Source organism: Thermothelomyces thermophilus, chromosome 4 (genome assembly GCF_000226095.1).
Source record: "Thermothelomyces thermophilus ATCC 42464 chromosome 4, complete sequence".
Lineage (NCBI taxonomy): Eukaryota > Fungi > Ascomycota > Sordariomycetes > Sordariales > Chaetomiaceae > Thermothelomyces > Thermothelomyces thermophilus.
This window is the reverse complement of record NC_016475.1, coordinates 438288-570635: the sequence shown is the minus strand read 5'-3', so window position 1 is coordinate 570635 and position 132348 is coordinate 438288. Positions and strand designations below refer to the sequence as shown.

Sequence of the window (132348 nt, the reverse complement as noted above, 5' to 3'; positions counted from 1 at the left end):
TGGCGAGTACTGTGATTGTGAGTTACTATCACTGGTAAACTCCCAGAGTCCACCATAACGAGTGACTATTTACATGTATATATACTTCTGTCGATCGCTTATAGTCCCCTTCTATCCTGTCCTTGGATCGCCTTTGGTAGCTAGCTATCCTCTGCTATCTTTCCCTTTTGGCAATTGTTCGCCCGTGGTAGCCCGCGCTCCCTAGCGATCCCATATCAGCCTCGCTTCGTGCCCTTCTTGATTGGTGGCTCATTTAGCCTGCTACACCCCACCGGGTCGCGGTATATGGTTGGCTCGTGACACCTTGGCTAGACTAGAAGTAACCTATAAGGATATTATGGAATATAAGAAATCTGACTACTACCTATAGGCTCTAAATGTCTCCCTCTAGGGGACTAATAGGTCTGCGCTAGCTAGCAAAGGGTAGGACTAGAAGAGCCTAGATAAGGAGGTCGTATAGGCCGAGGCAGCCTACCTCCTACTCTAGCTTAGTAGGTAGGTATCGGCCCTAGCCGGGCCTGTCTTCCAGGGCCTAAAGGACCTTCTACAGGCCTTTGACAGGCTTATAGAGGCCCTTAAGGAGATAGCTACGGCCTTGGCCCTGGTAAAGAAGGCTGGTATAGGTGGTAAACGAGCTCGATAGTAGACAAAGGAGGTTCGAGAGGCCTAGAAGAGGGCTAAGGAGGCAGAGAAGGCCTATAGGGGTACCCTAAACCCCTATACATAGGAAGTACTTCGGCAGGCCCTATAGGATTAGGCTAAGACTATCATAACCACAAAGACCAAAAGCTAGAGGGCTACATTATAGGAGGTAACCAACCGGCCGGACCTATTATAGAGACTAGAGCGGTAGGCAAGGCTATAGAGCTACCTATTAGTTAATCTCCTAAAGCTTCCGGCCTTTAAAGGAGGGCTTATAACCTACTAATAGAAGGCTAGGGCATTAGCTAATAAGTTCTTTCCGAACCTAGAGGCAGATCTTTCGGATATCGATAACCTAGAACTAAACGGCCACTAAGAGCCAAAGCTCGAGATAAGTTAGAGGGTTACGGTAGGCAAAGTCAGGGCAGTACTGGCTAGAGCGGCCTTATAGAAGGCCCTAAGGGAGGACCTCCTCCCTATAGGCCTACTAAAGGCCTGTAGGCGGCCGCTCTACCGGATACTAGCTATATTAGCCTTAGAGAGCCTCCGGCTTAGCTATTTCCTAGCCTAGTTTAAAAGGGCTAAGATAGTAGTCCTTTATAAGCCTGGCAAACCCCTATAGGCCTACTTTACCCTAGGTAGCTATAGGCCTATAGTACTTTTACTAATAATAGGCAAGGTATTAGAAGCTATAGTTATCTAGAAGGTAATGGCCATCGTAAAGGCCTATAGGCTCCTACTGGCCGAACAGATAGGTAACCGGGAATATAGGTCTATAGAACTAGCTATCCGGCTTATTATGGCTTAGGTCTAGGAGGCCTAGAGGTATAAGGTAGCTACCTCCCTCCTTTAGCTTGACATCTTAGGGGCTTTCGACACTATTAACTACACCTAGCTACTAGCCACTTTATAGAGCCAGGGCTTCCCAAAGTGGTTAGTAGTCTAGGTTAGGGAGTAGCTATAGGATAAGGTGGCTATCCTTTACTTCGATAGCTAGGAAACAGAGGATATAGTAGTAAGGGCCGGGGTCCCCTAGGGGTCACCCCTCTCCCCTATACTATTTATCCTCTATATAGCCTCCCTTTACTAGGCCATTCGCTAGGCTTGCCCTATGGTCAGTTTAATAGGCTTTACTAACGATACTAACCTTCTAGCCTTTAGGAGGGCCGAAGAGGCCTATAATGGTCAGTTATAAAGGGCTTAGAAGGCCTACCTATAGTAGGCAAAGACCTAAGGTATAGCTTTTGCCCTAGAAAAGTGCGAACTTATTTACTTTAACAGGGGCCGGAAATAGTGGTCGCGACCGCTAGAGCTCTTACGGCCCGGAGGGGGTACCACTACTATAGCCCTGTCAAAGTCGGCCAGATTCCTAGGGGTCTAGCTAGACTAGAGGCTATAGTAGGGCCCCTACTATGTAAAGGTAGCCAAGAAGCTAGAAACCTAGGAGTTTGCCCTAACTAGGCTTGCTACAAGGACCTAGGGCCCCGGCCTCCTATAGGCCTATAAGGTCTATACCAAGTATATCCGTAGCGCCCTAGCTTACAGGGCCTCGAGCTTCTATAAGCCTACCAAGCCAGGGGGCAAGCTAGAAGGCCCTACTAGGGAACTATCGAAGGCCTAGCACAGGGCCCTTTGAGTAGTTACCAGGGCCTATAAGGCTACCCCTATCTAGTGCCTCGAGACGGAAGCCTAGGTACTACCCCTTGACCTATACCTTAATAAGAGGCTAGCTAACTTCGAAGCCAAACTCGACTAGCCACTCCTATAGACTAGGACAGGCCCGGGGGCCCCCTAGGTCCCTATAAGGGCTCTTATCCAATAGGCCTATAACAGGCTAAGCTAGAGGTTCTAGAAAAGAAGGGCCAGGGCAAGGAGCCAGGAGCCGAGGCCTATAGCCCTAGAGGTAGCAAGATCGACTGTCCGGTAGTAGGTTTAGAAGGGCTATAGAGAGGGTCGACCCCCTTTATAGACCCTACAAAGAAGGCTATAGGCCATAGAGCTGGCCATGGTAGTAAGCTAGAGTAGCCGCTAGAGGGCCGACCAAGCCGGTAGGAGGATATAGCGTGTATCAGATAAGGACCCCCTATGCCTAGTTTTTATAGGGGAAGGCCTATAAAGGCATCAGGGCCTGACAAAGGCCTAGAGCTCCCTACTAGTACAGGCCTATACAGGGGCTATTGGCCTCTACGACTTCCTTTTTAGGGTTTAAGTCCTAGGGGTCAGTACCCCCTACTGTGCCTGTGGCCAGGGGAGGGAGACTGTCGAGCACCTGGTCGTATAGTGCCTGAACCTACCAAGAAGCCGAACGTGGGAATCCTGGGAAATACGGTCGCAAAGGGACCCAGACCTCGTTTTACAGGGTATAGGGGCCTGTAACTATCGTTTGGCAAGGAGGGTTCTATAGTGGCTAATGGACCTAGGGAGGCTTCCGGAATACTACCTTGCGAGGAGGCTAGACCGGGAGGTAAGGCCTCTATAGGGCTATTCTAGCTACTTCTCCTTTTCTATATAGTGTATTAGTATCTTAGATTGGGCGTTAAAAAGTGGGATAGAGGTTTTTATCCGGCCTATTAGGTACGGTTTCCTTTATATATAACTAGAGAGGCTCTAGCATGCTTGTTAGCATAGCGGTGTAGGACTAATAATAATGATAATGATAATAGCTATTAAATACTTATTTAAACTACTATAAATATAGTACCGAATCTAACCTAAAGTGGTTAAGTATAATAATAAATTCATTATAGCTAATAAGATTAAGATATATCTCTAATAATAAGGTATTAAAATTAAGCCTTTCGCTCCTTATATATAGGTATAGAATGGAGGTATAGAATACTTAGGGGGTATAATTAAAGAAAAGATTATAGCTATAGCTATTAGCACTAACCTCCTAATATAACTATAAATAGAGATATCTAAAGCTATTATCTACCTTAATAATAGGTTACTTAAGCTAACCTATAACTAGAAGTCACTATATAAGCGGTTCTATATAGTATTAATAATGCTATAGCTCGGTAGCTATAATTAGTATAGCTTAGAAAGGCTACAAAGGAACGACACTATAGTGGTATTCACGCCATAGGCGGCACTCCTAGACCAACTAGTAAGGTCTACAGAAGTAGTGATAAGATACATTAATTATTCTAAGTGCCAGAGGCACTTAGAGACACTATCTAAATATATATTAATACCCTAGCTTATCATCCCTATTGGTAGGTCAGTTAGATCTAACCTACTAGCAGTTATATATCATAATAGGTACCAGGGGTTCGAAAAAAAAAATAACGACCTATTATAACTTAGTAAATATATTAGCCATTCTATAGCGATAGTCCTTATAATCGTTCCTCTATCCTATAGTTATATCTATCTATCTGCCTATCCGTTAGTCCTTCTTACTACTAGCTAGGCCTAGGTTGTCTAGGAATATAGACAGGGCCGACGGGCGCTCTTACTATAGGCACGTAAGAGTCCTGGCCCTGGCTTAGGTGTCCCTGGCCAGGGTATGGCTACCGTAGAGAGCGCTTGTAGCCCTCTTGTATAAGGGGCTCTCCTACGCTAGCGTCTCTGGCCGTAGTCGTTTCTAGCCTGTAGTCGCGGGCGGCGATTATACGACCGTACAGGCGATTAAGCTAGGAGGGGCGCCGGCCCTTGCGGTGGCTGGCGGTGGCCGAGCCATAGGCACCTGGGTTCTAGGAGCCCTCTATAGTGTGGTGGCTGACATGGTACGCTTGCTTAGCCGGGTGACTATACCTTCAAGCTGCTGTAGCTTCTTATCTACGCCCTTCTTCTAGTCGAGGGTGGTTGTATAGCTATTGTTTATAGCCGTCGAAGTCTCCCATAGTTACTTAAGCTCTTCCTTAATCTAGTTAAGGGCCTTAGTAACGCTATTAGTAGCCTTATCTTACCTCTAAACTATAGTCTAAGCTAGCCTAAGAAGGTCGGCCTTAGTAGTTAATTACTAGTGCTTGGCAAAGTCTTTATTAGCCTTGTTATCTTTAGCTATACCTTAGGTAGCGATAACTTATATAGGTATAGGCTATATAGCCTAGTAGCTAGGCAGGCTATAATATAGGTAGCTAAGCTTAAATAGGTAGCCATTAACTAGAGCATTATTATCTCTTTTAGGCATATAGATATAAGCTATTAATAGTTCCTTAGGCTCTAGTATACTAGTAGATACTATACTAGTAGTATAATACGTTTTATATATAGTCTCTAGTTTCTTCCTAAGGCTATATATAGCTAGGTTGGCCTTGAAAGAGTCACTGCCGGCCTTCTCGTAGTAGTGGTAGATCTAGTAGCAGGTATAGATAAGCATGTCCTTATTGCCGTAGCACTCCTAGCAGGCGTAGGTAAGGTAATCCTTAATAGGCCTAATTAATATACTTATAGATAGGTATAATAGGCCGGACTTAATAACCCTAGTACTAGTAAAGGGGTCAAACTCTATACCTATAAGGGTGTTTTCTACCTCCTTAACGCTATCGAAGACAATATAGGCATTACTAAATCTGGCCTGTGATTTGGCCTCTTTGTCGTTATCAGGGTCCCTTTTGCTTCTATAGACGAACCTGCCGGTAGGTACCCTATGCTAAGCATGCCTAGTTAGCGTGATAGGCTAGGGTATAGGCTTAGGTAGGTAGAGTGTCAGATCTAGCCATAGCAAGGCCTAGGATGTCAGAGTAGTAGTGGTAGTAACTATAGTTTTGGTAACGACCAATATACCCTTATTATTATAGTACCTAGTGCCCTATTATATAGTTATAGGTAGACTAGTAGGCATATATAGGTATACGGTCACGTCCTAGGTAGTGGCGTTAGTAGAGCCGGAGTCTTAGTAATTCTACTCTAGTTAAGCTATATCCGATTTATAGGACAGGCGGTCGGTAGGCTTAAGCGTCGGAATTGCCTAGTATGTAATTAGGGGCGTTAGCGGCCTTTTCTTGTTCACCATGTCCTATACCTTAGTAATAGCGATCTTGATTAATAATAGTAGAGGTTAGCCTATTATCCTAGTCTACTAGCTCGTTAAGGCTATTAGTAGCTAGTTCTTTGTACTTACGTACCTTATATAGATTAATTAGCACCTATCTAATTATACTAATACGTTAGCTATATATAACCGTATAGTTATCGTCCGTTTTATATACTATATTACCGTTAATAGTATAAGGCTAGAATCCTCCCTATAGGTTCAAGGTCTCGTACTACTTAGCAAGGAATAGCACTAATATAATATAATAGATCTTAGCCTTAGTAGCCTTACATAGGTTAACTACGACCGTGGTGCCGGCAATGATATTAAAGAGTATAGCCTTTATCTTATCGTCGACTCTAACGAAGGCAAATCTAGCCTCTAGGTAAGGGATCTTAGTAGCATTATCCTTATCTGTACTATAGAAGGTCTTATAGTTAGCCACGGTCATTTGCTCTCCCTAGGACTAGCAGCTATTAATGAAATAGTATATAGCCAGGAGGTAAACTATATTATACTTACTAGCACTAATTTAGACCATATTAATGACATTACCTAGGACTTAGGCTATAGCACCTGTCTTACTATTATAGCACTATTTGACGATAGCGTCGTCTAGGAATTATAGGTATAGGGGGCCAAAGGTATCATATATACCAGATTGATTGTTAGTAATGGCCAGAGGAGGTGTACGCTATAGGTTATTCTAGGGTATAGCAAGGTCTTTGCCCTCGGAATCAAAGTATAAGGTCATATCCTTATAGTATACTCGGACTAGGCTACCTATTGCCAGGTTGTTCCGAACTTCCTCCTCGTTATCCGTGGCGGCGGCAAAGCCTGTATGTGACAAACCCAACTCAGACTGCTTCTGAAAGGGTCCAGACGGAGGTGGGTTGAGCGGGACAAGCAGGCAGGTCGTCTGAGGGATTCGGTGAAGCCAAAGGGTTCACAACAACACTTAGAGTTGTCTCTTATAGTAATTAGCAATGCTTGGTATAAGTACTGTGATTGTGATTGTTACCACTAGTGAACTCCTAGAGTCCACTATAACGAGTGACTATTTACATGTATATATACTCCTAGGATCACTAGCAGTCGTGGTGATCATTTATACTGGCTTACCTGGCTCATATCGTGAGCCGGTGATCCTCTGTTAGGATCATTCCTTGCCAAGCGTGATCCCGTCCTGATTGGTCTATTATTCCTTCGGCTTGATTGGCCTATTCGTGCCAGTGGCTTAGGCGGCATCTGTATACATATTTCCGTGACACGATGCCCCTCCTTTAAGGCTTTCGACCCGAAAGCCCTCTTTTAGGCCGTTTCAAATAGCGCTAACATCCTTTCCACGTATGCCTTGTAATTTTTCCCTTTTCCTATACTGCTAGTGACTAATAAGATAGCAGATCGTGTTTCTAAGCACCGATCCTCGAAATCCTAACAGCGCGCTGCGCTTGCTTCTTTTATTGATTCTTCTGGCGTGGACGTTATGCCGTGTTCGTAGTGTTTTAAGCAGAACTTGGCTTGTCGTATGGCGTCAGGCTCTTCTCGCTATAGCGAGTGCGTACGTTAGGGTCGTTCTTACGATGGTTCCGACGTAGCGTCTGCTTGTTCGTGACCTGGTTTGTTGCCTTTAATGTTCGTGGCTGATTCTTTATAGTAACGAAGATTATATCCGAATAAAAGCGTGTAGAACAAGAAGAGGCCGATGCTAAAGAGGCCCTTTTTATCCTTTAGACTTAACTTTAGACGGCTGTCGGTCGATTAGCTCGTCTTCGTCGCTAGAAACGTTTCTTGAAGGAGCAGGGTTCCGAGCTATTTCGTCGAGGTATGCAGTCTCTAGAGGAAATAGAGGCGGAAGAACGGAGGGTGCGGGAGTCCGAAGCACGTGTTATTAGTGATGTACGGTCCTGGGGTGCTGACGTCCTATTTGACTGGTCTTCTTTAGGCCTGGATTTGTCAGAGGCCGACTTGGCCGTTTTGTCCGAGCTAGTGCCTACGGTCGATCCGGGTTCTGCCGGTAGAACTGTTCTAGTTTCTTAGGGTAGTTTAAGTTCTTGACTAGTTCCTATGAGTTGTCTTCTAGTCTAAAATCAAGCTATTTGACTAGGTACTGCAGTTCCCCGTTGATAATATATAAATCTAGAATTTCTTTGACGTCCTATTCTTCCTCTTCGTCCTTTGCTTCGATATGCGTAGCAACCTTGGCGTTCTTTGGTGCTGGTTCGAGAAGTGAAATATGAAAAACATCCGTCCGTAGTCGCATAGATGACGGTAACGATAGTCGATAGTTAGATGTCGAAATTCGTTCCTTGATAACGAAGGGTCTGACCTTCTTGAAGTCTAGCTTCGTACTTGGTCGTTTGGTTCGTAAGTTCCGTATAATTAAGTAGACTTTGTCTCCCCTCTCTAGGCGAGGTCCCTCGAGCCTATGTTTGTCATAGTAGTTCTTTATTCTGGTTTTGACAAACTCGAGTTCCTTCTTAAGCTTCTCGTATAGTGTATACATCTGTTCTACTTTGACTACTGCTCTTAGCACTATGACCTCTGGTCCTTGCCTAAGGTCTGCTTTATATCTGTAGTTTGCGAAAAACGGTGTGACTTTGGTCGTTTCTGTTGGCGTCGTGTTATAGGCGAGTTGTGCTATTGGTAATAGCATGACCTAGTCGTCTTGCTAGTAATTAATGTAAGAGTGGAGGTATTGCTTAATAACTTAGTTTAGTCGCTCTGTTTGTCTGTCGGTCTGCGGGTAATATGCCGTTAATAGCTTGCTATTAACGCCTAATCGTTGTATTAACGCTTGCCAGAACTTCGACGTGAACTTCGTGTCTCTGTCGGTGATCCATTCTTGCGGCCAAGCATGTACTAATACAACTTGCCGATAGATCACGTCTGCTAACTGTTCTGCTGTCTAGGACTCCTTGTAGGGAAAGAAGTATGCCTACTTGGTTAGGCGATCTACTATAGTAAGAATACTATCATAGGTTACTCCTATAGCTATATCCTTAGATTCTGGTAGCTTCGTAATAAAGTCTATCGTAACTAAACTCTATGGTTTATTAGCTATTAGTAGTGGCTAAAGTAGCCTATACGGCTTATGTTATGCCGTTTTGCTCCGATTGCAGATGTCGTAGTTCCGTATAACTTCCTTGACTTGTATCATTAACTATAGAAAGTCGTAGTGTTTCTTGACTTGTGCGACAGTCTTCGTAACTCCTTTATATCCTCCGAGTTTCGACTCGTGGAGTTCTCGAATCATCCGTAGCTATTGATCTTTGTCGTGGATGTACGCTTTGCCTTGGTACCAGAGTTTCCCATCTTTTTCTTCTACTCCGTCAGGTACTACTGGTCCGGGTGTTACTTGGTACTATGCCTTGTTGATCCTTTCCTCTCGAAAGATTACGTAGCATTCGAGGAACGAGTTAAGTAGATCGTCTTCCACGGGTGTCTGCGTTTCGTGATATAGCGTTCCGTCTGTTCGTTCCTTGAATAACGGTGGTGTTGTTCCCGTTTGTCCTTTCGTATGATCCGTTCGTCGACTTAAAATGTCTGCTCGTACGTTTTCTTTGCCCTTCTTGTAACGGATCTCAAAGTTGAATTCTACGAGGAATTCTACCTATTATATTTGTTGTCTGTTAAGTTCCTTTGTCATTATAAAGTATTATAAATTCTTATAATCTATATATATTTGTACTAATTTAATCGTACTACTAAGGTATGGTCGCCATTCCTTGAAAGCTTCGACAATCGTAAGTAGTTCCTTGTCATGGATCGGATAATTGAGACGTGGTCTATCGAGCTTCTTAGAAAAGAAGGCTATAGGATGTAGCTTCCCTTGTTCGTCTTATTATCCTAATTGTCCTCCGATAGCATAGTCTGAAGCGTCCGTTTCCACCTCGAATGGCTTCTTAGGGTCTAGCAGTACTAGTACTAGATCTTTAGTAATAGCGTTACAGATCTGCGTAAATGCTTGCTTATATTGCTCTTCCCATTGGAATTTAGCGTTCTTCCTGGTAAGTTCGTATAAAGGTCGTACGATTGCTCCAAAGTTCCTAATGAACATCCGGTAGAAGTTTGTAAATCTAATGAAACTTCGTACTTCCGTAACTAACGTCGGTCGTGGCCAATTCTTGATGGCTTTAACCTTTGAAGGTTCCATCCGGATTTGTCCTGGGGATATTTTGTATCCTAAAAAGACTATCTTCCTGACATGGAATTCGCTCTTTTCCTTGTTAATTGATAGCTTGTGCGCGTGTAGCGCGTCTAGCACTACTTCCACGTGCTTCTGGTGTTTGTCTATCGTCTTAGAGAAGATAAGTATGTTATCGAGATAATATACCGTAAATTTGTCGAGAAAGGGTCGGATAGCTTGATCAATTAGGGCTTAGAACGTTGCCGGCGTATTTATAAATCCGAATGGCATGACGAGGTACTTATAGTGGCTATAGGGTATCCTAAAGGCCGTTTTCCACTCGTCGCCTTCTTTGATCCGTATATAGTTATAGGCCGATGGCAAGTCAAGACGTGTAAAATATTAGGCTCCTGCTAACTGATCTTGGAGCTGTAAGATTAGTGGTAACGGGTATCGATTTTTCACGGTCTGTTCGTTAAGTTGCTGATAGTCGACGTATAACCGTAGCTTTCCATCTTTCTTAGGCATAAACAGGATTAGGTAGCCTGCTAGCGATATTAACGGGCGGATATGTCCTCTTTAAAGGTTCTCCTCTAAATATCGCTTAAGTTCTTCGTTCTATATCTAGCTCGTATAGTAAATCTTGAAGAACTTTAGTCATGCTCCTTCCTTAAGCTTGATCTCGTGATCCTATGGGCCGTGTTCTAGTAATCCTTCTAGATGCTTTGGTTCGAATGCTAGGTGTCCCTTGTACTCCTTCGGTACTTCCCTAGTCTTGTCTCGTCTCTCGGTTTTCTGATAGTATACGAACTTGGTTCCGTCCGTGGCGATACTAGCGATTTCTCCTGTCTTAACCTACTACTCTAATTACAGTGCTCTATATTCGTCAACGGAGAGAACAGCTATCGGCGGTTTAGCTTATTCCTCCTGTCGCGATATTGATGTCGTTATGCCGCCTCTTCCAGAGTCTGTAGTGGTCTATCTACTACTATCTGTCTCTTACGGTGGATCTATAGGACATGCCTTTCTCTAAGTATCGTCTACTTACGATCCTTGTATACTCCCTATCTCGCTAGTCGAATACGACTCTGTTTGAGGTTGTAGGTAGCCACTATTCTTCTAGCTAATGTCCGGGTTATAATCTTCATACTATGGTAACCCTAATATTATATCTTTGTTATTACCTATGTTTATGATGCTAAATATGACTGCTATAGTCTTCCCTGCCATAGTGATGTCGATCGGTTTAGTCTTTCTACGTACCTATTACGTCGGAAATGGCCCTTTGACTATGCTATGCTTCTGCTTTATTCTCTAGGGTATCCGTAGCTAATTTACAAGTGTCGGCGAAATCAGATTTATCTCTACTCCACTATCTACTAGTACAAGCATTTCGTGCTATTTCCACTATGCTATTATCTATAATCGCTTATCTTGCCGCCGTCGTCCAAAGATTGTAGCGATTTCCTATATTTCTGCCAGGAGGTCTCAATATAGTGGTCTCTTGCGCTAGTCCCTCCTGTACTACGCTACCACTCACCACTACGCAGGCGTTAATAGTTTCCGGGCCCCTCGAAGGGCCCTGACCCGTTTCCTAGGTTAGTGCTAACCTCTTCGGTTGTTCGGCTAATAGCGGCTTTGTCGATCGTGCTCATTTCCGTAAGCCATTAGGTACTTGCGGCTTCCTACTATTAGGTCTGTTCCGCTTTCCATCGTACGTGCCATAGCTTTATCTGAAGCTCCCGAATTTGTAATTTCTTTTTGTCTACGTAATAGAGGTAATCGTTACTCTAGCACGAGTCCTATGTGTCTCGTCCGGTTCCGCAGTGCCTAGGCCAGGCTCGTCTTGGAACTATCGTGATGCCTTCTAAATTGCGGGCTTCGATCTTCTAGAGCAATTCGGCCGCTCTGTTTCCTACATTATAGACCTATTCCATAGGGCGTAAGCTTCCGTTCTTATTTCCTTGTCAGGTTAGCTAGTGATTATTTTCGAATTTGTCGCGGAAGTGGTATTGGCATTCGTGTACTACACACTGGAACTAGGGCACTTGTACATGTGCCTCGTGTCGAGGGTGCAGTCGCGTAGCGTCGCCTGGGAGGTATTGGAATTCTCTCCTGAATCCTTCCCATTATACGTAGACCGTAAATACTCTAGTGCTGACATAGGAGTGTTTCTTCTAGTAGCTTTCCCACATACGCTCGTCCTTTCCGCGGTTTGCGCGCATAAACTAGTATTCTAGGTTCCACACGTTGTTACTAAGTTATTAGCCGTCAAGATACTCGGCGTAGCTATTAGGCCTATCGTATGTCATAGGCTATTCTCCTTTAATGGTTTCCATAATATATCGGAGTTTCTTTATTTCGTCCCTCATTCTATCGCTTTACTAGGTAAGTTGAATCAAGCGTTTATCCCGTTCGCGTAGTTCCGCGTTAAGCTAAAAAACTTCGTTATAATACTATTCGATTCGTTCCTAGAGGAATAGAACATTAGGTCCAGGTCTTTCGATTCCTTAAGTGTCGGTTGTCTACAATCTATCCTACCTCTACGTAACTATAAAACCCTACTGCCTTAAGGCTAGGAGAATCGAAATTAGTGGTGCGTACTCTCCTGCCGTATCCCATTCGGCAAGACCTATCTCTAGGTCTATAGTGACTAGTTCAGAGTACGGTGCTTGTTCGTCTTTACCGTCACCGTCGTATCCGAGACTGTCTGTATCATTGCCCTTGTCTTCGTAGCTCGTGGCTGCTACTTCGATAACGTCCTTGGTGGTTTCGTCGATAGCCGTAATTTCCTTTCCAGGGGCTAGTTTCCATTCTTTCTTCAGGCTCCGGCATTCTCGCTTATAGTGTCCTTTCTTTCCGTAGTTATAGCAGGTAACATTGGACTTGTCTTTGGTCGTCTTCTTCTGGTCCTGCTTCTACGCTATGTCTATATCTATAGCTCCGGGGTGCGTCCTATACGAGGTATTGACGTACGCTTGCTTTTTCTTGTCGTTAGCCTTAACTATGGTCCTATTCATTTGACCTCGTTTCTACTGCTCTCGTGCGTAGAGTCGATCATCGATCCTAATAGCCTACGCGATGTATTTATCTAGAGTCTCAGGCCGATCGTACTTGTATAGCTCGTCCTTGACCTTTTCCTTTAGGCTATTGTAGAATAATTATATCAATGCCTTATTATTAAGCTAAGACTTAAGTATGTCCTGTCTAAACTATACGGCGTAGGAGGCTACTAACTTGGTCTGTCGGAGATTAGCAAGTCTTTCTTGCGTATAAATCTTCTTATCCTTATCGCCAAAAACCTTCCGAAGCTCTTCTTCGAAACGGTCGTAAGATCGGAAGACTACCTGTATAAACGCGTCTTGATCGTCTTCGTCTTCCTCCGTGAGATAATCGTTCTACGTAGGCTCGAACCATCTAAGTGCCTTGCCCTCTAGTCTTGTAGCTACGTAGAGGACTTTGGCTTTATCGTCTAGAAACTTGTCGTCATTAAGCCGGAAGTAAGATCGGAGGTTTATCAGGAATCCTACGAGATCCTCCTTAGTTCCTCTATATTTGCCAGGTAGTTCGATCTTGATACGCTTCGCTTTAGCGCCCTCGAGTGCCTCGATTTTGGCATAGGCCTCGTTAACCAACTTCTACGAGTACTTTTCGCGGTTCTCGAGTTCCTTAATTCGAGCTTGAGCAGCCTTGTCTCTCTGGTCTAACTCCTAGATCCGCTGCTAGAGTTGACCAAGCTAAGCGAGCAGCTGTTCGGCCGTGACGTTGGTAGCCATGTCGATGTCGAGGTCGAAGTCTCCTCCGTTCTAAACCATGACAGAACAAAGGGAGTGGTAATAACGTGTGACGAACCTAACTTAGACTGCTTCTAAAAGGGTCTAGACGGAGGTAGGTTGAGCGGGACAAGCAGGCAGGTCGTCTAAGGGATTCGGTAAAGCTAAAGGGTTTATAACAACACTTAGAGTTGTCTTTTATAGTAATTAGCAATACTTGGTATGAGTACTGTGATTATGATTGTTACCACTAGTGAACTCCCAGAGTCTACTATAACGAGTGACTATTTATATGTATATATACTCCTAGGATTACTAGCAGTTGTAGTGATCATTTATACTGGCTTACCTGGCTCATATCGTGAGCCGGTGATCCTCTGTTAGGATCATTCCTTGCCAAGCGTGATCCTGTCCTGATTGGTCCATCATTCCTTCGGCTTGATTGGCCCGTTCGTGCCAGTGGCTCAGGCGGCATCTGCATATATATTTCCGTGACACTATACCGCTCTCGAGGAAGGTATCTATATAGTCAAGGACCCCTTAGATGACCTTGTCATCTAGGCTATTATTCTTGCTTATAGGGCCTAAATATATGCCCTATATAGATGTTAATATAGGCTATACTTGGCTAGCTGCCCTGGAACCTGTAACTAACGGTGCCTTTCGCCGATTAATAGGTGTAAATGTAATGGTAGTAGTGTCGGTTGACTTTACTACTACCGACTACCATATAGGTATATCTTACTAGCTAGCCGTAGGCTCATTTCCTTAGGCCTAGCTTGTAGCTATAGAGCCTTTAGTGCTTTTAGTAGCCTGTTTATCGCTTTTCCTGGCCTTGCTTCTTAACTTAGCTATAGTGGTTACGGCTAGGTGGTTCTAGGTTGACAAAACTCAGCTAATATCGCTAAAACTTAGTAGTTTCTTTGTATATACGACGGAATAGGCAAAAGGGAGCAGGAGAATAAACTCTAAAGCCTCCTTTCGATGGAAATAGTGATATATAAGCTATAGGAGATAGCTATATAGTAGTAGGTTAATGGAAAGGCTAGGTTAAAGGGTCTGGTAGTTAGAAAAGAAGGTAGTTATTAAAGAAGTTATAGAAGAAGTAGAAGAGGTTTAAAGAGGTAGGAAATAGTAGGAAATCTAGGGTTCTTATAATTTAGGGTAGGGCTTTAAAGATAGGATAAAAAGGGCCTAAATAAGAGGGGTGTTTGGCCCTACTAACCGGAATAGGTAGGCTATTTAACAGGTTAGCTAAGCTAGGTATATAGTTTAAAGTGGTAGTTAAAGCCCTATCTATAACAAGTGGTAGAATTAAAGTGAATATAGTAGGTAAAGGATAGGTAGAAGGGGAGTAGTAATAGGTTTTTTAGTGTTAAACTAGATTCTAGGTATCCTATTAAAGGTATATACCCCTAGGCACTATTTAGCTTCTTCCTGGCTAGAAATGACGCCTTAGGCCTTCTGCTTAGATGGTTGGCCTCGTTTTCTTCTAGGTAGCGGTTAAATCTAACGTCGATTCTTGTATTCCTAGATCAGTTTACTAGTAGTAGCTTCGAGTTCGCTTTTTGGAAGCTACTGGTCGTCCTTTACGTCGAATCCAAGCTAACGGACAAGGTATTCTACCTTTAGGTATTTCTTTCTATATACCTAATGGTTAATGATCTTCTCAATCTTCTAGTATTCCTTGCTATTAACTAGAATTGGCTACGGTAGAGGAGTAGTCCTTTTGAACGGATTAGGACCTTGTTCGACACGGTAGAGCTAGGCAACTAATATAACTAGGTGGACTTTCCAGGATTTAGGAAAATCTAACTTGTATACTAGTTTTCCTACCTTCTATTTTATTTTAAATGGTCCTGCCCTTTAGGTTAACCACTTTCTATTAGGTTTACTAGGTAGGTGGTAACCTTTATATAAGCATAGCTAAACGGTATCTCTAACCTTGAATTTAGTAGGTATATATCTCTAGTTATACTATAACTTGGCTAAGGCTATAGCTTAGTCGATTATTTCGCTAGCTTTGGTCTAGTATTGCTTATATAGGATTTCTAAAGCTTTCTGTCCGCTAGATCTAGCGGTCCTTTTGCTTAGGATATCTAGGACCAAGTATAGCTTGAACTTATATACTAGCTCGTTCGGTAACCTTCTAATGCTAATGACTAATATATTATTAAGGTAGTGCTATAAGGTAGGGAGGATTTCGACCTATAAGCGGTCAGAATTAGTTATAAAGTTCATTCTAAGTACGATTTCTACCGTCTAGTTCGTTCGTTCGGACTAGCCATCGGTTTGTAAGTAGTAGGCTATAGAAAATAATAGCTTGGTTCCTAATAATAAGAATATTTCCTTCTATAGGTCGGATGTAAACTTAGGGTTACGATCGCTAATGATCTAGGTAGGTATACCCTAGTCGGTAAACATCTAGGTCCTTAGGAGTATAGTTACCTATTCCTTAGCTATATATGTCTGGCGGCCTACTATAAGTAGCTTCTTCTTACTAAACTTGTACATTATAGTATAGAGTATATCTACTGGGGTATAGCCTTTAAGTGACCAAAAGGTCCTAACAGTCGGTACCGGTAGCAAGTTAGTAATAAAGTCTATAGCTACCGTATAGTATAGTATTAGCTAGGTCTAAATTGGCTAGAGTTCCCCTAGTGGTAGGTTCCGGTTGGTCGAGTTTGCCTAGTATACCTTGTAGTACCATACGAACTTTGAAACTTTCCAAGCCTTCTTACGGAAATAGATAGCTATAAGCTCGTTCATTATCTTGTTCTTACCGAAATGGTATATATCATTATAAACGATTTGAAGGATTAGGTTAATATAGCTTTCCGGTAGGTAAAGTCTCCTAGTGCCATCAAAGTCGATATAGAAAAGTAGCCTGTCCGTTAATTCGAACGGTCCCGCAGGTAGTTTTGGCCATCTACGCTTCCTAACCCTATTCTGGTCATTTCTAACCAGGTCCTTCTCGTTTTCATAGAGTATATAGTAGATAGGTCCGTACTTACGGTCCTTAGGATAGCTAGTAATAATCTTAGCCCTGAACTTGTCATTAAGTACTGGTTCTATAATAGTTGTATCTACTATAAAGATATCCTTATCCTGCTACTTACTCTAGATATCTCTAAGTTCGTCGGCCAGGCTATCCTTGACCTTCGGATCCTTCTATTCCTATATAGGCAATCTTAATAGTATATTAGGTATAACATTTAAGGTCCCTAGGATATAGAAGATATTAAGGTTAAACCTAGATAGGTAATTAATAGTATTAGCTAGCTTAAGATTAGCCTTAGCTAGATCTATCGTAATTAGGGATATATACTTTACAATCCCTTTTATGAGAGTATAATTAGTAAAGACATTGACTAGATACCTATTCGATTAGACCATCTTCCTAAGCTTCCTAATTACCTAGACAAGTATAGCAATCTCTGCCTTAATAGATTTATAGCGTTTTTCTACGTTAGTAGTTGCTCTTGACATAAACAGGATAGGTTATACCTTACTAGTAGGAATGTCCTTACTAAGAATCTTCTCTCTATCCTAGTTACCCTTAGGTTGGAAAGTAATAATACTATAGCCGTTACGGTAGGCATCTAACTTTAGGAATAGTAGCTTTTCTAGGCGGTGGTAATAGAGGAATTCCTAGTTATATAAGTGCTCTTGTAGTAGTCGGAAAGATTTAAGCTCTTCCTTGGTTAGGGTGAATTTGACGGTAGATATAACCGCTTTCCGGGCACGTTTAGCCTTTCTAGGGTTTAATTTTCCTTCCTTCCGGGCGGCTGCTATTAGTGCCATCTTCCAGGCTTAGAGTGGCCTTACTTTAGCATTAAACTATAGAATGCCCTTCCTAAGCTATCCGGCTATTCTAAGATAGTGCTCTAAGCTATCGAGGGTATCTGGAAACTTTAGCTTCTTAAAGGTGGTAATATAGTCGTCGGTTTTGGTAATACCTTTGCCATTTATAATATACCTAAGGAGTTTTATAGCTAGGTAACCTATAAAGGATTTGGTAGTATTAATATAGATATAGGCCTTGTCAAGGATTTTGTAAATGATATATAGGTATTTTAGGTATTCCTTCTCTGTTTTGCTAAAGATAATGATATTATCGATATATACCTTGACAAAATAGCGGTATTTAAGGAAAAGTCTATCTATATAGCGTTATACAAATATAGGTATATTTTTAAAACCTATAAGCACTACGTTAGATTTTTCTAGACCGTAGTAGCTTATAACTACTATATAGTTACTATACTCCTTAGTAACTAGCAATTAGTAGAAAAATCCTAAGGCATCTAGGGCCGTAAAGAACTTGTTATTAACCATAGTAGCTATAATATCGTCCTGGTTAGGCAAGGGGTAAACATCTAGAACAATGATTACATTTAGCGGTCATAGGTTGACTATACTTTGGCTCTTCTTGACCTTTACTCCTAGCTTTTCGGTAACCTTCCTCTATACAATGAATGCTAGGCACGTAATAGGGGTTAGTTTATCTATAAAAGTGAATCTACCAGATGCCTAGAGCTAATTATAATGCTTGTCTAGAGCCTTACGGTCTTTAAGCCCTATTAGGTACGGTCTGACCGTACAGACTTGCTTTTACCATCCGTTAACCAAGTTAATCCGCATCTTCTGGCTTTCTAGCATTGGTACAATTCCCTTATTACAGTAAAGATTATATCTATCTAAAAGTTCCTTTACCTTAAGTACGAACTTAGGATTTATATTAGTAATGCTAATGCTATCCTTGCTTTTAATAGCCAGGATATCGTTAGGTTTCCTAATACTATAGGATAAGGTATAAAAGTTAACTTTATTCGGTAGCTAAAGATCCTAGCCGTTATTGCTAGTATCTTCTTAGTAGTATACTTACTAGGCTTTCTCTAGCCTTTCCTTTAGCTCCTGCTTAGTGATTCTATCCTAGACCTCGATCTATATATCCTCTATACCGCTTGTATTAACTTAGGCGGCGGTATCCTCCCTATATTATTCCAAGAGGTGGCTAATCTTATTTCCTTTCTAGATAACTATAAGGATATCGGTATTATTTCTGACAATAGCTACCTAGGGTATATACCGGTTAACTATAGCATCCTAGACTCTATCTCGGCTAGCGGTAAAGTGGAAGTACTTATCCTCTAGGATATTATTAGGTAATAGAATAAAGTAAGTCTTGACTATCTAGGTAGAGTATATAGGAATGAACGGTATACCGGATAGTAGTAACCTTCTAAGAGATAGGCTTAAGGTTCTTCCTTATAACGTCCCTATAAACCTTTATATTTACTAGTAATCTAAAGGTATAGATGCCCTTAACAAAGTTAATCTTAACACTATAAGCTATTATAAAGTCGGTACCTAGGAGTATCTTTAGAGTAAGTTTATCAATAACATTAGCTATAATATAGATATATCTGTTGATAGGTATATTCCTAGCTTCCCCTAGGATATAGAAGTCAAATTCGACCTATTTATTAATCCTAGTCTTCGAGTTAACTCCCTTAAGGGTATAGGGTTTGCCCTTAATTCATTAGGGATTCTTTACCTATTAGGTAATCTATATCTAGTTAACTAGGTTAGTTAAACTACCTATATTGAAATAGATATCTGTAGTTTGGTCTCCTAGGTTAGCTCGAACTAGGATATATAGATAAGACGTCTTCCTTAGCCATTAGAAGGGTATTTCTATACTTAGGTTGGCTTTTACCACTTGGCTAGGTTCAAAGGAGAGGAGTATAGTTTCCTATTATTACAATTCCTCGGTCGATTTTAACGGTATGGCCGTTCCTTCCGCGAAGTCCTACTCTACCTAGGGAAGGTCCTCCTTTGGCAATTTAGGTAGGCGTAGTTTCTTTCTATAATCCTGACGTAGGTAGTAGTATAACGCTCCTTAGCTTACAAAGGATTATTCATAGAGCCTATAGATATTGCTATCTTTCTAGACTTGGTCTTCTTAGGCGATACTAAGGAAGTATACCTCTCTATCACTACTATCCCTATTAGTCTCGGATTCATAGTTACTGATTAGGAGATAGCCGGTAGCTTTAAGCTCCTTATATTCGGCTTTGGCTTTCTTGTCCTTGCTAGATACTACTATAGTGTTATAGTAATAGTAGGTACTATCCCTATTAACACGCTTCTAGCTATAGCGACGGAACCGTCGGAAGTAGGGATTCCGCTCGCTATATCTGCCCTTTTCCTAAGCTCTAGTGCCTTAGGGATGGTTGCCTCTGCCTTAGTCATTATAGTCTTTTAGGCAGGGCTCCTAATTACGGCTTTAGTGTCACTCTCCTTATAGAAGATACCTACGTTTCTATTCCTCTCTCTGCCTATAGCGGTTAGACTAGTACTATTAGCCTTAATTACCTTATCTTAGCTTAGTATATAACTAGTTAGCTTAATCTTCGGAAGTATTATCACTATTACTATTGTTTAGTCTATTAGAGGTATCTTTAATGTTAAATACGGCGGCTTTCTATACCTTTCTTTTGGCTTTAAGCTCCTCGGATAGTACCTCCTGTTTTTTGATAACCTAAAGGAGGTATTAGTCAAGTATATCTGTTTCCTATAGCTTAGGACAGAGCTTATAGAGTGCTAAGGTCATTACTAACCAAAGTCTAGTTAGAAGCTAGTGGTTTATCTTATCTCCCTAGACTTAGGTATAACGGAAAAGGTCTATTATAAATTCGTAGATTAATTTACCTATAATAAGGTCATCCTTAGTATAGCTATTCTAAACTAGCTATTAGCCTACCTAGTTAAACTAAATGCTAAACCGTTCTTTAATCCTTTAAAGCTATATCTCTATACTTAAGCGAAAAGTCTCCTTCTTAGTAGGCGATAGTTACTATTTATATTATTATAGGGTTAACCTATGAAATAATACCTATAAGTTATTCTATAGAAGGAGTTCCTTAGAGACGTTTCCTCTAACCATATCGTAGATACGCTCGATCTAAAGGTTAGTATCTATATAGTAACGGATCTTCTTATAGTAGAAAATTAGCTAGCCATTAGTAATCTTTTGGTCAGCATCTAGCCAGAGTAAGCTAATATTAGTAATCTTTTATACCTAGTTAGTGACCGGTTATAGCGGTATATATACTAGCTATAGCTAAGGGGAACTAATGTCTATTAGTTCGGTTATAGCATTCTGTAGGAGTCTGACTATAGCCTGTTAGAGCAGTCTTATAATTGTCTCCTTGGTCAAATCTGATGGTAAGAGGGGTATATACCCCCTGGTTAGGGTATCTCCTGCCGGTGTCGGCGTCGCTATTAGCAATCCTTCTATTGGATAGGCTATCGGCCGAAGGGTTTAAAAAGACCCCTATTAAGGTTCCTCCCTTTCCGGAAGTTCCTTTAGTACATCGGTTATAATTATGGTTTAGGTAACTCTAATAGGTCTACTTAGTGCCTAATTACCCTATTAACTTAGACTTACTAGGTTTAGCTTAGGCCTTAGTACCTTTAGTAAATCTAATAGGCTAATAGGTAGTATTATCCTTTATAAGGCTATTTCTAGTAGTATAGTAAATTATTAAACTAGGCCATTAGGACTTAGTATTTTTAGGGTCTCTAAAGGTCCCCTAAATTAAGATTCCTCCTAAACTTATACTTCTAATATAGTTCTTACTTCTAATTATAATAGTAAAATAAATGCCTAGTCTAAAAGTTAGGGAAGGTACTTAATAAAGTAATTTATAAGTCCTTTTAATATATATTTATCAAGATTCTACGACTCTAGGTAATCTTCGTCGATCAGATGGTTATTAAAGTCTTATATATAAGCTAAGTACTAATTAGCCTCCTTAAGGGATACCACTAGCTCGAGGATTCGAAGTTCCATTAGAGTAAGCCTCTAAACCTAACGCCTATAGGCGTTTCTAACGACAAAGCGGTAGGTCTAATACGCTTATCACAGTTTAAGCTCGTTCATCGGATCTTAATAGAGTTACTATTACTGTCGTATTTGACCATTTAGGCGTCTACTTAAAGCAGAGGGATATAGTCACTTGCCTAGGGCAAATGGTCTCCTATGGCGTTCGAACGCTTATAATTGGCAACGAGATCGTAGATTCGAACCGGTAGTAGGTACCACTTGCTATAGCTTGGTAGCTATAATTAGTATAGCTTAGAAAGGCTATAAAGGAACAACACTATAGTGGTATTTACACTATAGGCGGCACTCCTAGACCAACTAGTAAGGTCTATGGAAGTAGTAATAAGATACGTTAATTGTTCTAAGTGCTAGAGGCACTTAGAGATACTATCTAAATATATATTAATACTCTAGCTTATTATCCCTATTAGTAGGTCAGTTAGATATAACCTACTAGTAGTTATATATATAATATACTAGCCTTATAGTATCTACAGATGAGTATATAATGTTTTATTTAACTACCTTAGGGAGAAAAAGGAGGAAGAATACAAGAGTTATATAGAAAAGTACCTTTTAACCAATATATATATATATAGCCTAGGTAAGGCCTAGTTAGGCGCTAGGTTAGGCGCTAACCAGGCCTTGGCCACGTATCCACCGGATAAGTTACAAACGAGTAACGAACGCTCTACGGACCCGTAGGGTAGGGTAGGTAGGGCAAGGTAGGTCCGTTCCGTGCCTAGGCAAAGCCCGGCATTGTCCAGCCCAGGTGCAGCCCGGGCCTATAACATACCCCCCCCCCTCTTTCTTCGCGGCTGCCAGGCCGACCTGCCCTATAATATGCCATACGCGTCGGGCGTGTAAGTAGGTTCCGTGCCTTCTGCTCTTTGTCGCTATGATAATATAACCCGTATATATAATGGCGTATTATACACGAATAGGCAGCTGTTCGAGTTCGGATGAAACCTGTACCTCCTTCCCTTTATTATTAGAATAATATGACCTGTACGTGTAGTAGTAAGTTATATATATAATAAGGAATTTGCCTAGGTCCTATGTACTCCCTTATTACCCCCTTCCTATACCTATAAATACCTCTTCTAGTTCCCTCCCTTTCCTAATTCTCTCTCTTATAACTAACTTTCCTCTTCCTTTATATCCTTTAATTGCCTTTGCCTCTTATAACTATACTTATTACCTATACCTTTATTATACCTTTAACTTTTTTTTTTAATTAATATCTATCTAGTATATCGATAGCTATTAGTTTACTTAGTAATAGTAATAGTAGTTACTACCTTAGTAGTAATAAGAATAAAGATTACTATATAAGTTTTCCCTTTATTATATTGATTTTTAGCTATTATATATATATATAAAGTATAGACTAACTCCTTATTTTATAGTATAAGAATATTAACCTCTCCTTTAGTAGGTATACTATTAAAGGCAACTCTTCTAATAAGGAGTTTAAGCTATAGCCTAAGAAGTAGTAATATTACCTACTATACGTTAATTAACTTCTAAGAGGTAATAATATTAAGTATATCTAAGGTTAGGGCGCTTCCTATATAATATACTATAAGAGCTATAGGAGCTATATTTAAGATCTATAGCTCTAGGCTAATAACCTCTACCTATATATAAGCATTAAGAAAATCATAGATTATTATAAAGCTAGTACTACCTTTGCCTCCCCTACCTGCTATAAGACTACTAACTAGGGTGCCTATCGTACCGTTCTAACGCCTAAGTTCTCTACGCTAGTACGTTCGTTCTCTGTGCTCTTTAAGGCCGCCTAGTCTAACCGTACGCCCGGACGGGCCGCCTTTGCCCCTGCCTAGGCCGCAAGTTCCCATCGCCCTAGTAATGACTTTACCTTAGTTACTACTACCCTTGCCTCTAATACCCCTACCTACTATAGTAACATTGTCTAGCCTACTACCGGCCCTGACCCTACTCTATAGGCTACTAGGCAGCTTATATACTATGCTATAGCATAAAATGACAGTATACTACGCTAGATGTAATATACAAACGAGAATATGTCGGCTTTAGTCGATACTAATACGGCCCTTATTGCCTATGTCCTAGGCACTTCGTTACCAGCTTCCTACGCCTGCTCCTATACCTCTATATGCCCTATACCTATGCTGATTGACTTCGGCCATTCCTATGCCTACCGCTCTTCCTTGCCTGCCAAGTGCGTAGCGTATATAGTCCGTGACTATAACGACCTTACCTTTAACGTTATAATTATTATTTTAAAGGGGGAGGATAAGGAGGAGGAGGTTATAAAGTAAGTATATTATATATTAGTTAGTATATTTATTTTATTTTTATAATTAGACTATCTCTATAGGTATATCTATAATATGGTTATAATATGTCTATAATATAGCTATAACGTGCCTATTACTTGTTTGCTCTAGGTTTGCCTACCTATATGAAAAAATTTATATCGTTTGCTTTTATACTTTCCCTTACCTCCTATTTGTAACCGGTCCGTTATAGTAATATACGTCCCCTTATTCTTACTTAAATATATTAAGCGCCTTAGTATTTTCTAGATTTTCTAACGGTTCCTAAGTTAAGGTATTATATCCCTTCTATTTTACTAGTACGTTACGTCGATTTCCTCTCCCCCTTATGTTCCTGGCCGCAAGGACCGCTTCCACTTTGTATTCTTCCTATAGTAGTCCCTCCTAGGAGAGTTCTAATACTAGGTCCGGTTAGAAATCTAACATACATTATAAAGGTAGTAGGTCGGACACGGTACGCTTGACAAGGTTAATATAGAAGGTAGGGTAGAGGCTATAAGGAATATTTAGAGTCACTATTAGTAGCGTTAGTACCGTAATTACCTTATACTTAGCGTTAACCTAGTCAAGTTTATAGCTAGGGCGGTTAGTCTTAATATTATATAAGGATAGCTATACTTTATCCCTTACTTTAAATCTCTTAGCTAAGCGTTAAGAACGATTAGCGTTTTCTTGCTAGCGCTACTATATATATATAATGGTAGCCTAGGTCCATTCTATACCTTCTCTTAGGTAATGTAAGAAATTGGTAGCTCTTCCTTATAAGGTTAAGGCAAGAGTATCTAGTAGCTTAGGAAACTATATCAGACTTATATTATAACCGTAGAGGAGGTAGCTTACACTTATCCTAGTTACTATCAAGTCATAGTTATTAATTACAAGCTAGTATATAGGTAGATACTTAGGCTAGTCATACTAGGCAAAGGAAACTATAATCCGTAAGATAGTCTATACCTCCTAGTTTACACGTTCTATACCTCTATCCATCTATAGATAATAGGCTATTAACAGTAGCTACTTGATCCCGACAGTCTTATAGAGAGTGGTCTAAAACTAGCTAAGCCAGTCTAAACCACGGTCAGTGATAATTTGTGTCGGAAATCTATAAAACCGCTACTATACGTCCCGGAACTAGAGCATATACGCCTTAGCTCCTATTAAGGATATAGCTTCGAGCTAGATGTATTTTAACAGCCGGTCGGTAATTACTATAAGGTACTAGGGTAAATTCTTATCTTATATGGGGAGATCGACTATAAAATCGATAGAAATCTGTTTCTAGAAGCGGTTAGCGATAGGTAGGGGCTAGAGGAGTCCTTGTCGTAGTTAACGTAAAACCTTGGCCCTTCGACACGTATAATAGTTCCTTGTAAATCTCTTCATGTCTAGGGATATAAAGTCCTAATGGTAGTCCTGTTAGAGTATTTTAAACAACCTGTTCCTCCCTAGGTAGCCTAATATAGGGGAGTCATAGACAAGTTAAAGAATGGTAGTTATAAGTAGCTCCTATATAGGAAGCTAGAGTCTACCTTAGAACTAAAAGGTACCCTATATATTAAGGGAGCAATCTGTAATCTAGGTCTACGCTATATTCGCCTCCTTCGGAAATTTTCAGGCTCTATCTCGGACGGCCTGGAGCTAGTATATATAGTGTTTATCCTTAATAACTCCCTTATCTTATAAGGCTATAAGCTATACATCTGTAAAAATGGTACTCCCCTTTGGCAGGTAATATATTTTAGGTAATAATAAGGTACTAGCTATCTCTATCCGAATGGTAGGGAGGAGTTATACTATATATTATATATCCTTAGAGTAATCTTATTTATAGTAGGATAACGTATTAGGATAGGAAGCTTATAATCCCAGTTAGTAACGAAATTTAAAGTTAAAGAGGGAGAGTATTTTAGCCTATTAAGCTTGCTATTCGCTAATTAAATAAGGCTAAGAGAAGTATTTAAGGTTTTTATAGTTAGTTAGGATCTAAAAGGGGGTAGTAATACTATAAAGTTTAGCCGACTAGGCTTTTAGATATGAGATAATCGCAAGCAGTTCCTTGTTATAGATCGTATAGTTCTGTTTAGCCAGGGACAACTTTACAGAATAATAGGCTATAGGATATAGGACCTTGTCTTCTCCCTATTAGGATAAGCACCCTCTTAACACTATCCTAGAGCAGTCTACCTCAAGTACTATCTCCTATTTAGGATCCTATTATACTAGGACAGGTTCCGATATAAAAGCTATCTTAAGAGCTTTAAAGGCCTCTTACTCCTCGGTCCCCTACTAAAATAGGGTATTCTTACAAGTTAACCATATCAAGGGTACGGTCAACTTAGAGAAGTTAGGGATAAAGTCTTAGTAGAAGTTTACAAACCCTAGGAAGCTCTATACTCCCCGAACCTTATATAGTGCCTCTTACTTACAGATAGTAGCTAGCGTTTTAGGGTCTAGATAAACCTAAGCCCCTACCTCTATAATATAGCTAAGATATTTAACTTCTTTTATAGTAAATATATACTTCTTAAGGTCTAGTATAAGCCTTACTTTCTATAGTCTTTAGAGTATATCCCTTACCTACCTTATATAATCTTTCCTACTACCTAAAGTATAGATTAAGATATCATTAAGGTATACTATTATAAAGTCTCCAAATGTCAAGCTAAAAGCGTTATTAATATATCGTTAGAAGGTTATAGGTATATCTACTAGTCTAAAAGGGCAGATAAGCTACTTAAAGAGGCTAAACTAGGTCTAGAATGCTATTAAATATTTATAGCCTTCTATGATCCAGATATAGTAAAAGGCTACCTAGATGTTAAGCTTCATAAACTACTTAGCGCCGGCTAGGGAGCAAAGTATCTCCTTAATAAGCGGAAGGGGATACTAATCTTGCTTTATAATCTTATTTAGTGCCTAATAGTCAATATAGAACCTTTATCCTCCATCTACTTTCTTTATTAGGAGGATAAGGGTAGTAGCTAAGGAAGAGCTAGCTTAGATCTATCTCTTATCTAGCAAGTTAACGACTTACTTCTAGACTTCTAATAAATAATCTTATAGCATATTATAGAGAGGCCCTTATAAGAGTTTAGGAATCTTTCCGTCTAGGCCTTCCTTTAATTTGATATAATAGTTAGCTATATTATAATATAAGGGAAGTCTACTAGCTTTCTCCTTATTAAAGAGGTCGGCAAAGTTATAAAGTTTGTCTAGTAAGATAACCTTTAACTCTATACCAGGCTTAGGTCAGGTGTCCTTATTTCCTAGGCTATCTCTGTCAAATTAATGCCTTGATTCTAGGATAGTTATCATCTCCTAGATACTAATGACTAGGAAGGTATTAGAAGTCTTCTTTTTCTATACCCTTTATACTATACCTATAAAGATCATACCTATTATTTAAGAGATTCCTATCTATCTCGGCTATAAAGAGATCTTATAGATAAGTAGTCCTAGTTATATTCTAATCTTAAGAATACCTATATATATATCTGGTATAACCTCCTAGTATTCTATCTATAGGAGGCCTAGTATAACGTCATATATAAGTCTAGGGACTATATAGAACGCGGCCTAGCTCTCCTAGCCATTAATATCTATCGTAATATAGGCTATCTAAGTGATCTTTTAGTCTAGTTATAGCCTAGTCATGGTCCTAAGGGTACGTATAGTAGGCAAACTAATCTACTCGATTCTAAGCTTTTAGTATATTCTTTTGCTAATAGCGCTATAGCTAGAATATCTACTATCCACTTAAGCGTTTATAAAGCCGGCAGAGTTAAGAAAGATTAGAATAAGAAAAGGAGGTCTATCTATTCTTTCGCTAATCTCTACGAACTTGTCTTCTAGGTAGTCGTAGTCTTCTAGCCCCCTTATAAGACTTTGCTTAGGGGCTACTCTTTTCCCTACTCCCTATCTTCTTTGTTAGACAGGTTATTATCTTCCTTCTATTCCTTGGCCTCTAAGGCATTAATATCGGTCCTTGACTAGTTCTACTACCCTGGCCTTATAGCTAGGGCGAAGTTATATTTGGCGATAAAGTATCCCTTCTATCTATATTGAATGTATACTCCGGCTGCCTACTAGGCTATATATATTTCCTAACTAACCTACTTTGCCCTTAGGGCGTTACCCCTATAATAACCTACCTAATTCCTAATAGGTCCCTTCTTCTATAGGTTAGTATAGGATAAGTTCATCCTAGTCATCGGTATATCTCCTTTTATATCCCTTTCCCTCTATAGTTTAGGTGCCGCCCGCTACCCTCGTATCCGCTAGTATTTATCCCCTAGGCAGGGAGCCTTAAGATCTATAGTAATCTTATAGTATTTCTTAATAGCCATTATATAATTATCTCAGGGAATTCCTCATCTAACTACTATATATTTAAGTCTTAAAGAGAGGTATTATTGTAATTTGATTAAGCGTATCTTATCGTTCTAAAGGAGGCTGCCTACCTTCGATAACTTAGCCTTAAACTAAACGATAAAGGCGGTAAACGGTTCGTTATCCCTCTATTATAGGAATTCCAGTTCTAACAAGGCTACTATCTTCTTATAGGGGTCAGAGAAGATGCCCTTAAGATATTAGAGAAACTAGGTCAGGTCGTACCTAACCTTTAGGCCTATAGATTCGTAGTAGGCCGCGACTTAGGTCTATACCTAGTATAAGAGGTTTCCCTAGATAAAGACCTATTAATCATGATTAGAGCCGATAAAATCTCTGTTAGCCATAAGAATATATTCTATCGTGCTCTTCCATACCACAAAGAGTTCCTTTTTGCCGTCGAAAGGTTGTCCGGTAGGGAGGCGTTTCCGTTGTGGTCGCTAAGCTTCAAGGAGCACCCTAGCCGACTTAGGGGTTAGAATAGGCTAGGTTTAAGATGCCTGGAGGGAGTTAATCGTAGTATTCTACTATTCTATGGCTACTTAGAGGGAGCGGACAAGTTCCTATAATTCTACTAGGCCTAAGGGCCTATATACTCTTAAGTCTGTCATAACTTTGTTGTTAATAACTCCCTAAGGGAGTTGCTACTAGTAAGAAGGTAGTCGAAATGTAATATACTAGCCTTATAGCATCTATAGATAAGCGTATAATGTTTTATTTGACTACCTTAAGGAGAAAGAGGAGGAAGAATATAAGAGTTATATAGAGGAGTGCCTTTTAACTAATATATATATATATAGCCTAGGTAGGGCCTGGTTAGGTTTTCAGATCGGGCGCTAACCGGGCCTTGGCTACGTGTCTACCAGACGAGTTACGAACGAGCAACGAACGCTCTACGGATCTGTAGGGTAAGGTAGGTAGGGCAGGGTAGGTCTGTTCCGTGCCTAGGCAAAGCCTGGCATTGTCTAGCCTAGGTATAGCCTAGGCCTATAATAATATGCTATAATAAATAAGATATGATAGCACTATCTTTAAGTATAAGTAACTATATTAAGGCTACTTAAAAGTCTATAGCTATAAGGCATTTACTATAACTATTAATATATAAAAGAAGATAAATCGCCTTAATAGACTTAAACTATAAGTATAGGTTAGCTACTTAGTAAGATATAACTCCTTTAATATCTACTATATCTAGAACTTAGCTATCAACATTATAGTATATACCTATAATATAGTATTTAATAAGATATAAGTCTTCCCTAGCTAAGTAGAAATAGTTATAAATGATCTTATCTAAGTAGATCTAGAGTAGCTAAAAAATTAGCTTAATGCTTAAGAGGATACTAATAAATCTACTCTTAAGATCCTAGATAAAGAACCTAAGGAAGAGGCTAATGAACCGACCGTCGCTACTACCATTACAAATACCTATAAGGATAAGGGGGTGACTAAATTCGACAATATCTAAGATATAATTATCATTAAAGGCAATACTATAGACACGTTCCCTAAGTTCCTTCTAATACCTCCTCTATTACTACTAGGTATATTATTAACTATAGCATTTGTAGGTCTAAGACTCTAAGGTAAGCGATAAACCTATTAATAAAAGGCCTTTAAACTATAATAAGTAGCATTTAATATAGGGATTCTCTCCTTTATAGTAAAGTAAACTAGATAGCTTAGGAAACCTAGAACCTATAAAAGTAAGAGTTAAACGGTGACTTATAAGATAGTTAAATAACTATATAAGTAACTAAGAGGTATTACTACCCTATATAAATTATAACTACTACCTCCCTTATACTAGTATACTAATATTATATACCATTTACTTAGAACTCTCTTTTATTAAGTAAAAAGGGAGTATCTTCGAAGTCATAAAGAAATAGGATCCTAGTAAGAGATCTTATATTATAATAAGGAGGCTAGAGGCAAATAGGTTCTTGACTATATATAGGTTTATATCTATAAGTTTAATAATCATAGATATCTAGTCAAGTATAAGGTAAGATAAGTCGCTAGAAGCGACTAGTAAAAGAAGGGATATTTAGAAGAAAACTACACTATAACACTTACTATAAGATTATTTAGAATCATCCTTATAACTATAGTATGATTCGACTTGGAGCTAATCTAATTTAACGTTATTAATACGTTTATTAATGCTAAGATTAATAAAGATATCTATATAGAAATGCCGTATAGCTATCGTAAAGTAGGAAAGATCTTAAAACTATAGAGGGTATTATATAAGTTAATGAAATCTCCCCTCTTTTAGTAGAGAGAGTAAGTATTAAGGCTTATAGCACTTAGATTCGAACAAGTGCCCTATAAACCTTATATTATAATGAGGAATAGTATTATTATCTTCTTTTATATTAATAATATTGTCATTACCTATTAGTAAAAGTAATAAGACAAAGTAGAAGACTTTATATAGTACTTAAAGACTAAGTACCGACTAACTAGTAGAAATAAACTATATTAGTTCCTTAATATTAAAGTCTACTAAGATCATTAGAAGCGATTAATCTAGCTAGCTTAGATAATATATATTAAGAAGATCGTTAAACTAGTATAATTAGAAAAACTATTAGATACCCTAATAAGGATATAAGAACTACTTTTATATATAGGAATTATATTAATAGCCTTTATCTGACTATATTGGAAGAAAATAAGATCCTTACTATATATAACTATAACTATATACCTAGATATTATATTTATAATATCATAATTAGCTAGATTTAACTAGAATTCTAGATTAGAGTATTATAAAGTAGCTAATTAAATACTAAGATATCTCTTTATTATATATTTCTATACCCTTTAACTAGGAGGTAAAAATATCCTTATAATAACTAGTGATATATGTTTTACTAATAATTCTATTAATTATAAAAGCTTATAAAGATTTATAATTATACTATTTAATAGGCTTATTATATAATATACTAGTAAGTAAGATATAATAATTATATTAATAATAAAAATAGAGCTACTTACTTTTACTTAAATAATTAAAGAAGGTATATTTGTTTAATAACTATTATATAAATTAATAATTTAGCTAGATAAGGATCTCCTTATAATATATTATAATAATAGTTAAACTATCTACCTAATCAAAAGCAAGATTACTATACTTAATATAAAATATAAATACAAGGATTTTTATACTGCCTAGCATACTAGCATCTTTGCAGACACCCTACCAAAACCTACGAAACTACCATCGCCAGAGAGCTCTCGAAAAACGCTATCTAACGGTACCACTTTCAACCACGTACGAGCCGTTACAGGTATATAGCAGGCATCGCAAGCGTTAGAGCCGGACCTGACCGCAATCCGACCGCACCTCGCACGCCCATCAAAATTTTCACCGCACAGACTACCTATTGCCCCTAAACGTAATGTCGATTTAAAGCCTACCGCCAAGCCACTAAGTGGGGAGGCCTAGGGCTTAAGGATTTTTATACTACCTGGCATACTAGCATCTCTACGAATACCTTACTAAAACCTATACCTGACTGTAATCTGACCGTACCTTATACGCCTATCAAATTTTTCACTATATAGACTACCTAACGCCCCTAGATATAACGTTAATTTAAAGCCTATCGCTAAGCCACTAAGTAGGGAGGCCTATAGCTTTAAACTAATTAAAGGGGGGCTTACTATAGGCTAACCTTACCTTAAATATTAAGGAGCTAAAGGGTCTTACTATATAACTAGTTAACCTTATACTAAGCCCTAAATAGGGCAAGGTATAAGACCTTATTAATAGGCTCTTATAGGGCCTTATAATTACTATAATAGGCCTAGTTCCGAACCTATAGGAACTTATAGCTAAGGAAGGCCTAGTTCCGAACCTATAGGAACTTATAGCTAAGGAAGTTAAAAAGGGGCTTAAAGAAGCCCTTAAGGCTACCCCCTGCCTTATCTAGGCATAGGTAGCTATAGGACTGTAATAGGGAGTAATAGCCCCTTAAGGGGGCCTACCGTCGGCTAAGGTAGTGCCGTTACAGGCCTTGTAGAAGGTTATAATATAGAACGTAAGCCTATAGGAGGACCTTAAAGCCTAAACCCCAGCCAAGATAGTCTAAGTAGTTAATAAGGCTTCTAGCTACTAGGGAGCCGTCACTACTAGGAAGCTCCTAAGTAGGGATATAGTAGTGGTCTTTAAGGATAAGGTAACTAAGGATTGGTATTTGGCTAATAAGCGATAGGTGGCTATAGCCTTCGGAGAAGAGGCTAAGGAGGTCGGTAGGGCCTATATAGTCCTAGCCAAAGGAGTCTGGAAGGAGGAGCTATAGGGGGTCAATAAACAAGACTTTAAAGGGGCCATGAACCTATACTCGATCGAAACGGTCAAGTTCCGGTTACCAAAGAGCCTATAAAAGAAGTAGGCTACGGTACTCCTTGGCCTATAAGACCTCGAAGAGGCCTAGAAGGCCTATAACGAGGGCGTAGTCTAGGATGCCTAGGTACTAGATTACGAGCCCTACTAGGAAGCCCTTGAGCCAAGGTAGTGCTATAGGTGCTAGAGCTTTAGCTATACCTAGCGGTACTACCAGCGGCCGGCCCATTGTGGCCGTTATAGCGTAAAGGCCTACAGGGAGGGGGGGAAGACTAGGGAGGCCTAGTGCCTTACCTACTCTAACCAGCTCCCTTATAGGTATATAGCCTGTGGGGGCCCCCATATAGCTTGGTATAGGGGCTACCTAAAGAAAGTCGAAGCTTAGGAACGGGCTAGGGAGGCCTACTAATATAGACCCCGAACCTTTTAGCTACTAGAGCAACTATACCAGAAGGTAGCCTTCGAGCTTAATAGCTAACCAGAAGGCAACGACCACTACCAAACTAGGGCTAAGCGCCCCTACAGGAGGCCTACCCTAGCCTAGTAGGCGGCTAGGAGTGCCTTATTCAATGCCTAACAGACCTATATCTCTTTTCCATAGCCCGGAACCCCTTCCTTTTTACAACCGGCCAAGGGGGTAATAGCTATAGAGCCTATTACTATACCTTCGGCCTCTGCCCTAGCCACCTCAAATGTAAATTAAGATCCTTTAGTAAAATACCTAAGGTAACAAATAGGCCCTTAAGATCTTACTAGAAGAGGCTAAATACGACCTACTAGCTATCTAGGAGCCGTAGATTAACCGGTTTATAAGGTTAATATACTACCCCTAGGCTTCGAAATACTACCTAGTTTATAAGCCTAAGGGTAAAGTGGCTATTCTAGTGGCTAAGCGCTTCCTAATTAGCTAGTAGGACTATTTAGCAGAGGAGAACTAGTATAAGGTGACCTTCCTAGCTGTAGGAGAGAAGGGGTTCGAGCTCTAGTTAGTCTATAATAATAAAGGGGAGCAGGCCCTCTTATAGGACCTACTAGCCCTACCTTGGCCAACCTACCCCTTAGTTCTTATAGGCGACTTCAATCTCTACTACCTAGTCTAGGACCTATTTAACAGGCTTAGCCCGGGGGCTAGAGACCTCCTTAGCCTTATAGACTAGTAGGACCTCGACCTATATATACCTTATGGCTAGGTTACTAGGGCCCTCTAGGGGGACCAACATGGCTGGCCTTCTACGATAGACCTACTCTAGGCCTCGGCCGGACTAGAAGCAACCTATAGGGATATTACAGAACGTAGGAAATCCGACCACTACCTATAGGCCCTAAATGTCTCCCTCTAGGGGGTTAATAGGTCTATACTAGCTAGCAAAGGGTAGGACTAGAAGAGCCTAGATAAGGAGGTTATATAGGCCAAGGCGGCCTACTTCCTACTCTAGCTCGGTAGGTAGGTATCGGCCCTAGCCAGGCCTGTCTTCTAGGGCCTAGAGGACCTTTTATAGGCCTTCGACAGGCTTATAGAGGCCCTCGAGGAGATAGCTACTGCCTTGGCCCTGGCAAAGAAGGTTGGTATAGGTAGTAAGCAAGCTTGATGGTAGATAAAGGAGGTTCGAGAGGCCTAGAAGAAGGCCAAGGAGGTAGAGAAGGCCTATAGGGGTACTCTAAACCCTTATATATAGGAAGCACTTCAGCAGGCCCTATAGGACTAGGCCAAGACCATTATAACTACAAAGACCAAAAGCTAGAAGGCTATATTACAGGAGGTAACCAACCGGCCGGACCTATTATAGAGACTAGAGCGGTAGGCAAGGCTATAGAGCCACCTACCAGTTAATCCCCTAAAGCTCCTAGCCTTTAAAGGAGGGCTTATAACCTACTAATAGAAGGCTAAGGCATTAGCTAATAAGTTCTTTCCAAACCTAGAGGCAGACCTTTCGGATATCGATAACCTAGAACTAAACGGCTACTAGGAGCCGAAGCTCGAGATAAGTCAGAGGGTTACGGTGGGCAAAGTTAGGGTAGTGCTAGCTAGAGCAGCCCTGTAGAAGGCCCTAAGGGAGGACCTCTTCCCTATAGGCCTGCTAAAGGCCTATAGGCAGCCGCTCTACCAGATACTAGCTATACTAGCCTTAGAGAGCCTCTAGCTTAGCTATTTCCTAGCCTAGTTTAAAAGGGCTAAGATAATAGTCCTCTATAAGCCTGGTAAACCCCTATAGGCCTACTTTACCTTAGGTAGCTATAGGCCTATAGTACTCCTATTAATAGTAGGCAAGGTACTAGAAGCTATAGTCGCCCGGAAGGTAACGGCCGTTATAGAGGCCTATAGGCTCCTACCGGCCGAATAGATAGGTAACTAGGAATATAGGTCTACAGAACTAGCCATCCGGCTTGTTACGGCTTAGGTCTAGGAGGCCTAGAGGCACAAGGCAGCTGCCTCCTTCCTTTAGCTTAACATCTTAGGGGCTTTCGACACTATTAACTATACCTAGCTACTAGCCACTTTATAGAGCTAGGGCTTCCTAAAGTGGTTAGTAGTCTAGGTCAGGGAGTAGCTATAGGATAGGGTGGCTATCCTTTACTTCGATGGCTAGGAAACAGAGGATATAGTAGTAAGGGCCAGGGTCCCCTAGGGGTTACCCCTCTCCCCTATACTGTTCATCTTCTATATAGCCTCCCTTTACCAGGCCATTTGCTAGGCTTGCCTTACGGTCAGTTTAATAGGCTTTACTAACGATACTAACCTTCTAGCCTTTAGGAGGGCTAAGGAGGCCTATAATAGTTAATTATAGAGGGCTTAGAAGGCCTACCTATAGTAGGTAAAGACCTAGGGTATGGCTTTTGCCTTAGAAAAGTGCGAACTTATCCACTTTAACAGGGGCCGGAAACAGTGGTCGTGACTACTAGAGCTCTTACGGCCTAGAGGGGGTATTACTACTATAGCCCTGTCAAAGTCGGCTAGATTCCTAAGGGTCTGGCTAGATTAGAGGCTATAGTAGGGCCCTTACTATATAAAGGTAGCTAAGAAGCTAGAAACCTAGGAGTTCGCCCTAACTAGGCTTACCACGAGGACCTAGGGCCCTAGCCTCCTATAGGCCTACAAGGTCTATACTAAGTATATCTGTAGCGCCCTAGCTTATAAGGCCTTAAGCTTCTATAAGCTTACTAAGCCAGGGGGCAAGCTAGAAGGCCCTACTAGGGAACTATCAAAGGCCTAGTACAGGGCCCTTTAAGTAGTTACTAGGGCCTATAAGGCTACCCCTATCTAGTACCTTGAGACAGAAGCCTAGGTACTACCCCTTGACCTCTACCTTAACAAGAGGCTAGCCGACTTCGAAGCCAAACTCGACTAGCCACTCCTATAGACTAGGACAGGCCTAGGGGCCCCCCAGGTCCCTGCAAAGGCTCTCATCCAACAGGCCTATAACAGGCTAAGCCAGAAATTCTGGAAGAGAAGGGCTAGGGCAAGGAGCTAGGAGCCGAGGCCTACAGCCCTAGAGGTAGCAAGATCGACTGTCCGGCAGTAGGTTTAGGAGGGCTATAGAGAAGGTCGACCCCCCCTATAGACCCTACAAAGAAGGCTATAGGCTACGGAGCTGGCCGTGGTAGTAAGCTAGAGCAGCCGCTAGAGGGCCGACCAAGCCGGCAGAAGGATATAGCGTGTATCGGACAAGGACCCCCTATGCCTAGTTTTTACAGGGGAAGGCCTACAAAGGCATCAGGGCCTGACGAAGGCCTAGAGCTCCCTACTAGTATAGGTCTATACAGGGGCTATTGGCCTCTATAACTTCCTTTTTAGGGTTCAAGTCCTAGGAGTCAGTACCCCCTACTATACCTGTGGCCAGGGGAGGGAGACTGTCGAGCACCTAGTCATATGGTGCCTGAACCTACTAAGAAGCCGAACGTAGGAATCCTGGGAAATATGGTTACAAAGGGACCTAGACCTCGTTTTACAGGGTATAGGGGCCTGTAACTATCGTTTGGCAAGGAGGGTTCTATAGTGGCTAATGGACCTAGGGAGGCTTCCGGAATACTACCTTGCGAGGAGGCTAGACCGGGAGGTAAGGCCTCTATAGGGCTATTCTAGCCACTTTTCCTTTTCTGTGTAGTGTATTAGTATCCTAGATTGGGCGTTGAAAAGTGGGACAGAGGTTTTCATCCGGCCTATTAGGTATGGTTTCCTTTATATATAACTAGAGAGGCTCTAGCATGCTTATTAGCATAGTGATATAGGACTAATAATAATAATAATAATATACTTAATATAAAGCTAAAGTATATGGATATTTATAATTACTAGTTATATTAGGAAGCTAAAGTAGGAAAAATCTAAATCAAATATATAGCTTTTAAAAAGATAATAGCTAATAGTCTAACTAAAGCATTAACTAAAGATAACCACTAGAAATTCATTATTATAGTTAATTTAATACCTATTAAGAGCCTTATCTATATATAAGCTAGAAAGGAGAATATAAAGTAATACCTATAGAGGATATAACACTATATACTAGGTAGACTAGAAGGATCTAGTAATTAGGAATAGCTTTATATATTGACCAAATAGAGTAAGGTAGAACAAGGTTCGCCCTAAGGGGGTATATTAGAACAGGGGGTGGAAATTACCCTATAATTAGCGTCTTATAGTGTTAATACCTGACGGCGTCTAACTAGGCAGTTCTTCTACCTAATAACAACTCAATCAATCAAGTAATTCTACCTATCAGTTTGATCGCCTTTTAAGCTCTATTACGTAATTATATTTGACATCTATTCTTGCGATCTTCCAGACTGTAGTTCCAACAGAATCATTATGCTATAGGCCTCTTTCCGGGGCAGCAACATCGGTTGTGTAGTGATATGGCTACCATATGAACTGGTAAGGAGCAAATACTAACTTCACGGCAAAGTCGATGTAAAATACAAAGCTCTCCTCTTTTTCCTTTTTCTTTTTCTTCCCATTTGTGCTCAAGTTTCCCTTCTCTTTTCCTTCCCTTTCTTTTCTTTCCTTCTCTTTCCTTCTCTTGTTCCTTTGTTTCCTTTTTTCCCTTTTTCTTCAAATGTTTTCTTATTTTTTATTTCCCGTTTCCTTTTTTTTTCGCCCGTTTTCATCGGCACTGCTTCCGGCCACTAACCCTTGTTTTTGTACATCGGTCGTCCACGCTAGGTCATCGTTAGCGTATCTATAGAAATTAGCAGTCGTTAAGTAAGAGAATCTCTAGCAAGCACCCCCTAAATAGCTATAGAACACCCTATACTTTCCCAAGAGGGAGTAGCTCCCTATATTTCCATAGGCATACAGGCAATGTATAGTATCCAGCACAGTCAGCGCCTGCCTACATTTTGTACACGACTTCCACAATGCCACAATGTCACAATTTGGCTGCATAAGGCGACCCGGCAAGACACACAGGACCAATCAGGAACCATAAGACCTAAGGACCAATCAGGAAGTGATCGCAGTGATCGCACTTCGATCAAGATAAGCACTTGGGTAACGATCGCAGGACCGCAGCAACGATCGCACGATCAAGACTCAAGGAGGAAGGACAGGGAATTATATATAGTCACTCGTTCCACCGGACTCTGGCGAACTCTAGGAGTTTACCAGTAGTAACAATCACAATTATAGTACTTATACTAAGCATTGCTAATTACTATAAGAGATAACTCTAAGTGTTGTTATAAACCCTTTGGCTTTACCGAATCCCTTAGACGACCTGCTTACCTGTCTTGCTTAATCTACCTTTGTCTGAACCCTTTTAGAAGAAGTCTAAGCTAGGTTTATTATACGTTATTACTACTCCCTTTGTTCTATTATGGTTTAGAATGGAGGTAACTTTGACCTTAATACCGATATGGCTACCGATATTACGGCCGAATAACTGCTTGCCTAGCTTGGTTAACTTTAGTAGTAGATCTAGGAGTTAGACTAGAGAGACAAGGCTACTTAAGCTCGAATTAAGGAACTTAAGAATAGCGAAAAGTACTTATAGAAATTGATTAATAAGGCCTATGCTAAAATCGAGACGCTCGAAACTATTAAAGCAAGCTATATTAAGATTAAACTACCCGGCAAATATAGAGGAACTAAGGAAGATCTTGTAAGATTCCTAACTAACCTCTAATCTTACTTTTGGCTTAATAATGACAAGTTTCTAAACGAAAAAGCTAAAGTCCTTTATATAGCTATAAGACTAGAGGGCAAGGCACTTAAATAGTTTAAGCCTATATAGAATAACTATCTCACTAAGGAAGACGAAGACGACTAAGACGTGTTTATATAGGCAGTCTTCTAATCTTATAACCGCTTCAAAGAAGAGCTTTAGAAGGTTTTTAGCAATAAAGATAAGAAAATTTATATATAAGAAAGACTCGCCAATCTCTAACAGACTAAGTTAGCAGCCTCCTATGCTATATAGTTTAGACAGGATATATTCAAGTCCTAACTTAACGACGAGGCATTAATGTAATTATTCTATAACGGCCTAAAGGAAAAGGTCAAAGACAAGCTATATAAGTATAATCGGCCTAAGACTTTAGACAAATACATCGTATAGGCCATCAGAATTAATAATTAGCTCTATATACAAGAGCAGCAAAAACGAGGTCAAATAAATAGAACCATAGTCAAGGCTAACGATAAGAAAAAGCGAACATACATCAGTACTTCGTATAAGACATACCCTAGAGCTATAGATATAGACGTAGCATAGAAGCAGGACTAGAAGAAGACGACCAAAGACAAGTCTAATGTTACCTACTATAACTATAGAAAGAAAGGGCACTATAAGCGAGAATGCTAAAGCCCGAAGAAAGAGTAGAAGCTAGTCCCTGGAAAAGAAATCGCGGATATTGACGAAACTACTAAGAACGTTACCGAAGTAATAGCTACAAGCTACAAAGACAAGGATAGTAATATAGATAGTTTCGGACACGACGGCAATAGAGAAGACAGATAAGTACTATACTCCGAACTAGTCACTATAAACCTAGAGACAGGTCTTACTAAATAGGACATGGCAGGAGAGTATATACCACTAATTTCGACTCTCCTAGCCTTAAGATAGTAGGGTTTCACGATCATACAGAGGCAGGATAGATCATAGACGACCGATACCTAAGGAACCGAAAGACCCGGACCTAATGTTCTATTCCTCTAGGAACGAATCGAAGGGTACTATAACGAAGTTTTCTAGCTTAATACGGAATTACGTAAATAGGATAAATATTTAACTTAACTTACCTAGTAAAGCGATAAGATAAGGGACAAGACAAGGGAACTCTAATATATTGTAAAAACCATTAAAGGAGAATAGCTTATAGTATATAATAGACCTAATAGCTACGCTAAGTACTTTGATGATTAGTAACTTAGCAATGATATACGGAACCTAGAATATTAGTTTATACGCGCGAACCATAGAAAAGACGAGCATATATAGGAAAGCTACTAGAAGAAATACTCTTACCTTAGCATTAGAGTACCTACGATCTATATATAGTGGGAAGGATTTAGGAGAGAATTCCAATACCTCCTAGGCAATGCCACGCGATTACACCCTCGATACGAGGCACATGTGCAAGTGCCCTGGTTCCAATGTGTAGTATACGAATGCCGATACCACTTTTACGACAAATTCGAGAATAACCACTGGCCGACCTGACAAGGAAATAAGGATAGAAGCTTACGCCCGGTGGAGTAGGTCTATGATATAGGAAATAGAGCAGCCGAATTACTCTGGAAGATTAAAGACTAGAGTCTAGAAGGCATCACGATAGTTCCAAAACGGGCCTGGCCTAGGCACTATAGAATAGGACGAGACATATAGGACTTATGCTAGAATAACGATTACCTCTACCACGTAGACGAAAAAAAGTTGCGAATTTAGGAGCTTTAGATAAAGCTATAGTATGTACGACGGAAAGTAGAACAGACCTAATAGTAGGAAGCTATAAGCACCTAATGGCTTATAGAAATAAGCACGATAGATAAAGCTACTATTAGCTAAACAACTAAAGAGGTTAGCACTAACCTAGGAAACGGGTTAGGGCCCTTTAAGGGGCCTAGAAACCATTAACGACCGTATAGCGACGAGTGGTAGTGTAGTATAGGAGGAACTGCCGTAAGAGACCACTATATCGAGACCTCCCGGCAGAAATATAGGAAATCGCCGCAATCTTTAGACGATAGCGGCAAGATAAGTGACTATAGATAATAATATAATAGAAACAGCACGAAATGCTCGTACTAGTGGACAGTAGAGCAGAGATAAACCTGATTTCGCCAACGCTTATAAATTAGCTATAGATACCCTAGAGAATGAAGCGGAAGCATGGCATAGTCAAAGGACTATTTCTAATATAATAGGTACGTAGGGAGACCGAACCAATCGACATCACTATGGCAGGAAAGACTATAGTAGTCGTATTTAGTATCGTAGACATAGGCGACAACAAAGATATAATACTAGGGTTACCATAGCATGAAGATTACGACCCGGACATTAGCTAGAAGAATGGTAGCCACCTATAACCCCGAACAGAGTTATATTTAACTAGCAAGATAGGGAGCGCGCAAGGATCGCAAGAGGATGATGCTCGAGGAAAGGCATATCCTATAGATCCACTATAAGAGACAGGCAGTGGCAGATAGACTACTACAGACTCTAGAAGAAGCGGCAAAACGACACCGACGCTATAACAGGAGGAACGAGCTAAACCGTCGATAGCTATTCTCTCTATTAATAAGTATAGAGCACTGTAACTAGAGTAGTAGGTCGAGATAGGAGAAATCGCTAGCATCGCTATAGACGGAACCAAGTTCGTATACTATTAGAAAACCGAGAGACGAGATAAGACTAGGGAAGTACTAAAGGAATACAAAGGATACCTAGCATTCGAACCGAAACATCTAGAAGGGCTACCAGAATATAGCCTATAGGATTACGAGATCAAGCTTAAGGAAGGAGTATAACTAAAGTTCTTTAAGATTTACTATACGAGCTAGACGTAGAACTTTAAAGGTAGGTTATATTTTGTTAAAATGGTATTAACTTTTTTATATTTTAGTCCATAGTTATAGAGTAAATTTGTCTATGTCTAATAATATTTAAGGTAATAATTTTATATTGGAGTATCCAAGATAATCTAAATATGATTCAATTAATACATGTGAGCAATAAAGCTGTACTTGATACATAATTTAGTGATTACTTTAAATTATTTCTTATAGGGTCTGCCTAGGGTTTAGATGAAAGACTATTTATCAAAAGACCTTTAATCTTATAATTAACAACCTTAGGTTCAAATTTAGATTGATCTTTTTGTAAAGCGATATGCTGTTGGTTATCTATCTTCGCTCCAATAAATAAAATTGAAAATACCTTTATAAGGATATAAGAAGTTCAACTTAATAAGTAAGATCTAACTTTCAAAGAAAAGGAAGGATTCGACTATTTATTCTAGCCCTCTTAAAACTATGTGTATAATATTAATACGGCACTTAAAAATGTTAAATTTAAGGAGAGATAAAAGATTAAGTGATTACACTGTTATTTTTTTATAGAATAAAAAAGAAGAAATTACTAAAAATTATAAATAGTTTAAGAATATAAAAAATATTAAGTAACTTTGGCCAAATAAGGTAGGGTTAGCTTTGTTTTAAGGTGTTGTTTAACTCAGTTTATGTTATGGTTAATACATATGGTTGCAAAAATAACCATCTACAATGGGTTGTAATATATAATGAAAAGTATTAAGAACTTTGAACGAAGAACTTAAGCGATATTTAGAGGAGAACCTTCGAAGAGGATATATCTGCCTGTTAATATCGCTAGTAGGCTACCTAATCCTATTTGTACTAAAGAAAGACGGAAAGCTATAGTTATATATTAACTATCGGCAACTTAACGAACAGACTATAAAAAGCCGATACCTATTACCACTAATCTTACAGCTCTAAGATTAGTTAGTAGGAGCCTAATATTTCACACATCTTGACTTGCTATTAGCCTATAACTATATATGGATCAAAGAAGGCGACGAGTAGAAAACGGCCTTTAGGACACCTTATAGCCACTATAAGTACCTCGTCATGCCATTCGGACTTACAAACGCGCTAGTAACGTTCCAAGCCCTGATTGATCAAGCTATCTGACCCTTTCTTAATAAATTTACAGTATGTTATCTCGACGACATACTTATCTTCTCTAAGACAATAGACAAACACCGGAAGCATGTAAGAGCAGTACTAGACACGCTACACGCGTATAAGCTATTAGTTAACAAGGAAAAAAGTAAATTCTATGTTCGGAAAACGGTATTTTTAGGGTACGAAATATCCCTAGGACAAATCTAGATAGAACCTTTAAAGGTTAAAGCTATCAAGAATTGGCTATAACTAACGATAGTCACGGAAGTACAAAGCTTTATCGGATTTACAAACTTCTACCAAATGTTTATTAGGAACTTTAGAGCGATCGTACAACCTTTATACGAACTTACCAAGAAGAATGCTAAATTCTAATAGGAAAGATAACACGAGCAAGCATTTATATAGATCTGTAACGTTATTACTAAAGACCTAGTACTAGTACTACCAGACCCTAAGAGGCCATTTAAGGTAGAAACGGACGCTTCAGACTATACTATCGGAGGATAATTAAGATAACGAGATAGACAAGGAAAGCTACATCCTGTAGCCTTCTTTTTAAAGAAGCTCGACGGACTACGTCTCAATTATCTAATCTACGACAAGGAACTACTTGCAATTATCGAAGCTTTTAAGGAATAGCAACTATACCTTAGTAGCACAATCAAACCAATACAAGTATATACAGATCATAAGAACCTACAATACTTTATAATAACGAAGGAGCTTAACAGACGACAAATACGATAGGCAGAATTCCTCGCGGAATTTAACTTTGAGATTCACTATAAGAAGGGCAAGGAAAACGTACAAGCAGACATCTTAAGCTAACAAACAGGTCATACGGAAGGACGAACAGAAATAACGCTACCATTATTTAAGGAACGAATAGATAGGACGTTATATTACGAAATATAGATACCCGTGGAAGATGATCTACTCGACTTATTCCTAGAATGTTACGCAATCTTTCGAGAAGAAAGGATTAACAAGGCATAGTATCAAGTAGCACCCGGACTACTGGTACCTAACAAAGTAGAAGAAAGAGATAGGAAACTCTAGTACCAAGGTAAAGCATATATCTATAATAGGGATCAATAGCTACGAATGATTCGAGAACTCTACAAGTCGAAACTCGGAGGATATAAAGGAGTTACGAAAACTGTCATACAAGTCAAGAAACACTACGACTTTCTATAGTTAACGGTACGAGTCAAGGAAGTCGTACGAAGCTACGACATCTATAACCGAAGCAAAACGGCACGATATAAGCTATATAGGCTACTTTAGCCACTGCCAACACCTGACAAACTATAGAGTTCGGTCATAATAGACTTTATTACAAAGCTACCAGAATCTAAGGACACAGCCACAGGAGTAGTCTATAATAGTATCCTTACTATAATAGATCGCCTGACCAAATAGGTATACTTCTTTCCCTATAAGGAGTCCTAGATAGCAGAATAGTTAGTAGACGTAATCTATTAGCAAGTTACATTAGTACATGCTTGGCCACGAGAATAGATTACCGATAGAGACACCAAATTTATATCGAAATTCTAGCAAGCGTTAATATAACGATTAGGCGTTAATAGCAAACTATTAACGGCATATTACCTATAGACCGACGGACAAACGGAGTGACTAAACCAAATCGTCGAACAGTATCTCCGTTCTTACATTAACTACTAACAAGACGACTAGGTTATACTATTGCTAATAGTACAGCTCGCTTACAATACAACGCTAATAGAAACGACTAAGGTTACACCATTCTTCGTGAACTATAGATATAAAGCAGACCTTAGATAAGGACTAGAGATCATAGTGCTAAGAGCAGCAGTCAAAGCAAAACAAATATACATACTATATGAAAAGCTTAAAAAGGAACTCGAGTTTGTCAAAACGAGGATAAAGAACTACTATAACAAATATAGGCTCGAGGGACCTTGCCTAGAGAGGGGAGACAAAGTTTACCTAATCTTATAATACCTACGAACCAAACGACTAAGCGAGAAGCTAGACTTTAAAAAATTAAGACTATTTATTATTAAAGAGCGAATCTCGACATCTAACTATCAATTATCATTACTATCATCTATATGACTACAGACGGACGTTTTTCATATTTTACTCTTAGAGCCAGCGTCGAAGAACACTAAAGTCGTTATAAATATCGAAGCAGAAGACAAAGAGAAAGAATAGGACATCAAAGAAATCTTAGATTTATAAGTTATTAATAGAGAACTGTAATATCTAGTTAAATAGCTTGATTTTAGACTAGAAGATAACTTATAGGAACCTGTCAAGAACCTAAATTGCCCTAAGAAACTTTAGTAGTTCTACTAGAGGAACCCTAATTAACTAAAAGCGACAGACCAGAAACCAACCCAAAATCGGCTAGCAAGGATAGATCTAAAGGAACTTCAGGATACATAGTATCCCAAAGCTGCCCGAAATCGGCAGACAAACGAGATAGGGTCGAAGAAGACGTAGTAACCCTAGAAGTTTCTACTGCTACTGCCGCCTCAGCCTCCTCATACTCTACTTGTTCCAACTCCTCTACACTATCAATACCCCGAGTAATAGCCCTTATCATCTTCTTAAACTATATCCGCTTTTGTTTCCGAAGACGAAGGACTTGCTCCTTAGCAGCTATAAGTTTATCTTTAAGTTTCTAATGCTAAGCCGCAATAGAACGAAGCTAAGCAAGGGAAATGCTAAGAACGTTATAATTCGAGCATTTATTATAGACATACTCTATATATTAAGAAGAGTCAGCTTTCGAGACCTTATATAAACTAAGGCCTTTAGACTTATATAGTAAACAAGGATATATCGTTAAAAGGCTATCTAAAGAAAGAATCGCCATAAGAAGGTAATTAGTATAAAGAGTCAATGTAACAGGTTTAGATTTCGACTTCTTTCTTATATAATTAGCTATCTTGATAACATTATAGGAAGGCAAAGGAAGGAAGAAACTAGGAAATATAATTATATATAGATAGGGGATATTAGCACTATTTAAAACAGACTAGAGTCTTTCAAAGATAAAAGACCTAAAGGAAAGGCATTATATTACGATTTAGCTATATAAGGCAACCTAGCAAGACATATAGGACTAATTAGGAACCACAAGACCTAAGGACCAATCAGGAAGTGATCACAGTGATCGCACTTCGATCAAGATAAGCACTTAGGTAACGATCGCAAGACCATAGCAGCAATCGCACGATCAAGACTCAAGGAAGAAGGACAGGGAATTGTATATAGTCACTCGTTCCACCGGACTCTGGCGAACTCTAGGAGTTCACCAGTGGTGACAATCACAATCACAGTACTCATACCAAGTATTGCTGATTACTGTGAGAGACAACTCTAAGTGTTGTTGTAAACCCTTTGGCTTCACCGAATCCCTTAGACGACCTGCCTGCCTGTCCTGCTCAATCTACCTTCGTCTGAACCCTTTCAGAAGAAGTCTGAGCTGGGTTCGTCACACACAAGTTCGGCCTAAATCTCCTCCACACAATAGTAACGCTATAGTTCGGCAGAAATACGATTTCGACCCTATATAATTGCTAAATCTAACAATGGATATACTCGTAGATACTTGAGCTATAGAACACCCGATTCTGCTATAACGGGCTGAGCCCGATATAGGCCTCGATTACCCTCGGCCAACCCTAACCCTGAATCCCGAGCCCTTAGCGCCCCTGAATGTACTTCTGTGACCTTTATAATTCCCTTGTCAACAGTCCCATTGGTGCTATAGGGAGCATCTCAGAACAAGGTACGAGGTCACCGCCGAAAGCAACTATAGTAACTATAGCTATAGCAGTAGAGGACTCAGGAAGCTGACTGTATCGTGGTCGCCGGTACCTCTGGAGAACAGACGAGCATACCTACCGAGGTCACAACTATATCGCTAGGTCTATAGTGGTTAAACTAGGCTACGTTCGAGCCTAGCACTATTCGCCCTCGAGGCCACTAGCGCATTGCTGTCGGCCTCGAGGCCGTAAATTCAGATGTTTTGCTACAGCTCAAAGGGCTGCAATCCTTACGACCCCACAGCGGTATACGCGCCGTGGGCGGCACTCCTGGAACTCTCGTATGAGCCTCAGAAGTGGTGATAAAAGATGCGTTGATTCTCTCAAGTGCCGGGGGCACTTACACTAGAGGTGTTGTCTACTGTAAATATGTAATCCGTACATGTCGAACCCTGGTCTATCATCCCTGTTGGTGGGTCAGTCGGATCTGACCCACTGGTACGGAGTAGTCAAATCCTGTAACAGTGCCGGTGGAGTAGGCCATCGCCAACGCCTTTCTGATGTTCTAATTTGGGTGGATAGAATCCACCGGAGCACCGGGTACAGGAGGATCAGGCCTGGACGCTGGACCAACATCCATCCTTCATCTCCCTGGCACCTCTAAAAAAGGTCAGGTTTCCACCGCACCGCGCATTGCACGCCACCACGGCCGGTGGATCATGGCGTCATGCTTGAGACCGCCGACGTGGCTCGTCGTCTGCTGCGCCGTCGTGTCAACGACGCCGGCCGGCCCGAGTTCTGTCGGCCAGGGCGATGCTAGTTTTAAGATGATGCTGATGGATATACGCGAGAGATGGATGCGGCATTATGTTTCAAGGGTGGGCATCTTACGAGAGAGAGAGATGGATGCGGCATCATGTTTCAAGCGTGGGCATCTATCGTACATGATGTCCTGTAGGTCAAGTTTGAAGACCTTGCTCCAGACCGCACCGTTTCCCTTTGGTTCATGTATAAATACGGCTACCTTGGCGTCTCCCCTCGATGACAGCCCACCTCTTCCAATATACCATCACAGCTTCTACCATCATCCGCGCAGCAGCAGCACAGCACTAGTAACATTACCCACTTATAGCTCAGCTCACGTATGTACATATCTACCGCCCTAAGCTCGTGCCCTGCAACTGATCCGAGTTAGCATTTGTTGCCCGCCGCCAAAATGCCTGGAAATAAGACCAGGACCACCAGCACCACCACCAATACAGGCAAGTGCACGAGGGGAGTGCCACACCCCAAGTACGACAAGAACAATCCCCTGTACCGCAATCTACCGCCGTTGCCGTGCCCCTGCAGGGCATTCGAGGCGGGGTCGAAAGAGACTATGTGCAAGTGCGGCCACGCCAACAGCGGGCATATGCCCTCTTGATGCCTATCTACATATCACCTATCCAGACTTGGCTGGGTGGCGCGTGATCTGAACCGAGGCCGTTGGTTTGCTTTGGGGTTGTGTCGCTGGTCGACTTGGGCGGGGATAGTTAAGGAGGACGTGAATTATCTGATAGTTGGGGGCGTTGGCGACATGCGAGAAATATATACGGTTCTGCTGCGAATATAAACCGTATATCTTAACATCGGGCCGAACCAGGCGAATTAGGACCATCTTTTTGGTGTACTTCTTCAATGCTGGAGGATAACTCAATGCTAACCCCTAGGCAACTCTACACGATCCTCACCACCGTATCCTCCTCTGTCCAGGGCGGGTTGACGGTCGTGGCGGTGCCGTTGGTGTCGTTGCGCCAACGAGTGGCGCGCGACATTGGGCGTCCGGATGCCGTCCGGCAGGGTCGGATCTCGTCCTACGCCTAGTGCTAGGGTCTCTAGCCGAGGATCGGGCGTGCCACAGCTCGATACTCTCTATATCCGCGCTGATGTACGACTACGCCGGTGTTAGGCCGGTTCCTACGCTCATCGCTAGCGTGCTGCTGACCGACTAGTACGCGATGTACGGCAATCTGCCTTCGTCGAGCCGGGTGATGCTAGCCATGTAGGTGATCGTGAACCTTGGCAGGAGCGTGTGTAATTACTCGTTGGCAGGTCTGCTCCTGGCTTGTGTAGTGCCGGTGCGGTAGTCGAGGCTGCCCTCCACGACGAGTATTATCAGGGTCGGATTACACTGAAATGATGATCTTGTTGTTGATACGTGCTATAAGCGCGTCTAGTTCGATGTTAGTTAGCTTGCTTAGGTTGACTCGCGCCGTGACCGAACGGTGGCGAGAAAGTAGGCGAGAAAGTAGGCAGCCGTCGTAGCTTGGATCCCGAAGACCAGATCGGCGTGCTAGAGCGCCGAGTATAGTACGTCTATTAGCCCTGTGCCTGAATGGCTCGCCCTTGTGGGCCGCTAAGGCCGGCAGGATTACAAGGAACCCGTCAATCTGGTTCGTTCCCTACAAAGGAAAAATAAAAAGCAGGTGGGGTGTTCTAAAAGGAGAATACCGTAATTATGTGAATCAATTAACTGGGGGGTTTGGGCTGTGTGAAGTGACCCGTCGTGATACCGGTCCAGGTCACCTCCGGTTGCTCCTTTGGCCTTCTCAACCAAATATTAGTCCACCGCCCTGGTCTTGCTTCCCAGGATGGTGGCGACGGGATCGCTGAGCTTCAGAAAGCAGATAATAGACTTCTTGATTAATCTAGGTAGTTGAATTCTTCCCATGCCAGGTATCTAACTCATCATCAATAGGTACCCAAATTGGAAGGACACCGTAATTACCTAAGGTCATTCAGACCTCATTTATTGCGTTGGTTAATTATGTTGTTAACAACCTTCAGCTAAGTAATAGCATCTGCCGCGACCAAATTCCACAATATCAACACCCACTAATACACACCAGTACGTACCCGGCTTGTATCCAGCGCGCGGGGATCCATCATTCCGTTCGTCCCGTCGAGGGAGTCGGGGAGATCCCATGATGGCTCGTCCGTGTCCATAACGTCGTCCTCTCTCCCGTCCTCCGGGGCCGGCGACGAGCCGGCGACACCGCGATGCTCCGACCCTTGAGAGCCCACCTCCCACATCCGCCGCAGCCTCCATCCCGCCCTCGGCGGACGCCCCGTTTCCAAGGAGGAGGCCCATCCACTCGTCCGCCGTCCGCCTGTTATGGTCCATGGTGCTCAGCAGCAACGCGTCCCCCTGAGATACGGCAGAGTAATAGTAGTCTCCCGGTGGCCACGTCGTCCTCGAGCCGGGGATTGCGGAGCCATCGGCGGGAACTCTTCCGTCTCCCGGCTGCCACCAAAGCGGCAAAGCCAAAGCCTCCGTTTCCCCCGTTTCGGTCCGCCAAGTCGAGTAGGGGGCAGCGTTGCATCCGTCGCCGGGTGCCGCGCCCGGTGGAGCGGCCGGTGCCTGATGCGCCCAGGATGAGAACAGAGCGCCCGGTCTTGTTGCGTGCGTCGGACGTCTCGCGCGGGTCCAGAACGGCTCGTCGGCCGGGGATCGTCTCCGGCCTTCTGTCGACGGATTAATTATTAATTGTTAGCCATCCAAATCTCGGGTTATTTTGCCATGATGCGGTGGTATCCGCGATGAATCGAATGGTTTTAATTACTGTTCGGAAATCTCTCTTCGACGAGACAGGCCATTCCGGCCAGACATGGAGACTGCTGTTGGTCTGGCCGCGAGACCGTCGCAGGGTCGCCTGGAAAGACGCGAAGCCCGTCCTCTTCCTCTTTGCTCATCAGGGGCGATCGGTACATTGTGAATGGATCCCAGGAAAGCCACTGTCTGCTTACTGGCAAGACATGCTACGATACTATTAATCGCTGGGCGAGGGCTCGGAGATTAATTATGTGTGTGGTTCGATATCGAACCTCTCTGAAGTGAAGAAATATTTGATGCGCTGACTCCGCGTCACGCACATATTATTTCCCCAATGAATGAATGATATGAGAAGAATGGCCGAGACAGATAATTTCCGACCTCTCCAAGGCAACCAACCTCCTCTGCGTGATCTAGCCTTCCCGAACTGGTTGGCGGTGGCCAGTCTCCTAACTGGTAATTAAAACAGCACATGTGGACGCAAGTGGGGTGGGTTTTCATGCAACCGTTGCCCGGCTACAGTGAGCAGGACTCCAATGACGAAGATGGAAATGCCAACGGAATCGGCTTATCGGACAAGGAAACCAAAAGGGGTGCGTGAGCAAGTTACGTGCTTGATGCGTCATCCTAGCTAACTTAGCCACGGCTTTCGCATTGGCAGCAGGTTCGAGATGGCACGTTATTATATAAAATGATGCTGTAGAGAGGAGAGGAGAGGACGTCTTTAGGCAACCTTTTGAGCCTCCTCTTTTCCTCTTTCGACCCGCTTGGATGCCCAACCCAGCTAGGATATCAAGAAGTCACGGCTACAATGGGGGGAGGATGGATCGGCTTACAGGATCATCCTGTGGTCTCAGCCGAACCTGAGGGAAGGCACAGCGCCGTTGTGGTTCTCGTCGGGAGGCGTGGTGCTCAGCATTATTAATTAATGATCTGTGGTCCTTCCATTGACTCTACTTTCTGCGCCTCTAGCCTCCAACTAACAGCAGGCGTTGCTGCAAGGAGAGAGAAGAAGAAGAAGGAGGAGGAGGAGAGAGATAAGAACCGTCCTCTACTCGGGCTTGACCCGGGTCTCGCACGCCTGCAGGTCCCCAAACGCCTGCTTCATCTCGGGGATCTCCATGATGGCCTTCAGGTAGGCCTCCACGGCGGGCACCTCCTTGCGCATGTCCTTGTCCACGACGAACTTGGTGCCCAGCTGCAGCACGCCCGCGATCATGATGTCGGCGAGGGTGAGCTGGCCGCCGACGAGGAACTTCCTCCCGTCCTTGAGCTCGTGCTCGATCCTCTTGAGCGCCCTCTCGACGGCCGCGACGTGGAAGTTGTACCGGGCCTCGTCGTAGGGGAACATCTTGGCCACCACCATCAGCAGGGGCGGGACCAGGTTGGCGCCCAGCTCCTGCTCGGCAAAGCACGTCCACATCTCGATGAGCGCGCGCGTCTTGGGGTCCGCGCCGACAAGCTGGTCCGCCTTGGGCCCGCTCTCGGCCACGAACCGCGCGATCGCCTGGCCCTCGGTCAGCTGGAGGCTGCCGTCCGCCGTCTCAAACGCCGGCACCTTGCCCAGCGGGAACTTGGCGAGGAACTCGGGCGTCTTGTTGGTCACGCCCATCTGGAAGTCGGGAACGACCTCGACCTCGAGACCGTTCAGGGCCGCGATGGCCTGAACCTGCGAGGGGCGTTAGCCAGCGCGCGACCTGGAAGAAAAGAGACAGAGGGCGGGTAGAGGGAAGGGAAAGAGAGGGAGAGGGGGGGAGAGAGGGGGATAGAGGAGAAAGAAAGAAACACCGCTGCTGACTTACCCGCTGGACGCGGTAGTTGTTAGGGTAGGTATAGATCCTGCCGAAGGGAGCCATGGGAGCCGGAGTAAGGTATGTATTATGTGAACTTTTTGAGTCCAGACGATGTGTGTTGGTTCGAGAGTTTGTGAATTGCGTGCTCCGAAGAGAAAATGACAACAGGTGGTGTTGAGTGTTGACTAGTTGAGTTTGATTGAGGAGGGCCACCCTCTCTTTTATAAATAATAACTTCCTTCCCTGAAGATCACAAGAACCCACCTCCTCTTTCCCCTCCTCGCGGCAACCCAACGATTACCTCGACACTCGCACTGCGGCAACCCCTCCCGCTCAAACAAGTCTCCGCTCCCCTGTCCGGGGGTGACTTCCGACTCCACCAGAACAAACCCGGGCGCGCTCGTCACTCCTGCGTATACTGTAATCCGTAAACAGTAATCCTGCCGGTTCACCCGAACGCCAGACAACACGCCCCTGATGACGATGACCGCTGTGGCGGCGGCCGGGAGCCGATCCGTGCCCAGAAACTCCGGGCAAGAGACCAATCTAACACTTGTCCCACACCTGCGGATATCCGCGAGACAACTCAGCTCGCACTTTGGAGACACAATGGTCACCCCCGCTTTCTCGAAACTTCTACTACCCTACAAAGCAACCAGTTGTCCCTTCAAAACATTAATTAATAATAACAGTCCTGACCGCGTCAAGAGCCGAAACTGACAAATCAACACCCAGACCCGCTCCGGCTCCGCCGGGCGGTCCGAGCCCTCGCAAGGGAGGGAAAACAAGAAAAGAGCCCGCTAAAGACCCACCCAGGGACGGGGACATGAGATGGTGGGAATAAAAATTTTTTGAAAAGGGAGCAAAGATAAAACAAATCGAATAGCCCATCTCACAACCTTGGCTTTGGACGAGCTGGGAATCGAACCCAGGACCTTTCGCATACAATTGAGTATGCTAAGCGAACGCTCTACCAACTGAGCCACACGCCCTTGGTGGTGACATTGCTATTACAAGTCGTCGTCTGGAGAGCGACTTCTTGACGGCAACAGCGTCGGAGAGCGGGCGTTTAAAAAAATGGGGGGAGGCCAACACACGTTGGGAGAGGTATACACAGCTAACAGGAAAACAACAAGAAAAAAAAAAAAAAAGCAACCCAGGCCCCGTATTTACAAACCGCCCCGTCCGGCATGCCGTGATGCGATACGCCAAACCATCCGCGACCCAAGCGAATCCCTCGACCCTCTCCTTCGTCCGTCCCTCTTTCTTCTCTTCTCCGCCCCTCTTTCTTCTCTTCTCCGCCCCTCTTTCTTCTCTTCTCCGCCCCTCTTTCTTCTCTTCTCCGCCCCTCTTTCTTCTCTTCTCCGCCCCCTAATACCGGCCTTCTCCCCCCTTATCCGCACACACACACACGGGGCAGCCTCCCGCGATGCGGTCCCTCAGTAACCTCGCGTGCGTGACCTTGGCCCCGACGAGGTGCGTCGCCGACGCCCGAGGTTCGGCAATCCCGCGCAGGAGCACCTCATCCACCTCCTCCTCCTCCCCCGGGCGAAGCCGCCGTAGCAGGTGGGACACGTGGAAGACGTGCCCGCACGCGAACCCCACCAGAGTCTCGGTTTCCCAGGGCACGAACGGCTCGAGGCACTCCGCGCAGTGGCCCGGCGCCCACTTCCGCGCTTTTCTGCTATCCGACGCCGGGCGGGCCACGGCGGCGGCGGCGGCGGCATCACCATTGGTTTGCGCCGGAGGCGCCTGCTCAGCAGCGGCGGAGGATCGATTCTCGGCCGGCGGGGGAGGCGGCGGTGGTGCTGCTGCTTCCACTGCTGGCAGCGGTACGTCTTTCTCATTCTCGTATGGGAGATCCCCCGGGGGCGCAACTTCAAACTTGACCCCCCTCCTCTGGCCCATCCTCAGCAGTCGCTGCGCGGCGGCCACCTCGCTCCGCAGCACCTTCGCCACACCCTCACAGATGCTGTACTGTATCTCGTGCTCCTTCATGATGTGCTTCAGCCCCTCGCGGAGGCCCTCGATCTCCAGTCCCTCCGGTATTCGGCGCACCAGGGTAATGGGATTGATTGCCGTGCCGACCTCCTCGAGCAGCGCACGGATGAAGCGCGGCTTATCCATGCTGTATGTGAGCAAATCCTCCCACAGGTCCGGGTCGTCCTGCTCCTTGGCGAAGGCAATGGCGCGGCTCACGTCGCCCAGGCGGTCGATGATGAGGTAGAGGGCGCGCTTCGTCTGGCCCGTCTTGGAGTAGAGGTAAACCAGCTCGGGCACGTAGTTGCGCACTTCGCATTCTTGAGCAGCCTGTCGAGGATAGCATTAGCGTATCGTCCAGGCTTGATAGGAAAAGGCGCGCGCAGGGGCCCGGGGGAGGGAAGAGGGGGGGGGGGGGGGGAACAAGAGGGTTACCTTCTCGAACGCGTACGCAGTCGAGGTTTTCAGAAAGTCCATCAGGAGCGGCTGCTCATACATGGCAAAGAGATGCACAGCAAGGTCGGCGAAATGGTCGACCAAGGATTTGCTGTCAGTGGCCAGGCGCGCGCGTGATTCGTCCGAGTGCTCGTGGATGCCCTCTCCCCGCCACAAACCGCGGAGGTAGAAGAATGTGTACAGGTCCAGGCTCTTCTCCTGTAGCTGGCTGACAACGTCCTCGGGCTTCACCAGGCCGTGCTGTGCCTCGTCTACCAAAAGAGTGATGGCTTCCGCCGTCGCCTCCTCTAGCTCGGCTTGGCTCATTTTGCCAGCCTGACCCTGCGGCACGCGCAGGCCAATGAAGCTCGGAATGTCATCTGCCACCGCGTCGGCGAGGTGGCCTTCCTTGATCAGCCGCATGGCCGAGTCGGCGTCCTGGAGCCTGATGTGGCATCGCAGCGCCTCCCTGTTCCTGCCGTTTGCCTCGTGCAGTTTGGCGAGGCTCTCCATGACAATGCGCCAGTCACGGCCGACCTCGCCGTCCTCGACGCTGTCTTCCCGCACGTCCCTGTACTTCAGTTGGTTCTCAAGTACGGTCGTGATGGCACTCACGTCGTAGAGATCCGGAGACCATCGTTCCAATAGCTCACGAAACCTGGGTTTGTTGACCTGAAGGTAGTGCCCAAGCATGACCTCGTAGAGGGTACCCGGCATCGGCGGCCGCGTGCGCTCCGTGGGGATGTAATTCACAATCTCATCAAACTTGTTGGCACCGGCAAACGTCCACACCCACTTCTCCCAGCGATCGGGAGTCCCAAGGACCTTACCGCACACCTGCCCTGCCCTCGCCCAGTCGCCCGTCTCGATGATGTCTTGTATCCAGAGCTCGCCGATTCTCCGCTTTTCCTTTTCTGCGGCCGAGTAAAAGGAGCGCATACCTTCGGTGACCGATGCTGAATCGTCATAGAAATCATCCGTGCTGTGCGTATGCTGGGGCGAGGAAGGTGTTGCGTCCGGCGCGCCCGCCATTATCTCGGGATGCTCGTCGACAAGCTGCCACGCTTGTTGGTACTGGTGATGATCCAGAAGCCATGCCAAGTGGTCGCCCAAGTCTCTGCGCGTTGCAAGCACGCAGTCGTATGGGCTATGAATGAAGATTTTTACGCCCGGCTTGAGGAGATGCGGGTGTACCGAGGCACGTCCTGTCCGACTTGCAGGAGGCGGCACGTTGGTTCCGGAGGCACCGTCGCTTCCTCTGCTCATGACGCTCGCCGCCGAGCTAAACAGAGACAAGGGGTTCAGTGCAGCGTTCAGCATCTCGGAACCCAGCCCTGCCAATGTCTCCAGGGCGCCACGGGACGATGCCGCAGCCGCAGCGTTTTGAGCGGGCAGGATCCCGAGGTGGTAGTCGTTGGATGATAATCTCTCGTAGCGGCTGATAGTAAGCCCATCCTTATCCACCTCGGCTTGTGACGAGAGGTCGATGAGTCGCAGTTCTGGGGGCTGGTTGTTTTGCCTCCGAGGGATTCCACCAGAGCGCCTGTTTTCCCTGGAGGCTTCGGACAATGAGCGTACGTGTCCGCGAGTCTCCCGGCCGTCTTCCTCCTCCTCGTCCTCGTCGGGTAAGCAGTAAGCCAGAACAAGCAACAAAGTTTGGGTATATAGCGAAAGGCCGGAAATGATGCAATCCATGCGAAGTCTGGCCCTTCCGTTAGCAGAAGACGCGAATAAGAGAGAACACGACGAACTCACATCTTCACAATTTCTGCCCGTCCAGCGGACCTCTCCCCGGCATTTCTGCCCGTCCCAATGCCGCCGGGGTGAATGTGGACGATCCAGATGGTGCCGCCCCAGCCCACAAGCAATCGCTCGATCTTTCTGCTGCTCTTGAGTTGCTGCTGTCTCAGGCTTTCAGCCGCAGGCGATAGGACAACCTCAGCGCGGTCCGTGGGAGTCTCGTCATGCTCAACGGCTTGCTCGTCAATCCACTCGATCCGGGCCTTCCACACGCCCGCCATGGTCTCCCACTCTTCTGTCTGTGGCCGGTCGATGTGCCCGATACGCTTCCAAGCATCGTCTGCATCGGCGTGGTCAAGGTGCAGCTTCGTGCGCATGATCTTGACCCCGTGCTCGTTTTGCCAGGCCACATACTTTCCGGACAAGGACCACTTGATCGTGTTGATGGTGCCCTCCCCCGAATGCAGTACGGTGTCCTTGCCGGTGCCGGCGCCGACCATGCTTCCCAACCATCCTGAGGCCTGCGCAGTGGCACCCGTCGTCATGGACGTACTCCTGCCGGTTGGTGCGCCGACGGTCAGAACGAGCTGGCCTGCCAGCCCACCGGACAGGTACATCTTGTCATGCTTGTACTCGGGAGAGAGGGCAACCGCCTGCACAGGACGGGCGAAGTTCCGAAGCTGCACATCCTTGGGATCGACCAAGGACTGGACACATATGTTGCCATCCATCGACGACGTCGCAATGTAGATGTTGTTGGACGGTATATTCGGCACGAGTGGTGGCTCCCTTGGCCTCCTGGAGGCGGCGGCCGGGGGCGCATGGCCCTCGGATGTTTCAGTGGGTGGTCGTAGAGGGCTACCTGGGACGGACCTGGGAGCTGCTTCTCCCCTGGCAGTCGGGAGTGGTGGAGGGAAAGGGGAGATCGCGATGGAAGTAACGGAGGCGGAGTGGGCATGGTAAACACGTATGGACTGGAGTGCCGGTAATTGGACGACATGCTACACACCGCAATGTTAATAAAATGCCGAAGAATAGATGGGAGATACGACTCACAATATTACCGTTGTGCGTCCCGACGATCTTTGGTCAGAGTCAGCAATTGTGACAACGAGTACCTGACAGAGAAAGGGCTTTGGGGCAACCGGACCATCTTGTCTCCAGCCACGAGAAACGCGCTCGTGGCATCGCCGTTTCGATACACAGGGCCAAGATGCTGCGTGAGCCGCGCATATTTGAGCTTCGGTTCTTCATCTTCCTCCTCTTCCTCCTCGTCCTCCTCGTCTTCTTCGTCTTCCTCTTCTTCGTCCTCATCCCCCTCATCATCCTCTTCGTCGTCATCGCTGCCATCACGATTATCAGTCGATAACCCCTCCGTCGTCCCCGGGCAATTTTCCGCCATCGTGGCACTCTGAGAAGAGGAAAGCGGAGCATCGCCGGGCGTGCCTGCTTTTGTCACGCTGGTGTCTCGGTCGGTTGCGCATCCGGGGCTCGGCTGTGTTTCTGACGTTTCTTGTCGGTCATTGTCGCCGGGCTGCGGCGAGCTATCGGTCATGTTGATTGGGGCGATCGAGGAACCTTCATGGCGGTAGATTTCGAGGGTTGGGAAGAGAGTAGCTGTCAAGGCCCTTGCGGTTGGGGAGTAGTCAAGCTGTTGTGTCCGTTTCGGACCTGGAGCTAGAGCTTGGGCGCGAAGCCAAGCGCTACGTCAGAGCTTAGGCGAGTCTCAATGAGGTATGGAGGTACGTATGTACATAACTATGTAGGGGTTACAGGGCATACGGTACCTACCGTGCCCTGCCTTACCGGTAACGTAAGTAAGGCGGTCAGGTACCCAGCACGGCACCCACCAAACCACTCACTGCGGGGCTTCACACTAATGCACTGTAATCCGTACATACAGTACAGTACATACCTTCCATTGGTGTGCAGGACAGTACCGAGCTCTCAAAGGAGCTGAGCCTTGCGCGGCCAATTAACTAAACCCTCGCCTGCCCCTCCTGGTGGGGCACCAAATCGGGTGGCCTTGTCAGCTTGACACGCTCTGAACGCGCCTTCCACCTTGAGGCGCATCCCGCTGAAGGCCTAGAGGAGGAATCTTCCAGGTTCTATCGGGATCGCAGTTGACTTTTGACTTTTCGGGCTGCTGAGCAACCACCAGCTTGCGGTTACTCGACAGACATGGAATCAGCACCGCTAATCTGTGGTACGACACCAACGTTCCGGCATCTGATGTAGCTTACGGAGACACCCACAACTGCGTGGTCAACATGGCCACGGTCACGTCTCTCGGGCTGCATCAACCCATTGGACTGCGGCACGCGATCGAGGAAGGGATTTTGCCACCAGATGCACCCACCTCTTCTTATTCCTGGGAGATCTTCATCAGCAAGGAAGATGGCCGCGAGTATCAAGACGAACTTCTAACCACGGAGAACGGCGTCGTCTGGTCTCGGGGCGGTCTCTTCCGCAAAAGCTTTCGATTCGACCGTGAGAAGGAACCCGTGACGCAGGCCATCCTTGCCTACTTCCCTGTCTCTGCAGACTGTCCAGAGGGCACCGCCAAACCAAGAGATCGCACAAAGCATTCATCCGCAAAACCCACCCTTTCGCGAGCCCTCGTTGTCTTCCTCAGGTCGCAGGCGCATATCTACTTTCTGTCGGGGACAAGCCATGTCGTTCATATGCCATTCGAAGTCGAGTCGGCCTGCGCTGGGCCCCGCGGCGTCATCATACAACGAAAGTTGCGAGTCGATAACACTTCGGTTTCCTTGAGGTTGCCCAAAGTTCCTCCGACGTCGTTTGTCTCTTCGCAGCCGCCGGGTCCCCGTCATACCCATGGCCAGAGTCTGACAGAATTTTCGACCGAGGGCTTGGGAAACCCAAAAGTTCTACCCTTGCGGCTTAGTTTTACATTGGAAAATATGTGGCAGCAACCTATGGAGGCGAGCGAGAGTCATTGGCCTCGCTTGGTGTGTCTGACCGATCCATTGCTCGAGATTGGCTTGGTGGTTACTCATCCCGAACCGCCAGCGACTGGCAAGAGCCGCAAAACGCCTGCGGCTCCTGTACTTCTCAATCGCGCTGAAGAGATCCTTCACGTCGAGGCTGTTCATATCCCGGTTCCTTCTGCACCAGGCCATCGCGAGCTCACCATTGCGGTCACAGTCAACCGGGGCACCAACATGTACACCGTATGGCGGTTAACCTACCCCGAGATCGAGGACCCTTTCCTTGGCCCGCAGCAAAAACGAAAGCACAAACCGTCCCGCCGGCGAAGCTCCATGGCTCCGGGACTGGCAAGCGGCGCCGCGACCCCGATCAACGCCTCGACAAGAGAAAGCTTTGGTGTACCCCTCCCCGGCAAGAAGTCGAGAAAGAGCGTTAAGGCAGAGGACAAGGACAAGGCCCTCGAGGAGGCATTGAACTCCCTAGTCGACGCAGAAAGAGGCAACGATGCTAAGCGCAGGCAATCACGGCTAGTGAGCTCGCTCTTGGCCCGTGCCGACCTGTCTGCCTCGCAAGACAGAGCGACGTTTGCCGAACAGTCAATACACGGTGGCCATGGTAGCAGACGTATCGAGTCGCATGGCAATCACCGCTTGCGGCTCAGCAGCGGCTATGGCGGCCCGAGTTTTGGCGGCAGCTACAACTATAACCGTATCAACCACCTTCCGGAGGCACCGGTTGACAACCTCCTCGAAGAGTTGCGTGCTGGCGGTGACTTTGAAGGGTTTCATAATATGGGCCTTGATGACCACGACTTCGATGGTCTTGCACGCGAGATGCTCTTTACAAAGATTCAGAGCGTCAGTATGGAAAACACCAACATGCGATACTCGCTCTCCAGCAAGCCCGCTAAGACGCAGGCCAAGGTTTTCATTCTTGCAGGTCCACAGACTGCTGCTGATGAGCAAGGCCGATCAATCTTGTTAATTGCTATTCAAGATCCGGTCGACAAGAGGCTCCAGCTGCTCACTCTTTATGTCCAGGGACTTGAGGACACCGCCCCTAAGAAGAGAAAGGCGAAGCGCTCTCCGGATCTTGACGATCTCCTCATCATTCCTGGTGAACCTAGAAGGGTTCAGAGTGTGGTTGATTCTTGCAAGATATCCGATGGATACGAATCTATCATGATTTTGTCAGAAGACAGAAACGGCGGCAGAGAGCTCAGTCTTCAGTCACCATGGGGAAAGGTCACGACACTCGCCCTGCCGCTGCTCTTGTTCGACAATTTGAGCAGTCTCGAGTTCTCCGGCAGCCACAGGGTCAATGTAGCAGCTCAGGGACGACACTCTCTCGGCGTCAACTTGACTGGAACCCAGATTGACGCCATGTGCCACGCTGATTCCCGGGGGACGGTCGACCTTAGGGACAAGGACGGCAAATACCATCGCATAAGGATTCAACTGCAACCCTCGTCCCCGCAGGTACGCATGGTCCTAGATGTCTGCAGAAGCGTCCTCCACCCTTCATATGCGGATAGGGTCGTTGCTGGGTGGTGGCATGTCATGCAATGGCTCCAGGACACGAAGCGCCAAGGGCTCGTACATGGAATTGTCGACATCGAGTGGTCGGCAGTGACAATCCTGCTTTTGTCGAGCTTTTTGGCCATGGGGCATAATAGCGAAACCTCACTGCGGACACTCGGCAGTGAAGTCGTCACGGCGGTTGCGAAGAACAAGTGGGAAGCGATGCATTTGCGTGAGACACCGAACTCATCTGCTTGTCCCCCGTGGATGCGTAAGAAGGCGTGGCAGTGGCTGCTGGACGAATCGCCTGAAGCGCCCGGTACCATCAGCGCGGAACCAACGGCTTCAAGTGACTATGTCTTGTTTCATATACACCTCGCCAGGAGATGGATGGCCTCGACGAGTGGGCTATCGGCATTTGGATTTGAAGGGTATCTCCCTACGGCACTAAGCAGGACCGGCGAGCCCCGTAATACGGCAGCATGGAGTGTAATGCTTGCCCTTCACCTCTTTGTCGAGGAACAAAAGTTGAATATCTTGTCCTCAGAGTATCTGTCACCCGGCCAAACCGACCTTAAGGCGCTTCTACACCAACTTGCCAAGTGGCTGGGATGGCACCGATACGTGGCCCTCTACGCGCTGGGCGCACAGGCGGAGCCAACTCCCGCTAATGACCTCTGTATGTTAGTCCCGACATGATTTGTCCTGTGTCAAGAGGCTAACCACTCTTTAGTCCCATTTGTTCTGTCCGACTTGGCCGAACCTCCATCAGAGTACTGCATTCTTTCCTGGATACAAGAGCACCTCGCGGGCGGTCACGATACTGAGTATCCCACGTTATCGGACCTGTACGCCAACGCGACTCGCGATAGTGCCGGTGGAAGGCTGCGGGACCAGCTGTGGGCGAGTCTTACGCCTCGTACGCTGATGTTCGAAAGACTACTTGCCAGGTTCAAATCAGTCACCCATCGGCTCGAAGCGGTGACAGCTATGCACCAGTGCGGCTTTACTTCCCAAATACTTGAGACCCTACCAGAGGCAATTCTTACGGCCCTGCAAGATGTTATTTCCACCTGTCAGCCAGACCCCCCACTGTCGTGGCCGAAGGACCTGCTCGCTCTCATCGGTCGCACAGATGTGAGCAGCGTATTACAGCCAACCAAGACCTGGCAATCCCTTAGTTCCGATGTTAAAGTCAGCACTCCAATGTCTTGTAGTATCTCATCCGCTAACTTTCACCCAGGTCCCTTCGCATGAGGCAAAGTGGGATTTTCAGACCTTGTGCCGGACCCTCGAAGGACCTAACGACCACGTTGAGGATGCCGGCGCTGCGGAGCGTCAAGCTGTTGTGCGTTCCTTGTTTAGGGAAGATAGGAGACTGAACGAAGCACAGGGCATGCTATCTACCAGCAAGCACCGTGTTGTACGCCTGGATCCAAAGCCAGAATGGACCGAGGCAGACTATCTGGAGAAGCAGAAAGAACTGGTCACGACTATTGCGAACAGCACCCTAGCCATCTCAGCCGGGAGGGGCTTGCTTCATTTTGCTCTTCGGTACCCACTACTTACTCAGAAGTACCAGATCTCGGCATTCAACCTGAGTTGCCTTGTCAAGCCTGCAAACAACATGGTGAGCGTCGACAAGAACATGTTTCCAGAGGAGAAGATCAGCTGGGCGTTCTTCCATCAGGGCGTCTCTGGCGGTCTAGCGATATCGCCCCAGGCGAAAGGCATCGACACCTCCTGGATTTTGTACAATAAACCGGGTCAGGACCTCAGCAACCGTCACGCCGGCTTCCTTCTAGCCCTCGGGCTGAACGGGCACCTCAAGTCGGTTGCCAGATGGGTGGCGTTTAAGTACCTCACCCCGAAGCATACCATGACCACCATTGGCCTGCTCCTTGGCTTGGCCGCGTCCTATATCGGGACCATGGACGCGCTTATGACTCGCCTCCTGTCCGTCCACGTCACTCGCATGCTGCCTCGCGGGGCCGCCGACCTCAACCTCTCGACTGCAACGCAGACCACCGGTGTCATGGGCATCGGGCTGGTTTACTGCAACAGCCAGCACCGGCGCATGAGCGAGATCATGCTTTCAGAAATTGAGCAGGTCGATAGTCCCGGGGAGGAGGATGAGGAGGAGGGCGGAGCCGTCCGCGACGAGAGTTACCGCCTCGCGGCTGGATTCGCCCTCGGTTTCATAAACCTCGGCAAGGGAAGCGATCTCAAGGGCCTGCGCGATATGCATCTGACAGAAAAGCTACTCACAATAGCCACGGCGACCAAGAGGGTAGAGCTTGTCCATATCCTCGACTGGTCAGCTGCTGGGGCTGTGGTGGCCATCGCGCTCATCTACATGAAGTCTGAAGACAAGATAGTGGCACGCAAGATCGACGTCCCCGACACCCTGTTGCAGTTTGACTACGTCCGACCGGATATCTTGCTCCTGCGGACAGTTGCGAAACACCTCATCCTCTGGAACGAGGTAGACCCTACCTTCGAGTGGATTGAGCGCGGCCTGCCCGTGGAATATAGGCCTCTCTACCAGCTGACCAGCATTTCCAAGTTACGGAGTCGTGACCTGCCCTTTTTTTCGATCCTCGCCGGCCTATGCTTTGCTCTCGGTTTGCGCTTTGCCGGATCTGCCAACGTCAGGGTTCGAGATCTGCTGGTCCATTATCTCGACCAATTCATGCGCATAGTCCGGATACCGGTAAACAACTACGACAGCGAATTGGCCCGAAATAACGCATGCATGTGCATGGATGTGCTAGCGCTGTCGTGTGCAACGGTGATGGCCGGAACGGGAGATATAATCGTCCTCCGCCGGCTCCGCGCCCTCCACGGCCGAGACGACAGCACCACCTCTTACGGCAGCCACCTTGCTGCCCACCTCGCCATCGGGGCACTCTTTCTCGGCTCCGGAACGGCCACATTCAACACCTCCAACCTGGCTATTGCCTCGCTCCTTGTTGCCTTTTACCCTCTCTTCCCGGCCAACGTTCAAGATAACCGCTCTCACCTACAAGCCTTCCGCCACTTTTGGGTCCTCGCAACTGAGCACCGGTGCCTAGTCACAAAAGACCTGGTTACCAATCAGCCTCTCAATGTCCCAATTCTCATCCATCTCCGACCAGACTCCCCATCAGCTGCCGCAGTCGCCGCCTATCAGACTACGCCAATGGACACCAATGAGGAAAGCCCTTCCGGCCCGGCCGAGTCGGCAACCATCACCCTCCGCCGCCAAACACCCTGCCTTCTCCCACCTCTGGACGATATTGAACGCGTCGAGACAGACGCCAAAGCCCTCGGCTACTGGGACCTGGCGATCCCATTTGCCGACACCCCGCGGCTACGGGACGACTTCCGTCGAAACCAAACCGTGTATCTACGCCGCAGGCCTGCTGACGAAGGGACGTTTTCGGCGACGCTTCGTTCGCTTTCTGCGGCGGTGGATGATGGGGCTGGCGCTGACGAGGCGATCATGATGGAGGGGAGTGACCGCGATCAGCAGTGGCGGAAAAAAGACGGCGAGCCATGTCTTGAGTGGGTGTTTGGGCTGGATGCGCTGGCGGGTTTGTCAGTTGCCGAGAGGGCCATGGTATTGGATCGGCTTGGCGCTGGGGGTGGTGGGGTAGGCGAGGGGGAAGGAGCGAGCACTGCGGTAGATGCGAGGTTGACGTTGAGGGCTGGAGCGGACGGCGTGGGTGGGTGGTCGAGAGATCGCTTGCTAGGTCTGCGCTTGCTTTTTGAGTGGGCGGAGAGGAGAGGAAGTTTTGCGCAGGGAAAGGGCCCCGGTGGAACAGAGAGGCAGCAACAGGAAGAGGCTGGCACAACGAAGGGGAAAGGGAAAGCAAAGAAAGGATCTTCAGGAAAGAGCAAGAAGAAAGTTTCACTGGGTGCGCCTGCGCCTGAAGCCGGTAGTTCCGAGCAGGAGAAGAAGGCGGACGAGGTCGCGGCGATGGATGGTGCGTGGTGGTTGAGGGACAGTGCCATTGATGAGCTAAAGGGAAGGACGTGGCTCGCTGGCAGGGAAGGGTGATGGGCGAGACGTAGACGGTTAATGCGCGTTTGAGCCTAGGCACAGAGAAGAGTATACCAGTAGAGACGTCCTGCCCCAGTGTACAAGGTGTCGAGGGCTTTTCGGCTTCTTCTTAATCTAGAGATCCATCCATATACCTCAGCGGCCGGTGGCAAAGACTGCGTGAACTCTGAACAGCACTGGAACAACAGAGGTTCGGGAAGTTGGAAGGATTTCGCATACTACCACAGTCTAGAAAGACGGCAAGCTGATCTCTCGCCCAAATCTAGTCATAAATAAGGGTATGCTAATAGTTGAGGCAAACTTGGGCTGGAACGGATGTGAATGATCAACCAAGCTGTCCTCGCGGGGGGGAAATAATAGCAATACGCAGCTTGCTGAAAAACGTCCAATACATCACGTCTTCAACAATCACGTCTACAAGGACGATGAAGGTTGACGGGCCAGCTCGCAAAGTGCAAGGAAAGCAGAGCAGTCCGAGGGAATGAATAACGGCAATCTGGACGAAGAGCATGTGGCTCAAACTTTTCCCTTTTGGCAAATCCTGTAGTGAATCCGCCAAGCAAGCCATCAGCCATAACCATTCTCATGCGCCGTCGAGGTATATGTACATCGCTGCCCATCCGCTGTAACGGCATAGTGATATATGGTCGCCGCCATTGCACGATGTCTACCGATGCTGCAAATCCGCAAACCCAGACCTCCGCCCTCCCCTATCAAGCCACATGATTTGATGGGGGACATAGAACCCCCACAATTCCAGTTTTGCAACTCCGCTGTCCGGCGCTGAACCGCCAAAGCAAGAAAGCCCCCGGCTCAGGTTAGGCCATCAATTGGCAGGTTCGCGGGTTGGGGGGTTCCCGTCCTGCCTGTGCTCCGCAGCTGGCTGTTCCAGAGCTGGTTGTTCCTCCCCGCTCTGATTACGATCCTCCCCCATAGTTTCGTTCTCGAGTTGCTGCTCCTACTTTGCAACCGCCGCGCTCAGAACCTGCGTCCTGAAGAAGCCGCCCTTGGTCTTCTCGATAACCTGCTGGTAGACGGAGCTTGGCGGGTGGTTCATGACGACTGTACCCTCCTTATAGTCAATCTTGGCGTCAAGCCTGGTGTCACGGATGAGGTTAACAATCCACTTCTCGGCCGCGTCCGCATTCAGGCCCAGTCTCGCGCTCAGATCCTGCAGCGAGATGCGAGCATGGATCTTGCAGTAACTCTCAAAGATCAGATGCCTCGCCGAGTCGACGAAGTCGTCGGCGTGCGCAAGGAGGAAGAAATCAGCACGGAGAACCTCCTCGGCCAGAACCAGCTGCCGCTGGGCCTCCTCGAAGTCGAAGTCAATGCAGAGCGCGTGCACGAAGCGCGTGACCGGATCTTGGTACTCGTACGCCTCCTGCTTCACGATCCGAACGATGTCCTTCATCTGCTTCTGGTGGATGCCGGGGTTCTTGGCGCGGCTGCGGTTCGTGATTACGGCGACGGCGAGGTAGCGCAGGATCCACGCGCAGTTCGCCTGGATAGTGTTGATGTAGCCGGCGCTGAAGAAGAGCTCGAGGATCGGCTCGCGGGCCTTTTCGAAGTTGAAGAGGGGGAACAGGGCCCAGTGGGTGAGGGCGGTCCTGTGGTGCAGCTGCGCCAGCGGGTTCTGTGACAGCCTCGAGTCGATGGTCTCGCGAACCTTTTGCAACTCCTCCATGGCCGTCTCCCAGTTCATGGTGAGGATCTCGCAGGCGAGCCTGCCCCATGTCGCATACGCCACCTTGTCGTTATCAGTAGAGAGGACGCGGAAGCGGTAGAGCATCTCGGACGCGTCGGCGTAGTTGCCGCAGCTGTATTGTAGGTTTCCGAGTTCAAACAGGGCATCCACCATCTCCATTGTCACCTGTGGCCCCGGCAGTTAGCATTAAAGCTGCGTTAGGCTCCAGAGGCCAAAGAGAGATCGCACCTGATGATCCCGCTTCAGAAACTCCAAGTTGGCCACCTTGTCACTCCTAAGGTTGTTGACCACATCATCGCGCTCAAGAAGCTCAATGATCTTGCTCGTCTCCTGCTCGTACTTCTGCAGCTGGCTGAACACCTTTTGCTTCTTCTCGGCAAACTCGGCGGGCGGCTCCTCGAGGCCCTGAAGCTCGCAGTAAAGGTTGGCTACGTAGTCCGTCATGTTGGTCTTCTTTAGAAGCGAGTATTTCGCCTGCGAGATCTCGCGCGCCTTTGCCTCATCCTTGACCTCGCCGCTTTCCTCGTCGACCAGTTGGGAAGCGCTGAACTCGAGAAGCGGGAAGATAAGGTGGCGATCGAGGTGCTTGGCGAGCTTAGAAATGAGGTTGTAATCGGCCGCGGCGGCGTCGCCGTTGGCGGTGGGTGCAGAAGCCATGATTCCCGCTGTTTGTGATACAAAGCAATTTCTGGTGATAGTTGCGTCGTCGACGGAAAATGCTTTGAATTACTCCGTACCAACTTTGGGGGGGGTTTCCCGGGGGTGAGACTTGGTCACAGAGGGAGCGAGGAGTCGGGGTCGGAGGGTTGCAGGGGAGCGAAAGAAACCCGATGCAGCAGCGCAACCGCCAATTTTCCGACTCGAGGCGTCTTTTGATCTTTGGTGGGGTCAAAATTTGGAAAGCATGATCCAACCGTGGGCGGAGCGGGCAGCCAGTGCGGTGCGAGGAGGGTCCATGCTCCAGCTCAACCTAGTCCAGAATTGGCAAGGGCGGGATGAAAATGGTTGGGCCGGCGAATCATTCTGCCGCAGCCCGGCGATTTTGGCTGCCCTGCCGCTGCGATGCTCAATTAGGAAAGCGGTAAGCTTCGATCGCGAGAAGAATCCAAGTCCCATCGCCAGTCCCGAACATCGCACGTGGTAGAGGCAAGTAGTCAACCATTCCACGGACCACAACTCACCATGTTGCGACCGGCGACCCTCCTGCGGGGATTTGCAACCCCGTCACGACTGGCGCTCAGACAAACTGCGCTCTCGACAACACCACTCGCCCGAGCATATTCCACGCCCTCCCAGCCTCCTTCCACCACCACGACGACGACACGGACAACGACAGCCTCAAACCCGCCACCATCTTCTTCTCCAGCAGCTCAAGAACCGGCTTCCGTCACACAACCCCAAGTCGCCAAACCATATTTCGTCCGGCGCACGCCCTCCAACCAGCTCGCCGTGTACCACCTCGCCAAGCGCGGCGGTAACAAGAAGCTGACCACGATTAAGAAGGTGGAGGGCGACCGGGCACGGTTCCGCTCGGCACTGGCGCAGGGGTTGGGACTGCCGGAGAAGGGTGTGGTGGTGAACAATCTCACAGGCCACATTATCGTTCCGGTAGGACTTGGTTCTTTTCTTATCCCTCTAGAGCTTCCTGTCGCTTTCTCTCTCCATCAGGGCTCTTTTGTTCTCCCAAGTGACTGATCTATGCTAACGCGCTGGTTACAGGGCCATCGAAAGGAGGAAGTGACAGGGTGGTTGGAGAAGCAGGGCTTTTAGATGGTGACAAGAGTGCAAGTCGATTGACGGAATTGCGAGGATGAGAGTGGGACTGGCATGCGGTGGTTTATTGTCCGAACACATGGCCTGGGGAGAATACATGATCGCTGCCTGAAGAGCGGACCAATTGTACGATTATTTTGGCTGTGTCGCATTTATTGGCTGTGGAAAATCCGTGGCTGGATGAACGTTAATTATAGAATTGTACAATGTTTGCTTAGAACTAGGTTTTAGCTCGTCAACAACGGCTGGCCTTCGTGTACAAATACAATTGCACGTAGCACCCTGTGAAATATCACTCGACACGAGCAAGAATGGCGAGAAGATACCAACAAGACTGGAACCCCCCGGTAACCATCGATATATCGCATGATGCGAAACTATCAGAGCGGATGAGCACTGCCGTGTCACTGCGCTCGCATTCTATATCATCCAACGCATCATTTCCAAAAAGAAAGAGCAACAGCACTTGTACACCAGAGACTGCTCGGACGAGAAGATAGTGCTGCCAACCCAGAACCTGCACCAACTCGTTGAAGGATATCCACGCACTACCCCGAGCACAGTCTACGCAAATACATGCCCGCTTGCTAATCAAACGCCCAACACCAAGCCCCTCCGAACCCAACCCTTCTACTGGCCCGCTCACCCTCGCCGTCCAAGGCTCTTGTCCACCATGCTCGCGTAGTCGAGCAGGTCGGCCAGTATCCCTTCCTTGGCCCACTCCTGGGATTGCAGTTGCAGGAGCCCAAGCACGCTTTCCTTAGTAGGAAGCACCTCCGGCGGGATGCTGCTTTCCCCAGTCGGGTCATTGGGATCCAGCGCCTTCTCTGTGAGTCGTCTGAGCATGCTGACGGCCAGTCCGATGATATAGACGAGATCCAAATCTTTCTTGGGCTGGGCCCTAGATTGACCGCTCCCGGGTCTGACCGACGAACCCTCGAATTGGGCACTCAGCTGCCGGGCAAGGAGGAAGAGGTTCTGCGCAAATCCATTGCCGGACGCGAGCCAGGAACGAGTGACGCCGCTTTCGAATCCGGGCGCCAGACCAGCCAGTATATCCGCCGAGAGTAGGCCTTGCATCAACAGCGGCTTCCGCGCTTCGACTAACGGCGGCAAGTTTACGGGGCGGTGTTCACGGAGATGATCGGGGATCGGACTGATTGCGAGCCCGAAAGTGCGTGTAAGGAGCTCACACGGCGGTGACGTGACGACCGTGGCTTCAGCAGCGAAGATGTTGCGATAGTGTGTCCTGTTCGGCTCGTCCCGAGCTAGAAGCTTGGCGAGGGAGTCGACGGCATGTGGGAGGTACGGGTGCAGACTCGGCTCGTAAGGGGGGAAGAAGAGCCTGTCCTCGTGCAGTGTCGGACCCGGAGTTGGCGCAAAGGCAAGCAAGAATTGCAACAAGCAATAGGCTTGCTCTCGCCCTGGTATCTCTACGGCGCTCGCCGTGTTCGAGAGCAGGGTCACCAAATCCTTCATCAAGTCAAGTGTATTGGCGTGGGTGCGAAGCAGCATCTCCCGCGTACCCAGGTACCGGATCAGGACGCAGAGGAACCTGATGACCGTCTCGTCCGCCAGTGGCGCGTGGTTTTCTTCCCGCCACGAGAGGTTGCGCAATATGGTGGTGATGCAGATGAGCCGATCCGCGGCGCGGTCGAGGTCGTATGCTAAAGATCCAAAGACGGCTACGCTACGTAACGCGAGGCCCTCCGTACGGCATGCGCGCACCACCTCCTCGTAAGGCGAGATTGTGATTTCGTTTGACGCCTCCTCGGAGTTCTCCACCAACAGGTCGAGCTGATCCTCGGCGCATTCGACCAGAGCTTCGACTAATTCGTCGCAGAGTCTGAGGTCGATCTGCGGAATAGGGATGGGCTGCGTCGGACTGACGAAGTAGTAATCGCTGCACGTCAACGACGCTAGCGTGTCAAGAGCCAGCCGAACCTCGCCATGGATGCCGCTCTGTATGCTCTTTGTGAGCGCATGGATATCAACATTTCCGTAATCGATGGGCAGTGGAACATCGATCTTGGCCCTTTGCAGCTCGTCGCCGATTTTCTTCATCGCCTTCACATCAAGCCCGCCGTGTGTTGTGATCTCACGCGAACAAGGCACATACTCGTCCGGATTCGTCGAGAAAGGGGCGGGAAATTTCATCGAACTTCCAGTGTCGTCCGCGGGTCCCTGATTTTCGGGGTGGGCAGAGCCAGGGACCGATACCGTTCCTGCCTTGCTCTGGGCGGGGGAAGGGAGGGGGAACTCGTCGGTCGTAGGTGTCGCCTGGACGCTCCTCGGCAGGCTATTGCGAGAGTGGCCTTGGTTAGGGCCAGCCGCCGGCGGCTGCTGGCCATGAGGGGGTTGTTGGGGAGCGGGGAAACCATTCGCGTTTGGATGCTGCGGTCCTGGTGGCTTGGCAGGAGATTGCACCTGGCTTTGTAGTTGAGCCTGCTGCCCGGCTTGCATCATTTGGGGGGGCATCTGGCCGGAGGGCATCGGCTTGGTGGGTGTCCCCTGTTGCATTCCCTGGGCGTTCGCCATGCTTCCCTGTTGTTGCTGTAACCGCATCTTTTGCTGTGTTGTCCACAACTCCTCATATTTGAACAGATTTCGCTCGTATATGCTCTTGAGCTGTTGCGCGGCCGAAGGAATCTGGTGGGGCGCAAAGCCCATGATTTGGGCAACCTGCAGCCAACTGTTGGACTGTGTCGTGTTGCGATATCCTCCGCCCTTGTTGTATACGATCTGGAACAGGTTGTACAGCGGAACTGTGCGGCCATCGACGACGGGGTGCATGTCGAGCGGAAGGCCCTTCGAGTTCATGAATGCCGCCAGATGCTTCATGAACTGCTCCGGCGGAGGCAACCGCATCATGGGCTGCTGCGGCACTCCCTGCTGGGGCCTCATTGCGCCCGGTGGTATCTGCCCATTGGCAACGGCGCCTTGCCTGGCTGCCATCATGTTCCGGGCCTGCGCCTGCGCCTGTGCCTGTGCTTGTGCCTGTGCCTGTGCCTGTGCCTGTGCCTGCACCTGCGCTTGCGTCTGCGCTTGCGTCTGCACTTGAGCCTGGGCCTGGGCTTGGGCTGGGTTGGGATGGGGCGCCTGCATCATATTTTGGGCGTTCATCTGCTGCATTTGCATGCTCGTCTGCTGAGCTTGCTGCTGCAGCTGCATCTGGTAGAGAAGTTTCTGCTGCTCGAGGGCATTCCGGGGTTGTCCCATTTGTTGAGGGAACATCATGTTCGGGACCTGGTGGCCCATCTGTCCCTGCATCTGTCCCTGCATCTGTCCGGGCAGCTGCCCTGCCATTTGACTCGGCATCATCTGGCCAGACACCTGGCCCGGCATCTGGCCCAATTGCCCCATTTGTTGCATCTGCTGCATCTGCTGGGGTACTTGCCCCATTTGCATCTGCCCCATTTGTTGAGGCATCATCTGGCCGGTGATCGGGTTGGGAGAAGGAGACGGCCTCGCCGGGGATTGTGCGGCACTGAACTGAGGGTTGAAGTTTTGCTGGAAAGCATTTTGCTGCATAAAGGACTGGGGCGTGGCGCCACCATGTTCGGTAGACAAGGGAGACGGTTGCGGAAACTGTTGCGCGGCGGGTGAGAACGGGTGCGGCGAGGACGAGGCGACTCTCTGGGGAACACTCCCGGGGCGCATCTGGTTCGCCATGATGGGCGACGGTGTCGCGTTTGTGGAGCCATTCGGCTGGAGATGGGGATATGGCGACGGCTGGCCCGACGACTGTTGCGCCATGCCGGGCTGCTGAAAACCCGGAAACGCGGATTGTTGCGGTGTTTCGGCACGCGACGTTGGAAGCATCCCGGGCGCCGGGCGCGGAGACTGGCCCATGTTATCATTGCTCGGCCTTGGGCGCTTCGACGGGACGACCGAGTTGGTTTGATACATAGGGTTTGGGAACGAAGGCGATGCATTGCGCATAGGGCCGTTCGGCATGACCATCTGCTGCGGGTTCGCGAACTGCGGATTGAACTGGGCGGGATTGCCCATGAAGGCGGAGGGATCCATCATGGAACCGGCGACAGCGGAGGGGTCGTTGATCTGAGGGAAGCCGTTGCCATTGTGGTTCGGGACAGCGGCCTCGTTGATCCAGGAGCTCATGTCGATCGGAGGGAGAGGGTTCCAGCGGGACTGGTCGCGCCCATGAGGTGAATTTCTTGCAGCGCCGTTAGTGGCCACGAAATTCGTGCACACCGAATGTCATTAACTAAGACGGCGATAAAAGGGAGATGGGCAGGGGCGCGACGACAGCTTGTCGCGATGGAGCAGTCGCGTCGCGGTTGTGTCGGAGAGGGCAGTGTGCAGTGGTTCAACGGGGCAAAACGGGTTTCTGGCTTTGGGGGGCGCTGGGCCTGTCGCTGCTGCTGCTGCACTCTAGGCGGTAGGGGGGGGGGGATCGGATCCACTCCTGGCGCGAGCAAAGAGAACAATCCGCCCAAGGGCCCGCCCGCCTCAGCGCTCGCTGAAGGAAAATGGGGCAGAGGCCAGGTGAAGAGCGTGTGCGCCGCGACGCTCGGCACCGACACCGATCCGGAGCAAGAGGGAGCAGCAACGGCCTGGACACTAGCCCGGCCGCAACACCCGGGAACGGCGAAGTGGAGGCGATCTGGCTCGGGGGAATTTAGACATACAAAAAACGACGGGGATGTGAGGCCGCGTGGAGCGCGCCGCGAGAAAATTTCGCAGGCGGGTTCCCGGCGTCACCAACCTCCAGCCAACAATCAATACTCGCGCAATCCCGGTGGCATCGAGCTAGGCAGCCCAAGCATCGCGGAGATCACGAGACCGATTATGTAGGGGCAGGCCGGGGTGGATAAGGTGGGAAACTGGAGGAGCGATGGGCAGGTCTTACCTTCTCAGTGCCGATTCCGTCGGTCGGGTCGGGGCGGGCGCGTGTTGCTTGTCGGATTCCACTGGGCGTTGCACAACTGCGACGAGCCCCAAGTGATGTGGTCCTTTCAGCCGGACCAGACTATGCGTTCCCAAAATGGAATAGCGCAGCGGGTCCATAAACAAACATTTGGCGAATCAGGACCGTGCTCAGTCACGGCCGAGCATCCTCTTCTCCCAGGAATGCCCATGGCTTTTGCTGAGGCAAGCAAGAAGCCAGGCATGAAATCGCAGACCTGGCGAGCCATGTCCCTTCCAAAAAATCCGTCACAATGTGCCTCTTTCACGAAGGCGTCCCTAAACGCCAACTGCAAGTTGCGGGACAAACTCTGCCGAGCTCGTGTCCCGTTCCCTTTGTGCAGAGTAATCCGTACCGAGTACGGCTCACCTGACTGTTCTGTGAGTGGTCAGACCATTTCAGCCACATCCAAAAGTCACGGCTTTCTGCTTCGAATCTGAGTGACGTCGTATGCCCTCGAGCTTGAATCAGGCTTCCCCGGTTTCAGGACCTTCCAAACCGGACGGCATCATCTCTTCAGGGGGGCAGACTGCAAGAAGGGCGCAAGCTCCAACGAGGGGTCTTGATTGTCGCTTCGATGATATGCTGCAGTGCAGCTTCCGCTGGGCTGTTTGACCGCTACCCCGCCGAAGCACCGGGCACACGTCACCCGACGTTGGCACCAGGCTGCAAGACCCTGGCTGTCCTTATCGACCGCGTCGTCGTCCGAGAATCCGGGCAATTGCTCGCAAAGCATCAATTGCTCGGTATCATCCGGAACGCCGTAGGAAAAAAAAAAAAGAAAAGGGAGATCCTTTTCAACCTTGACGGCAGGGCGGTCTAGACGGCTGGTTGCTTGTCGTTCCTATCGTTCCAGGGCCCCAGGGGCGTCCCACATGGCTTGCCGAATGTGGTGGAGATCCCGGTCACACCCACAGGCAAGAGCCATGAGCCAGCGGGCAAGACGCCGCCAATAGCCCGGACGCCGTGCCAGACTTTTCGCAGTATTGCGCCGAATTTCGACTCGGGTTGCTTTTGATCTCTCAAGGCACTGTGGCTCGATGTTTTGTGTGCGGAATGCTTCTCGTTGAATCGGTCCTATCGCCTTCGATGCCATTACCGCTGCCCCGTCCTGGGTGGGAAGTGACCAGCTCGATGATAGCAGCCATGGTGGAATATTAACAGCAAGAGCCACAACAGCGGTTGCCTGAGAAAAATACAGCAAATAAAGGACGATTTGACCTAGAACGAAGGTCGAGAGGGAGAAAACGGATGGGAAACAGCAGGGAGGGGGGCAGTTTGAGCCCATTTAAATCTCGCTCGGGCTCAGCAGCAAAGTCACTTCTACACCATGCACTAAAATTTCCCCGGCCGGGCAGCGAACAGCCATTTGCCAACAGATTCGGGCCACCCAACCCGGCCGCACTCAAACGCTTGGCTTCGTCTGACGCCCTCTCTCGTTTTATCGGACCATTAACCGGAGTGAGCGTACTACATTACAGAACGAAGCCGAAGAATACTCTCGCAATGTTGTAAAATAATCGAGCAGGCATTAAAAGTGCATTTACCTTACTTTAGTACGTACTCTGTCCAATTACGCGAAATTCGAAAGGTGCCCGAGCCAACTGATCCTAACCCTTTCCTGCCAGTGCACACAGTACGAATACTCGCATTTCGCAATTTTGGGTGCCACTTTAAACAATACACCCTCGGCGCTGGATGGTCGGCATTCATTTGTTGTACGATAAGAGATCCTAGGTGGCGAGTTTCCTCGCGCTCTGGTCTCCAGTCTTACTTTTTTTCCCCGAGGCTCTTCAAATTGGCATTACAGCCAGCAATCAAAGGAGCATCAACCTTTGCGTCTTGTCAAGGGGTCGTCGAAGGAACCATAGGCTTTGGAGGAAGTCGGATGCCAACCTGGTACCTTAATTAACTCGAGGTAAATCTGGTCGTTGAAGGTGGCAGGCCACGCATGATGTCCAGACACTGTCCAAGCTGCATTCTGTGCGACTCTCTAGGCAAAGGAAAGCGGAAACAAAACCAATGCGGACCGTGATGTACCGCAGGGCCTCCAGAGAGATCATGTGAGAAGATACCCGATCAAAGACCGTTCTGTTGTCCATTGACGATCAGAGAAAGGAAGGTCTGCTGAAACGTTGCGAGATTCTGACAGTTCTCACGTCACACATTGTTTGGTTCTTCGCATCATCCCAGTCTCAAAGCTGCATTATATCTTGCAGATGACAACTAATACCTAAGTACATACATAACAATAGTGTTGATAGGCAGCACCACATCTAATAGGCCCGAGCCGGCTGACAACTATCAATCAAATCACGAACTCGGCGCGACGTTGACGGGCTGGGCAAAGCAGGCGATTCGAGAACATGTCATATTCAGAGAATCGTGGCTCAGTTTCTCCACTAAATACCGCTGAGAGTGGTGAGCAACGAGATCGGGGCATCGACGGTGCTGAGCATTCCCGACAGCCAAATAAGCACGGATGACAGACGTCAAGACCGCCGCCCCTCAGGCGAACTTTGGAGAGCTGTCAGGGGCTGCAGTAAACCTCACATCCCACTCAGCTCTCTCCCCATTCACCAGCCTCCAATAGGCCTCTCCATGCGCCTCGCCGCTCACCTCCGGATACGGGACCGGGCCACCGTCATCGGTAACCTGGGAAGCGAAGTAAAACCTGTTTCATAATAGTGCGCTCAGCCATGATCCTCAGACACACGCAGTCACCAGGCAAATTGGGAGTTTCGTTAAGGAAGGGGAGAGGGGAACTGAAGCATAGAGAAGAGTCAGCCACACCGCGGGCTCCCTTACCTGAACTCCTTCGCGTCGTAGGCACTCGTCCCGAGCGAGATGAGATGCGCCAGCGCGGACTTGCCGGGGCCGAGGGTCACTGCGAGCGGGTGCGCCTTGAAGGGAGTGACGTTGCCCGTTGCGATGAAAGCAAGAGGGGAGACGTTGCGGCGCCGGGCGAGGCGAGTCGCATGGTGGAGAGCGGCATACGCGCCGTCCACGTTGATCGCGAGATCGCGACTGAAGTCCGCCGGATCCACGCCGAACGGGTCGTTGTCGGGGGGGAAGGTAAGTGCGGCAGCTAACGATTAAACACCAGGTAGCTCGTCAGCAGAGGCCGGCAACCAGTCACACTTCTGCGTAAAGCGGCTCGGCGGTCAAGCTCAGCTCACCATTGTATACCACGGTGCTTGGAACTCCTAGCTTTGACTCGACCTCGCGGAATGCTTCCTCGATCGTCTCCGGCTGTGTAACATCGACGTAAACAGGCAAGACACCGTCCAGTTCCGTCTTCTCAGTGTTGCGTCTGCCGATGGCAACTTTGTACCCTTGGCTCAAGAACTTCTTGGCCACGGCATGACCAATGCGTGGTCCGCCACCGAGGATGAAGATCACCTTCTGTTCGGGCACTGCCATTTTCAGAAAATGTTCAAGCTGTCAAAGCTTAGCGTTGTGAATAATTACTGGATGGATGATTCGGTGAAGGCGGCTCAAGTCGGAGGTGTGTGCGAGTATAGTCAAGGAAGGTGACCAGGCTTTCTATTTATCTTCACTTATGATGTTCATAGTCAGCTATCTGAGGCCCCGCGAACAGAGATTCCTTGGTAGTCTTTCGTCACATCGCTTTGAAATCACCAAAAGCTAGCTTCTCCTTGGCGATTAGTAATTCGGAGCGATGCAACAGACTGCAACGGAGACAAAGCAGCCCCCCCGGTGATAAGCTCGGCCGGATCTGTGACGCCGACGACAGGACGTCGTTAACGTCTGACAGGAGAATTTATATTCAATTGGCCGGTCGACTCCAATACCTTCGTATTCTAAATGCCGAGTCCTGTGCTCAGCGTAACGAGCGAGCTGCGGCGGACTCTTGGAAATTTCTGTCGGGGAGGGGCAACGGTTGGATTTTGGAAGACGACTCGCCGCAGCCAAGCTCAAACCAACCGCTACCGGGTTCGTTGGCCGTCTGTTCGACCAAAAAAGGCAGTTTGGTTTGTTATACTGGTGTTCAACTCGAAGATAAGGTGGTAAGGCGGGAAGAGTGACATAATTAGAGTCTGAGCCCTAACTACCTTATGGTAGCTGACGCTTCCTGTTTAACTAGAGCACGGCATATTGTTCTCTTGTATCTTGTATATGGAGGTTCATTTAGCGCAGTAGTATTCAATCGAAAAGGGATGATCAGAGGGCAGGAGTTCCAAGGAAGCGATGTTACGGCTCTCTGATTTCGCGTTGAAGCTTTGAGGGACGCAACCCACAGTGGTAGTGGTGCTTTACAAAGTTAAAATACCCCTGCAGAGAGAGCGAGAACAGTCAACTTTACCAACCGCACTGTGTTTGTGGGCCAGGATCTTGCCGCGTCTAGCTCATCACACCGCGTTCAACACGATGCCTGAGAAATGAGCCATAGCTCAACCACCGACAAGTCAAGATAATGCCAAAACGGAAATCCGCTCCAGAAGAAGAGCCACCGGTGGAGCAAGTGCGGCGGCGATCCTCGCGCTTGCAGAGCTCGGCCAACGGAGCCGCACCAAGCGAAGTATCAACAACCCGTGAAACCAAAACACAGCCGTCAACCAAGAAACCAAGAGCAAAAAAGACTGACAAGGTACGATTTGTGTGCTACCCAGATATATGACCTTGATAAAATAATGTTGTTGCTCCATAGCTGTACTGTACTAAGCTGCGGCCATGGCATTGGCTTTACAACATCCCTTATGCTCCCTTCCTCTGCCGCAGCCTTACCATGTCTCCGTTTGGGCTCTAACAAGGCATCTAGGACCAAACCAACTCCGAGTCGCAACCCCTTGACAAGAAGTCTCCCGCGGAAGGCAAAGCCGCCAGTGAGACTGCCACATTGTCCGACAATGTTGCGGCTTCGGAGGGTGAGAGGAACTACTGGCTCATGAAAGCCGAGCCCGAGTCGCGGTTCGAGAATGGCGTCGACGTAAAGTTCTCGATCGACGACTTGCGGGCCAAGACAGAGCCTGAACCATGGGACGGTACGCAGAGACAAGCACCCTCTCACCAGTCTGTGCCACAGCGCAGCGTGCGCTGACGTCGGACAGGTATCCGCTCCTATGTCGCCCGCAACAACCTCCGAGCCATGAAGAAGGGGGAGCTGGCATTTTTCTACCACTCCAACTGCAGCGAGCCCGGCATTTACGGAACCATGGAGATTGTGCGAGAGCACTCGCCCGACCGTGCGTCCGTCCGTCCACTTGAGTCGAGCAGGATGAAGCCCTAACCAATGTTCTAGTAACCGCGCATGATCCCAATGCGCCTTACTACGACCCCAAATCCGACCCATCGAACCCTAAGTGGAGCGTCGTGCACGTCAAGTTCCGGAGCAAGTTTGCCGTGCCCATCCTGCTCAAGGAGCTGCGCGAGATGGGCGCGCCTGGAAAGCCGCTCGAGAACATGCAGCTGCTGAAGCAATCCCGGCTCAGTGTAACCAAGGTCAGCCCAGCCGAGTGGAAGTACCTGATGGAGGTGGCGGAGCAGAAGGCGTCGAAGAGGACCGCACCAGACCAATGAAGGGGGACAGGGACACGTGAGGTCTCGGGATGATAAAAAACAGCGTAATCTATCAATTGTCACATGCTCCCTTGCCTGTTCCCCCGGGTATCAACATGTGGATGACTGCAACGACCGCTTCGTGTGTTCCAGCACCGTCTTGATGGCGGCATCGAGGCCCTCGGTCTCCAAGATGCCGTCGATCCAGACAACCATCTTGTCCGCGAGCGTCTTTTTGTCCTCCGTCCTCTCCATACCGCTCTTCAACCGAGCCAGCGACTCGCGCAGCGCCTTCGGGAACGCGGCGGTCTGGACGTCCACCCCGATCAGCGGCTGGCGGACCTGGCAGCTGCAGGTGCACGGGTGGTTGGGGAACGACTCCTCCATGGCGCTGAGAACGTGCTGCACAATCTTGGGCTGCGACGAGACGGCGGTGAAGACGGCAAACGCGTCGAAGAAGGTCTCAGCCGCGGCCGGCCCGTAGAAGGGCTGCTTCTTGGCAATGTCGAAGATCGCCATGGGTATCGCGCCGCTCAGCGCCGGGCTCTGCTCCATCTTCTTGGTCGTCTCCTCGTCGAAAACCTGCGGCTTCGCCATCTTCCCTTGCCCCTGCGCGTCCGGGTCGGGCAGCATGAGCCCGTCCTCATCCCCGCTATCGTCGTCGTCGTCGTCGTCCTCCAACATCATCACGTCGCCCTCCTGGACCGCCTCGGTCGCCTTGACGGCCTCCATCGCGTTGACGCCCTTGCGGACGCCCTTGCCCGCCTTCTTAGCCTCGATGCGCGCGAGCCACTCCATCTCGCACCGGGCGTACTCGACCCACAGAGTGGCCTCGCCGGTGCAGAAGCGGCAGCCGCGCAGGAAGTGGGCGCGGGCGCGCTCCATGTCGCCGGCCTGGGCGGCGCGGCGGCCCGCGAGCGCCCACAGGCCCGCGTCGGTCGGGTGCAGGCGCAGCGCGCGCGTGCAGATGCGCCGCCACCGCTTGCTCGCCCGGGCCTCGCCGCCGGCAAAGTCGAGGTAGGCCCGCCACAGCGGCACGCTGCCCGGGTGCTTGAGCACGGCCCGCTCGAAGATGCCAAACGTGCGCGCGTGGCTCGCGTGCGACGACCCCACCCCGGACGTCGCCCGGATGTTGAGCCGCCGACACCGCTTCGCCCGCAGCCGGTCGAGCGACCGCTCCCAGGCGACGTAGGACAGGAAGTCGGACGGCTTGGTCCCCGGCGAGAGGATAAGGTGTTCATAGTCGGACCGTTTGCTTACGAGGGCGCGGATCTCGTCCTGGAGCGAGTTGGGGAAAAATCCTGGTTAGCTTTGGTTTCTTAGATAAATGGGGAGTACGGGACACAGATGAGAACTGGGGGGGGGGTCGAGGGGCAGCGGGCGGCAGACTTTGGTGAATATTCCTTTCTCTTCAAACTCGCGCAGTTCGGGAGCAGCACGCTCCAGGTAGAAACGTGCTTTATCGGAGACGCCAGCCATTTGTTTGGCGGCTGATTGGACTCCAATCAGCGAGGATAAGATGAGTGATTAAGTATGTATGTATGTGTTCGAGAGGGCCCCCGAAACTTTGGAACTCAGACGTCTTTAGATGTGGAATGATGCACGCCCACGGCACTTTTTAGCGGGGCATCGTTTTCCGCCCCAACTCACCGCCTGCGCGCCGGTGCGTGCCGTGCCAAGCGACCTTTTCTGTACCCCTCCCAAATCCCTGCGCTCCGGAATGTGACAGTGACAGGGGGCCGGGCGTGACCGAATTCGAGCTCCGCGGTTCCGAGCAATACCAAGGCTTCAGAATACTTGTAGCGCGCCGAGGCTTCCGGCCGCTTCGCACACTCCTTCCTTCCCATCGGTGGATTGTCGAGCAAACCTCCGTTCTCCTTCTCTTGCTTTCTCTTTACTTTTCGTGACGTTCGCTTGTCGGCAACTCCGTCTTTGTTTTCTTTCCTTAGTTTCGACCCATCCAATCAAGAGGACTTAGGGCTCTCTGGGCCCCGTCTGACATGTGCAAGCGCGGGTAACCCCGACACGCCACTTTTTGTTTCCGGTTCGATCTCGATTCCTGAAACGGCAAACGATGGCTGCGTCACGCTATAAAGACAAGGACGCCGGCGTCGTGCTGTCCTTCAATGGCCAGTGGGTGAGCTGGTCGCACACTGCCGTCGCATATCGTGGGTAGCATCCGTGTGGCTGGCCGCTGGCCGGACAAGAAAGATTCCAGATCGGCGCATCAAGCGAGATGTTGACCGCGTCGTTAGTTGCATTCCTCAGCGCCCTCATCGTCGGCTCCGCACTACACTACCACAAGATCGTCCGGAATGAGTGGTTTGGCTACCCCGACGAGTGGTTTCCGTCCGTCTCGGCCACCATTGGCGACCGCTATCCCGAGCGCTCCATCTTCATGATCTTCATCGCTATCACTTCCGGTACGTCCGGCCTGAGACTCGTTCTTGAATCCCGGACGTTTGACGGCATCATCGCTGACGGCCCGCCCCAGGACCGAGATTTGCGCTCGTCGGCCTCTGGTACCTCCTCACTGCGAAGCCCGGCCGCACCCTCCCGAAGGCGATCGCCATCTCCGGCCTCATCCGGACGCTGACGTGCGGCGGATGGACCTACATCACGTCGACCGATGACCACGACTGGCACGACATCCTCATGATCTCGTACATTGTCTTCACGATCCCCTGGACGACCGGCTGCATTGCCCTGAGCCCGCCGAATGCCAAGGCCATCAAGTACCGGAAGTACTTGGCTAGCGCCTTTTTCGGCACGCTGGTGCCATTGGTCTACTTCTTCATCCAGCACAAGGTCCACCGTGTGCCAGGGGGTAAGTTGGTCGATTCGTTTGAATGCAAAATATCCCTGGCGGGAGAGGAGGGTTCATATAGTGTTGACGCTCGAGTCCAGCCTACACGATCTACGCCTTCTTCGAATGGAGTTTGATCATTCTCGACATTGCCTTCGACGCCGTTACGGCGCTAGACTTTGACACCTTCGAGGTGGTTGTCAGGGACGTCAAGGGCGCAAGCATGGGGTACGTGCAATGGCTTCCGCTGTAGCCCCTGTCCTGCGCCCCTTTGCGGGTCGAGGGCTTGTACATACGCGACGATTGAATGAGATGATGAGGACATGTTCTAAACGCGGTTCGATAGTGCCAACCAGTCGTCCGTGCCCACTGCCGTGCTTGAAAAGGAGTAAGCGGCTCTCTTCTGGGTTCTTCCTGCGTAGGCAAAACTGTCGGCGGGCGGCTAATGATATTGGACAGAAAGGAGAAGGCCACCGCGGGCGTGTTTTCGGCGGGATTCCGGCTGGACGAGGCTCTTGACATTGCTGCCGATATCTACCATGGCGTAAGTGGTCCGACGTTCGGAAAGAGCACGCAAGTTAATGACGGGCGCAGTTTGTCTTTTGGTCCATCTTGACCAGCCTGGGCGTCGTGGTCTGGTGTAAGTCTGTCGAGCTCCTACTTGCTCTGCCCTGACTAATTCACTAATTCTTCTCCCTAGACTTCCCCCTCTGGCACATGGGCATCTCGGGCTTCGAGGCGCTCATCATGACATCCGTTGCCCCCGCTCTCCTCGGCATAAGATCGCTTCGCTCCCTGGTTCTCAAGAACCAGCGTCTTACCCACCTGCTCTCCCTCGCTGGTCTGGTAGCTTACCTGGTCGAGGACCCCACCCGTCGACTCTTCGTTGTCGGGTTCGGGGTCGCCGTGAGCTGTCTCGGATGGGCCGCCACCCTGTCCTCCGACTCGGTTCACCCGGCGAGATTGGAGATGCGCGTTCTCGCATGGGTTATTGGCCTGCTCATGTCGTCGGTCGCCAAGTTTGCCTGGTACACCAACAATCCCATCTGGCCCATCATGCACGCGGCGAACGGGGGTTGGAACGGCACCGGCTTGGTGCTCGCTGTGCTCGCCGTGTTGCGGTTCACACGCCGTGCTCCCTTGCAGGGCGGCAACTCGTCCGAAGCGAAGAGCGGGTCGACGTTGCTTTCCGCCCTGGGCATCGGCGGCCTGTTCTTCGCACTCCACTCGCTCCTCTCCGATACCAGCACCATGATTCTCTGGGTCTGGGATGGGTACCCGATCCGCGGTCCCGTCTCTAACGTCCACGGGTGGTACACCGTTGCCGCCATGACCGCCGGTGTTGTCGCTGGCATCTCGCGCCCGGCCCTTGTCACGACGTGGACCGCGTACGGCGTGGGCTGCGTGGGCGCCGCTCTTCTCACCCTCTACCATCACTGGCTCGGTTACTGCGGTGGCCTCGCGCTCGCCGCCTACCTGACGGCCATCGCGATCCCGCTGATCAGCAGCGCTGCCAAGAAGAGCCCGGCCGTCACCTTCGGCCTCGGTTTCCTCATTTACAACTTCATGGTTCTCTTCCACGTCTGGGTCGTCGCCTACGCCTTCGTGCCGGGCGGCCCGCTCGTCCGGGAACGCACCGACTGGATCATGATCACCATGATGCTGCTGATCGGCGCCGGCCTCTTGGACCTCATCTCGCAGCAAGCCAAGTCGGCTCGCGTGCAGGCGGCCCCGCGCGGCGCGACCAAGACCAACCATCGGAAGTACCACCTCGGCGCGCTGGCCGTCCTCAACGTGCTGTTCCTCTGCGCCAACGTCCTGCGCTTCCCCGCCAACGACTACAAGCCGTACCATGCCGAGAACCGGCTCATCACGGCGGGCATCTGGACCATCCACTTCTCGCTCGACAACGACATGTGGTCGTCCGAGTACCGCATGCGGGACCTGCTCAAGGAGCTCGAGGTCGACGTGGTCGGCCTGCTCGAGTCGGACCTGCAGCACATCATCATGGGCAACCGCGACACGACCCAGTTCCTGGCCGAGGACCTGGGCATGTACGTCGACTACGGGCCGGGCCCCAACAAGCACACGTGGGGCGCGGCGCTCCTGTCCAAGTTCCCCATCCTCAACTCGACCCACCACCTGCTGCCCAGTCCCGTCGGGGAGCTGGCGCCGGCCATCCACGCCACCCTGGACGTGTACGGCACCCTCGTGGACGTCTTCGTCTTCCACTCGGGCCAGGAGGAGGACCCGGAGGACCGGCGGTTGCAGTCCGAGTACATGGCCAGGCTGATGGGGTCGTCGCCGCGGCCGAGCATCCTGCTGTCGTACCTGGTGACGACGCCGCTGCAGGGCAACTACAACACGTACGTGTCGGCCACGAGCGGGATGCACGACGTGGACGAGACGGACGACGACCGCTGGTGCGAGTACATCCTGTTCAAGGGCCTGCGCCGCACCGGGTACGCCCGCGTCAGCCGCAGCACCATCACCGACACGGAACTGCAGGTCGCCAAGTTCGTCGTGCCCGCGTCCGAGGACGACGCCGCCTCGACCTGGTCGGCGCCCAAGGCGCTGCGCGACCGCCGCGTGCCCGAGGAGGAGGTGCCCGAGGGGATGCGGTTCCCGGCCATGTTCAGGGGCGAAGGAGTCCGCGGCCATCGCTATCACGTTTTTGATGAGCCGCGGTATTATGCTTTCTAAAGTGGAGAGAGGAGGAGAGGAGAGGAACAGAGGAGGTGAAGGGGGGAAGAAGCGGGTTTGAGTGATGGCGGATCGATTGGGGTGGCTGTCTGATGATATGTGGTGATGAAGGGTTATGAGTTAAGATGTATTAAGGGAAAGGGGGGAATGGTAGGGGGTTGGAGTTGGCGTGTTTGTTTATTTCGATTTGGGCTAATGTAACGGTGATGACGGTTCGGCGGCGGCGGCGGAGGTGTAAGTGGGAGGACAACGTCGTACTAGTAAAACTAGTACAAGAGTAACGAAATTTCTAAGTTGTGCTTAATGGTCTTGCTTCTTGCTTTTTCATTCCCAAGACACCCCCCCCCCCCCCCCCCTTTAAAATTTTCTTGACAAGCACACCATCCGCCCTCCCCTGACAAGACCCTCAAACCTGGATAACGGTACCCCGAACCCCCCAAAACGCGCGACATCCATCCGGCAGAAGTCGCAAAGCCGGTCGTCTACTCAACCCACTCGTGGCCAGCCAAGCACGGACAGAAGAACTGCCCAACAACGAAAACAAAACAAGACAAAACAAACAAAAAAAATTCTCAGGAGGCGGAGACTGCGTGGATCATCCACTGTGCCGCTCAATCAACCCTGACGACCAACTTCCCCCCGCTGATCTCGCCCCTCCTCATGCGATCCAGGCCCCGGTTCACGCTCTCCAGCCCGCGCTCGACGTCGATGATGTCGGCCGGCGCCACGAGCCCGCGAGCCAGCAACCTCTCGAGCCACTCGACCAGCGCCCGCCCGACGGCGGGCACCTCGTGGAACACCTTGATCGGCACCGTGTGGTAGACCACGCCCGCCGGGGCCGGCTCCTTGGGCAAGCCGGTGAGGCCGATCAGGTGGGCGTCGGGCGGGAGGATCGGGCGCGCCGGGCGGTCGCCGGGGCGGCCCCCGTCCGAGTCGTCGGAGTCCTCGTCGTCGGAGTCGGGCGTGCCCGGCGGCGAGGGGGGCGCCCCTGCCGCTGCCGCCGGGTTCGTCTCCTTGTCCTTGGTGCCGTCGTTCTTCTCGGCGTCGTAGTCGCGCGCCAGAGCCCGCGCCAGCCACCCGGCCGAGTCCTTCCCCCTCGTGTCGATGGCGAACCGCACGCCGCGGCCGCCGTTCCTGGCCGCGTTGGCGCGGATCACGGCCACGGCCCGCGCCGGGTCGTGGCTGTCGACCAGCAGGTCGGGCCGCGTGCTACGGTGGTTGGATAGCCGCACGCCGTGCTTGGCAGTGTCGGCTACGGCGATGGTGCGGAGGCCCGCGAGGCGGGCTAGTTGGATGGTGAGGTTGGCGGATGTGGACGAGCCTGTTATTTGTTTTGTTTGGTCAGAAGGAGGGAGGGTGGGATTTGTTAGTTGAGTGGATGGGGAGGAGGAGATGGCAGAGAGAGAATAAAGATGATGGAGACAAAAAAAAAAAAAGAGAGAGAGAGAGAGAGAGCTTACCTCCCCATACGGCGAGCCAGTCACCGGGTTGGGCGCGTTCTTGACTGGGGAGCGCGTTGAGACATTCGTCCCTTACGTCGGGTGCGAGTGCGTCCGGCGGGAGCTGCCGGATCAGGGAGTAGATGTCCGGCCCGTCCAGGACGGAGGAGAAGTCGAGTCCCATGCACACACCCAAGGAGAGAGCGGCGGCCACGAAGGCAACGCCCAGCGTCGAGCCCTCCTCATGGGAGATGGAAGGGGGGAGGCGGACCGTGTTATAGTCGAGGGCTACGACATAGTGCTGGAAGGCAGACTTGCGCAGGTCTCTGTAGTCTGTCGAGATGACGAGGACCTAGGCTTATTATTAGTATCGGCGGATCCAAGAAGCGAGTAATAGAAGGAGAACAAAAAAGAAAAAAAAAAAAAGGGGGGGGGGGGGGGGCAGAGGAGGAGGGGACTTTTTCTTACCTTGTCCCCAACCTTGAGTCGTGAAGATGATCGTCGCTTTATTACCTCGCCGGCCAGCTCCCTGCCAGCAATGTATGGTAGTTCCGGAATGGCAAAGTTAAAATCACTTGTCAAGGTGTCATGTCAGTTCATGAAGGGTGCAAGATCGAAGAGGACAAGACGGAAAGATGGTATACTTACGGGGCCTTCCAATCTACTGGGTTCAGCCCGATGGCTCGCGTCTGGACAAGGACCTCATGATCGTCCCTTAGATCAGAAACCGGGTAGTTCTCGGTCAGCTCGTAAGGCTGGCGTGCCGCGTGTAGGAGGAGGACTGTTTGGGTCTCGGGTATGATAGGGGCCGTCTTGAATGGGGGTTTCTCCGTCTCTGGTTGTGGCACGCCGGACTTGGAGCGCCCTCGAAAGCCATGCAATGAAACACGCCGGAGAAAGGATACGCCACTCATTGTGCCTGGCAGTTCTGCAGTGAGTGATGAGTAGTGATATGCCCAAAGTAGGTCCCAACACGGGACGACATGCAGTCAAGATATCAAGATAAAGCCTAGCATGGAGCAACGCCGAAAGCCGGTTGCCCCTGGGGAACTGAGCTTGGCTCCTCCCAACAACCCACTTCGATTCAGTTCACAAAACGCCGGTCGTATTGCGCCATTGAACTTGGTGCAACCCATTGGCCTTCAGGTTGGCCCGTCGTTGCGGTTCCCACTCGAACCCTCCGGGGGCTCACCCCCACGCGGTCTCGATAATACTGCCATGGCTCCAACCTCCAGATGTATGTATAGTATATATACATACATACACCAAGCGACCGTCCGGGTTAGTTTCAATTGGCGGAGCGTGCCCCGGCCCGTGACCGGAGAGGATGGGCATTCATCATCGCCCACGTGGATCACGCAATCGCCGAGCGGGATGAATGGCGCCCGGCTACAGCCCGGCACCGGGGATAAAACTACATGGATTCCCACTTCTCTCTTTACGGAGTAGTGTTCAATCCCTTCTCTCTTTTGGTGTACGTAATTTATTAGAAGCGTGTTGTTGTCGTTGTTGTCGTTGTTGTCGGCATTGTAATAGTTGTTGCCGCCAAGGTGGTCGATCCACTCGTGCATCCTTCGATGTTGTTGCAAAACTTCGAGTGAGCGCCCCCAATTGACTGACACGTGGTTTGCCACGGGTGTTTCTACAAAACAGAAAAGAACCAAGAGGGCTCCCGCCGGTGCCGGTAATCGTCTCCTCGACCGTCACGGTGCCAATCACCAGCCCGTCGATCGTCGGCAGCGGCTCGTCCGCGTCGACGAGCCACCCCTCGGCCTGGTCCCGCGTCGGGCAGGCGGGCGGAGGGCGGTCTGGGAAGAGGACAGGGACGCGGCGTACTCGGCCGCGGGCGTCGGCGTCACGTCGTCGCCGTCGTCGGTGTTGGCCGCCGCCTCCGCCGCGTACGGAGGTACTCCACCCCGCCGAACTCGCTCTCGGCGTGCTTGGTCCACTCGTAATTAATACACGCTGACGCCCGAGAAGATGTTCCCGCACGTCCGGGCCCCAGCACCGTCGCCGCGGCGCGGAACTGGTTGTTTTCCTCCCTCTTATCATGCTCCTCCTCACCCCCCCCCCCTCTCCTTTCCTCCGAACCCTGCTGCTGCCCGGTCTCGATGCGCACGTGGCAGCCGATCTCGGAGACGACGACGGGGACGGAGAGGACCGGCGCCGAGCTGCGCGCAGGGCGGTCCAGGTGGATGACGCGCACGGCGTGGCCTCGAAGATGTTGAGCCCCAGCAAGTCGATGGTCGCGCTGCTGCCGCTGCCGCTGCCGCTGCCGCCGGTGCAGGTGAGGTACTCTGCGGTGAGAAGCAGCAGAGGAGGGACGTTGGCGGCCGAGTAGGCGAGCGGGATGTGCCGGTAACTCCTCGCGCCGCGGAAGGCGTGCAGGTCCCGTACCGCCGCCTTGAGGGAGGGCGCTACATTGGTGTCAGCACTACTCCGTAGCTTCGTTTCTTCCACACCTTTTGGGGAGTTCGCAGTGCTCAACATTGGCAGCCCTTTGTCCCCTCACGCCTCGCTCAGGGCTTGGGCGGGCCGACATTTTAGATGCCGCTCACACATTACCGTTTCGAGGAAATGCCGGCACCTGTATCATGAGAGTCTTGCGAACTTCCCAATAGCCTTAGAACGGGTTTGGGGAAGATGGGGGCAGCGGCAGAGGTGTCGGACAACCCTGCACTGGGGTTTTCTAGGTCCGGGTTTCTGGGTTCTCTGACCGAGAGCTCCTTGGTATTAGTAGCTGTTCCGCCGGGAGAAAGATCGGCTTGGACACCTGTCGACTCGGTCACGTTATGTGCCGCCTTGTCGCGGATTCTCCTTTCAAAACGACCTCCTCCCCTGCCCTTGTGATTCCGCTCATCAACAATACTCTGGTAGAATTCATCATAGTTCGAAGAGTTCCATGTGCAAGTTCCTGTAGCTTCCGCCATCTTTTGTATGCATTTTGTTGCGCTTTATCGGGAGAGAGCGCGGCTAGAACGTGGAGCCGATCGACTACCTGGTTTCTGTGCCCTGTCTCAATCTCGAGGAGGAGGTCGCGGTGTGCAGCTCTTTCCGCTCCGTTGGTGTGTGCGCCAACAGAGCGCGGAAGAGATTAAACCATAATAGCATCTTCTGATTTCCGGCTGACGACCAAATACTGTGGAGTCAAGGAAGGATTCTCTCAGGAGACAGCACCCCCCCGGTACATCATCTCCTTCAGACAGCCTGTCTGAAGATCAAGGTCTCCCAGCTGCTCATTGGCTTGCAGAACCATCTGTGCCGTGGACCCAAAGTCGTCTCCGGGCGCGACTTGTCTTGGCTTCCATCGAGGTATGATTCCGTTAGCGGCATCGTAGGTGCGCAACCGATCCGAGGGGAAAACACTGGGAGAGAAGGTGAAGCGGTCTGGTACTCCGGGGCTCAGCTGGTCGAAGAAAAGCAACTTGTCGTTATCCTTAATTAATAATCATTCGTTTAGCCATGAGCCATCGGAGGCATGGCCGAGTCATTAATTAAGTGGGCATCGTCGAGAGCGAGGAGAGCGGAAGCGAATCCGTCAGCGGCGTTCATGCATTCCCTCATCATGCTACCGCCCCTTTTGTTCCGGTGTCGGGGAGGAGGATTCAGAACTCGCCTACACTGTAGAGCGAGCGTGATGAACGTGTCTAATCATGATCGCGTGGGCGGTTCCTATTCACGTAGACTGATGCCCAGTCCTCAAAGGAGGGAGCCCTCGGGCGAGTTCTCAACCACGACCTTGACCTCGATCTCGGTCTGGCTTGGTCGCCGCCTCTGATAGGAGCTCCTGTCAGACGTCCGCGTGGTGGAGCGGACCCGCTGCCGTAGCCGTCAGCAATGTCGCTGTCGCTGCCGTCATCGGGATTCGGCAGGTAAATGGGGCCGCTTACGGGGCGCTTCGTGAGATCTCCGGAAACAACCCTGTTTCCAAAGTCGATGTCTCGAAGGAACGACGGAACATTTGAACCCTCTCCTTCCCTGCCTTGTGCCCCGTTTGTTCGAGTCTCAAGCCGGGATATTTGGCGAGGTGATGTAATTAATTATCTGAATCTGGTGGCATGGCTGTGTGAGCGGCAAGTGGTAATTATTGGCAACGCGACGGTCTTGTTGGAGGAACGGTGCTGAACGGGTAATAAGGAGTCACGCTGAGGTTTCGACAGGGAGCCTTATTTGGGAGCATGAGGGTGCTGAAATCAATTTTTGCCCTGCATTCTTTGGTTAAAGGATTGAATGTCTGTACTGTACATACCTCCGTACTATGTACAACCCTAGGTGTGCATTCCCCGGGGTTGGGGGGTTGTAGCATCGATCAACGTAACGCTCAAGTTTGATTGTAGAGCGACAAAAATCGTGGGCGCTTTCCGTTGGTCCCGCTTCAGGTCTGCCTAACCGACCGCAGCCTTCAGCCCCAGCCATCAATATCCCCAGTTGGTTTACCTTAGGCGTCAAGAGCCCCGCTAACACCGAGTCGACAGACTCTACGGTCTCGGGCATTCCTGCTTCCCATCCGCTGTTTTTAGATTTTTGCCATAATTGCATAGTTTTTCTGATTTGTTTAGAGATGTTCTACTTGATATGTTTGGGGTGAGAGAAAGCAAAGCAAGACGACAGTAATTGGACTCGATTTCTCTGGCTGAGCATCACAAGGGCCAGCGGAGCGCCAGCGGAGCAGCAGCGGCATCAACAAACGCCCAATCCCAGCCACAGCGACGCGGCCTCGTCTTAAAAGTGAGACGATATGAACGCAACGACTTCGAAAGGTTCGACGGGGAGGCTGCACGGGGCTCCCATCTCTGCAGACGTCGGATCGGCCGCCATCGGACAGGTTGACATTGACTGCAAATACCACCGGAAGAAGGCCCGATGGGGCGTCCTGAGCAATGACCAGAGGCCGGCGGGCACATGGACATCACCTTCAGGCAGCCCCATGGCTACTGACTCGAGCGAGCACATGTCTACGTTACTTTGAGCGAAGCTCTGTCGTCGTACGCCCTCTCACCCCGTCTCTCGGCTCCGAACATGCTGTGCAAATCACAGAGCACTACGGCCCCCGCTACCTTACCGGCACTAAAACAGTCCTCACCAAAACCAAAGAGGACGCGCTTGTCCCTACTGTTGGCATTATGGGCTTCGAGCTTGGCAGCGTCGGTCGCAAGACCAGCATCTCCAAGAAGCGTGCCAGCCAATGGGTTTTCAAAGGCACTGTGCGCAGACCGCAGGGCCGTGACGGTCTTCGAACACTCGAATGGGCTCGAATGGGACCTCTCCGAGAACAGCATCAACCCCGAACAAGCCCACAGTCAGACGTATCACACCGCATTCGGCTTTGAGCACAGCAAGCGTCCCCTCTTCATGCGCGTTGAGGTCGAAGGCAAGCTGCGCGGTAGGAGTCGCCAAATGAAGCACGACCTGCTCAAGTTCTCGCCACGTTCGGCAGAAATTTACATTGACGGAGATGATTTTGCCAGGCATGTCGAGTTCAAGAAACCCCTAGATCAGATTGCGCGGAGCCTTGACATGGCCATGCAAATGGAGAATATAAAGAAGATACCTGTCGAGATGCCAGACCAAATGCCCGCGCAGTTCACCCGCGAAAACATCACACAGAACTCGCCAAGTGAAGCACAGATGTTGCTGCCTCAACAACGACCTGTTTCCCTTCGGAAGAACTGGGAACAAGCGAGGGCCAGGAAGTGGAAGAACGCCTTGAACTCCAAGGACATGAGTGCAGCTTCGTTGAACAACACGCTCAGGATCCCGTTCTCGAGTCTCTTCGGAGACAGCTACAAAGCCAGGCCGCTAGCGACATGGACGCCTATAACCTGATGGAGGAGGCAAGAACTCGAGGCTCTGAGACAGTGAACGATGGAGATGCCACTGCCGTGGACAGTGAACCAGGCGCGAGGCCGGCGAAGAGCCTATGTACGCTTAATATTAAAGCCCTCAACGGTTCCCGGGCACAGAACACGCCGGGCTATTCTTTAATACTACAACACCCTCAACTCAACGTCTCTCGCACCATGGCCTTCAACGCTCCGTCCACATACCCCGGACTCCGCCAGTCGCTCCAGTCGTGATTCAGCAACCCCCACCCTTCGTCATAATCCTGCGTGCCCGACCGTACGTAGTAGCTCCCCGCCAGCACCCAGATGGTCCACCCGGCCTTGCGCTCGGGCAGGTACTGGGCCAGACAGCTCGCGTAGACGCCGCGCCAGGTGCGGTCGTCCATCTGGAACCCGAACTCGGTCATGACGACGGGGAGCACGTTGGCCACCGCGTCGTCCGGCGACAGCAGCGCCTCGAACCCGTTGCGGTCCAGGTTCGCGCGCAGCGCGTCGCAGCTGGTCGCGCCGGTCTCGTAGTTGTGCAGCTCCAGCACGAGCTTGCCGGCCGGCCCGGCGGCGAAGTCGGCCACGTCGAACCGGTCCGTGCCCGGCGCGAGCGGCTCCCCGCGCACGACGGGCGTCAGATACGTGTCGAAGTTCAGCCCGGACAGGAAGATCAGCAGGTCCGGGTTGGCGCCGTGCACCGCGTCGGCGCCCTGCCGCATGTACCTGTACCAGGACTGCCAGTTATACGAGGACTGAGCGAGCGCAGGGTTCGAGGTCGGCTCCCGCGGCTCGTTGCGCAGACCGATCGAGGTCAGGGCCGGCCAGGATTTGCCCTGTGTTGTTTACATATTAATAACGTACGGCTTCGGTCAGTGGTAATTACGATGCAAAGCAGGAGGGTGCAGGAAGGGAAAGAAATTCCCGCCCAACCCACCCCCCCCCCCAAAAAAAAAAAAAAAAACACGAAAAGGAAAGATTCGAGAAGGAAAGGAAAGGTGTTTTACGGACATGTTCGGCCATGTAGGACAGCCCGCGCACCCAGTTTTCGGTCGAAAAGTAGGTGTCGCCCCACCAGCTGTTGCCGTCAGTGCTGGAGCAGCACCACATGCCCTTGGAGATATGATTGTCCAGGTGGATGTAGATCTGCTGCTTGTTGAGCTCCGCGGCCACGGCGTCAAAGACTTGCAGGCGGGTCGTGGAGGTGTTGAACTGGGGATTATTGGCCAGGACCTGGTTCAGCACCTTGATCCCGTTGGTCTGTCCCAAGGCCTGCACGAAGGCCCTTTCGAGGGTGATATCCTTGCCGTTGTTGGCGTAGATCTCGTCAATCATCTGGATGGCGAAGGTGAGGCGGACCGCGTTCATTCCGAGACTCTTCACTTTCTGCACGATCGTCTCAATGGACTGGTACTGCAGGCCTTCGGGGATCATGACATCGGTGTGTCCGGGCCAGTTGGTACCAGCATAGGTGACATTATTTCCCGACGCATCGTGAATCCAGCGACCAGAGGTCACCAGGGGTCCATTTGGCCAGTCAGCTCGACTGGAGACGAGACCTTTGACAGTGGCCCCGAGATTGAGAAGCGCACCAACTCCTAGAATTGGCTTCATCGTGGGCATCAAGAACGGGTCCTGATAGTGTTCGACCTGCCAAACGACGGACGCAGGATGCAAGTCATCGTCGGAGAAATACTGCTGTCTGGGAACATCGTTATTATAGAGTTGGTCCACATGTGAGGGGTAGGGAGACCGTGAGGTTTCATCAAGATACAGTACCTAGTATAGATGAAGCAGAATGCTGTCTGGCTAATTCTTGCGGTCGGCATCTCGGTGGAAAATCTCCCGAAGGCTACTCTGTAAGTTTGGCTCCAGATCAATGGCCAATCATTATTAATTAATTACTGTCTCGAGATATTCGTCGTTGGGATGGGAGTAATAATAGTCCGTGTCTGAAATCTCAACGCAATCACTTGTATTCAGGTCGAGTATTTCGAATGAACACAAAGCACTGAAAAAAGTTTTGTGTTATTACCCAAATGTCTCTCATACTACGCGCCTGCGTTGCTTGACGATATCACAACTCCCGTCTCCGGAACTCGACCATCGGCCCATCCTTCAGACTCGTAAAAGTATCCACCAGCTGGAACTCCCCAACTCTGTCCCTTCCGTAGCCCGCACCAGGTTTGCCCTCCCCGGGGTCAGCGACGCCGACCGCCTTGCGCAAATCATACAAGAACAACACCCTCGCCAAAGTAAGAGTCATCTCGACGTACGCCAGGCCCTTGCCGATGCACCCGCGCGGCCCGATCGAGAAGGGGCAGAAAGCGCTCTGCGCGAGCGCCACCTGGGCCTCGTCGCTCACGTCAACCCCGTCCCCTTTCTCGCTGCCAACGATCCACCGCTCGGGCCGGTACGCGAACGGATCCGGGTAGTAGGCCGGGTTGTGATGGATGGCATAGTGCGGGGTGCCGACGATGATGCCGGCAGGAATGTGCTCGCCATCGATGGTCATCCCCCCCTTCAGCACCTCGCGAGGCAGCAGACCGCCGACTGAGGGCGACAGGCGCATGGCCTCGTCGATGCAAGCGCGCAGGTAGACGCACGCGTTGAGCTGCGCGCCCTGGTGGATATCTTCGAGGGACGCGAACTGGGAGCGGATCTCGGCCGTGACTTTGGCGAGAGCGTCTGGGTGGCGGACGAGGTAGAAGAGGGTTGCGGCCATGGCGGTGGAGGTCGTGTCCGAGCCCGCAATGATGAGGAGATTGGACTCGCCCCAGAGTTCGGGCGTGGTGAAGCCCTGGCCGGTTTCCGGGTCGCGAGCCTTGAGAAGATGATAAAAGAAGTCGCGGCGGTCGGTTTCGTCACCCAACGCTGTGCGCTCGGCGAGTTGCTGCCGGCTATATGCCATGTACCTCGCGCGGCCAGCCGCGATCCTGTGGAAGAGGATCTTGTCCAGGCTGAGCTTGTTGATGATGGGCATGGTGCCGCACTGCGCCTGTTAGATCAAGGGAAACTGACGGATATCTTTCTTTCCATCTGATACTTACAAGAAGATGCCTCTGGGCCGCGACGCCAACGAGATCGACGGCGTACCGGTTGTCCGGGCGGTCGAGCATGTGGAAGGCCTTCCCAAAGCAGAGGTCGCCCAGGATGTCCATGGCAAGCCAGTTGCACCAGTCAGACATGTTCTTGGGCGAACTCCACCCCTTCTTCTCGTGAATCACGCGTCCATAGTCTCCGATGGCCTCGCAGAAAGTGCGGATGTTGGCCAGAATGTACCGCTCAACCTCCTTGATGGCGCCGTCCGAGAAGGCGTGCGAGAGGACACGGCGCTTACGGGCGTGGAGATCTTTGTCACGGGCGTTGTGGGTGTTGGGCGCCGGGTGCACAAAGGCGTCGTAGAACTCGGCCTTGCGGACGTTGGCGCGGAAGCCGTAGATGTCCTTCAGGGCCGTGTTGGAATTGATTGAAAGCGAGTTGGGTCCGAAGCGCACAAACTTGCCGTATTTCTCGTGCATCCGCCAGAACTCGAGGTGGCGATCACCCCTCCAGGCGTAGTAGAGCATGTACGCATCGGTGAGTTTGGCCAGGAACGGGCCCGGGTACTTGGCCAGGGGGTGGAAGAAGAGTCGGTAGATGACCAGGCATGTTGTGTAGAGGAAGCCAGAGATGGCTACCAAGCCCAGCCAAAGCTGGAGGTGTTCGGCACTGAAGGTCATGGCGAGAGAAGGTCGGTCGGTCGGTCAGCTCATGAAAACCGAACAATGCTCGGGAAGCTCGACACACATCTGCCGACAGGAAGAAGTCGAGCTTAAGTCAAGGTTACGCAACGGGCAGAAGGCCGATTTAGATAAACGGTTGCCATTCCCACACCGGGCTATCCGATGCATTCTCATCAACCAAAGGAAAAAAACATCATTGGGCAATCGTGCTGGTCTCGAAGCTTCCTGCTTTCCTTCTGCGAGCGCTGTGTGAGAGAGTTCGGCTTTCCGCGGCATAAACCGGTGAGATCATAAGGGGCTTTATCTGGCTTTATCACTAAACAATGATGTCCCCGTGCCCTTTTGGGTCACAAACCATGCCTCGGACTTAGTCAGACCCTTGTTTGTAATCCGTCCTCCAATAATTGGGGGAGAATAATCCGTACTGGAGGAGCCCCTCCAGGAAGGTGCTGTGCGGAATGAGCGGAAGTTGCTTGATCTCGGTGACAGGCGGCTCTGTACGGGGCACCAGGGTCCTTCTCCAGACTCCATAATAAAGGCGGGGTTCCATGGAGCCCCAGATACGAAGATCTGGGGTTGGCCATTTGGGGGTGCTTTTCAATCTACGCAGTAAGGACGGTTCACAGATCAATGACGCGGGGTACTACTTGAGTTGGAAGTGTGCATGCAGTCTGGAGTAAGCGCGAGGAATCCGCAACTCATTTGGAATCATCAACGTTAGTAAGCACCACAGCCTTGACTTCAGCCATCGATTTGTTGTTTCGATTCATCGCGAGGAAAACAAAGGAAAGCCAGGTTGCATCAATGTTTTCGGTTTAGATCGACGATGCAATAGATGTACGGATATGGCTCCGTACGTCAGCGTGCAGGGGCAATTCTATAGAGGAGTTGTTCCAGCATGGAAACCTTCGGCATACAGCGGCCTTGTTGGGTCCGCTTGTGGTGCTCTGGCTCGGCAGGCGGGGCGTCGAAGCCACATTGGCCCTTGCGTTAGTGCTTGGCATGGAACAGATCGTGGCTATGTGTGTGGCTGGAGCTGCCGGTTTGATGAAAACTAAACGGCAACTTCGAGACTCGCCAACGATCAGGACCGATCTGTTGTATTCCGCCCGCCGACAACGTTTTTGGTCGGTCGAAGATCATAGCCAAAATGACGGTCTGCCGGTATTACCAGCAGGGCTATTGCCGTTACGGAAGTACGAAGGTTGCCTTTTTCCCTCTATTTTTTCTTTGCATTTCCTTGACGAGACGCGCAACGCTACTGGGGCGCCATTCGGACTTCGATGACGCCTTCCGTCACCTACGAGAGACCACTATGCCCCACGTCACCCAGCTTCGTGCCACTTGTGCATGGTCAGCTAGAATCGTGGCTAACAATTGTTACTATATTGTCAGATGCCTGCAAACTCGAGCACCCTCGGAAAGGAGGGCAACAAAACTACAACCGCTTCGGCGCCCTGTCTGGGCAAGGCAATCAAGGGATGGGCGGGCGAGCTTCAGATACTCCGGCATACCCCGGTCTAACTGCCGAAGGAATCGAACGAGACCTCCGATCCGAGCTACCTCAATGGATCCTGTCATGCTATGGCCCAGGGCGGGATGCCCCAGAGCAACTCTGGGGTGGATATCCGCGCGAACAAAGCTTCGAGGAGATTCGGCTCCATTTTATGCTAGGAGCAATGGCTGGGAATCCCCAGGGCGCTGTGGGTTGACCACCGGCCTGAGGTCTTGGGGGGATCTGCTGACCCTTCGCAGCTCAGCGATATCCAAAATCTGTACCAGAACGCCCAACAACAGATTCAGCACACCCTCAACAACATTCCAGCGGCAATACAGTTCATAATCGACGCAGCGAAGACACACCCAAATCGAATAGACGTTTGTAAGGCAACCAGTGGAGGAGCTGCTCCCGATGGCGCATTCGGCAGCCAAAGGAACGCTTTTCAACAGTCTGCACCGTCCGCAAACCCGTTCGGCGCGACCTCTGGCCCGACAACTGGTGGCGGCGTCTTTGGGCAACCTGCCACGCTGGGTCAAAAACCGAACCCGTTCGGCGCTCCTGCCGCCGCGCCGGCCTTTGGTCAGCCCACGCAACCAGCAGCCCCAGCTTTCGGCCAGCCGGCAACTCTAGGAGGTTCATCACCTTTTGGCCGACCGGCGCAAACAACCAGTGCCTTTGGTCAGACTAGCGTGCTTGGTGCCAAGCCGAACCCGTTTGGGGCGCCATCACTAGGTCAGCCAGCGCAACCCGCAGCTCCTGCCTTCGGTCAGTCAGGATTTGGGCAGCCCGGGATATTGGGGCAACGACCGAACCCTTTCGGGACGCCAGCAGGGGGAGGAGGAGCCTTCTCGACTGCTGCACAGCCCGCACCGCAAAGTAACCCCTTCGGCCAGCCAGCACAACAACCGCAGCAAGCCCAGAATGCCCCTAATCCGTTCGGCCAACCAGCGAATAACCAGCCTGCAAATAACCCCTTTGGACAACCATCTGCCGCAAGCCCTTTTGGGCAGCCAGCAACTGCAACCCCAAGTCCCTTTGGCCAACCTCCGCAGCAGCAGCAGCAGCAACAGCAACAGCCAGCAATCAACCCCTTCGGCACATCGGCCACAAATGCGGCACCGGCCAATCCATTCGGCGCGCCTGCCACAAGTACAGCCCTAGCCAACCCCTTCGGACAGCCCGCCACCACTTCGCCATTTAGCGCGGCCGGCGGGACCACTGCCTCCTCGGCTCCCAACCCGTTCGGCCAACCCAGCACGCCCGTGCCTACCTCCACACCCGCAACCGCCAGCGGCGCAAACCCCTACGGCCCCAACGTTACGCGTCAGCATCCTGACATATCTACCTACGCGACCCATAACCCAGACAAGACGTTGCGTATGTTTAAAGGCAAGCCCGTTACCTACGAGGAGCCGAAGCCAGGGTCGAAACCAGTGCCGATGGTGCGGAACTTCGACGGGACAATGGTTCGCATCTGGATGCCTAACGGGGCCCCGCCGTACACTACCCAGACCGAGGCGGAACCTGAAAAGTACCAGGACCCTACTGTCATGCAGCAGTGGAAGGCGTTCGTGGAGACGGGAAGGTTTGCTGGCGGGGTCATGCCTGAGGTACCACCAAAAAGGGAATTTTGTATGTGGGACTTTTAAAGGGGTACTGTGCAAGATGGTGGCATCATCATTTCCTTTTGAAACCTTCCGGACGGGCAAACCGACTTATGACAGTTTGAATGGGACAATTTGAAGGGTGGACCGTAGACCACCCATTGGATGATATGGCTCTTGTTCGAATTTTCCTTGACTTCCGTCAGGTTGCTTGTATATGTTGCGGCGGGGATTGTTCCTCTTGTTGAGAGCTGTTGAGATGGGAGAGAGGATACAGAACTCGACCAATCAATCCCTGATCGATCAGCCAGCAAACCCGGCCCTTGCCATTTTCCTTGCCCTCTGATCCCGCCGATTATGGTTCGCCCGGCTCCCCTTGTTGGCCTCTTTTCTCCTTCTTGCAAGGTCCGAGTCTGGGCCCGGTGACGCTGCTGCACCTCCACCCCTACTACCGCCCCGTCCTCCTCTCCCCCTCCCACGGCCCCTACCACCACCAACAACAACAACAACACCCCTCCCTCTACCGCCGCTCGTCCCTTCACTGCCTCCTTCCTCTCTATCGTCACCTGCCCGCCACGCCGTGCTCGGCAACTCGGCCTGCTCCCCAGTCCACTCCCCGTACCTCGCCGTCAACCTCCTCTTCATCCCGGCATCCCGCCCCAGCATCACCGCCCACCCCTCGATCGCCTCATCCCTCATGCCCGTCTCGGCCCGCAACCTGGCCCTCTCACTCCCCTTCCTCGCCCCAGTATCCCGCGCAAACGCGCCGGGGTTCGCCATCCACGCGCGGAAGAGGGTCGCCTCCGCGTCCGCGGGCAGCGCAGAAGCGCCGTCGTTGTCGTTGTCGTTGTCGTTGTCCTTGTCCTTGTCGTATCCGTATCCGTAACCGTCCGGCGGCGGCGCGGACGCGGACGCGTCGACGGTCCCGCCCACGTCGGCGGCGTCGTACGTGTCGTCGCGCTCGTCGTCGTCCGAGTCGAAGGCGGCCAGCGCCGAGAGGATCGCTGACTTGCTGCCGGCCGTCGGCCGCTGCGCGAGCAGCGCGTCGGCGTCCCCCGGGCGCTTGCCGATGTGCAGCTTGCCACCGGCGCGGCCCGCGAGCAAGGCGAGATCGTCGTCGTCGTTGTCGTCGTCGTCGTCGTTGTTGTTGTTTGGGATGGGTGGGTTGGAAGGGCTCAGGGGTGGGGTCGGACGTGGGACGAACGAGTCGCGGCGTGGTTTGAGGGGGGATGGCTGCTGGGGAGCGAGGTCCTCGGAGCGGTTGGCGGATTGGAGATGTGGCGGGAGGGAGTCGTCGAGGAGGTGGGAGATGACTTCCTCCGTGCTGGAGGCGTACTCGTCGAGGAGCTTGGAGATGAAGGCCGTGCCGAGATCGGGGAAGAGGTCCTGGATCTGAGAGATCTGGCTCATGCGGTGGACGTTCAAGTCTTGCTGGGCTTGGGCTTCGTCGTACTCGGCGATGCCTTTGCCCTTGTCGATCTTGCGCTTGATGAGACGCTTAGGTTTGGTCAACCCGCCGCCGGGTTTCTTGAAGGCTGACAACTCGGCAAGGACAGACTTGGTTCGGTTGAAAGGGGTGGCAGATTCCTCGAGTTTCCGCTGTAGTCGTTGGAGAAGAGGCGTGGAAGTTACAAGCTCGGCCACCAGCGAGTCGTTGGCGTTAAGCGGTCCCGCCCTGTGCGTGTCTGCGGCGGCCTTGAGAGAGTAGAGCTGGTCTGTCAGAGCCGACATTTTTTGCCCTTCCGCCAGACCGGTAAGACAGAGGTACGTCGTCGCTATCAGTGCCCTCCTCAGCGGCGGGTTGGTAATTTTATAGCAGCTGATCAGTCCGTCCACAAAGTCGCTCCCAGCGACAAAGAATTCGGCCACTGAGGTAGAGACTCGGATGAGGTCGTTTACCCTCTCCAACCGCTCCTCAATGCCCTTGAGATCGCCCCCATTGAGACCAGCATCCATATTTTTGATGAGGAATCTTTTGAGGCTAGACAGAGAGCTGTCCAAGTGTCCCTTCGAGTTGGCCGACACGCTATCAAGCAGACGTTCAACCTTCTTTTTGCCGTAAACGCGGCTTAGATCGGACAAGAACTCCCACTGTACCAGTCCAGGTGGTGGCGACGGTGACCGAAGAAGTCTGGCAACAACACTAAAGCAATCTTTCACCAGGCGCTTTGCTGCGGAAGAAGAACCCAGTGTCGCCGCGCCGCCCAGCGCGACTTCTCGTGCGAAAGAAGTGAGAAAGGCTTGTAAGCTGTCATCGTTGATGGAGATTGTGCTAAATTCCGGGTCGGAGAGGGAGAGGTGACTGCCGAGGAGCGCTACCCAAGCGTTGAGACAGGAAACCCATTCGTCGGCTGGAAGTTGGTCCCGCCATGCCGCTATCGGGAACAGCGCAAAGGCCGGGAGTCGCGAGGAAGTCATGGTGCTGATCGATGAACGGCCAGAGACAAGGGGGGATGCATATACTTGTAAACAAAATTTCCGTTAAAGCTGACAATGTTGTAGCGAGAGAGGGACGGGTGCCCTTGAGGACCACTGGAAGGGAAAAAAAAATGCAACACGCAGTCAACAGATTATAAACTCGGTCCAGAGTGCAACGGGGTGAAGTGCGTCAGTTTTAACACCATTCCAGCTCAAAAGCCTGGATATATGGTGGTTGATGTACTGAGGCGAGGCGTAATGGAGCTTGCCCCTCCATGAAGTTACGGAGTACACCCCGAGCTCACCGGATGTGTCATTGACCGCGGGGCACGGAGTACGTAACTATTACATTACGGATGCACATGGGTACAGTACATACGAGGTATTATGTATGTACCTGCAGAGAGTGAAACCGAGAACCGAAACCTACAAGCCACACCACTCCGCAGAACGACCTGGGGTTTGTGGAGGTGGGTTTAAGCCACAGTAGGTTATGTGGGGCTCAGCAACCCTCGCCAAAAACTTCACCCCACCAGATTGGAAAATGGAAAAAAGTCCACGATCGTGAATTCTCCGCCGAACAACTCTTCACGCTTCAAAGCCTTCATCACTTTGCCGAACCGGTAAGTTGCCTAGCTTTCCCGACTTTGATTTCGCAATGCCCTCTCGTCTATCGGCTCTAAAGCACAGAGAGGCGAGAGGGCGCAATTGGAGGAAGCTGGACTAACGGTCCGCAGTCGAGCACCGCGTTCGAGTCGTGAAGGCAACGCTCTTGCAGTCAATCGAAGAATCCCTCTACCTCGAACTTTCCGAGACCGATCAGCCAAGATGTCTTACAACAAGCCCGAGAAGGACTTCGGCGAGGCGCCCAAGGTCCACAAGATCCGTGCGTAGCCTCGACGACCTCGAAGGGGCAGAACCTTTGCGAGCTGACAATGAAACTCCAACCGCAGGCATCACCCTGACCTCCCGCAAGGTGCAGGCCCTCGAGAAGGTTTGCCAGGAGCTCATTGAGCGCGCCAAGAACAAGGACCTCCGCGCCAAGGGCCCCGTCCGTCTGCCCACCAAGAGGCTCAAGATCACGGTGTGTTACCATCCCCACTCCCTGTCGAAATCGGACATTTGAGAGGCGTGAAGCTGACCGGAGGCCGGCCACCAAACAGACCCGCAAGACCCCCTGCGGTGAGGGTTCCAAGACCTGGGACTCGTACGAGATGCGCATTCACAAGCGCCTGATCGACTTGACTGCTCCTACTGAGATCGTCAAGCAGATCATCATCAACATCGAGGCCGGTGTCGAGGTTGAGGTCACGATTGCTGCCTAAGCGCGGAGAAGAGACACAGAGGAAGGAGATGCCGGGATCGGTAGTTTGATAAATACACTCTTGCTGTCCCGGCCCAACGACTATTGTGTTTCCCCCGGCTCGCTCGCTGTGAAGTGCTGAACACGTAATGACATGCTCCAGGGAGAAGAGAAAGGAGCTTTTTTTTTGGCATTTGCACAGTATTTTATTGTATATGTACAGGGGTAAAACCTTGCAATTAGAACAGCGAGGGAAAAGGGGGCCGGGGAGGTGCTGGTGCGGAGTAGAACTCGCCCCGATTGACGCAAAGGCACCACACCCGCGGCTCTAGGCTCGTAACCTCCAGGCCTTTCACTCCACGCCACAGCGCAAATACTAGGCCGCTAAAGAAGAACACTTTATTGCTTGGGTTGCGTTGGCTCCGAGTTCGTCGTCTCGGCAGCCCCCGCCGACTTCGCGGCGGGTATTGGCGACGGCTCGGGAACGGGCTCCGACTTCTTCTTCTTCTCCGAAAACACTTGTTCGAAATCGGCGCGCTTCCGCTCCTGCAGGCTCTGCTTGACCTTCTCCTGCTCGACCCACGTGGCCCGGGCCAGGGGCAGCTGGATGCCGCCGGCCTCGAGGTGTTCGGCCAGGCGGGTGGCGGCGGCGAGGTAGCTCTGGTAGGACACGTAGGTGCCCTTGAGCCAGCGGCTGCCGGCGGAGCCCGTCTTGAACTGGCGGCGGCCGTGGAGGACGGTGCGGTTGTCAAAGATGACGCACTCGCCCTCCTTGAGCTTGAACTTGACCACGTTGTGGTCGTCCTCGAGGATGGCCTGGAACCTGTTGGCGGCGCGCTTCCACTGGTACAGGTTCCGGCCGCGCGACGGGCCCGACGCCAGCTTGAAGGTCGCCTGGAACGGCGGGGCCCACCGGACCTCGCTCGGGATGCCCTTGGCGCCCTGCTTGATGGTCTGCCGGGTGGCGAAGTAGTGGTTGTCGCCCTTGCGGTAGCCGAACCAGACGCTGAGCTCGGCCAGGCGCTTGTACGCCGCGGGGTCCTTGAGCCGCAGCTCGTAGGCGGCGCGCACGCCGTGGCTGAAGAGCGACTCGCCGCCCTCGCAGCTGTTGGACAGGCAGTGCAGCATCTGCAGGCCGGGCACGGGGTCGTAGTACAGGAGGTCCTGGTGCAGGCCGAGGAACTTGTCCGTGTAGGCCACGTTCTCGGCCTGGGGCTTCGCCCTGACGTCCCAGGTGCGCCCGTAAAAGGTCTCCTGGATGGGGCCGACGCGGTTGGCGATCCGCTCGACCGCGGCCTCGTCCGACGGCACGTCGGTGATGATGATCAGGCCGGTCTGGCGGAGGTCGAGCAGGGCGTCCCAGAAGGCGGGCTCGTCGCTCAGCCAGTCCTTGTAGCTGACGCGGCAGCGGCCCTCGGCCAGGAGCGCCTCGTACTGGGCCTTGTCCCAGAGGATCCTCTCCGGGTCGCGGGGGACGACGCGCCCCCGCTGCCACTTGTCGTCCATCAGCCACTCCTTGACCTCCTCGGCGGGGAAGACGGACTTGTGCGAGGCGCCGCCGCTGGGGGGGTCGTTGGCCCAGACGATCTCGAGAGTGCGGTCGGCGGTGACCTGTGCGGATTCGATCACCGGGCGGTCACGGAGCTCGGTGGTCGAGAAGTTCTTCTGGCCCGAGTCCGGGTCGACGCAGAGGTGGCACGGGCACGAGTCGCGAAGCCAGAGCGGCGAGAGGACGAGGTCGGGGTTCGAAGGGGTGTCCCACCAGCGGAACTTCAACTTCTGGCTATTGAACTCGACGACGCCGGCGTCGTTCTTCATCCTGGTGAAACGCTCCGGCTTCTTGGGCTGCTTCTTCTTCTTCTTCGTCGTCGTCGCCTTGCCTTTCGCGGATGTCTTGTTGGACCTGTCTCCCCCGGGACGATCTCCAGCCTGGACATCGCCCGTCTGGGCACCCTCAGGAACCTTCACATCACCACCCTTCTGGCCTTCCGCCGCGGTGGCCGCCTGCGTGTTCTCTTGGCCACTGTTCTGGGCGTCCGTGTGGTTGGAACGCACCGTGCTTAGGCGGCCATGCTGGAAGGAGGGGATGAAGCCGGTATGTTGCGGGGTGGTGGTTGGACCACTGCAGTGCTGCTGCTGCTGCTGCCAGAGCCGAAGCGATGTGCGCGTTGAGGACAAGACGGGCGAGCAACGAGCCGCCAAAAGCCCAGCAGGGCGTGTCACGCGTAGTGCTCGCTCCATGCTTGGGGGGAGGGGAAGGGGGGGGAGACCGAGGAAGAGATCGCGAGCGCGCAAGGAGCAACGCAAGCTTGGGAGAGCCGGAGCTTGCTCGGGAAGATATGGGGAAGCTCGGTTCGTGGTCGGGACGAGGTTCTGCAGGAGCTCCTGCAGGGTCGGGTACAGATGCGGGCACATGCGGGCACCTGCGGGCCCAGAACCCCCTCCATGCCCCTGGTAGTTAATCCCATGTGGGGTTCAGAACGTTCAATCAGGCCATTGAATGAACCAAACAGAACACAGCAGAAACAACAACCGAGATGTTACCCGCCTGTGGACAGCCAAGAAGAGACCGAGCAAAAGACGACACACCTGACCCGTCCGGCCCGACTAACTGAACATACCATAGTAGTCATCTCATACCAACTTCATTTTGTATCACTTGTACGGTACTTGCGGATTAAATCAAGTGCACATAGCCCTCTCAAGATGCTGGCAATAATCTAAAGAATCGCCCGTATGGCCCCCAAACGATTTGGCTCGACCAATTAATTACCTATAAAAGCCTGATATATTAAAATACATCCACTGCCCAGGACTTGGACAGCTCCACGAAAATATGTACGTCGGAAATGTGAAGCTATATACAGCGGTAGCATTCTCCCGCTCGACAAGACTCCCGACAACTCGCCGACCGTTGAAAGGAATCCTTGAAAAACAGCAAAAAAAAAAAAAAAAAACCAAGGGATAATAAATAAACAAAAGTTCTTTGTTTTATCCACCTTTTCCAAGGAAACGCAACACGATCGATCAGATTGTGCCAAATCCGGCGGTGTCGAGGACGTTCTTGGCCGTGTTGTAGTCTGTCGCGCCGGCGATGTTCTTGTTCTGGAAGTACTGCAGGAAGGAGGTGTCGGAGCCGGAGAGGGAGCCGGAGCTGCCGAAGCCGTTGGCCTGGCACACGCGGCCGAGGTACGGGGCGCAGGCCGAGGCGGTGCCGGAGCTGGCGAAGAGCCGGCCGGCGCCGCCGGACTGGAGCGGCGCCTCGACGTTCTGGAACACGCTGCCCTCGACGAGCACCATGGCCCCCGCGTCCAGCTCGAAGTTGTGGCCCTTGCTGTCGTACCAGTAGTTGTTGACCGCGTGCAGCAGCGTGTTGCCCGCCACCTTGGGGCTGCGGCCCGACATGTGGGTGATGAGGTTGTTCTTGAAGGTGATCATCTGGATTGGGTGGAAGCGATTCCGTTAGCATCTGTACCTATTTAGGCATTATTCTATTCTTTTTTATTTTCCTTTTTCTTCGTTTCTTTTGTTCTGTTCTTCTTTTTTTTCTTTTTTTTCTTTTTTCTTTTTTTCTTTCTTCTTTTTTATCTTTTTTTTTCTTTTTTTCTTTTTTTTTTCTTTTTTTTCTTTTTTTCTTTTTTTTCTTTTTTCTTTTTTTTCTTTTTTCTTTTTTTCTTTTTTTTTGATTTATGACTTATGCTGGGAAGAAGAAAAGGAGGGTGAAAACTCACGTCGTTGGACCCTGTAAAGTACAGGCCCCAGTAGTGGTAGGTGTTGCAGGTGGCGGACCAGGAGGTCTGGCCGTCGAACTTGCTGTTGGAGATGGTGACGCGGCCGCTCGGGTTGTTACCCAGGACGACGTGCTGGCGGCCGATGAGGGAGGTGGTGACGTGGTCGATCCAGATCATCTCGGTATTGTCGAGCGTGATGGCGTCGCCGCCCCAGACGTACTGCGGGTTGAGGTTGGTGATGTGGATGTTCTGGATGATGACGTTGCTGGTGCCGCTGACCATGCGGATGCCTTTGCCCTTGATGACGCCCTTGTTGCCGACGCCGATGAGGGACTTGTTGGACTTGACGGTGATGCCGAGAATGCCGGCCTTGTCGTACGTGATGCTCACTTTGGGCGCGTTCGGCTGCTCCCGGGTGCACCAGTCGTTCTTGTTCAGGGCCAGCTGGCAGCCCGAGCCGGTGCCCCAGGGGGCGCAGCCCGTCTCGGTCGCGGTGCCCTCGGTTCCGGTGAAGTCGAATGTCCGGTCCAGCATGATGACACGAGGCTCCGAGTCACCCAGGTACGAGACCAGCTCGGCCGTGGTTTTGGGATAGACGGGAGTCGCATTGCCACCTCCCGTGACCCCTTTGGCGAAGCCCTCGGCAGCACCAGTGACGGCGGCGGCAGTGTGTGCCAACGCCGCGAAGGCGGTGGACCAGATGGCGGAGGATCTCATGACGAGGAAAAGGCTCCGTTAACAAAGCAAATGTATACAACTCTAGGCCAGGAGACCTGGGCAGGATGAACCTGGAGGCTAGTACAAATATGGGTTGCAAAGATCTGCAAGTCGGTTTGTCTACCCGGATCGTCGTCAATCTTATACATCTCCTCACAACCGTTAGCACGGGCGGGAGTTGCCGTCAGCTAACTCCCCTCTCGAGCCTTTAATCACCGCGACCTCCACCATTTTGTTGTGCCTTACACGGGCGGCCGATCGGGGCACATGATGTCGCCTGGCGTAATCCGTAGTGTATGTCCAGCCTACCTCGACGGCGCCGGGATTGAAGGCGGTTTCAGAGCCTCTGCTAGCCCTATCTCAGGACGTGATTCGTGGATCTAGTTTCCGGAGTCTTCCTGCTTCCCGCTCCCACGTTGCAGCAGGATCCACGAAGGGGATTATTAGAGGACGTCCATGTGGGAACCTTGTCCCTCGGCTAGCGAACTACTGTTTTGGGAACAGTCCGTGTAACGAGTCCGGGCAAGGAATGGCCAAGGCGTGAACTCGGCGATGGATGCTCCGACTATTAGGAGAGCGATACTCCTGTTTCAGAAGCTGCTGGTCATTTTAGTTGAACAAACTGATGAATGACGTGTTTCTCTGCTCCTGAACGAACGCAGCTCCGGACTCGCAGGTATGCATACCTGCATTTGTGGCGGTTCTGGAATGTTTTACACGGCAGGGTTGGAATTACAGCATAAGCTTCGCCGGCCTAGAATACCGATTTGAACAAATGCAACGTTGAGGCGAGCGGACATCTGCAGATCATACAGGTACTGTAGTCCGTACAGCTTTCGTCCGCCGTGAAGATCACGAATCCCTGCCCCGTACTATGGGTCTCCCTCTCTCTTTGATTGGCGCGCTTCTCTCCGGGCAGCCCTACATACGATGCTGCGTACGCGTTCTCGGGTCTCTATCCTCCGCCAATAAGCCGGCTGGAGTGTTGGACTAAGTCGAGGATTGGGGCCAATTCCAGTGAGCAGACAGTCAAATAACCGAGTTATCGCCTTTTGTTTAGTTGCCCTTTTGAAGTCGATGCATGGTGCGGACTCACTTCAAACTCCCTTACGTTGGTAATATCCACGAATCTGTTCGGTACGAGTCAGAGACTTGCTTATGACAGAATGGAGGGAATTGGTCCAAACCAGACGTGACAGCGTATCGGAATAGCAGCATTGCTTAACGTGATAACTACCTAGATACCTACTCAAACAATTCCAGGGGTCAGGGGCAGGCAAAGATGCAGGGCGATGATCAGACGAGTTAGAATTGGGAGGGTGATTGAATATCACTATTGACTGAATAAGGTAATCAGGTCGGGGATGGCTGGTGGTGGTGGGCCTTGGAAATTGAAATCTACGCTATTGCTGACACCTTGGTCATAACTATGAGGGGCCTGTGTCCAACAGCAAGAATGGAGAGTGTTGTCAGAGTGGCCCCGGCTTGATCCCAAGACTCTGATGAACTTTCTCAGCTAAGTAGGCTAACACCACGACATGATTAGTGCAAGTGAAGTGCTTGATCAGGTAATATGTACTCGATAGCGACTTCTCTCTCACTTGTTCAATACATAGGTGCCTAGTCACCACAAAGCATAACTTCACTTATAAGCCCTGCATAGGTACCTAATATCGTGTATAAATTACAATGATGTGTTTCCTAATCAGATTCTAGCATTGACTCTATATTGATTCCAAAGGGGATATGCAAGGCCAACCCAACCCACCATGGAATAAGATTAGGACTCGATCAGACAGTCAACTTTTGCCGCGTTAACCGCAACGCACGGTCTACAGGTAATTATATTGAAATACCCCGACTGTGGTGTACATACACTTCGCGCACCTCCTGTCGAGACCTACAGTGGGCATGAAGCTACGCTTCATAGGCTATAGGCTCGACCCTATCGGGTAGTTCTATAGGTATACTACTAACTTCGAGGGACTTACTACGTACAGAGCCAGCCACACCTCTATGGCGAATGCACCTATAATTGCGGGTGATGCGTAGGGAAAGAGCACCTCGGGCGGCCAAGAATGTGGCATCCAATGGGTGCATAGATAAATCTAGAGGATTAATTAGCCGTTTATACAGAAGCGAAGCTCCTTTGTTCGCTCTTTAATGTATTCACATTTCAGACACTCAGTCATTGAAGCGAAGCTTCAATGAATTACGTATTATAGCACGCCACTCGGAGGTTTCCAAAGGGTCATCATTAACGTTTCACAAGTTAAAGTCGCTCCCGTAATCTAAAATTATTATAAGAGTTTTAAGATCTGAAAAGAACTACTACTATAGTCACTCGTTTAAAAGAAGTTTATTATATCTCTAAGTTATAATTAAATTATTAGGGACACCTTTTTCGGCTTTAAAGATATTTTAAGAGTTAATATTTTGATCGAAGATAATTTAAAGAAGGAAGAGACTATTTAGGACTCTTTTAAAGGAAGTAAAACTATAATACACTAGCTTTTAGAAGGAAGTTCTTTCCTCTATATGCCGTTTTCTCCTGTGGAAAGCGGTAACGGTAACCCTTTTGAAACCACCAGGTGGCGCGCTATGGAACATCAGGTAGCACGGGGTACTTGAGTAGTTGGGCATGGGACAACCAGCTGACGTCACTCACCCACTTGCTTGGATCGCAGGTGGATGCCACCCTCTGGGCAGACCTAAATTGAGGGGTTCGTGCATCGGCAGACTTCAAATTCGGTACGAACGAATTCGTACTTCGTACAACCAAACGGAACATAATTTCCAAAAGCGCGCGGCACTCGCTCTTACGTACCGCTTTTTTTGAAGCCAGAAGATGAACCCAAATCCGCTATCCGACCGCGAGAAGGCGCTGGAGAACAAGTATATAAAGGAGAAGGAGTGCGTTTTCCATGTTCCTCTTTTTGCTTATGATGATCATATCTAGGTGACTCTATATTCATTCTACTATCCTTTATTTCCCTGCCTACCTAGCTAGTCACTGAGAACTGGCATCAGATGCTAACAACCCTAGAAAAGAAATGGCAAAGAAAAGAGCGGAGAAGAAGCAGCAATCCGCAAAGGACGCAGACCATGGCAGCATGGGCCAGCAGCAACAACGCGAAGAGCCAAAGTAAAAAGTGCCTTGCAAAATGCTAGGCGCCTAACAGGCCTAGAGTGCTCCTTGTCAATGGGCTTGGATATGCGGCGGAATATGGTTGCCTAAGTACTTGGGTATGAAACTGTTCGTACATACGAAGAAGTTAAAGCAAACACGTTAATATCGGCCACCTTAGGCATCAGCGTCAGCTTAATTTTGAGCACATTAGATGAAGCAGTCCGGACCGGGCCGAACCACTGAACTTGCCACAAGGTTGTTCCTTATTTTGAATGAATGTCTGCTCGCCCAATAATCATTACCTTGCAGTATTTTACTGGTTTAATTACATCCATACCTAAAATATTCGCATCTACTCAAAACAATCACTTTCTGGCCCACGACTGATTATCACGATTTCATAACATATTAATTACCTAAATGTGTGCTAGTTGTAGTATTCATTACTGTTAGTTGGATCCATGTAAGTACGGTACACTGCTGTGTAGCATTTGACCCTACGATGCGGGAGGGGCCGGCTCCTGCCGTGCGTTGTGTTCCTGTCAGCATGCGTCGAAGTTTGACCGGACCTGGTTCCCGCTCAAACGCGGCTACAAGCATCGGCAACTGAGGTAGTATCCCGGAGCCTGATGCTCAGGTACTTAGCCATTTTCTCATTCATAGCACGCCAGTATGGGCAGTACGGAGTATCAGTTGTAACTATTTCAGCACCGCGTCCCTGGGTGATGACGCCGATCATCTGCAACGGATCCTCTTGGCTCGGCAGCGTCCGAAGACGATTGGCGCGGTAGGCCGTGCATGTGTCGTCTATCAAAACAAGGCCCCGGGAGCATCGGCAACGCGGTCAGAATCGCCGCCGGCTGAGCGCTGTTATTTAATTAATTGCAGTCGACCCCAGATGGCGAGCCCATGCAGGGACCACGAAATCCTCGTGGTCAATTGCCTACTGCGCTCCCGTCCCAATGCATCTCCTTCCCTTGACGGTCTCTGCTACGGCGGTCGTCTCGGCCGCTAGCAGCCCCCATGCCAAGAGGGCGGCCATCGACGAGTGCCTAAAAAACGCCAAAGTGCCGGTGACGGCACGCAATTCGACCGAGTGGAAGACAGATGCGAGCCCCTTCAACGACAGACTTCCGTACACCCCGGCTGCCATAGCCAAACCGGCCACCGTCGAGCACATCCAGGCCGCCGTCTTGTGCGCGGCCGAGGTGGGAGTCAAGGCCAACCCCAAGTCTGGCGGGCACAGCTACGCGTCGTTTGGCCTGGGCGGCGAGGACGGCCATCTTGTGGTGGAGCTGGATCGGATGTACAACGTCACGCTCGACCCGGAGACGCACATCGCTACGGTCCAGCCGGGAGCCAGACTCGGCCACATCGCCACGGTTCTCTACGAGGAAGGGAAGAGAGCGTTCAGCCACGGCACTTGCCCTGGGTGCGTCAACCACTAATTATCGGGCCCGGTTTATGGTCTCGAACATGGTACTAAAAAAACATGACATAATACCCGCAGCGTCGGCGTAGGCGGACATTCACTACACGGCGGTTTCGGCTTCAGCTCGCACTCGCACGGCCTGGCCGTCGACTGGATAACCAGCGCAGACGTGGTGCTGGCCAACGGATCTCTCGTCACCGCTTCCGAGACGGAGAACCCGGACCTCTTCTGGGCCCTCCGCGGCGCCGGGTCCAACTTTGGCATCGTGGCGTCCTTCCGGTTCAAGACCTTCGCGGCGCCGCCCAACGTCACGTCCTACGAGATCAACCTCCCCTGGACCAACTCGTCCAACGTCGTGAAGGGCTGGGGCGCGCTCCAGGAGTGGCTCCTGAACGGCGGCATGCCCGAGGAGATGAACATGCGAGTGCTCGGAAACGCGTTTCAGACCCAGCTGCAAGGCCTGTATCACGGCAACGCCTCGGCCCTTAAGACCGCAATCCAGCCGCTCCTCGCCCTCCTGGATGCCAACCTCTCCAGCGTCCAAGAGCACGACTGGATGGAAGGCTTCAGGCACTACGCTTACAGTGGCGAGATCGACATCACGGATCCGGGCTATGATCAGGTACGTACGTACGTCCGGGTGGTAATAGTCTCCTCCCATCCGGGCTCAAGTTCTTACACATTTCGCGCTGAGTGTTATTAATTACACTGAGGAACCACCTGACTAATTAATAACGTGCCACCGGCGGCCCCAAAAGTCCGAGACGTTCTACTCCAAGAGCCTGGTCACCTCGGCGCTCCCGCCGGACGTGCTGGAGAGGGTGGCCGAGTACTGGATCGAGACGGCCAACAAGGTGAGGCGGTCCTGGTACATCATCATCGACATGTACGGGGGGCCCAACTCGGCCGTCACGAGGGTCCCGCCCGGGGCCGGATCGTACGCCTTCCGCGACCCGGAGAGGCACCTCTTCCTGTACGAGCTGTACGACCGCAGCTTCGGCCCTTACCCGGACGACGGCTTCGCCTTCTTGGACGGCTGGGTCCACGCCTTCACCGGCGGGCTGGACTCGAGCGACTGGGGCATGTACATCAACTACGCCGACCCCGGCCTCGACCGGGCTGAGGCCCAGGAGGTCTACTACCGGCAGAACCTGGACCGCCTCCGTCGGATCAAGCAGCAGCTCGACCCTACCGAGCTGTTTTACTACCCGCAGGCTGTCGAGCCGGCTGAGGTGTGAACAGTTTGTGAGTTCACCGAGGATAGATAGGCCGGTAGATTTTTTTTGTTTCTGTTTCCCAATCTTCTTCTTCCTGTGTTCTGTTCATTTATTCACATTTTTCTTTTCTTTATTTCTTTTTCTCCGTACATGCGAGCATTTAATTATTGGGATGTAATAAAAAGACTGAGATGTAATTAATAAGGGCCGAAAATAGAACCCATCAACGCGCATTAAACCCCAATCGCAACACCCAACACTCCGCTTTTCAGAGCGCCGATGAGAGGCAATACATGCTGTCGACTATCGTAGATGCCTCAATTCATTCTCTGCCTGTCCCTGTCACTGTCAAAGAGGCCGACAGAGCAGCGGCGCCTCGGGGTTACACTGAGGCAGCAAAGTGCCACAAGAGAGCCCAGAGCCCGATTATCTCAGAAGCTTGTTGTCAGCCCCTAATCCGATCCGATCCAGTATCAGACCCTAACCACTCCGATTCTGCCATGATGGCATTCTCAGGTTTCGGTCAAGAGCCACGCTAGAATGTTCGAGACGTGTGTCCAACAGCAAGTATTTAACAGGAGGGGGGAGGCAGTCTGCACAAAGCAGATCGCCGATTGGCTGAGGTCGGAGGCAGCACACACGGCTCTGTTGGGTGATACGCAATCCCCTGCGGTAGGCCTCATGTGGCTCGACCTCACGGCAGATCTGGATCACGGGCGAGCCTCCCGCCCGTAATGCCTCCTTGTCGGACCTCCAGATCGACCACACAGCGTCGCCCTGGATTAGGCTCATCATCTGGGTCACCGGTATGCCTCCCAACTTACTGTGGCCCGCCGCCTACGAAGGCGACGACTATGATATCTCAGCATTGAAGAAGCATTTAAATCATGGCCGCTTCAGTGTCGTCCGACCAGACCAGACTGTCTGTTGTTAGCATCTCATCAGATCACCTCGAGAGAGTGGTAGCCAGAATTTGGTATAATTATTTACCCGTCGTCCCCCCCCCCCCCCCCAAAAAAAAGGCTAACCCGAGGTATGTCATCATCCCATGCATACACAATGAACCATGAGCGGACAGGGATTGAAGGATCCGTACTACCCAGTACAGGCATTGTCGCTCCTCCTTGTGTGTATGGATGCACAGTGCCGTATAGTGTGCCAGGCGTCAAACTGTCTATTAACCACTCGGAGCACAGGCATCTGACTCTCCCCTCCTCTCTCCCCCTCCCCCTCCCCCTTCCCCCGGGAAGTTGTGGCAAATGTCTCCGCAAGGTTCCTCACACGGGAGCTCCGCACATGGATCTTACGATCCTTGGACGCCCAATCCGGCGGCGGCGGCGGGATGGGACCCGGAGCAAGGGACCATCGACCCTCGACTCTTAACGGAGCCCCAGACCGCCCCGGACGTGGCGACGCAGGACTCCTTTGCAAGCAACTCTTATTCTGTCAGTACACCTCTTCCAGCAACCTAGCAACCCACGGAGACCAGTCCCATCTGCCTTGGCCCTCCTGTCCTCCAGAGCAGTCGTACTTTACTCGGGTCAGAGCCGGCAGAGCCCGTTTTCGTCCGCCTCAGAGGTCGCTAGTCTCGCCGAAGGTGCTTAGATACCTCACTACAGAGACATGGCTAGCCCTGGTGCCAACAATTCGGGATCCGGCCCCGGCCCCGCCCCCGCCCCCGACGCTCATCTTTCTCCCGACGCCATGCCCTCCCCTCGGGACGCCGTGGCTCATCAGGACGCCTATTACTCGTCCTCCTTTTGGTCTCACCAAAATGTCTCATTCCCTTCTCCGTCCGCCACGAACGGCTTCGGAGCTGCTCAACGACAACATTCCCTTACTGACGCCACTCTGCCTCCCCAGGCCGAGTACAACGAACAACACCAACACCTCCAAGCCGGGGCTCAGTACCCCGCTTCTGCATCTTCCACCACCGGCCCGCCGTACGTGTGCGGCATAGAGGGCTGCACGAGATCGTATCCTCGACACGGCGAACTTGAGTAATAAATTTCCCTCCATCACCGCTCCCCTCCTCCCTTTCCCGCCCTAGAAACGGACCCCCCCCTTCCTTCCCCCATCAACGAGGACAAAAAAAAGGCTGACGTGGTCATGCTCCTTCCCCCGATAGAAAGCATCGAAAAAATCATCGGAGGCCTCGAAAGTGCGAGATCTGCGGCCATGGCGTCGCCGAGAACAAGGATCTTAACCGACACATGTGGGTGCACCACCCAAACGAGGCTCGGGATTGGGGGGTTCCAAGAGAGGACGATTCGTGTCTGACCTGCGGCTATTCCTCGAGGAGGGACAACGTCAAGAGGCATAGGGAGACCTTCGACCACTGATCAGAAGAGACACCAAGTCAGAGCCAGGGGACTTCAGTGGTATTCCTATTCAAACGGCCTGTTTCCTTCTTTCCTTGTTTTCCCCCTTCTTTCCTTTTCTTCCTCTTTGCTTTGTATTTCAGCCTCTTTTTCTCCTTCTCTCAAAGCGGAGTGTTGTTTTTTAGCACTCCTTATTTTCATGTCGTGCCCCTGTTTCGAGAGTCGCTGATGTACACCGGTCGTTGGATAATTATGCACACTTCTGAATTGCGTCTCTGACTGGCTAAGGTAGGTAGTGTGCGGTAGCATATTAGCTTACCCATTTATAGAGTCTCCCGTAATTATTAAGACTCGACCGTCATGCCAAGGCAAGATGCTCAGGTAATTAGTTCGATCACCAATTCAATTACCTGACATACATGGTCATGAAACCTCCCCCCCCAGAGACAAACAAACAAACGCACGTATAACTTCACGGCTGCATCGTCAAGGTGACCACGATGCCCCATCCGGTTTTGCTCTCCCACAAGCCAAAGTCGTTCTCCCACCGGAAGGTGACCTCCTCCGCCCTGACCGCCATCGTAATCGCGTCGTCCTCGCCCACCGCTGCCGCGGCCGGCCCGGGGCCCGACGCCGGGTTCACAGGCGAGACGGGCGACGGCAGCGGCCCGGACGAGGCCCGCTCGGCCGCCTTCTTGCGACCGCCGCCGACCCCCAGGCCCCAGCGGGCCCACCCGGACGGTTTCTCCTCCTTGCTCGGCGCCGCCGTCCTATTCTCCGCCACGGAAGCCTGCACGCGCTTCCGCTCGAGATCCGGCTCGGGCCGCAGGTACGCCGCCAGCCGCCGCGCCATGTCCTCGTCCCCGAACCACCAAGACTCGCCGCCGCCGCCGCCCCCTTCGACGCCCTCGGAGCTGTCGAACCGCCCCCAGTCCCCAAACTCGGTTACGATCTCCTGCCTCAAACTACCACCACCACCACCACCACCACCACCTTTCTTATCCCCGCCGTTCCCGCCCGGATCCGGAGCACCAGAGAACCTCCGCCGCCGCCGCCGCCGACGACGATGCCGATTCGCCCCGTCCAGCATGCCGCCGTCGTCGTCTTCGTCTTCGTCATCATCATCATCATCATCATCATCGCCGCCTTTCTCGTCCGCAAACCCGCGGAGGACGCGCAGGCGGCGGACGACGTCGACGCGCGCGGCGCGGACAATCTCGCCCTCGCGCCGCCGCTCGACCGCGCCGCTCAGCCCGGCCCCGCGGGGCACCGCCGACGCGGGCACGAGCGTCAGCTCGGCGACGGAAGAGGAAGAAAAGGACGAGGAGCTGCCGAGGCGCAGGACGACGTCGTCGCGCGCCAGGAACCCCTCGACGCGCGCTGCTAGCACGGCTGCTAGGTCTAGCTCCAGCGCCGCCCGCGCCGTCTGCCGCGCCAGGTGGGACGCCCGCAGTCGGGCTGGGAGGGTGCGCAGGTGGTGGGTCAGCGGCGAGGAGACGAGCCGGCCTCCCGCTCCTGATGTTGTTATTGTTCTTGTTGCTGCTGCTGTGGTTCCTGTGGCGTCTGGGGAGAGCGGGGAGGAGGTGCCGTAATATCGCCCGAGGGAAGGTGAGGAGGAGCTCAAGCTGGTGGTGGTGGCTTCGGTGTATGTCGGCGGGGGGAGGTCTTCGGTTGGCAATCCCATTTTTGGAAGGAAAAAAAGAAAAATTATCTCGGAGTTGCCGGTTGTATGGTGTTGATGATGATCCAATTCGGGGGAAGCCTTTTAAGGTCAGAGCGGTCAGAGTGTTGTGTTTGGGCCAAGTCGCGTGTGAGTTCTTTTGGTAGCTCTGGTATTGTAGCAGGTAGGCGGGTAGGCTTGTTCTACTTCGTTCGGATGGCGCAATGTCCGGTCTCTGCGGGTCGCGACAGGGCTCTCAGAAATGCGAAATCGAGTTGCAAGGTTGGCCCTTCTAGAAATCCTCTCGGAGCCTTGAATGACCTAAGTTCTGGAGCAGAGCGAAAGCGACAAATTCTCGGCTCTTTCTCGCGTTGAAAACAAAGGCGCGAGACGGTGAGGAGCGACCGAGAGATCTCCCGAGGGAGCCGCTCAGAGCGGGAATTTGCCCCTAGGAATGTGAGAGAGGCTTTGATGCGCTCGAGAACCGTTCCAATGCACGGTAGGATCCCACGTGAGGTCACCTCATGTGTGTTCCGGAGGGGCGTACTGCATGGGGGCTGTGTGGGGGGCGCGGTGGGCAGATCCGGGGCAGTTTTACACTAGACTAGTGGCGCGGGCAGGGCCACTGATCCACTGATCCACTAGTTTCCAAATCCCTGGAAGCCTACATACACTAAGTCCCCTAGCAGGCCTGAGAACCGCCATGCCTCGTGCTTCGCTTCTTTCTTCCATAATGGAGACCGGGGGGGCACGGTCCCAGGCTGCCGGGTGCTTTTATCGTTCAATCTTGATTGGGAAACCTCCTGTCAATCCATCCATGTCTCTCTGCCAGGGCGGTTCCAACCGACCTAGGTAGTACCTTACCTTAGCGTTCACATGTATTAATCGGTCCACGCACGTGGTTAAGCACAAAGAACAGAATCATGCATCAACGAACACGGTGACGTTGAGATGAGATCGATATGACTGAGCCGGGAGCAACACTGGCTGCTGAGAGCCGCGCGCTAGGTTGTTCTGGCTGACCGTGTCGCTCTCGTCGGTCACTGGATCGGCCATGTTCAGTGAACGGCCAAGACGACTCGGTGGAGATATTCGGACGGCCAGGTGGGCCGATGTGTCCTCCGGAAGGCAGGACGGCCGCCGAGTCGGGCGCGTGCTCCGATCAGACTGCTTATTGGGCAATACACCGCACTAATTTCCGTTTGTGCCAGAAGTGCCTTGCAGTGCGAAGAAAGGTGCTCTGGCAAGTCGTGTTCGTGTTTTCGTGGCAAATCGGCTCACCGGCAAATTGAGACCTGATCGGGCCGCAAGGTTGGGTGCTTAACTTCCTAAAAGGTACCTACTGTAGTACTCTGTAAGGTGTTGGTGCCATGCCAAGTTCCCTGCACGGCGTGGCTTCGCAGCAGCCAATAATCACTTTATCCGGCGCGCATCGTCGTGTTGCAATAACGAACTCAGCCACAATCGCTATGGTTTCCCCAGACAGACAAGGCAGACACTAATAATTCGCTCATCCTTCGGTCAGATGACGGGCCATCTGTATTGAGCAATGCAGTCGAGATGCAGCCAAGCACGGGGCGCAAAGCCTGCGGACACTACCGCAAGGTATGGACGTCGGTGTGCCAGGCGCCTTTCGCAGAGCCTCGCTCTTGGCATCCCATCTTCTCATGGATCGTCTCAGGGGAAAAGAAGGGGCGGGGGGGCAATGTAGTTATGTAATTCAGACACCACGGTCGAGTTGTTGGTGAGATACAAATATCTTCAATCAGCCCTCCTTCCCGACGTTTTGGTGTTTGTTTAATACTCAAGAGTTCAGACACAACATCGCATCGCCATCTCTCTCGGTCACCTGCGATTGTTACCAGGTGCCCGGATTCCCCAATTCCTCCATCGGTTAATATCCTGCCTCAACCTCACTGCCATCTTGTTTTCGATTGAGATACCCCTTCCCCTTTCTTAGTCCCAACCTCGACATCTACCTTGATATCACCTCACCCCTTCAATCCACCCGACGTCAAGATGGCCTCCTACAGAATTGCCGCTCCCGATGAGTACCTTGCCATCACTGGCATGGGAATCAAGAATGGTAGGTTGAGACATCTCCCCAGCTCGCGCGCTTCTAGCCTCACGAAATTGACACGCGCAAATAAAAGTCAAAATCACAAAGGCAGCATGGGTCTGGCCCTTCCAACGATGCGTGCGCTTCAGCGTGCAGCCGCACGACTACGCCATGAACCTCCAGGCCATGACCAAGGAGAAGCTGCAGTTCCTGCTCCCCGTCGTCTTCACCATCGGCCCGGACGTCAACCAGCGCGGCGCCAACACGCGGCGCTTCGGCTCGTCCGTCGGCGCCGGCGGCGAAGAGGAGCCCGGGGACGATTACCGCAGCGAGGACCAGGGGGATGCTCTGATGAAGTACGCCATGCTGCTGGCCGATTCGGGCAACACCGGCAAGGATGCCAACGGCCACCAGTTCGTCGAGAACATCATCAAGGGCATCATCGAGGGCGAGACCCGCGTCCTGGTCTCCAGCATGACCATGGAGGAGATCTTTACCGAGCGCGAGGTCTTTAAGCGCCGCATCTTCCGCAACATCCAGACCGAGCTCGACCAGTTCGGGTAAGTCATCCCTGGCTATTCTTTTTTTCCTCTCTTTCAAGCCGCTGACGAGCTCTCGAAATGCAGTTGCAAGATTTATAACGCGAACGTATGTCCTTCCTTCCTTTTTTTTGCCTTGTTTGAAGGATTCAGCCCCTAAACCCCTGAACCGCCCCGGTTTTTTTTTTTTTTTTTGCCCGAATTCCCACAACCACTTTCCACCCAGCAAATGCTAACAAAACAAAACAGGTCAAAGAGCTCAAGGATGCGCCCAACTCGGTCTATTTCGAGTCCCTCAGCCGCAAGGCCCACGAGGGCGCGACGAACCAGGCGAGGATCGACGTGGCCGAGGCCCAGCTGCGCGGCAACGTCGGCGAGGCCAAGCGCAAGGGCGAGCAGGAGCGCGAGATCGCAAAGATCCACGCGGAGACGGCGGTGCAGAAGACGGAGCGCGACATCGAGCGGGCGTCGGCCGAGGCCGTCCTGGCGACGCGCAAGACGGAGCTCAACCGGGACGTCGAGATCGCGCGGATCGCGGCCACGCGCAAGACGGAGGCCCAGGACGAGGAGCTCAAGCGCGAGGTGCAGATCAAGCGCGCGGCCGCCGAGATGGAGCGCCTGCGCGCCACCGAGGTCGTCAAGGCCACCATCGAGCGCGAGTCGCAGCAGCAGGCGGCCGACGCGAAGGCGTACCAGATCGAGGCCGAGGCGCGCGCCAACTACGAGAAGCAGAAGCAGGACGCCGAGGCGGCCGCCTACAAGACCAAGCAGGAGGCCGAGGCCTGGAGCGCCGCCGCCATCCAGAAGGCCGAGGCCGACCTGCAGCGCCGCCTCAAGGAGGCCGAGGGTCTCGCCGCCATGGCCGACGCCTACGCCCGCCTGGGCCAGGCCCTTGGCGGGCCCGCCGGCCTGCTGCAGTACATGATGATCGAGAAGGGCACCTACGTCGAGCTGGCCAAGGCCAACGCCGAGGCCATCCGCGGCCTGCAGCCCAAGATCAGCGTCTGGAACACGGGCGCCGAGCCCGCTGCTGCCGACGCCGCCCACCACCCACCCACGACGAGCAGCATCGCCACCATGCGAAACATCTACCAGATGCTGCCCCCCCTCATGACCACCATCAACGAGCAGACGGGCATAACCCTGCCCGAGTGGCAGTTTGGCCGCCTGGCCGGGCAGATGTCGCAGCTCGAGCGCAGCGAGAACCAGCCCAACGGCAAGAAATGAGAGAAGCAGCCCTTTCTCTCTCTCTCTCTCTCTCAGAATTACGGGATCGCACGGAGTGAAAGGAGGGGAGAAAGAGAGAGGATGGGGAGAGAGAGGAGATTGAGGATGACGTTTGGAGTCGAGTGAGCGTGGGCACACTTCCCGCTCAGCCAAGCCGTGTCCTCTCCTAGGCCGACAGCCTGTATTTTTTTTTTTTTTTTTTGCTTGTTGTTTTCCTTGGTTTGTGCTCTGATTACCGGCAGACGGCGTTCTGGTTGGCAACACACACATACCCCGAGGCAGTTTGGTCTTCGCCTTTTTTTTTTCCTTTCCTTTGTCTACTTGCTCCAATATACCCAACCTATACCTAGTCAGATACCTAGCAGTTTCCTTAATGAATCAATGCTCTTAGCCACAGAACAGTCGATCTTGACGAAAAATGTGCAAACACTACTAGGGTGTTGTCTTTCAAGGTAACAAGGTACCAAGATCCAAGGTCAACCGGAGTATAATAATTATGACTTCAGTACGATGTGTTAGCGGCTAAAATGGAATGGTTGAAGCGTGTTCCCATGTTCTAATTTGAACCTGTGCCTTTTAACTGCGGGACCGAAAACAAGGGTGCGCGTGGGCCCAGGGCCCGGGGCTGTGAGGGTTAGAGGAGGTATATGTAATTAATTGAAGTTCCATGACACGGTATAATTACCCCTTGTGGTCAGGGAAGCCCATTGGTCAGGAACAGTACGTAAAGGAGATATGGAAAGAGAACAAATTGAAGTAATGGTATAAACAGAAAAATAGACAGAAAAGCCTTGTAGATACCTTACTTAGGTGCCTGTTATGCAGAGGCAGCAATGCTTAAAAGGGGTACTATGTCAAGGTCCAGGGGTACTTGTCAAACGGACACTTGCCAAGAGAGGGAAGACCGAGATTACTCAGTGGACAGGGAAAGAGAGAGGATTATGAGAGGAAAGCAGTTGGATATCAACTCCGATGTTGCGGTTCATGCTGCCCCCAGTAGCAAAGGTATCTCAGGTAATAATACCAACACATTTCGTGAAGCCATCAAAGAACATGCCCATTGCACCCTCATTGTCTATAGCGCCCTCCCAAATCAAGAAAAGAAAGATAACGACAATCCGAGTCATAGTCATCATGTAGGAGTATCAAGATGCGCGCTATCTATTCCCGCCCAATCCTCGAAAGAAAAGCCGCCTCGGTCGACTCAAGAAGAAAAAGCATCATCAGTACCTGGCCTCCATGTCTTCTTACAAAGCAATCACACCCGCGAGGCCGACCGCGAGCGCGGCGCCGATAGCCCGGACCACGTTCGCGCCGGTGCCGGCGGCAGCATTGGCGTCGTCGCCGTCGCCGCCGGCCGTGCAGGCGCCCGTGGCGCTGGCGGTCTTTTGGGCGCCGGCGGTGATGGGGACCTGGTAGCGGTGGAAGTCGGAGCCGGTGACGGAGGTGGAGGTCGAGGTGACGGTGGAGGTGCCGTCGAGGGAGACGGAGACGGTGGCGACGCAGAAGGCCTCCCTGGACTCGATGTTGAGGTTGCACGACTCGCCGACCGAGACTTCGGCCTTGTGCCCGAGCGTGCTGGTCGCCGTCGAGTACGCGACCGAGTACAGGCTTGGGCCCTCGGTCAAGGTCAAGGTCTAATTATTATTAATTAATAATCAAAAGGGGCAAAGTCGTTAGTCAAGGCGCAAGAAAATAAACTAAACCGTGACATGCGGCCCTGTAACCCGCGGCGGCCCCCGCCCCCCTCTCTCCTTTTTGAAAGCAGGCACGGTCACTTGGGTAAGGAAGGTAGGTTAGGTAAATTTACGGTACTCACCGGAGCGGAGTCACCGCAGATGGTGTCGTCGACGATATCATTCCTGGCGCTGGTACACTGGATAGCGTAGACGGTATGGTCCTTGCAGGCGTTCAGGATCGAAGCAGCGTAGAGGCCCTGGCCGCCCAGGGCGTCGTCGATGAAGAGCTCGACGCTATTGCCGGAGCTGGTGCTGTTGTCGGCGGCAACGGCGAAGCCTGCCAGAGTGGCGGCGGCAGCAGCGATGCTGAAGGAACGCATGGCTGTAGAAATAGGTAATTGACAGACCGTCTTTTGTATAGGAGTGATAAAGGCGAACGTTTTCTACAGAGCAAAGAACGACAGTTCTGATCAAGTCAAGCCTTACTTGGAATTGGAAGTTGAAGAGCTTTAATATTATTATTATATCCTTCCCATCGACCTCACTCCTTTTTTTGGTTGTCATCTTACTTCCGACTGTGTATCCACCCGAATCCTACCCAGGCAAGGTACCGGTGTTGGATGAAAAGTCATCCAAGCATAGTACCTATATTTGCCGCCAAAATCCCTATCAATGTAGGTACCATACGCGAATAACATAGGATCCAATCTGCGTACTGCCTGGGTCTGGACCCCAGGTGGCTCAAGCTACCAAACGGGCCTCCTTCCGCATTGAGCACTTATACCCCACAGTATCCATACGGTGAGCAATAGTGTAGAGCCTTTTTTTTCGTTAGCCTCTGCTGCGCCGTCCTAGGCAGAACCAGCCTTGGAAGGATCTCAATCCATGCCCCAAAACAAGAACCTGTCTTAGCGCTTTAACTTGGAACCGTCCAAGAATAACTACTACCTTACATAGTAGCAGACCAGTGAGAGCCCAGTGATGGTGTAGCACAGCCCTACCGAATCGGCAGCCTAGCACTGCCCGACCCGAACCCGAGGAGCAATTTCATGCACGGTTCTTGGCGCGCGGAACGGAGAGTTGTCCGAAGTATGTATGTACTGTACTGTGTATGTACCGCAAACATCACAAGAACTTTGCATCAGTGGCACATGCCGCCCCTAAAGAGTCCATCCGGTGGGGGGGGATTTGGGGGCTTAGATTAACAGGCTCTTGTGAGGTTGATATGCGGAAGTTCTATCTCCGTGGCGCGTCGCCGGAGCATGTGAATTATTGATTCGCCCAAGACGTGGACGCTCGAGGGCGCGAGCGACCATCGTCGACCATGGACGCCCGTGGTCGCTGCCGAGCATCAGCGAGACGGCAGGAGGAAGCGTGTATTTAAGATCTACTTCTGTCACTCTTTGGATAGTTCTCTTAGCTTCCTCAGTAAGCAATAACAAGTGCTAGCTTGTCAGTACCTTTGAAGACTTGCTTGTTGTGAACCTTTTGGCTTTACCGAACCTTTCATCCCGACCAGTCATACCTTCAGGAGTCCCTTTCAGAGCAAGGGCTTGGAAGATTCGTCACAATAGCGAATATACCCAGTGGCTCGGCACCGATCTTATACGCCTGCGAAATGAAGCCTCGGATATAACAGAGCTGGAGCGGTATCTGCGCCTCGAGCTACCTATCGAAATTGATAACCCTATAACGTGGCGGATGGATCGCCGGCAGCAGTTCCCAACTCTCAGTACGCTAGCGCTAGACCTCTTGTCGATCCCGGCGATGGCGGCAGACTGCAAGAGAGCCTTCAGCTTATTAGCGAAGCTTACTCTTACTACCCAGAGACTTGCATGAGCAACCGGGACCAGCGCGCACGGACGCTTGGTAGTACATTTACTTGAACCAAAAGCATTTCCTGCCCGACTCTCGTATTTCGCTCCCGTCCCATTCCCCATTCCCCATTCCCCATTCCGGACCGAGCCGTCCAGAGTACTAAACCGTCACAGCAGTATCGACCTCGACTTCAGAGCCATCAGACTGTCCGATCATGTTCGTATTGGCCGCACCCAGAACCCTTGTCGGGCAGCGGATTGCGCGCGCGCGTGTGGCGCCTCTGGCGCGTCTGCCGCTCCTCCACCGACAGTTCCGAGCCAAGGCCATATACTCGGCCTTCCCCGCGACTCTGCACTATTACAGCCCTCGCCGTGTTTCCAGCCTGTTTGATATCAAGGAGAAAGACAGTCGCCCGGACGATCTGCCTGACGAAGGAGTAAATGTGGCCCCGGACGGCCTTGTGTACCCGGGCACTCAAGACAGATTCAGTTCGTCCCACGTCCTCTGTTTTCCCTTGCATTTCTGTATGCACTTCAAGCTCACTTTTCAATCAGCATCTGCACAGTCGGTCTCAAATGGGGCCGAGTTCCGTCCAAATACGTTCCACATGCAGGAACTGACGCGAATGTTCTATGACCAATACTACCTCGAGCTACGGGACGAAGGGAAAGAGGTCGAGGAGCCGCAAATCTACACCGTCGCTAAAGGCAAGCTCACCTTCTCCAGGTTATCGTGGTCGAACACCACGTCCTAACTTCCACCACAGGAACACAGGTGCCCGGTCATCTCATGCTCATCCACGAGTTTGAAGACTTATTTTCCCTGCAGCCTTTGCGTGGCATGCCTCTCAATGGTGAGATTGCCCAACCCGATATTACAAGTCTGTGGCTTGTAACAACAGTGTAGATCTGAACCGCGCCCTGGATGAGTTCTATGAGAAGCATGCAGTGAAAGAGAGTGCACATGACTGGTTTGAAAACCATCCGCTTGCCAAGGCCATGGATGGGGCAAAGGAAGAGGTCTGGATGGCCAAATGATATCCACCTTAGTCTCGATAACTGGTGAAGCGTCGATTTATCCAAGGGAGTGTCGTGTTATTTACCCAAGGGAAAGAAGGGGGGTTGACTTAAACACTGGTGTTGGAAGTCCAACAGCCACGAATCCACGGTTATTCACAGATGAGAGCTTACGACAGTGAGCTTGGGGTGCTTGAGAGCACCCAGAAGTAATCGATTGAACGTTCTGACCCCCCCCCCCCCCTTTTCTGCAGCGGTGGGCATCGCCCTGATCCTGTTAAATAGCTCGTTCCCAGCCCCTGGTTACGTCTCGCCGGTAACCCAGCTTCCGAGTTTCAAGTTCCATGACAAGCGTTTCAGGGTGCCACGACTTTCCAACAACTGGCACGGTTAACACTTACTGCGATAGGGAGATCTTTGCACAGCAACCTAGCTACTACCTATACACTGCATTCCGCAGCAAACTCGCTATAGCCTTCTGGCTGTGAAAATATGCCTGGGACCAGTCAGCGAGATTCTGCCCACATAGACGCTGCGTTCAACAACGGCAGCTTGCAAGCGTGCTTGAACTTACATTGTGCAGTATGTATACGCAGTATTGCCGTAGATCTCAGCCCTGATCTTTTCGGAGAGATCGTGAATTTTATCCGCAGTCCAACCACGACCTCGACCCAAGGGCGCCAAACTGAGTGGTTGGCAGGTTTGATTGGAATCTACGTATCTCGAAGTATATAGCTATCTATATGCTCGTTGCGCGTGTGTAGGGGGTAGGCTGATATTGGATGTTGAATTGTATGTTGAACTCCCCTGATTTCTAGCTCGAGGCGCATTTGAAGGGGGTGTGCAGTCCCAAAAGACTGCAAAAGAAGATGGGCAGCTCAATTGTACATACAATACATACGTACATACATATGTACTGTACTCCGTACAGTACAAGGTACTTTACACAGTCGGCGTGTGTCTAGACCCTCTGAAAGTGGGGGGCGACAAGGGCGTTTTGACGGTCACAGCGCTCACAGCGCGGTTTGTCTCGGTTTCACAACATCTTTACTCCCTCACATCTTTAAAAAAGGAAAAGCCGTCCTCAGCCAACTCATATTGTCAAAGGATGAGCGGGTTCCTCAACCTTCCCTCTCCAACCCTCCCACCGGCCCTCGCGGCTCTGCGCACATCCGCAATCCGCCAGGAGCCCGGATCGGGCTACTCCACCAACATCCGGCCCCTCCGCAGGCGCCTCGCCCCGGCCACCGCGCACCTGCCCAACCCTCTCCTGGTCCCCGACCACGGCGACGGCGACGGCGACGGCCCCGGTTCCTGCCCTGCCAACGAGACCTTGCTCCAGGGCTTCGAGTGGCACGTCCCCGCCGACGGCGCGCACTGGGCCCGGCTGGAGCGGGCCATGCCGGCCCTGGCGGCGCTGGGAGTGACCAAGCTGTGGATCCCGCCCGCGTGCAAGGCGGCGGCGGGCCCGGAGGGGAACGGGTACGACGCGTACGACCTGTGGGACCTGGGCGAGTTCGAGCAGAAGGGGAGCCGGCGCACCAAGTGGGGCACCAAGGAGGAGCTGGTCCGGATGGCCGAGGCGGCCCGGCGCGAAGGGGTCGCGGTCCTGTTCGACGCCGTGCTCAACCACAAGATGGGGGCGGACCGCCGCGAGAGGGCGGTCGCCACGAGGGTGGAGGACAGGGACCGGAGGGTGGAGGTGGAGGCGGAGGTGGAGGGCGAGGAGAAGCGGGAGATCGGGGCGTGGACCGGGTTCGAGTTTCCGGGGAGGAAGGGGAAGTATAGCGGGATGAGGTGGAGCAAAGAGCATTTTACCGGGGTGGACTACGATGATCTCAAGGGGGAGAAAGGGGTGTGGAAGTTCGAGGGGAAGGAGTGGGCCGAGGATGTCGATGAGGAGCTGGGGAACTATGATTTTTTGTGGGTGAAGGCTCCTACACGCACACACACACCCCGCCCTACTCGAGTCGATTGGAGCTGACTAACCCTGTGATCTCGAATCAAGGCTGGCTGCGGACATCGATCACAGGCACCCCGAGGTGAGGGCAGACTTGTTCCGCTGGATCGAGTGGCTCCCCTCACAGGTGCAACTGGGTGGGCTACGTCTCGATGCCATCAAGCATTACAGCTTCAGTTTCCTTCGAGACTTTGTGGCCCACGTCAGACAGCGTGTTGGCCAGGGATGGTTCATCGTCGGTGAGTATTGGCGGGAGGACTCAGAGTATCTCGCCAAGTTTATCGAATTCATGGACCACCAGATATCACTCTTTGACGTTCAGTTGGTGTCCAACTTTAGCAAAGTGTCAGTGTTAGAAGAGAAGGGAGACTTGAGGGAAATTCTGGATGATACTTTAGCCTTGTGGAAACCAGAAAACGCGGTGGTAGGTTTCGTCCCTTGATCCACCAAAGACGGTTATTAATTAACGTATCGGCACCCCCCAGACTTTTGTTGCCAACCATGATACTGTACGTCTCCGATTTTTGGACCTAATTAGCGGCTGGGCAGTCCCTGCACAGGACGAAGCATACTGACTTGGCCGTCCTTATCAGCAAGCAGGGCAGTCTTTGGAGGTGTGTACCTATCGTTTCTGCTCGTTTTATTAAAAAAAAAAAAAAAAACATGGACTAATCCCCCAACCAGACGCCTATTGCGCCCTTCTTCATCCCCTTCGCCTACGCCATCATCCTCCTTCGAGCCAACTGCGGCCTCCCCTGTGTTTTCTTCGCAGACCTGTTTGGCTCTGTCCGACAAGATGCCCAATCTGACTTCGCCAGCTTCGTTCCTCCGACCTCTGGCGGTGCGATTCTCCCCAAGATGATGCTGGCTCGCAGATTCTGGGCGTACGGTTCTCAGTATGACTATTTCGATGACCCTCACTGTGTCGGCTTCACACGTGTCGGACACTCTTCCCAATGCGGCGGCCACGGGCTAGCTGTCGTCATGACCAACGCATGGGAATACGCGAGCAAGAGGATGTTCGTCGGGAAACAGCACGCCGGGGAGATCTGGACGGACCTACTCAAGTGGTGCCCGGGGCGGATCATCATTGACGAGGACGGATGGGGTGTGTTTCCTGTCGGCCATCGCAGCGTCGCGGTATGGGTCAACACCCGGGCCGTCGGCAGGGAAGTCGCTGATACATTCGCGTTGTAAGTACCTGACCTACCCCCCCGACCCTGTCACTCCGTTTCTCTCACTGATACTTGGTACGTTAACGCCTGGTCCTGTTTAGCGACTCTGACATCTATGGCCTCAACTCCAGACATTGACGTCTCACGCGAGTACAGCCTTACGTTGAAATGGAACCGGTCATTGGGGTCCAACACGCCAACATCGAACTTTCAACGTTCTCCCAGCGCACGGGGAAGGGGGGGGGGGGAACCAATACTTAATTGCTACACTAAAGTGGACGGAATTAGATGAAATAGAAGCTCTTGGTCTAACTGCGTGATAGTCAAGGATGATCGTCAAGATCAGAGCCCGGAGGAGGAGAGCCTGCAGATCAGTCTGTGGCTCATACAAAAGAAGGAAGGAAAGGGCGGTCTAATACAGCTACAAAGGAAGCCACAGGCACGTGGCCACACCTGCCACATAAGTCGATAATGATAATTTATGCTTTGCCACATCTTAAGATCGGGGCGCTGGCTGAAGAGCAATATAAGACGAAAAACAATTAAGCGCTAAGTCACCGAGGTACGAGTGCTTCTCTTCTTCTCATCCATTGGAGTCACATCCACAACTGACCTCGATGGAATCAAGGAGTTGAAGACAACATGGGTATTTGCTGAACGCAGTTGCGAGCTCGAATAAGCGTATAGGAGGCGTTGAGAGTAGTGGCAAGGAAGGAACAGAAAGTGTGCCTTGTTGAACTATCTACAAAGGAGAGAAAGAGCGATATAAATAGACAAAGGAAAGATGATCCGTGCGTCCACGAGCTTGCAAAGTGGCTTGCATTGCTCGTGGCTGGAGTCCCAGAAGCTCCCTCGCTTGTGACAGTATTCCTGGGTTTGGTTCTTGGCTAGAACAGTGTTGAATCTGCTTTTCTTTCATTCCTGAGAAAAAATGGCGTGCAATCCGAAAAACTCCTGCTTCTCACAGTTATGGGGCCAGTGATTTCGAGGGCTGGCCGAATGAGTATCGAATACGGATAATTAACGTCATTTTCAAGTCAGTTCGGGCCGGGTTTACTTGGCTCGGGGTCCATGGTGCATGGACGTGGAATTGGCGGGTAATTATCCAAACTTAGGCCGGTCCCTGAATGCTGAATTGGGTCCAGTCGGCTTCAGAAGGCCGTCCATCGTGGTCAAGATGAAGCAGGTTCTCTCATATCCTAGTTGAGTCACGTTCTTTCAGATTCAACCATGCCGTGCGAATGGGAGAAGATCAACAACGTTTGTTTTGAGAAGCATTGCAGGGAAGCAGTATCGCGCGCTCAAGCCTTTGTCTCAGGTTGGAACTCTCCAGAGCTCCTAATGCCAACCCGGATTCCAACGAAATAGTAAGGATGGAAAATAAAAGCAACTTATAGCAAAAGCGATGTTCGAACACCTGTTTAGGAATGCTCATGTTCGACCATTATAAAGCATCACGCCACGGATGGGACAAGGAAATCAGCAACGTGGCGGGTAAGCACTGAACACGTAACTGTCAAGCATAAATACGGAGTACGTCCGTACTCTTGCAAGGATTGTGCTGCGAGGTGGGGTTGCGAACGAGGAGCTGCAGGAAACGGTAGTGTCCTGCAATCAGAACGGTGTAAGAATCGCGTGCGGAGGTCGCATCTTGGGGTAATCGGACACCGAAGCTCAACATCGGACCAGCAGCAAGTTTAGCAGCGAGTTCCGATACTCAGGCCGTGCCCGGCATTGATATGGTCAATTGATGTTCCTGATTAAACGTCGAAATGTCACATGGCCCACGTAGAAACATCAGCGTAGACCGACTCAGGTCAGAAGAAGGATTCCTGGTTACTTGCCGTAGCAGGTCAGAAGCTCCGGGCCATTCCTTTTCAAGGTAATCCGCACAGAGTAGGCTGGTCGAAGCTGCAGTGACCATCGCGCATGAGTGCAAGATCAAGGGGAAGTTGCCAGGGATGGAAGCAGCAATTGACCAATCCTTGGATGGCTACGACGCCCCGCAGGCCCAGCCGAGATTGGCTGCTCATCACGTCCCGTGCGCTTCCGCCCCATTTTCCCCATGGAGAAATGGCACTGTGGCGCTCTTACTGTAGTCGTCCGGGAAGAGCAGGGCACCGGGATATCGAGTGCCACCAAGGCTCTGAGTGTTTGCATTTGGCCCGTAGTAAACAGGAAATACAAATGCAATTGAGTCTAAAGGATCCCTCGAGAACAATCAGAAGCTTTTGGTAAAGCACTATGTTCCCAATGTGGACATGCGATTCTCTCCAGATCGACCGCGTGAGTTTAACCGCCTGACATGGGCCCGCGATTTCCCCAGGTTTCTCCTCTCGCACGGCTCTTGCCGGAACAACACAAGTCTGGTACGCCATTCCCTGCGATTGGCTAGCGGCGTCGCCTTTCCTGCCATTTGCATTCATGTTCTGACACCTTGATGCCTCAGGAACCAGTCCCCGCACGAAACTGCCACCCCCTCTCGCTTCCGCTCTCTCTCCCTCCTTTTCTATTTCAATCCAGCACTCGCCCATCACCACCTCACACCTCCCAACCATCAATTCCATCAAAAAACTGCCAAAATGTTCGCCTCTCGCCGGTTGCCTGGCGTTGTCGCCCGCCTGGGCATGAACCAGCCCGCTCGTTTGATGTCAACGAGACAAGGACAGGGTACGTTCTCCACTGAGTGGGCCAGTTATCAGCTCCACTACTCCAGGATGCGTTATTTACAAAGATACTCGAACTCTAGCTCGCGTCCCCAGCTCCATCATCTCCACCATCTCCACTGCTCGCCAGGCGACTGGGCGCAATGGTTTGCTTCTCAACGGCGGTCGTAGCACATTCGCTTCGACCATAATCCGTGGTGCGATGCAATCTCGAGGCGTCGTCGTCGAGTCGACGGCCGCCGCCCTCGTCACGGCCGCCAAGGTCGGCGGTGCTGGAGCTGCCACGATCGGTCTTGCGGGTGCCGGTGTTGGAATTGGCAACGTCTTCGCCGCGCTCATCAATGGCGTCGCTCGCAACCCGGCCCTGAGAGGTAAGAATTGACGGCCCTCGTCGGCCGCACCCCACAGCCCCATTCTTCCTCCGGCGAGATCCGAGACGACTGACGAGTCTTGGCGATTACAGGTCAGCTCTTCTCGTACGCCGTCCTGGGCTTTGCCCTGTCCGAAGCTACCGGCCTGTTCGCTATCATGATTGCTTTCCTTCTTCTCTACGCCTACTAGATAAAACGCTCCAGTGCTCGCGGGTTGCGTTTCGCGCAAGATCAGACAGAAGGGAAAGAGTCGAAGAGTGGCAGACATGGGTTCTTGACCAGGTGGAGACGGAAACCGTTGAGCCACGCGAGCGGCTGCCAGTTCTTAGCGCTGGTCCACCCGCGCTCCCGCTGGAGCCAGCCAGGGCCCTTGTTTCCCCGCGTTTTCCGGGGTCTCAAGTTTCTGTTGAAAGGCAATAGAAACAGGCGCTGGTTTGTAGCATAGAAAGACGATAAAGATGGGCTTGTAACGGACGAAGATAAACCGGGCAAGCTGGCGCATTTTTTTCTGTGCGGCATTTTGTGTGTGCATGATTGGTCAGCAGCCAATTAGCTGAAGCAGCCAATTCTCGAATGTCCTGTCCTCCCTTGGTGCGAACTTCTCACAACGCGCTTCCCAATTCGGTGGCATGGTCTGCCTCGACCCACCATCCTGCTAAATTGGGCAACCAACTACAAACCCCTACCTCCCTCAATGACGATGAAGAATGCAGCTCCAATTCGAATTTAGGTTCATGGCACACCTCAAGGTTCACATGAAAACGTGCCGGTATGTACCGTACATGTCCGCTAGGCACCTATCTAGTCGTCCAGAACCCTGGATACCGCGGGATTGCCCCGTTTGGATTGTGGCAACAGCGATTCCGTATGTAAGATCCGTATAACGTCCAAAGCGGACCTAAAACGCAGTTATACTAACAGCCTCGAACTACTTTATGGTTGAACTTGTTGAATCTATGCCGCTGGCCAAGCACTGTGTTCAGCCCGGGGAAAGGGAACACTATCCCGACGTCAAGGACTTCAATATGTAGAGATGCTCGAACCATGGCTATCGGACCGACTTCGGCTTTGTCGACCTTGATTAGTAGCTATGTCAGCTAGGTATAATTACAGCGGACCAGCGGAAGATGACTATGTTCTTGCTCATCTTTACATAATTATTCTCCGCCCATAGCCGCTTAGGAGTGGCTGGAGTTAATAGCCCCAGTCATACGTATTCCCTCGTTATTAACAAGTCGCTTTTATATATTGCTCTACAAGTACCTTGAATCCAACTACTCAGTATCCGGTATATTATAAGAGTTAGGAATGTTGGTGATGCTTGTTGTCATACGTTCTCACTTAAGAGGAGAAATAAAGGCACAAAGAGGGCATGCCTACTGGCAGATAGAACATACGCAGGGAAAGGGAAGAAAACGTTGCAGTTTACATCTCTCCTGCTTTGCTCATTTCTCCCCGACTCAATCTGTAGTAGCCATTCCGAGAAGTTGTTTTTTGTGGACTCATCAGGTTGGATAGTGTCGTAGACGCATTTCAGAAAGCACCCAACAGATCATTGGCGCATGCCAAGTCTCATTTTTTACAATGTTTGCATCGTTTCCTTATGGAATTCTTCTTCTTCAAGATCAAACCCACCTCTCGCTCAACCAAACGAGAGCCTAGTCCGCGAGACCTAGTATATTCCCGCTTTACTCATCTATTTTGTCTCGCGTACCCTCCCTCCCGCTCCCTTTTGCACCTTTCCTCATTCTTCGCCTCCCTAGTACTCAACAACTTGTCCCCAATGACGTCTATCTCTCTACCTAGTATTCTCGGATGGCATGACGAACAGAGTCCCGAGCTTGCTAAAGGTGCATGCAGTCCTTTCGATGTTGGCAGTAAGCCTCCGAATTTTCCA

At 50.8% G+C, this 132348-nt stretch overlaps 30 protein-coding genes and 1 non-coding gene across 31 annotated transcripts; 13 read left to right on the top strand and 18 right to left on the bottom strand.

The window, feature by feature from the left end:
• Positions 1-17389: 17389 nt before the first annotated feature.
• Positions 17390-17686, bottom strand: MYCTH_2064750 (uncharacterized protein; the record flags this gene model as incomplete). The annotated part of the gene is made up of 1 exon (XM_003663732.1): positions 17390-17686. A coding segment is annotated over one exon (297 nt), but the record flags the coding sequence as incomplete, so codon positions are not given.
• A 31395-nt stretch (positions 17687-49081) lies between these two features.
• On the bottom strand, positions 49082-49942 carry MYCTH_2305943 (uncharacterized protein). The gene has a single exon (XM_003663731.1). It carries the CDS (start codon positions 49488-49490, stop codon positions 49293-49295), a length of 198 nt encoding a protein of 65 aa, XP_003663779.1. The 5' UTR covers positions 49491-49942; the 3' UTR covers positions 49082-49292.
• A 979-nt stretch (positions 49943-50921) lies between these two features.
• MYCTH_112025 (glutathione S-transferase-like protein) lies at positions 50922-51993 on the bottom strand. Its single transcript, XM_003663730.1, has 2 exons — positions 51813-51993; positions 50922-51679 (listed from the first exon to the last, which is right to left on the bottom strand). The coding sequence occupies exons 1-2, from the start codon at positions 51864-51866 to the stop codon at positions 51062-51064; spliced, it is 672 nt and encodes a 223-aa protein (XP_003663778.1). The 5' UTR covers positions 51867-51993; the 3' UTR covers positions 50922-51061.
• A 717-nt stretch (positions 51994-52710) lies between these two features.
• MYCTH_t102 lies at positions 52711-52795 on the bottom strand. Its single transcript has one exon. It is a non-coding gene; the product is annotated as a tRNA-Ala (tRNA).
• A 30-nt stretch (positions 52796-52825) lies between these two features.
• Positions 52826-57652, bottom strand: MYCTH_2305937 (uncharacterized protein). Its single transcript, XM_003663729.1, has 5 exons — positions 57109-57652; positions 57015-57041; positions 55974-56959; positions 54219-55920; positions 52826-54113 (listed from the first exon to the last, which is right to left on the bottom strand). The coding sequence occupies exons 1-5, from the start codon at positions 57511-57513 to the stop codon at positions 53175-53177; spliced, it is 4059 nt and encodes a 1352-aa protein (XP_003663777.1). The 5' UTR covers positions 57514-57652; the 3' UTR covers positions 52826-53174.
• A 1230-nt stretch (positions 57653-58882) lies between these two features.
• MYCTH_2080800 (uncharacterized protein) lies at positions 58883-64978 on the top strand (the record flags this gene model as incomplete). The annotated part of the gene is made up of 4 exons (XM_003663728.1): positions 58883-59145; positions 59296-61109; positions 61164-61624; positions 61674-64978. The coding sequence occupies 4 exons, from the start codon at positions 58883-58885 to the stop codon at positions 64470-64472; spliced, it is 5337 nt and encodes a 1778-aa protein (XP_003663776.1). The 3' UTR covers positions 64473-64978.
• Positions 64945-67040, bottom strand: MYCTH_2139409 (uncharacterized protein). Its single transcript, XM_003663727.1, has 2 exons — positions 66412-67040; positions 64945-66348 (listed from the first exon to the last, which is right to left on the bottom strand). The coding sequence occupies exons 1-2, from the start codon at positions 66838-66840 to the stop codon at positions 65434-65436; spliced, it is 1344 nt and encodes a 447-aa protein (XP_003663775.1). The 5' UTR covers positions 66841-67040; the 3' UTR covers positions 64945-65433.
• A 115-nt stretch (positions 67041-67155) lies between these two features.
• MYCTH_2305931 (uncharacterized protein) lies at positions 67156-68276 on the top strand. The gene is made up of 2 exons (XM_003663726.1): positions 67156-67791; positions 67903-68276. Exons 1-2 carry the CDS (start codon positions 67366-67368, stop codon positions 67951-67953), a joined length of 477 nt encoding a protein of 158 aa, XP_003663774.1. The 5' UTR covers positions 67156-67365; the 3' UTR covers positions 67954-68276.
• A 77-nt stretch (positions 68277-68353) lies between these two features.
• On the bottom strand, positions 68354-73225 carry MYCTH_2305929 (uncharacterized protein). Its single transcript, XM_003663725.1, has 2 exons — positions 72830-73225; positions 68354-72133 (listed from the first exon to the last, which is right to left on the bottom strand). The coding sequence occupies exon 2, from the start codon at positions 72076-72078 to the stop codon at positions 68599-68601; it is 3480 nt and encodes a 1159-aa protein (XP_003663773.1). The 5' UTR covers positions 72079-72133; positions 72830-73225; the 3' UTR covers positions 68354-68598.
• Positions 73226-75262: 2037 nt separating this feature from the next.
• MYCTH_69953 (epimerase/hydratase) lies at positions 75263-76352 on the bottom strand. Its single transcript, XM_003663724.1, has 3 exons — positions 76066-76352; positions 75695-75974; positions 75263-75560 (listed from the first exon to the last, which is right to left on the bottom strand). The coding sequence occupies exons 1-3, from the start codon at positions 76307-76309 to the stop codon at positions 75395-75397; spliced, it is 690 nt and encodes a 229-aa protein (XP_003663772.1). The 5' UTR covers positions 76310-76352; the 3' UTR covers positions 75263-75394.
• Positions 76353-77234: 882 nt separating this feature from the next.
• MYCTH_2305926 (uncharacterized protein) lies at positions 77235-78359 on the top strand. Its single transcript, XM_003663723.1, has 3 exons — positions 77235-77565; positions 77670-77892; positions 77959-78359. The coding sequence occupies exons 1-3, from the start codon at positions 77542-77544 to the stop codon at positions 78135-78137; spliced, it is 426 nt and encodes a 141-aa protein (XP_003663771.1). The 5' UTR covers positions 77235-77541; the 3' UTR covers positions 78138-78359.
• MYCTH_2305924 (uncharacterized protein) lies at positions 78359-79975 on the bottom strand. Its single transcript, XM_003663722.1, has 2 exons — positions 79796-79975; positions 78359-79684 (listed from the first exon to the last, which is right to left on the bottom strand). Exons 1-2 carry the CDS (start codon positions 79883-79885, stop codon positions 78518-78520), a joined length of 1257 nt encoding a protein of 418 aa, XP_003663770.1. The 5' UTR covers positions 79886-79975; the 3' UTR covers positions 78359-78517.
• A 293-nt stretch (positions 79976-80268) lies between these two features.
• On the top strand, positions 80269-84214 carry MYCTH_2134470 (uncharacterized protein). The gene is made up of 8 exons (XM_003663721.1): positions 80269-80574; positions 80662-80829; positions 80901-81233; positions 81314-81440; positions 81559-81600; positions 81672-81756; positions 81807-81852; positions 81913-84214. Exons 1-8 carry the CDS (start codon positions 80481-80483, stop codon positions 83913-83915), a joined length of 2898 nt encoding a protein of 965 aa, XP_003663769.1. The 5' UTR covers positions 80269-80480; the 3' UTR covers positions 83916-84214.
• Positions 84215-84526: 312 nt separating this feature from the next.
• On the bottom strand, positions 84527-86268 carry MYCTH_53905 (uncharacterized protein; the record flags this gene model as incomplete). Its single annotated transcript, XM_003663720.1, has 4 exons — positions 84527-85236; positions 85376-85706; positions 85835-85883; positions 86003-86268. 4 exons carry the CDS (start codon positions 86266-86268, stop codon positions 84527-84529), a joined length of 1356 nt encoding a protein of 451 aa, XP_003663768.1.
• Positions 86269-86801: 533 nt separating this feature from the next.
• Positions 86802-87896, bottom strand: MYCTH_108391 (glycoside hydrolase family 72 protein). Its single transcript, XM_003663719.1, has 2 exons — positions 87817-87896; positions 86802-87771 (listed from the first exon to the last, which is right to left on the bottom strand). The coding sequence occupies exons 1-2, from the start codon at positions 87842-87844 to the stop codon at positions 86807-86809; spliced, it is 993 nt and encodes a 330-aa protein (XP_003663767.1). The 5' UTR covers positions 87845-87896; the 3' UTR covers positions 86802-86806.
• Positions 87897-90133: 2237 nt separating this feature from the next.
• Positions 90134-91214, top strand: MYCTH_2305912 (uncharacterized protein; the record flags this gene model as incomplete). Its single annotated transcript, XM_003663718.1, has 1 exon — positions 90134-91214. A coding segment is annotated over exon 1 (802 nt), but the record flags the coding sequence as incomplete, so codon positions are not given.
• A 138-nt stretch (positions 91215-91352) lies between these two features.
• Positions 91353-92796, bottom strand: MYCTH_52514 (glycoside hydrolase family 5 protein; the record flags this gene model as incomplete). Its single annotated transcript, XM_003663717.1, has 2 exons — positions 91353-92018; positions 92194-92796. 2 exons carry the CDS (start codon positions 92794-92796, stop codon positions 91353-91355), a joined length of 1269 nt encoding a protein of 422 aa, XP_003663765.1.
• Positions 92797-93259: 463 nt separating this feature from the next.
• On the bottom strand, positions 93260-94904 carry MYCTH_102965 (cytochrome P450-like protein; the record flags this gene model as incomplete). The annotated part of the gene is made up of 2 exons (XM_003663716.1): positions 93260-94174; positions 94233-94904. 2 exons carry the CDS (start codon positions 94902-94904, stop codon positions 93260-93262), a joined length of 1587 nt encoding a protein of 528 aa, XP_003663764.1.
• A 1153-nt stretch (positions 94905-96057) lies between these two features.
• MYCTH_2065718 (uncharacterized protein) lies at positions 96058-98057 on the top strand (the record flags this gene model as incomplete). Its single annotated transcript, XM_003663715.1, has 4 exons — positions 96058-96103; positions 96303-96610; positions 96663-97648; positions 97700-98057. The coding sequence occupies 4 exons, from the start codon at positions 96058-96060 to the stop codon at positions 98055-98057; spliced, it is 1698 nt and encodes a 565-aa protein (XP_003663763.1).
• Positions 98058-98186: 129 nt separating this feature from the next.
• On the bottom strand, positions 98187-100683 carry MYCTH_2305903 (uncharacterized protein). The gene has a single exon (XM_003663714.1). The coding sequence runs from the start codon at positions 100428-100430 to the stop codon at positions 98316-98318; it is 2115 nt and encodes a 704-aa protein (XP_003663762.1). The 5' UTR covers positions 100431-100683; the 3' UTR covers positions 98187-98315.
• A 483-nt stretch (positions 100684-101166) lies between these two features.
• Positions 101167-104061, bottom strand: MYCTH_2315436 (uncharacterized protein). Its single transcript, XM_003663713.1, has one exon. The coding sequence runs from the start codon at positions 103972-103974 to the stop codon at positions 102133-102135; it is 1842 nt and encodes a 613-aa protein (XP_003663761.1). The 5' UTR covers positions 103975-104061; the 3' UTR covers positions 101167-102132.
• A 699-nt stretch (positions 104062-104760) lies between these two features.
• On the bottom strand, positions 104761-106181 carry MYCTH_52332 (polysaccharide lyase family 1 protein; the record flags this gene model as incomplete). Its single annotated transcript, XM_003663712.1, has 2 exons — positions 104761-105171; positions 105465-106181. The coding sequence occupies 2 exons, from the start codon at positions 106179-106181 to the stop codon at positions 104761-104763; spliced, it is 1128 nt and encodes a 375-aa protein (XP_003663760.1).
• A 2848-nt stretch (positions 106182-109029) lies between these two features.
• On the top strand, positions 109030-109330 carry MYCTH_2127554 (uncharacterized protein; the record flags this gene model as incomplete). Its single annotated transcript, XM_003663711.1, has 2 exons — positions 109030-109094; positions 109228-109330. The coding sequence occupies 2 exons, from the start codon at positions 109030-109032 to the stop codon at positions 109328-109330; spliced, it is 168 nt and encodes a 55-aa protein (XP_003663759.1).
• A 943-nt stretch (positions 109331-110273) lies between these two features.
• MYCTH_102971 (FAD linked oxidase-like protein) lies at positions 110274-111981 on the top strand (the record flags this gene model as incomplete). Its single annotated transcript, XM_003663710.1, has 3 exons — positions 110274-110743; positions 110822-111365; positions 111502-111981. The coding sequence occupies 3 exons, from the start codon at positions 110274-110276 to the stop codon at positions 111979-111981; spliced, it is 1494 nt and encodes a 497-aa protein (XP_003663758.1).
• Positions 111982-112982: 1001 nt separating this feature from the next.
• Positions 112983-114035, top strand: MYCTH_2305891 (uncharacterized protein; the record flags this gene model as incomplete). Its single annotated transcript, XM_003663709.1, has 1 exon — positions 112983-114035. A coding segment is annotated over exon 1 (377 nt), but the record flags the coding sequence as incomplete, so codon positions are not given.
• A 636-nt stretch (positions 114036-114671) lies between these two features.
• Positions 114672-116054, bottom strand: MYCTH_2305890 (uncharacterized protein). The gene has a single exon (XM_003663708.1). The coding sequence runs from the start codon at positions 115963-115965 to the stop codon at positions 114754-114756; it is 1212 nt and encodes a 403-aa protein (XP_003663756.1). The 5' UTR covers positions 115966-116054; the 3' UTR covers positions 114672-114753.
• Positions 116055-117808: 1754 nt separating this feature from the next.
• On the top strand, positions 117809-120318 carry MYCTH_2305886 (uncharacterized protein). Its single transcript, XM_003663707.1, has 4 exons — positions 117809-118027; positions 118095-118560; positions 118627-118648; positions 118789-120318. The coding sequence occupies exons 1-4, from the start codon at positions 117961-117963 to the stop codon at positions 119764-119766; spliced, it is 1533 nt and encodes a 510-aa protein (XP_003663755.1). The 5' UTR covers positions 117809-117960; the 3' UTR covers positions 119767-120318.
• On the bottom strand, positions 120318-121925 carry MYCTH_2305882 (uncharacterized protein). The gene is made up of 2 exons (XM_003663706.1): positions 121586-121925; positions 120318-121403 (listed from the first exon to the last, which is right to left on the bottom strand). Exons 1-2 carry the CDS (start codon positions 121823-121825, stop codon positions 121014-121016), a joined length of 630 nt encoding a protein of 209 aa, XP_003663754.1. The 5' UTR covers positions 121826-121925; the 3' UTR covers positions 120318-121013.
• Positions 121926-123368: 1443 nt separating this feature from the next.
• MYCTH_2305878 (uncharacterized protein) lies at positions 123369-124516 on the top strand. Its single transcript, XM_003663705.1, has 4 exons — positions 123369-123751; positions 123818-123970; positions 124030-124116; positions 124170-124516. The coding sequence occupies exons 1-4, from the start codon at positions 123478-123480 to the stop codon at positions 124298-124300; spliced, it is 645 nt and encodes a 214-aa protein (XP_003663753.1). The 5' UTR covers positions 123369-123477; the 3' UTR covers positions 124301-124516.
• Positions 124517-125678: 1162 nt separating this feature from the next.
• MYCTH_69975 (glycoside hydrolase family 13 protein) lies at positions 125679-127803 on the top strand (the record flags this gene model as incomplete). The annotated part of the gene is made up of 4 exons (XM_003663704.1): positions 125679-126202; positions 126288-126663; positions 126924-127432; positions 127546-127803. 4 exons carry the CDS (start codon positions 125679-125681, stop codon positions 127550-127552), a joined length of 1416 nt encoding a protein of 471 aa, XP_003663752.1. The 3' UTR covers positions 127553-127803.
• A 2142-nt stretch (positions 127804-129945) lies between these two features.
• MYCTH_82981 (uncharacterized protein) lies at positions 129946-131035 on the top strand. Its single transcript, XM_003663703.1, has 3 exons — positions 129946-130084; positions 130164-130451; positions 130544-131035. Exons 1-3 carry the CDS (start codon positions 129997-129999, stop codon positions 130639-130641), a joined length of 474 nt encoding a protein of 157 aa, XP_003663751.1. The 5' UTR covers positions 129946-129996; the 3' UTR covers positions 130642-131035.
• Positions 131036-132348: the final 1313 nt, after the last annotated feature.

What these genes read in the sequence shown, in the direction of transcription:
- MYCTH_2305903 (XM_003663714.1), bottom strand. Translation starts at nt 100,430, where the DNA reads ATGACTTCCTCGCGACTCCCGGCCTTTGCGCTGTTCCCGATAGCGGCA.
- MYCTH_108391 (XM_003663719.1), bottom strand. Translation starts at nt 87,844, where the DNA reads ATGTTGAGCACTGCGAACTCCCCAAAAG. An exon ending in CACTGCGAACTCCCCAAAAG is followed by an intron (nt 87,772 to 87,816) that starts GTGTGGAAGAAA and finishes ACACCAATGTAG; the next exon opens with CGCCCTCCCTCAAGGCGGCG.
- MYCTH_2305937 (XM_003663729.1), bottom strand. Translation starts at nt 57,513, where the DNA reads ATGACCGATAGCTCGCCGCAGCCCGGCGACAATGACCGACAAGAAACG. An exon ending in TCGTGGCTGGAGACAAGATG is followed by an intron (nt 57,042 to 57,108) that starts GTCCGGTTGCCC and finishes CTCTGACCAAAG; the next exon opens with ATCGTCGGGACGCACAACGG. An exon ending in CTGCGTACGCGTTCGAGAAG is followed by an intron (nt 54,114 to 54,218) that starts GTAACCCTCTTG and finishes TATCCTCGACAG; the next exon opens with GCTGCTCAAGAATGCGAAGT.
- MYCTH_2315436 (XM_003663713.1), bottom strand. Translation starts at nt 103,974, where the DNA reads ATGGAGCGAGCACTACGCGTGACACGCCCTGCTGGGCTTTTGGCGGCT.
- MYCTH_82981 (XM_003663703.1), top strand. Translation starts at nt 129,997, where the DNA reads ATGTTCGCCTCTCGCCGGTTGCCTGGCGTTGTCGCCCGCCTGGGCATG. An exon ending in GTCAACGAGACAAGGACAGG is followed by an intron (nt 130,085 to 130,163) that starts GTACGTTCTCCA and finishes CTCGAACTCTAG; the next exon opens with CTCGCGTCCCCAGCTCCATC. An exon ending in TCGCAACCCGGCCCTGAGAG is followed by an intron (nt 130,452 to 130,543) that starts GTAAGAATTGAC and finishes TGGCGATTACAG; the next exon opens with GTCAGCTCTTCTCGTACGCC.
- MYCTH_2139409 (XM_003663727.1), bottom strand. Translation starts at nt 66,840, where the DNA reads ATGGCTTCTGCACCCACCGCCAACGGCGACGCCGCCGCGGCCGATTAC. An exon ending in TTCTGAAGCGGGATCATCAG is followed by an intron (nt 66,349 to 66,411) that starts GTGCGATCTCTC and finishes CCGGGGCCACAG; the next exon opens with GTGACAATGGAGATGGTGGA.
- MYCTH_2305886 (XM_003663707.1), top strand. Translation starts at nt 117,961, where the DNA reads ATGGCCTCCTACAGAATTGCCGCTCCCGATGAGTACCTTGCCATCACT. An exon ending in TGGCATGGGAATCAAGAATG is followed by an intron (nt 118,028 to 118,094) that starts GTAGGTTGAGAC and finishes CGCAAATAAAAG; the next exon opens with TCAAAATCACAAAGGCAGCA. An exon ending in ACCGAGCTCGACCAGTTCGG is followed by an intron (nt 118,561 to 118,626) that starts GTAAGTCATCCC and finishes CTCGAAATGCAG; the next exon opens with TTGCAAGATTTATAACGCGA.
- MYCTH_2305878 (XM_003663705.1), top strand. Translation starts at nt 123,478, where the DNA reads ATGTTCGTATTGGCCGCACCCAGAACCCTTGTCGGGCAGCGGATTGCG. An exon ending in GGGCACTCAAGACAGATTCA is followed by an intron (nt 123,752 to 123,817) that starts GTTCGTCCCACG and finishes CTTTTCAATCAG; the next exon opens with CATCTGCACAGTCGGTCTCA. An exon ending in AATCTACACCGTCGCTAAAG is followed by an intron (nt 123,971 to 124,029) that starts GCAAGCTCACCT and finishes CTTCCACCACAG; the next exon opens with GAACACAGGTGCCCGGTCAT.
- MYCTH_112025 (XM_003663730.1), bottom strand. Translation starts at nt 51,866, where the DNA reads ATGGCTCCCTTCGGCAGGATCTATACCTACCCTAACAACTACCGCGTC. An exon ending in ACAACTACCGCGTCCAGCGG is followed by an intron (nt 51,680 to 51,812) that starts GTAAGTCAGCAG and finishes CGCCCCTCGCAG; the next exon opens with GTTCAGGCCATCGCGGCCCT.
- MYCTH_2305931 (XM_003663726.1), top strand. Translation starts at nt 67,366, where the DNA reads ATGTTGCGACCGGCGACCCTCCTGCGGGGATTTGCAACCCCGTCACGA. An exon ending in CAGGCCACATTATCGTTCCG is followed by an intron (nt 67,792 to 67,902) that starts GTAGGACTTGGT and finishes CGCTGGTTACAG; the next exon opens with GGCCATCGAAAGGAGGAAGT.
- MYCTH_2305926 (XM_003663723.1), top strand. Translation starts at nt 77,542, where the DNA reads ATGTTGTTGCTCCATAGCTGTACT. An exon ending in TGTTGCTCCATAGCTGTACT is followed by an intron (nt 77,566 to 77,669) that starts GTACTAAGCTGC and finishes CAAGGCATCTAG; the next exon opens with GACCAAACCAACTCCGAGTC. An exon ending in AGAGCCTGAACCATGGGACG is followed by an intron (nt 77,893 to 77,958) that starts GTACGCAGAGAC and finishes GACGTCGGACAG; the next exon opens with GTATCCGCTCCTATGTCGCC.
- MYCTH_2305924 (XM_003663722.1), bottom strand. Translation starts at nt 79,885, where the DNA reads ATGGCTGGCGTCTCCGATAAAGCACGTTTCTACCTGGAGCGTGCTGCT. An exon ending in AGAAAGGAATATTCACCAAA is followed by an intron (nt 79,685 to 79,795) that starts GTCTGCCGCCCG and finishes AACTCGCTCCAG; the next exon opens with GACGAGATCCGCGCCCTCGT.
- MYCTH_2305943 (XM_003663731.1), bottom strand. Translation starts at nt 49,490, where the DNA reads ATGTGGGAGGTGGGCTCTCAAGGGTCGGAGCATCGCGGTGTCGCCGGC.
- MYCTH_2305890 (XM_003663708.1), bottom strand. Translation starts at nt 115,965, where the DNA reads ATGGGATTGCCAACCGAAGACCTCCCCCCGCCGACATACACCGAAGCC.
- MYCTH_2134470 (XM_003663721.1), top strand. Translation starts at nt 80,481, where the DNA reads ATGGCTGCGTCACGCTATAAAGACAAGGACGCCGGCGTCGTGCTGTCC. An exon ending in GGTCCACCGTGTGCCAGGGG is followed by an intron (nt 81,234 to 81,313) that starts GTAAGTTGGTCG and finishes GCTCGAGTCCAG; the next exon opens with CCTACACGATCTACGCCTTC. An exon ending in GTCAAGGGCGCAAGCATGGG is followed by an intron (nt 81,441 to 81,558) that starts GTACGTGCAATG and finishes GCGGTTCGATAG; the next exon opens with TGCCAACCAGTCGTCCGTGC.
- MYCTH_2305882 (XM_003663706.1), bottom strand. Translation starts at nt 121,825, where the DNA reads ATGCGTTCCTTCAGCATCGCTGCTGCCGCCGCCACTCTGGCAGGCTTC. An exon ending in TCTGCGGTGACTCCGCTCCG is followed by an intron (nt 121,404 to 121,585) that starts GTGAGTACCGTA and finishes AATAATAATTAG; the next exon opens with ACCTTGACCTTGACCGAGGG.
- MYCTH_69953 (XM_003663724.1), bottom strand. Translation starts at nt 76,309, where the DNA reads ATGGCAGTGCCCGAACAGAAGGTGATCTTCATCCTCGGTGGCGGACCA. An exon ending in AAGCACCGTGGTATACAATG is followed by an intron (nt 75,975 to 76,065) that starts GTGAGCTGAGCT and finishes TTTAATCGTTAG; the next exon opens with CTGCCGCACTTACCTTCCCC. An exon ending in TACGACGCGAAGGAGTTCAG is followed by an intron (nt 75,561 to 75,694) that starts GTAAGGGAGCCC and finishes ATTATGAAACAG; the next exon opens with GTTTTACTTCGCTTCCCAGG.
- MYCTH_2305929 (XM_003663725.1), bottom strand. Translation starts at nt 72,078, where the DNA reads ATGAGCTCCTGGATCAACGAGGCCGCTGTCCCGAACCACAATGGCAAC.